Source organism: Erinaceus europaeus, chromosome 15, assembly GCF_950295315.1.
Source record: "Erinaceus europaeus chromosome 15, mEriEur2.1, whole genome shotgun sequence".
NCBI lineage: Eukaryota > Metazoa > Chordata > Mammalia > Eulipotyphla > Erinaceidae > Erinaceus > Erinaceus europaeus.
Genome location: NC_080176.1, coordinates 23876796 through 24019407, shown reverse-complemented (window position 1 = coordinate 24019407; position 142612 = coordinate 23876796). Strand labels below are relative to the sequence as shown.

Genomic DNA, 142612 nt, shown 5'->3' with positions numbered 1-142612 from the left:
TTGTAGCACCTCTGAGAGTCCCAGACAGGTCCTCACAGAGTTTGTTCCTGAGGGCCCTGGCCCTCCCCAGCACACTCAGAAATCTGACTTTCATTCATCCCCATGGCGTTGAGCCAGCTGGCTCAGCACCTGATTGATTTTGCCAGCTCAGGAACATGATTCTCTCTCCCCTGCGGTGAACTGGCATGAGCCAAGCAAAGTGATCAGTAAAAGCCACAAGGCCAGTTTAACAGTTTTCCCTGGAAGCCACAGTACTGGGCACACAGGACAGCACCTCCCTGCTTCACCTGGCTCCAAGGAGCACAGCAGACCTCCCTCCCTGCTCCGCCAGCCTTCATGGTGGGCACAGCTGCCTACAGACATGCTGTACGTTCTGCCTGGCAGAACTGGTCTCCTGTGGAATGACAGGGAGGCCCCCCAAATGTACTCGATTAGCCTGCAGAATGAAGTCAGCTCAGCCCAGGCTCCCCACTCTCTCCAGGGATCAGCCCTGGCAAGATAGTCTTTGAGCCTTGGCCACACTTCCTCCTGCCAGGGCCCAGCCAGACGGTCCTGCCCACAGCTGGCTCCAGGCTCAGGATCTCCAGCCCCCATTCCCTGTGCGTCTTTCTCGAAACAGAGTATGATTCAATTAGTCAAATTTCCATCAACTAAAGCTGCAAACCCACGCCAGGATGGCTCCAGCCCCCAAGTCCCTGCACACAGGAACTCTGAGACTTTGCAGCCCCCCCCAGCCTCACTCGATCCACAGACCCAGGGTCCCACTGGAGGCACAGACCACCCAGGCCAGATCTGAGATTTCTCTGGGGCAGACTTTCAGCAGAATGGACAAAGCCCCAACATCAGGACCTCACATTTTCTTGGGCCTGGGCTGGAAGAGGCTGGGAGTCACAGAGTGTTGTCGGCAGGAAGAAAAGCCAAGGCTGATATTAGCAAACATGCCTAGTCAGCCATCGAGATAGCAGGAGACAGAGCCCTGGACTTGCAGAGCTCCAGAATGCTGTGGCGGTATCCTTGCTCCTTCTCTTCATTTGCTTCAACCCCTGAGAATACCCACAGTCCCTTGGGGCCCGGCCACAGAGACCCCCAGGGTGGGGTAGGCCCAAGTGCCGTGCTTTTCCTCCACTTCATTCACAGGAGGAGGGAATTCATCTTTCAATTCCACAGCTTCATAGCCCTTTCCATTTTTAAACTTTTAAAGAAATGTGAGGGTGGCTTTAAAAGTTAAAGCATGAGTTTTTTGCACCACCCCCTCAGAGTGAAAATATCGCCTTTTCACACAGATGACGGAAACGTCAAACATCTCCCCTCCGTCATCTGTTGGTCTGACTGACACATTTCCAGGGACAGGGGACCGGGGTGCTTAATGTGTGTCTCTTGTGTGTCCTCACCAGCTTGCTTCAGTTGTTTTGACCTGGCCACTATGGGCTCCTCGCCTGCAGGGAGCTCTCCCCACTTTGTTCTTCCTCACGCTGCCCTCTGTGAGCTGGGCTCCTTCTGGGACTGTCACCAGGCCATGTCCACCTCTGAGGAGAAAGCCTGCCACATGTCCATCCAGGGGCCATGTGGCAGGAACAAACAGGAGAGCTCGCTCCCCTACTGACACCATCTCCCATTGCAGCCCCCAGCCCTGGGCCTGTAGTCCCTGAACCCCTGTGTGACAGCCACTTCCTCTGAGAGCTGAACTCTGGGGCCCCAGGCAAGCAAGCGAGCATCAAGGGAGCGCTGGGGAGCCCACAGAAGAACTTTGGTTCAGGGAATGTTCTTTCTTTCTTTCTTTCTTTCTTTCTTTCTTTCTTTCTTTCTTTCTCTTTCTCTCTTTCTTTCTCTCTTTCTTTTTTTTTAATTTCTTTGTTGAGGAATTAATGTTTTACATTCAACAGTAAATACAATAGTTTGTACACCCATAACATTTCCCAGTTTTCCATATAACAACACAACCCCCACTAGGTCCTCTGTCATACTTACTGGACCAGTATTCTCCCACCCACCCACCCCAGAGTCTTTTACTTTGGTGCAATACGCCAATTCCATTCAGGTTCTACTTGTCTTTTCTCTTCTGATCTTGTTTTTCAACTTCTGCCTGAGACTGAGATCATCTCATATTCATCCTTCTGTTACTGACTTATTTCACCTAACATGAATTTTTTCATGGTCCATCCAAGATTGGCTGAAAATGGTGGCACCATTTTTAATAGCTGAGTACTATTCCACTGTATATATACCACAACTTGCTAAGCCACTCATCTGTTGTTGGACACCTGGGTTGCTTCCAGGTTTTGGCTATTAAAAATTGTGCTGCCAAGAACATATGTGTACACAGATCTTTTTGGATGGGTGTGTTGGGTTCTTTAGGATCTATCCCCAAGAGAGGAATTGCAGGATCATAGGGTAGGTCCATTTCTAGCCTTCTGAGAGTTCTCCAGACTACTCTCTACAGAGGTTGGACCAATTTATATTCCCATCAGCAGTGTAGGAGGTTCCTTTGACCCCACAACCTCTCCAGCATTTGCTACTGCTACCTTTATTAATGTATGACATTCTCACAAGAGTGAGGTGGTATCTCATTGCTGTCTTTATTTGCATTTCTCTGACAATCAAAGACTTGGAGCATTTTTTCATGTGTTTCTTGGCCTTTTGGATCCCTTCTGTGGTGAATATTCTATCCATGTCCGCTCCCCATTTTTGATGGGGTTATTTGTTGTCTTGTTATTGAGTTTGGCAAGTTCTTTATATATTTTGGTTATTAAACTTTTATCTGATGTATGGCATGTAAAAATCTTCTCCCATCCTGTGAGGGATCTCTTGGTTTGGGTAGTGGTTTCTTTTGCTGTGAAGAAGCTTTTTAATTTGATGTAGTCCCATAGGTTTATGCTTGCCTTAGTCTTCTTTGTAATTGGATTCGTTTCATTGAAGATGTCTTAAAATTTATGCAGAAAGGAGTTCTGCCAGTATTTTCCTCTAAGTATCTGATAGTTTCTGGTCTAATATCCAAGTCCTTGATCCACTTGGAATTTACTTTTGTGTTTGGTGAAATACAGTGATTCAGTTTCATTCTTCTGCATGTTTCAACCCATTGTTTCCAACACCATTTGTTGAAATGACTCTGCTTTCCCCATTTAATAGTCTGAGCCCCTTTGTCAAAGACTAGATGTCCATAGGTGTGGTGCCTCATTTCTGGGCTCTCAATTCTATTCCACTGGTCAGTGTGTCTATTCATGTTCCAGTACGAAGCAGTTTTGATGACAATGGCCCTATAATACAATTTGAGATCTGGGAGTGTGATGCCTCCAGTTCTGTTCTTTCTTCTCAAGATTGTTTTAGCAATTCTAGGTCTTTTCTGGTTCCAGATAAACAGTTGTAGCATTTGTTCTATTCTCCTAAAAAATATGGTTGGGACCTTGCTGGGGATAGCATTAAATTTGTATATGGCTCTGGGTAGTATATTCATTTTGATGATGTTAATTCTACCAACCCATGAACATGGAATATCTTTCCACTTCTTTGTGTCTTTTTCAATTTCCTTGAGTAGTGACTCATCACTTTCAGTATACAAGTCTTTCACTTCTTTGGTTAGGTTTACTCCTAGGTATTTTATTGTTTTTGTTGCAATAGTAAAAGAAATTGATTTCTGGATTTCAACTTCTTCTAACTTAGTGTCTGCATAGAGGAATGCCACTGACTTTTGAATGTTAATTTTGTAGCCTGACACCTTACTGTATTGCCTGATGATATCCAAAAGCTTCTTTCTGGACTCTTTAGGTTTTTCTGTGTATACTATCATGTCATATGCAAATAGGGATTGTTTGACTTCTTCTCTTCCAATCTGTATGCCTTTAATTCCTTGCTCCTGCCTGATTGCTATGGCAAGAACTTCCAACACTATGTTGAATAGTAATGGTGATAGTGGGCAGCCCTGTCTAGTACCTAATCTGAGGGGAAATGCTTCCAGTTTTTCACCCTTGAGTATGATGTTGACTGTAGGTTTGCTATATATAGACTCCACTATCTTCAGGAATTTCCCATCTATTCCCATTTTTTGTAGTGTTTTGATCATAAAGGGGTGTTGTATTTTTTTTTATAAATTAAGTTTTTATTTATTTATTTATTTTCCTTTTTGTTGCCCTTCTTGTTTAACATTGTTGTGGTTATTAATTTTGTTGTTGTTGGACAGGACAGAGAGAAATGGAGAGAGGAGGGGAAGACAGAGAGGAGGAGAGAAAGACAGACACCTGCAGACTTGCTTCACTGCTTGTGAAGCGACTCCGCTGCAGGTGGGAAGCCGGGGGCTCGAACTGGGATCCTTATGCAGGTCCTGGCGATTTGCGCCACGTGCACTTAACCCGCTGCGCCACCGCCCGACTCCCAGGGGTGTTGTATTTTATCAAAGGCTTTCTCTGCATCTATTGATGTGACCATGTGGTTTTAGGTCTTGCTTTTATTGTTGTGGTGGATCACGTTGACAGATTTACATATATTAAACCAACCTTGCATGCCTGGGATAAACCCCACTTGGTCATGATTTTTAATATACTGCTGTATCTGGCTGGCTAGAATTTTGTTCAGTATTTTCGCATCTATGTTCATCAGAGGTATTGATTGGTCTGTAGTTTTCTTTTTTGGTTGTGTCCCTGTCTGCTTTTGGTATCAAAGTGATGTTGGCTTCATAGAAGCTGGAAGGGCGTATTCCAGTGTATTCAATCTTCTGGAAGACTTTTAAAAGGAGAGGTATTAGTTCTTCTTTGAAGGTTTTGTAGAATTCATTTGTAAAACCATCTGGTCTAGGACTTTAATTTTGAGAAGGTTTTGGATAACTGTTTCAATTTCATTAGCTGTAATGGGCCTGTTCATGTTATCTAGTTCCTCTTTACTTAATTTTGGAAGTTCGTAGGTATCTAGGAAATTGTCCATTTCTTCCAAATTCTCTAGCTTGGTGGCATATAGTTGTTCATAGAAGTCTCAGATGATATGCTGAATTTCTGTGGTGTCTGTTGTGATATCTCCTCTGTCATTTATGATCTGATTTATTTGATTCTTCTCTCTTTTTTGTTTTGTGAGTCTGGCTAAAGGTTTGTCGATTTTGTTCACTCTTTCAAAGAACCAGCATTTACTTTCGTTGATCTTTTGTATGGTTTTCTTATTTTCAATGTTATTGATTTCTGCCCTAACTTTAGTGACTTCTGTCCTTCTGGTTGCTTTAGGGTTCCTTTGTTCTTATAGGTCTTTAAGATGTGCAATCAGGCTGTTTATTTGTGCTTTTTCTTGTTTCCTAATGTGTGCTTGTATGGCTATGAACTTCCCTCTCAGTACTGCTTTAGCTGTGTCCCAGATATTTTGATAGCTTGTGTCTTCATTTTCATTGAACTCTCAAAACATTTTGATTTCTTCCTTTATTTCCTCTTTGACCCAGTAGTTATTAAGTAGTATACTGTTGAGCTTCCACATTTTGGGACTATTACTAATCTTTTGTTGATTGTTAAGTGTTAGTTTAATTCCACTGTGGTCTGAGAAGATGCTTGGGATGATTTCAGTGCTCTTGAATTTGCTGATGCTGTCTTTGTGGCCTAACATATGGTCTATCCTTGAGAATGATCCATGTGGACTTGAGTAGAATGTGTATTCCAGTTTCTTGGGATGAATGACTCTGAAAATGTCCAGTAGTTCTAGTTTATCTATCTACTCATTTAGCTCCCTCATGTCTTTATTGATTTTCTGCCTGAATGATCTGTATTATTTGAGAGAGTGGGGTGTTGAAGTCCCCTACTATGACTGTGTTGCTGTTAATATATTGCTGTAGCTTCTGCCTCCCTAGATACACTGGGGTCCCCTCCTTGTCCAGTCACTGCAGGCAGCCAGGCAAGCAAGCAGGTGAGTGACCCCTGAGATGGCCAAGGGCTGGGCTGCTGTCACCCAGAGTTAGCACATATCCACCTACTCTCCCCAGGGCCACCCCTACCCTGATGGGGAAAGGGGGCCATCACCTGGAGGCAGCTGTGGGCAGGACCCAGCAGAACCCACCTTCCATGTACATGAATACAGACACCTCACAGCCTGGAGAGTTCAGGTCAGAGAAAAAGGAACCCTGCTCCTGTTTTGGAATTTAGGCCCCTAAACTCCCTCAAGATCAAACTGTGCTTCTAAAAATATTTTTAGGGGGCCTGGCAGTGGTGCACCAGATTAAGTGCACATAGTACAAAGTGCAGGGACTGACGCAAGGATCCCAGTTTGAGCCCCCAGCTCCCCACCTGCAGCTCCCCACCTGCAGTTTGAGCCCCAGCTCCCCACCTACAAGCAGTGAAGCGGGTCTGTAAGTATCTTTCTCTCCTCCTCTGTCGTCCCCTCTTCTCTCTATTTCTCTCTGTCCTATCCAACAACAGCAGCAACAACAAAAATATGGGGGAAATGGCCACCAGGAGCAGTGGATTCAGAGTTGCAGGTACCAAGCCCCAGAGATAACCCTGGAGGCCATATATATTAAAGATTTACTTATGGGGGCAATCTCTGGTACACCTGGCTAAGCACACGCATTACAATGTGCAAGGACCCAGGTTCAAGCCCTTGGTCCCCACCTGCAGGGAGTAAGCTTCACGAGTGTTGGAGCAGGGCTGCAGCTCTCTCTCTCTCTCTTTCTCTCTCTCCATTTCTATCTCCACCTCCCCTCTCAATTTCTGTCTCTATCCAATAATGAATAAAATAAAATAAAATATTTGCTTATTAATGAAAAAGATAGACCCTGAGCAGCACCTGAGAGACATGGAGCTGGACCTGCCCATAATGCATTCCACTGCTACACCACTTCCTAGGCCAGCAAACAGAGCTTTGTTTATTTCTTTCTTTGTAATGATGCTGGGGAGAGAACTCGGGCTCACACGTGAGCAATACCACTGCTGAGCGACCTCCCAAATCCAATTTCTTCTTGTTTGTTTGTTTAGAGCTAAAGGAGAGAGAAGAGAACCACAGCACCACTCCACCATCCACAGAACTTTCCCTGGTTCCATCCATGGTGCTCCCATGTGGTACCACGGGCTCAAAGCCAGGGCCTCATGCAAGGTAAGATGTGTGTTCCACACACTCCAGCCCCTCAAACTATGCTTCTGAGCAAAAAGGTTACAATGCCCGAGACTGGGAGGGGCCAGGAACCCAGAGCTCTTTGAAATGCAGTACCCCAATCTGGCTTAGTGGGGACCCATTGTGAGACAGGATTAAGGAAGAAGAAATGCAGTTCCATCTACTCACCTACTCAGGATCCTACTGCCTGGTTGATTGCAGCCATTCAGATCTGCGCACTGATTTGAAAGTCAAGGTGAGTGGAGGGCCCATCTCATTTAATGTGGGCGGCTCTCTTGGCCAGCCCAGGAAACCAGCACTGCTTCTCCCACTGAGGAAGCCGTGAACCTGCCTGCAGTCAACGCAAACTGTGAGAGGTGGAGCCCCCCCCACCCACCCTCTGTTACTCTGAGGGGGCAGTTCATGTGCAAAATGTGACCCAGAAACACTGTCGGCTGGCTCCTCAATTATTCAGTGAAGACGCCAGCAGATTCATTCTACTCCATTTACTAAAACGCGCCTCTTAGAGGACATTGTCAGTGCTAAATCTGAACCTAAGGGGTTTATGATAAGCCCCTTCCTCCTCACCATAATCCCCGGAACCCTCCTCCAGATTTCAGGAATCTTGATTTGAATTTCCATTTCTAAATGGCTCTATCAGCTGAACTTCTAAGCAACCCAGCTTCTGCTCTTTGGAATGAAGATAATGGTTGTGTGTCTCTCTGGCTGGACCACATACTACAGACCTCAGGGACATTTCCAGGCCATCCTCCCCCTGGGATCAGCCTATCTGAAAACAGCCTTTCCCACCCAGGAGCTGCTCAGACACTTTCTGTGCCACAGAAAGAGGTGCACCCACAGCTCCTGCCCAGGCCCATGGAACTGCAGAAACCAGGCAAATTCAAGTCCCACTTCCAAAATCCACTGGGTAATCTCGGGCATGTCACATGCTCACTGGGATGTTTCTCTACCTACAAAGTGGGAGCGAGGGGCCAGGTGGCAGTGCACCTGGTTGAGTGCACATGTTACAGTATACAAGAACCCAGGTTCAAGCCCCTGGTCCCCACCTGCAGGGAGAAAGTTTCACGAGTGGTGAATCAGTGTTGCAGGTGTCTCTCTGTCTCTCTCCCTGTCTATCAACCTTTTCCCTCTTGATTTCTGGCTGTCTTTATCCAATAAGTAAATAAAGATAATTCAAAGTGGGGAGTTAGGCAGTAGCACAGTAGGTTAAGTGCATGTGGCGGCAAAGTGCAAGGACCGGCGTAAGGATCCCGGTTCAAGCCCCCAGCTCCCCCACCTGCAGGGGAGTCACTTCACAAGTGGTGAAGCAGGTCTGCAGGTGTCTACTTTTCTCTCTTCCTCTCTGTCTTCCCCTCCTCTCAAAAATAAAGATAAGAAAAAAAAAGATAATTCAAAGTGGAGGGGGCTTCCTCATGCCGACCCTCTGCAAACCAGGGAGAATCCAGTATGGTAACTGGTAAAGGGTCACCCCACAGCAGAGGATACCTCTGGGTGCCCTTCCTACCCCCTACCTATCTACCCATACATCCCTGCATTCATTTTTCCACCCACTCATCCAGCCATCTGTCCATCTGTCCATCCATCTACCTATCTATCCCTCTGCCTATCCATCCATCCATCCATCCCTGCTGGTGCATCCCACAACATGTCAGCTGGCAGTATACATAACAGCCACCCAGCCATCAGACCAAGCCAGCAGCAACAAACTCCTCCCCTCCCTCACCTCTCTGGGGTGAAGGGCCCTCATTCAAATGTCCCAATCACTCTGGCTCCAACAGTCAAACGAGTTATACTACTAGCACTTAACTCCCAAGAGAGAGTGGGGAAGTCAGTGATATTTATTCTCCCCCCGCCTCATGCTGGGCCTTTTGAGTGGAAGCCTGGCCCCTTCAAATGCCCAGTAGAGTCACATAAGTGTGAGAAACTAATAAGATCCCTTCAACCTGAAAGTCAGTTTTGCATGAACATGGCCAGTTTTCTCTTCAAGAAATTTCACTCCTTAACACAAATGAGATTTGAGAAAGAAGAACTGAATGCCACATAACACTTATGACCATGGAGGGGTGTGTGAAAATGTGCCTCCTCCTCTGTGGCCCTTGGGCCCTTGAGATATGCAGAAGGAGACCCCCTCCCTCTGAGAGAAAGATGTCCCCTTTGTGACATAAAACCACAAATCTGCTCATTGCGGAACAAATTCCTGCAGCTGATGGTGTCATTGGAAAGGTGGCAAGTATGAACAGTTTTGTTTACATTTCCTGCTTTAGAGTGTGTTCCTGGTGGTAGGCAGATAGTTCAGTGGATGAATGGAAGATGGATGGATGGATGGATGGATGGATGGATGGATGGATGGATGGATGGATGGATGAGGTGGATGGTTGAACAGTAGATGAATGAGTGGATGGACGGACAAATGTGGGGATGAATGGGTAGATGGTGGATGGGTAGGTGGAAAGATGGATTGATGGATGATGGATGGATGGATGGATGGATGGATGGATGGATGGATGGATGGATGAGCCATGCAAGGGTCACATTATAAACAGACATTCCCTAACACTCTTCCATAATCAGCTAGATAAGGAAGAGTTGTTTATGGGAAAGCAAGACCCAAATTTGCAAACCGTTCTGCTGGCTTCACAATAATTCATGCTCATCTGCATCTAATAAAATATGGAAGCAATTTTACAGGAACACTTCGTGCCTTAGCGATTCATTTAGCGCTTTCCTCTAGGGGGCACGTCATATATTCTCCTCCAGATGTGAGGGGTGTTCCATGAATAAATATGCAAATATCAAGGCAAGATACTCCCCATCTGCTGCCCCCACAACCTGTGTCTAGCTAGCAAAGACATGAAAGTGGAGACCAACCAGTCAGTCTACACTCCACCCGCTTGGAGATGTCCTAACCATTACCCTCAGATACACCTACAGGAGTTGGGTTCTGAAGTAAACTTCCTTGGCCGGGTCCACTCTGAGTCCAAGAGGGAGGACTTACACTCCACCTCATCAGACCCCCCAGGAGGGACACTGAGATGCCACCAACCGCCACCACCATCCTGCAGCCCCCTCACAGCCTCTGCCGGCATGAGCAGCCCCCCCTGCTCCATGCAGATTGAAGAACAGATGAATACAAATGAGGAGTGTCTGTCCCGAGTGCCAACGGCTCCCTTCACATCCTGATTTTCTGGGTCACCAGTTTCTTTAATTAAACTTTTAATTTTGAGATAGTTGTAGATTTGCGTGCATTGGTGAGAAATAATACAGAGGGGTCCCTGGTGCCTTTTGCTCTACCCTCAGTCCCTCCTGGGCAACATCTTGCAAAGCCATAGTAAAGTAAGGAATCATCAGTCTTAAAAATGGAACCCACTAGGGTGGGGAGCTGTGGAAAGCATAACAGTTTTGCAAACAGATTCTCATGCCTGAGAAACCAAGGTCCCAAGTTCAATTCCCCACATCACCAGAATCCATAGCTGAGCAGGGCTCTGATATTCACTCCATCCCCTCCCCAAAATGGAATCTACCACACCCACTTCCTAATATGTGACAGGATGCACATTTTCACCAAACTGAAAGTCTTGACCCCACATACTTCAAAGACTTCTTAACTGTATCCAGTCTTTCATAAAGAATAATATCCATCCAGATTCTCACTCTTCCTTATAACTATTTTCTGCAAGTTCTAGAAAAAAAAAAAGCATCCAGAATCCATCTCTAGGATGATACTGGTGTGGGCCATCAGAACCAGCTACAGAATTTGCAGGACTCAGTAAAAAAAGTACATTAAAAAAACCTATTGTTAAGAAATTAAGGATGTCAGGGGCAGGTAGGTGGCTCAGTGGTAAGAGATGACAATTTGTTCAAGGCCCTGGATTAGATCCCCAACACCACATGGTAGCATCTTAGATAGCATGTAGGGTGCATCCTGGATGGTGGTTGATACTTTGGTGTCTTTCACTCTTTCTTACTCTCTCTTTCTAAGAAACATAGAATAAATGTGGGTCAGCCAGGGAGATAGCACAGTGGTAGTACACAGGACTTACTTGTGAGAGGTTCCAGGTTCTATCTCTGCCACCATCAGTGTAGCCAGAGATGAGTGGTGCGCTAGTTGAAAAACAGGAGAGAGAGAGAAAGAAAGAAATAGGGAGAAAGAAAAAGGGAGGAAGGGAGAGAGGGAAATTGAGCCAGGGAGGCAATTGAGTGATGTCTCCCACATATGGAGACTCTGGTTCATTTCCCAGCATCATATTTTAAAGATAATAATAAAAGGCATCAATGATTTCAAGATGGCGGCACCACAGCATTCCACCAACTTTGGGACCTTTCTAAGTGCCGAGCTCTGTGGCCTCTACAATCACAAAGCTCAGCCAACACTTTAGCTGGAGGCCATCAGGCCACATCCACAGGAGAACAAGGTTGAGTTTGTTGATTTGGCTCAGTTGGAGTGGAGCTGCTCCCAGAGACACATTGAGCATCTGTTGGGACCTGTTATAGGATCTGGACCTGGTCGGATGGTTGTGGAAGGAGTGACAGAAGCGAGACTCTGATCCGTGGGATACCACCAGGATTCCAGGGAAGATGGTGAGAATCTAGAGGGGGAGAGATGAGGCTAGAACTGCGGCTGACTGATCAAAATGCCACCTAGTCACTCACGTTATCCCAGATTGGAGGACTTTGGTTAGTTCTGTGATTTAGATGATGCAGACATCCTAACTGGGTTCCAACATGAGTCCCAAGGGGGCTTAGTGCTATCTTGATCCTCAGTGACTGTGAATTTATCTCCACTGGATAGGAGGACGCCTCTCCTTGTCACCTGTCACCTCTGGCCTGGATGCTTGCATCAGCCCCGTGCTTGCCTCTCCCTCTACACACACATACTTTTTGCCTCAGCTCCACACAGCAGCCACCGTGGTCCTGTTCACTCCTCAGATCACGTGGCTACTCCTCTGCTTCAACTGTAAGTAGAAGTGGATTCACAGCCCTTCCCCCCCCCAAAAGAAAAAGATGTTGTCGGGGAGGGTGGTAGCACGGCGGGTTAAGCACATATGGTGCGAAGCACAGGACTGGCATAAGGATCCCGGTTCAAGCCCCCAGCTCCCCACCTGCGGGGTGGGGGGTTGCTTCACAAGTGGTGAAGCAGGTCTTCAGGTGTCTATCTTTCTCTTCCCCTCTCTGTCTTCCCCTTCTCTCTCCATTTCTCTCTGTCCTATCCAACAACAACAGCAGCAATGACAACAATATTAGTAACAACAACAATAAAATAACAAGGTCAATAAAAGGGAAAAAATAGCCTCCAGGAGCAGTGGATTCATACGATACGGCAGGCACCCAGCCCCAGTGATAACCCTGGAGGCAAAAAAAAAAAAGAAAAAAAAGAAAAAAGACGATGTTCACTTCAGAACCCCCAGTGCCTGTGAAGGTGATCTCATTTGGTAACAGGCTCCCACAGATGAGGGGACATGACTGGAGATGCTAAGCTATGACCCCTTTCCCTCAGCCAGAGACCGAGTGAAGATGGGGGCTGGGGAACCTGGATGAGGCAAGAAAGTACCCATTCCTGCCCTTCCCAGTGGGGCTGGGGCCTGGCCGATGCCATAATTTCAGACTTCTGGCTTCCAGAACCGTGGGAGAATTCATCTCTGTGTTAAATTCACCAGGTTAGTGTCCCTAAGGAAACCAACACCATTATCGAATTGTGATTAGAAATGGCACTCCAGGGGTGGGAGCAGATAGCAGCTTACCTGGCAGGTAGCATGTACACCTTATCACTTGAGAGGCCCTGGGTTTGAGTTCCTGCACTGCTAGGGGCCTGAGCTCCAGTAATTGAATCTCTCCTGTCTCAAATAAAAAGAATGAAAATTTGGGCCCAGGAGGGTGACCAGTGTGCATGTGCAAGGCCCTGAGTTCATTCTCTGATCAGCATGTAGAAAAGAAAAGAGGGGCCAGACGTCAGTGCAGCTGGTTGAACACACAGATTCAAACCATAGACAGGACCCAGGTTGGAACACCCAGCACCACCTGCAGGGGCAACTTCTCAAGTGGCAAAGTAATGCTGCAGGTGTCTCTCTTTCTCTCTCCCTCTCTCTTCCCCCTCTCAACTTCTCTCTATCCTATAAAATAAAAGAAAGAGAGAAAAAGGAAAAATATATAGCCACCTAGAGTAATGGGTTTGTCATGTAGCTAGAAAGCCCAGTGATAGCCCTGGTGGCAAAAAGGAAGGCAGGGAGGGAAGGGAGGATGAAGGAAAAGAAAGGACAGATAAGCAGAGGACTCTGTTCAGTGCTTTACAAACATTACCTCATTTAGCCTGCAAGAACAGTGGATTCTACAGACGAGGAAACAAAGGCCCCAAGAGTTCAAGTCCTGGTCCCAAAGTCACACAGCTTCTAAGTGGTAGGGGCAGGATTCAAACAGACAGTGCAGAGTCAGCAGCTTTAAAGAGCCTGCCTGACACACAGAAGACGTCTGGAAGGTCTGCTGGGTGGATGACTTTCCCTTTACGTGTACCTCGTCCTGAAAGGTGCCTTGTCAGCTGGGGGAGAAGAACAACCTGCAAGTGTTCCTCACTCCCTGACAAGGCTCCCTCTCCAGCCCCAGCTGCTGAAGCTTCCAGGGGGATAAGTATGGAGAGGTGTGTGTGTGTGTGTGTGTGTGTGTGTGTGTGTGTGTGTGTGTGTGTGTGTTGGCTTTCTCGCGGGGTGACACCAGCAGGATGGCAACCGACCAGTTCTCTCTCGCTCGCTCAAGGGACGAAACAAAGCAGAGACACCAGGGAGAAAATGACGTGTTCTCAAAATCTCATTTATTATCAGGTGGGCAAGAGTTTAAATAGAAAACCAAACAAAGAACATATTTCAAACATGTCAGAAATTACAGGTTTCTTAAAGGTCAGCTTGCCCCTATAGTAGGGGGCTGGTATGACAGGAATTGATGAGATACAAGACAGTTATTCTCCATGACGCAAGCAACTTAATTATCCAAAGGTGTTTGAGAGAAGCATAGGGGTTAAACCAGTAGGGTGAGACAGAGAGAAGATGGATATCAAAAAGCCATATAGTTTGGAATTTCTCTTGTCTGGGGTCTGAGATGTATGATGGAGTGTGTGATAAGGTGTCTTCTCCTCTGTGATCAGAAGGTGAGGTGAACTTTGAGTAAATGAATCTTAAAGTAGGCAGCATGTGGCCTGCGGTTAATGGAGAGGAGTAGTGAGGTTTCTGTGGGCTTGAGAGTCAAGAAGGGAAGAACTTAGTCTGAGAGACAGTTTCTCCCCTTTACTCACCTCGGTTGAGAGAGACTGAGAAGAGGGTATCTTCTCAGACCTCCATCCAAGGATAGGGGGAGTTCTCCCTAAGCTCTATCAAGCTTACACATAGCCCCACGTGTGTGTGTGTGTGTGTGTACTTTCTCTGTTTGCTGGCTCAAGAAATGGCTTGTTGCAGACCACATTAGCATTTCGTTGCATTTGATAAACAATCTCAGGAAGCAGAAACAAAGTGGGTGGATGGAGAAATAAATAATTTAGGAAAGGAAGAGAGGGATGAACAGAGAAAAGCATAATCAGAAAGAGGGAAGCCAGCTTGGGAGGAAACCAGAGGTTGAAAACGAGTGAGGAGGAGAGGCAGTGAGATGAAGCTCCCACACCAAGTGGTCAGGGTGGGAGGCAGTCTCTATGGCAGGTAGCCCATCTGCAGGCTGCAGGCCTCAGGATCAGCAAGCACCATCTTTGCCAAGTAAGAGAACGGAATAACTCTGGTTCATTCCGCAAGTTCCTTCTGCTGGGCTATGTCCTCAGTCCCCTCCAAGGCTGCCAACATTTCTGACTGCAACAGGGTTGCTCTGGAAGTCCAAGGTTTTTTCCCACTGGCTGCTGGTAGGAGTATGGGGAGAGGCTGAGCAAGGAGGGGCAGGCTCTCTCACGAACACTCCCTCCTACATCCCCTGTAGCTGGCATGAGGCTGGCAAGAGAATTTTAGATCAACCGTTCCTGCCACCTGGGCTACGGGAACCCAAGCAGAAGGACCTCTCCAGCTCACTGTGGCTGCCAGAGCGGGGATTTCCCACATTTCATAATCAACATCCTCAGCAGCCACCAGGATCCAGACAGGGAAAGGCTTCAAGAAACTTCCCTGGAGTTATAATTAGAGTTCTCCACCTCCTTCGCCAAGACTTCCCTTCTCTGTACATGCCTTGGTGCTATATACCAGGCAGATGGCTCTCAGACGGGGTTTGGTCTGGCTTGTTCTGCAGGCTTCTGGGGTAAGCATGCCTAACCTCTTTCCTAAAGGGACCTGGCCCCCTCTTTCCAGGGGCAGGGGCTGCAGGGATGGGTGGGCAGAGTCCAGGGCCTGCTTTACTAGAGGATAGGGATAGTCACCATGGGGCACAGCCATTCTCTCCGCAGTGCTGTGACTTTCTGCTGGATCCAGGGATGGGAGACTCGGCCAGGCCTCCCTCTTCTCTCCTGTGGCTGCCAGGCCTTGTGTCTTGGCCACAGTTAGGGATCTGGGGGCCCACATGCTCCACCTTGCTCTCTGCTTCCTTTCCACTGCTTCCTCCAGAGGGAGAGATGAGCAGCCGGTCTTTGACCACAAATCCCTGGACCCCAGGTAATGAGGGGACTTTGGGAGGCTGAGCAGTGGCACTCCTGGTTGAGCGCACATGTTACAATATGCAAGGACCCGGGTTCAAGCTCCCAGTCCCCACCTACAGGTGGCAGGAAGTATCATGAGCAATGAAGCAGGGCTGCAAATTCCTCTTTCTCTCTCCCTCTCTTTCTCCCCCTTCCTTATCAATTCTCTTGGTCTCTACCCAATAAATAGTAAATAAATAAATTTTTTGCCTCCAGGGTTATCGCTAGGGCTCAGTGCCTGCATTACAAATCCACTGCTCCTGGAGGCCACTTTTCCCATTTTCTTGACCTTGTTATTGTTACCATTGCTGTTGTTGTTATTGTTGTATAGGGCAGAGAGAAATCAAGAGAGGAGGGGAAGACAGAGAGAAAGACAGACACCTGCAGACCTGCTTCACCACTTGTGAAGCGACTACCCCCCCTGCAGGTAGGAAGCCGGTGTCTCAAACCGGGATCTTTATGCCAGTCCTTGTGCTTTGTGCCATCTGCACTTAGCCTGTTGCACCACCACCTGGCCCCTAATAAAAATTAAAAAAAAAAAAGGGAGAGGACTCTATTGAGTCTAATCCAAATCACCATGTTCCAGAGCTTAGAATTTGGGACCCATAGCAGCCCAGGAGGTGGCACAGTGGGTATAGTACCAGACCTGATAGCACAAGGTCCTGAGTTCTGTTCCTGGCATTACACGTGGCAGACTAGTATTCTGGTTTGTCCTCTCTAATGAAAACCAAACAAATGCTGTGGCCCAGGTGGTGGCATAACAGAGTGCCAGACTTCTAAGCAAGAGGCACTGAGTTTGACCCCTGGAATCACATGTTCTGGAGGGACCCCCATGGTGCATAGCCAGTGACGCTCCTGCGCAGTCACTCAGAGCTCCTTGCTTCCACAGGCTCAGTGCAGAGTCACTCACCACACCTGTCACCTTGGTCAGGTGAAATACACCTTCTCACCTGGGGGGCGTGGTCTCTGGGATGGTGCCTTTTACGTGATCCTTGACTGGATCGTGGGTTGATGTATCTACCTAGATATTGATGATAACATCCATATCTCCCTATTTCCAGTGACATTGGGGACCAGGCCTGACCCTAGAATTCCTGTCCCTGGGTGGCCCAGACTTGGGGAACCACACAGACTTGTGGGGGTGGAATGATAGATGATAGAAAGATAGACAAAGAACTCCTATTCTATTTCTCTGGAAAGCCCTACTAATACAGTTTCCTTTTTGTGTCTACGAATTCCTCTTGTTTGTTTCTTGTTCTTTTAGACCAGACTACTGCTCAGCTTTGACTGTCAGCAGGACCAGGGATCGAACCTGGGACCTCTCTCGTGTAAGTCCTCTGTACTGCCACTGCCATATCTCCCCAACTGAAAACCCCTCTTTCCTTGAAAGAAAAAAAAAGTGATTTTCCTCTCTACCCTCTCAGTCAGCCATCAGTATTCTAGCAATATTGCAAGGTGGCAAGGAATTAATTCACCTGCAAGAAGCAGGGAATGCCAACCTGGAGATCAGACTTTTGCCCTCCTTTGCAACTGGAAGATTCCATGGAGGGAACCATTTGAGCTTCATTTGTATAAAAAAAAATGACAGTGATTTTCCAAATTTCAGATTCACTGGGCAAAAAGGTCTGACATGTGTCCCGGGGCGCCAGAGTGAAAGTACTGACCCGCAAATGGAAGTCAGTCCTGTCTAAACTACATTCAAGCTACAACCGAATCAGAATTTTCAGTCCGGGAGGATTTCCCCGACAGTAGTCTGGAAAACTCAACTCTCTCCCTGGGAGCCTGAGACAACTCTCTCATTAAACATTTTCCTCAGGTCCAGCTTAAAGGAGAGTCACTTATTGAAATGGCTGGGATTCCTGTGCTTCTGCAAGGTTCTTCCTCCCCCCCCCCCTGCTTCTCCTTCTTCTTTTTTTTTTTTTTTTTTTTTGGCCTCCAGGGTTATTGCTGGGGCTTAGTGCCTGCACTGCAAATCCACTGCTCCTGGAGGCCATTTTTTCCCTTTTGTTGCCCTTGTTGTTTACCATTGTTGTTGTTATTATTGTTGTTATTGCTGTTGTTGCTGTATAAGACAGAGAGAAATGGAGAGAGGAGGGGAAGACAGAGGGGGAGAGAAAGATAGACATCTGCAGACCTGCTTCACCACCTGTGAAGGTGGGGAGCCGGGGGCTCAAACCGGGATCCTTATGCTGGTCCATGCGCTTTGCACCATGTGCGCTTAACTTGCTGCAATACCATCTGGTTCCCTGTGGGGTCTATTTTTTTCTCTTTCTCTCCCTCTGTCTCGCACCACCTATCTAAAAGAAAATCTGCTGAGAACAGGAGTTGTGTAGTCATGGAACCCCAACAATATCCCTGGTGGCCGGCCCTTCCCCCAAAAAACTGACCCTCAGCTCCAGGTTCAAGCTGCACAGGACATGAACCAAAGTAGAGGGTCAGAGGCCAGTTGGTGGTTCACTGGACAGAGCATACACATTATGTGTGAAGACCCTGGTTCAAGCCCCTCTGCAGGAGGGGAAGCTTCATGAGCAGTGGAGCAATGTTGCAAGTATCTCTCTCTGCCTTTTTGGTTCATTCCCTACTCCTCTGTCTCTATAAAAAAAAAATGACCACTGGGAATGATGGAGTCATTATGATGTAGGCACTGATAACCCTGGTGGCAAAAATAAATAAATAATAATGGGCTGGATGGTGGTATACCTGATTGAGTGCACATGTTACAATGTGCAAGGACCCAGGTTCAAGACCCCAGTCCCCACCTGCAGAGGGAAAGCTTTGCAAGTGGTAAAGCAGTGTTGCAGCTGTCTCTCTGTCTCTGTCTCTCTCCCTTGCTATTTCCCCTACCCTATCAATTTCTGTCTCTAGCCAATAAATAAATAAAGATAATAAAAAATTAGAATAAAAGAAATAAGGGAGGAAGGAAATAAAGAAGAAAAGAAAGGGGAAGAAGTCAAAGGAAAGAAAAGAAAGGGTAGTGGGTCAGTGGGCTGTCGGTCCCAGGGCTGTCCCTTTGGCTTCAGTGACTTGATGACTCAGCAGAGCACAGTCACCAGCTCAGGGCAGTGTGTCCCTTGCACAGCTTTGAGACCCCCTACTCAGCATCCTCTGTAGGACAGTCTCCAAAATCTCTCCACTGGGGGAGTGTGGGCTCAGTTCCATAAATTCCTCCTCTTCCAGTCATGACTGGCTCCAAGCTTGCATGAGCACATTCTTTATTGGAATGTCAGGCAAAGGGAGGACCAAGAGGGAGAAGGTAGGACAAGATGGAGCTTCTCATGTCCACTCTTTTTCTACTGCCTGCTCACAGCTGTTCACTCTTCTTTCTGTAAGATGCCAGCCCTTACAGGAGGTCAGGCAGTAATGCAGCGGGTTAAGTGCACGTGGCACAAGGCACAAGGACTGGCATAAGGATCCTGGTTCGAGCCCAGGCTCCCCACCTGCAGGGGGCATCACTTCACAGGTAGTGAAGCAGGTCTGCAGGTGTCTGTCTTTCCCCCTGTCTTCCCCTCCTCTCTCCGTTTTTCTCTGTCCTATCCAACAGCAATGACAGCAATGACTACAATAATAACAACAACAATAAACAACAAGGGCAACAAAAAGGGAGGGAGATGCCAGCCCTTCAGACAGCAGCCTCTGGGACCCCACAGGTGGGGAGATGGGCCAGGACCCTTATCCAGGAGGCTCTCTCCACCCCCACAAGCCTGTGTGACTCCCCAAATCTGGGTCAAGCAGGCCCAGAGATGTGAGGGTTAGCCCTGGTCCTGAGTGTCACTACAAATAGGGGAACGGGGCAGCAGGTGGGAGGGGTGAGGTCCCCTATTTATTACCCTATCTACAGTGAAACATATCTCTCTCTCTCTCTCTCTCTCACACACACACACACACACAGAGACACACACAGACACACACACACACACACACAAACACACACACACACACTCACACACACACACACACACACACACACACACACACACACCTGCTCCACTGGCAATTTGAATTGTGCAAGGGCTTCAAGCAACTGCTGGACAAGGGCTCCCCCTGGTGGCCGAGGCAAGTAGCTATTCCTTAACTGCTCTGCAAACAAGTGGAGATGTCACCTACAGGGAGACGCCAGCCCCAATGCACTCATCTCAGAGGACAGAAACCAACAACTTCTCAGTCTGCTGCCCTTCCCAGAACACCCTGCGCTGAATGGCTTAGAAACTGGGCCTCCACTGGAAACATCTCCCTCCACTGGGAGGAGCCCTGACTCAGGTAACACTGGGGTTCACAGAGGTGAGTGTACCAGCACCAGAATCCCCTCCAGCACATATCGTGGGGATTTTCCAACTTAATATAAATGTAAGGAATTTTAGAGCAGATGCTTTCAGCCCTACTCCCTGGATTCTCCACTTAGTTATTTGTTTTGTTTTGTTTTTGCCACAAGGGTTATTGCTGGGGTTCAGTGCTGACACTACAAATCCACTACTCCCAGTGGCCATTTTTTTCCTTTTTTTTTCCTATCTATTTTGTTTTGATAAAATAAAATAGAACCCCCTGCTCCCCACCTGCAGGGGAGTCGCTTCACAGGCAGTGAAGCAGGTCTGCAGGTGTCTATCTTTCTCTCCCCCTCTCTGTCTTCCCATCCTCTCTCCATTTCTCTGTCCTATCCAACAACCATGACATCAATAACAACAACAATAATAAAACAAACAACAAGGACAACAAAAAGGAAATAAATATTTTAAAGCGTCCTCTCTGAAGGTGGGGAGCAGGGGCTTGAACCCTGGCCCTTGCACATGGTAATGTGTGTACTTAACCGGGTGCACCCCGACTTAGCATTTACTAGCCCCACTTACTGGTCACACATCTGTGCCACCATTTGCCCCACCCCCATCCAACCCAACTGCTGTCTTAGCTTTTGATGCAATTCCCCCTTCAGCACACACATGTTAACTGGAGTCAAAAACTCATCCTCAATCCTGTTTCCCCTTTTAAGGTGAAATACATACACAGTGAAATTCACAATCCACAAGTGTGGCCGTCAATGGAGTTTGACAAGCGTGAATCCCCATGTCCTCCATATTCGTTTGCTTTGACCAGAGCACCACTCAGCTCTGGCTGCCGGCAGTGTAAGGGTTCAAAGCTGGGACTGCTCACATTCAATTAAGTAAGTTCAACTTTTATCTTTTTGTATTATTTTATTTCCTCCAGGGTTATCACTGGGGCTTGGTGCCAGCACTACAAAGCCACAGCTCCTGATGGCCACTTTTTCTTTTTCTTTTTTTTTTCCATTTTAGTTGATAGGACAGAGATAAATTGAGATGGGGAGGGAGAGACAGAGAGAGAGAGAGAAAAAATAGACACCTGTAGACCTACTTCATCACTTGTGAAGTGTCCCCCCTGCAGATAGGGAGTGGGGGGTTGAACTGGGGTCCTTGGCATGGTACTATGTACACTTAACCAGGTGCACCATCGCCTGGCCCTGTAAATTCCATTAAAAAAAAAACTTTTTTTTTTGAGCTGCCCTGCCTGGGAGGTGGCACAGTGGAGAGAGCACTGGACTCTCAAGCATGATGTCTAACTTTAATCTCTGGGATCAAACATGTCACATCAAATGTGTTCTGGTTCTCTCTCTCTCTCCCCTCCCTCTTTCTCATTAGTAAATAAGAAAAACGAATTAATTTGAAGAACCAGGGTTAACTAGCTAGTACAGTAGGTGCCTGTAATGTAAGTAAAGTGAGAACAGAGAGAAAGTGAGGCGTGAGTGACTCTGACCTTGTAGGTCCTTTGGAAGGTGGCTTCATAGTCCACAGGGCAGCGCATCCTGTCAGGAGATTCTGTCTTTCCTGCAGCCTCGGAATCAGCGCACTACAGCATAGAACAGTGCTGGGTGTTTTACATTTGTGTGCTCTGATTTCTTTCGCACATCACTCATCCTCAGTGGCTTCAGATAGCTTATTTTCTCAAAAAATATGTGAGCTCACCTACTTGCTGCCATTTTCAAATATGATTTTTATAATACTTCAGGACTAGAATTCTTTTCCTATAGGAACACCATTTCCGCTTTATAATGAAAGTCAGCTGGAACAGAAGACTTTGCATATTGCAAATTACTTTAGAGGCAAATTTTCAATATCTTCTTTTCACTTATAAATGAGTTGTGTTGTTATTAAAATGCAATTCTATTCAACTGTGTTTATTTCTTGCTTTTTTTTCTACTCCCTCTCAACCCATACTGATTTGAGGTAATTCTGGCAAGAACACTCAGCATAAAATAAAATTTTATTTATTATTACTTTTTTGTCATCTCAGGGGCTTCACTGCTCTGGGATGACTTTTTTTCCTCAGATAGCAAGAGAAAGAGAAAAAGATGAAGAGGCAGAGAGAGACGATAATAAAAAGAGACCACACGGCACTGATGCTTCCTCCAATGTGGAGGGTTTGTGCACATGCAAGGTAGCACACTTTGACATAAACATTTAAAAGACAGGGAACTAAAAGTAGCAGGCCAAGGGATGAGAAAGTAAAACACAGACTTGGGCTTTCCAAACCCAAGTAGTCGAGGAATTATAACTGAGTCTCAAATTTGCCTCTGAGCTCCCTGGAAGCTACAGAGAAAAGAGACAAGATCTTCTCCTGATTTTGTTGTATTTAAAATATTTATTTATGGGAGTCAGGCAGTAGCGCAGCAGGCTAAACGCAGGTGGGGCAAAGCGCAAGGACCGGTGTAAGAATCCCAATTCGAGCTCCCGGCTCCCCACCTGCAGGGAGGTCGCTTCACAGGCGGTGAAGCAGGTCTGCGGGTGTCTATTTATCTCTCCTTCTCTCTCTTCCCCTCCTCTCTCTGTCCTATCCAACAATGATGACATCAGTAACAACAATAATAACTACAACAATAAAGCAACAAGGGTAACAAAAGAGAATAAATATTTTTTTAATTTTATTTATTTATAAGAGGGCTATTGGTGAGAGAGGAGAGTAAGCAAGAGAGAGGAAACACACCAAAGCATCGTTCTGACACATGGGATCCCAGGGATTGAACTTGGAACCTCATGCTTGAAAACCCCACACATCCACTGCACCCCTGCCCAGCCCCCTGCTCAGGGTGCTCATTTTAAGAGGGAGAGAGGGAGGGAGGAAACAGAGCATTTGCTGGGACTGAGAAAACGATATGAAGAGCCTTGGGCGGAGTGATAATAGATCATGCCTTGACGGTGCGTAAAGCCAAAAGGGATTGGCCACGCAATTCTGGGTCATGTGTCTCTGGTCCCCAGGTCCCAGGAGCCCACTCACAATAGCAGGTGTCCCCTTCACTCAGACTGTCCCAGGGCCAAGCCAGTGGTACTGGGGCTCTGTCCCATGAGCTGAGAGCTCTCTGGAGGCAGATGAGGAGACTGGGAACACCAGGAATCTTCCTCGGGGCGTTTGCTGTTCTACTCATTGCATTTTTTTTTAATTTTATTTATTTATTTATTTTCCCTTTTGTTGCCCTTTTTTTTTATTGTTGTAATTATTATTGTTGTTGATGATGATGTCGTCATTGTTAGATAGGACAAAGAGAAATGGAGAGAGATGGGGAAGACAGAAAGGGGGAGAGAAAGATAAGACACCTGCAGACCTGCTTCACCGCCTGTGAAGCGACTCCTCTGCAGGTGGGGAGCCGGGGGCTCTAACCGGGATCCTTACGCCGGTCCTTGCGCTTTGCACCATGTGCACTTAACCCGCTGTGCTACCGCCCAACTCCCAGATTTTTTTTTTTCACCAATTTAGACGTTCTAAAACATCACATATCCTGAATTCACTGTCTGAATTCTGTCTCTGGTTTTGCATGTGCCAGAGTGATGCTCTGGTGTCCTCTCTCTCCTTCTCTCTCTCTCTCCCTCCCTCCACACACATGTATATGGTACTTGCTTTCTTCTTTTAAATTTGCCAAGTCAACACTGGGCCCTATCTTATTCCTCTCCAGAGGCCTCTAGACACTGCCCATGAACCAGGGATGAGAATGAACAGATGTGGGTGTTCTCCTGGGGTTGCCCAACCCGGGAGTCCCCCCCACACACACACACACACACCTTGCAGGATGTCCAGAAGACCCGTTGCTCCCTAGAATGCACAGAGGCGCAGCACCTTACACCTTCCCTCCTGGAGCTCCAGGCCTCGACCCAGCAACCAGGGCAGCCAACTGAGCCCCGCGCCGCTGCCTGAGGTGTCCACCAGAGGGCGCGCTGACCGCACAGGTGAGTGGGCGTCCCTAGCGCCCCCCCCCCACTTTTGTGAGTCGCTAGTGTGGGGGGAGGGCACCCCAAAGGATGGATAAAGAGATCCAGGAGGAGCTGTCCTTCCGTTCCTGAAGGCTGCTGCTGCACTGGCCACACCCAGGTCTCCTCTCCAGAGCCCTTGTTCAGGGTCTGAGAGGCCCCTCGGTGTTTGCTGATGATGTCACATCCGCCTCCCCCCACACCCATCGATGAGACTGGAGTGAGCCACTGGTCAGGTGAGTCAGGCCACTCGGGCCCTGAAGATTTTGGAGAAGGAAGTGGGCATGGCACCCTGAAGGGGGTAGCTCAGTCAAGCCCCCCAACACTGGGCAGCAGCAGAGGGTGGGGGGTACTGGTTTGCTTCTTTCTGTGAGGTGGTGTCAAGGGAGGCAGCCTGCAGCTGGGGCAGGAGGAGCTGCTGACCTGAGCAGTGAGTCTGCCTTCCGGGGACCCCCAAGGAACCGAGATGATATGGATACCCATTGCGTATGTCCCAGTCCCTATAGGCTACAGCCTGAGCATGTCCCTCCCAGGTTTGTGTCATTCCACTGTATTATGACATCACCTAATGATGTCACAAAACAGCAGGGGAGAGTTCTGAGGACCAGTACAAAGGGGGCACATACACTGGCCAGCAGGGCCCCCTCCCACCAGATTTCCCTCCTCTGACATGCTTGGGGGGGTCTCTCTCTCACCCTGAGACACTGGGGTCACTGCACTAGGCCCCACCCATAAACTAATGGCCTCACCCTTCTCCCAGGCAAACAGCCTCCTCCCAGTGTGATTGTTGTTTGCTGATGATGTCACATCCGTCTCCCCCCACACCCATCGATGAGACTGGAGTGAGCCACTGGTCAGGTGAGTCAGGCCACTCGGGCCCTGAAGATTTTGGAGAAGGAAGTGGGCATGGCACCCTGAAGGGGGTAGCTCAGTCAAGCCCCCCAACACTAACTCTTGGCACCCTGCACCCCTCCACCTAAGCCATTTGTGTCTAGCTCCTGGGAGCTCTGATCTCAAATGAGGTAGCCCCCCAAGCCAGAAGGGTCTCTCACCGCCTGGTGGGACCAGGAGCCATGGTGTTAAGTGGCTGGGACAGACCGGATGGGGCATGTCACAGGGAGGGGACGGACCAGGATGGAGACATCCACAGCCCCTCAGGCAGCCCCCCACACACACTTCCTCCAGAGCCAATGACTCCAGAGCCAGTGGTGGCCCCAAAACAGTTTCCTACAGCCTCCCTAGTCCTCTGGTCACCTAGGGCTCCTCCCCTCCTCTGTCACCCAGACTAAAGGTCAGTGGCTGTGATGGATGGGACACCAAAAATAGTGACAGTAGCGTCCACCCCGGGGAAAAACAGGGTGGAAACTGCATCGCAGTTGCAGGTAGGGTGCAGGTTTGAGCCCCAGCTCTCCCCTAGAAGAGCAGTGGTGTGGGGGAGCCCTGGTGCTGTGGGCTGTCTCCCTCTGTGTCTCTGAATGAATGAAGAGGCATCCTGGAGCAGTGAATACACAGAGAGAGAGAGAGAGACATACACACACTCTACCACAACAGAGCATAAACTCTTGGTCCTGCCTGCAGAACTGGAGCTGCTGAGATGCCCAGGGAGGGTGCCCTGTGGACTCCAGGAAGGTTGGGGGCCACTGGGTGGAGGGCGAGGCATTGACATGTGTTTGGGGCAGAAGTGAAATTGCAGCCCAGAGTCAGCGCAGTCTGCTAGAGTGGCGTTTGTCTCCTCACTGAAGGAAACAGAAACGAGCCCTGCTGGTGGGACGTGCGCTGTGTCTGCACTTGAACTCACTGCACAGCCTGTGGGGTGGGGTGGGGAGCTGCACGTGACTTTACCCACCAGGCCCGGGGCCTTTGGGAAAGGAGGCACAGGAGGGGTTGCGAGAGCAGCCCGCCGCCCTCAGCCTGGGTTGCCCTTTCTGTTGACAGTGGAATGGAATCATCTGGAAATCAAAAGAACCTGGGAGGTGGAGGGGGGGGCTTGCAGCTCAGACTGTGGTTCCATGGCCTTTCTCAGCCAAGGCTACCCTGGTCTACAGCATCCAGAGCACAGTGACCACCTGGCCTAGGGGCAGCTTCTCACTCCTGTGTTCCTCCCCCCTCCCCAGGTAGGGCTGCATGTCCCAGGGAGACTGTGTACCCTGAGGGGGTCTGCACTCCAGGGGCCGGTAGCCCCTATCTCTGGAGAAGAGCCACAAGGAGGGAGTCCACAGGTCACCAGGAGGACTGTCCACTCCTCTCTCACTGACCAGGACAGCAAGGCCCTGGGGACAGGACATGACTTATGATTTGCTCTGTATACCATTCCCTGTGATTCAGGTTTGAGCTTAGCAAGCTCCTCTATTTATGTCTCTCTGTCCCCCGCCCCTCAAAAAAAAAAGTTATCCCAGAGTAGTGAGGTCCTGGAAGTGCAAAAACAAAGTCACCGTGTTTTTCTATGGTGCCAATGACATAGCAGCTTCTCCCAGATGTTGAGACCAAGACACAGGCTGCACCATTCATGAATGCCTCCAGTTGCAAAGAAGGAACTCTCAGTTCTGAGGCCTCTCTGTCCATACTTCACTGACCACTTCCGGTGGCCAGTTGGTATGTGGCTCCAGCTTGGCAAGACAGCCACTGCTTCTCACCTCTGCTTTCAAGGAAGGTACAGGGCAGTGGGAACCATGGCCTGAACCCTAAGCAGCTCACTTGCCATCCATTTTTACGTTATCTCTTTGACCAGAACTGTGTTTTGCCCCCTCACAGCAAAAAAGATCAGAAAAAAATCCAACTGTTCTGTTCTCCAGACCTACTGGTAGAAAAAGGTGGGTGGACACATGGCGCGAAGCTTAAGGACAGGTGTAAGGATCTGAGTTTGAGCCCCCAGCTTCCCACCTGTGGGGGGGGGGGTTCACTTCACAAGCAGAGAAACAGGCCTGCAGGTGTCAATCTTTCTCTCTGTCTTCCCCTCCTCTCTCAATTTCTCTCTGTCCTATCCTACAACAGCAAAATGGAGAAAATGGCCTCTAGGAGCAGTAGATTCGTAGTGCAGGCACCAAGAACCAGTGATAACCCTGAAGAAAAAAAGAAAGGAAGAAAGGAAGGAGGGAAGGAATGAAGGAAGAAAAAAGCAAATGGAGTCGGGCAGTAGCACAGTGAGTTAAGCGCACGTGGAGCGAAGCACAAGGACAAGGACCGGCAGTTGCTTCACAAGCGGTGAAGCAGGTCTGCAGGTGTCTATCTTTCTCTCCCCCTCTCTGTCTTCCCCTCCTCTCTCCATTTCTCTCTGTCCTATCCAACAACAATGACATCAATAATGACTACAATAATAAAACAACAAGGGCAACAAAAGGGAATAAATAAATATAAAAAAATAAGAAACAAGCAAACAAACAGATGGAGTATGTGTGCTGAGGGGCCTGCTTCTTGCCTTGCCCGAGCTCTAGAGACCACAACTTCAGATAACTCCAAAGACACCAGTGCATGGAAGAGACGCAGAGTTCAGTTGGTGAGTGTGGCCTCTTGAGAGCATAAGATATTAAAAAGGGTCAGAAAAATAGCTCTCACCTGGATAGTGCACTTGCTTTGCCATGCACGGGACTCGGTTTCAAGACCCACTCCCATGGCATTGGGGAAGGCTTTGGTGCTGTGGTCTATCTATCTGTCTGTCTGAAAAAGCTCCCCACAGCAGAAGCCCTGACGGAGACAATAAGAAAGCATTAGGACACTGAAGACCTTTCTGTCCTGAGTATGTGACTCCTGCATCTGGGCCCAGAGTCCTGCCTGACATCAGAGCTAAACTCACTCTAGAAGTTTCACAACGGTCGGATACTAACGGGACACTCCAGCTGTCCTCAGCAGAGTTTCCATTGATTCTAGAGCCTTCTTGTCCAATGTCAATATGTTAGGGGTATTTTTAAAGAAACACAAATTACAACTCAAAAGTTTGTGCTTAATTATTTATCATTGCATGCATTTGCCTAATGGAAATTTTCATTTTATGCTGAATTTCAAGGTCCCCAAGGCCCATCCTTGCCCTCTTAGCGGCCCAGTTGCATCTGTTCATCCTTTTATTGCCCCCACAGATCTGTGCAAGTTCAGAGGCAGAGGCATGGTGATGGACAGAGGAGAAGGTTAAGGGTCTGAGTTGTTCTGGAAACAACTCTGGATCTACCAGGGCCCGGTTGTGGGGGCTCTGGCAGGCACCTGGATATGAGCACCTGGGTGTAACAAGGTGGGTGGCAGACCAAAAAAAAAGTTGATCAGAGACAGGCCTAACTTTTCCCTCCCTGAAAGAATTCAGGTATTGAAAAACAAATCCTGGTTAAGAGGACATGGTGCAAAGCGCAAGGACCATATAAGGATCCCCGTTTGAGCCCCCGGCTCCTGACCTGCAGGGGAGTCGCTTCACAGGCGGTGAAGCAGGTCTGCAGGTGTCTGTCTTTCTTCCCCCTCTCTGCCTTCCCCTCCTCTCTCCATTTCTCTGTCCTATCCAATGACGATGACAACAATGATAACTACAATAATAAAACAAGGGCAACAAAAGAAAATAAATAAATATTAAAAAAAAAAAAAAGAAAGACAAATCCTTAGTGGGGAGAAAGAAGGGGGAAAAATTATTTCCATTTCTACTACTCAGCGCCCCCTGCTGTTTACTCTGGGGAAGTGCTTGACAACCCAGCTGTCTTCACTGCTGAGTGTGACAAGAAAAAAAGTGGTTTGTCCAGCTCAGTAGACTTTCTTTTCAAAATTTCTTCCACCAGAGAGAAACAGATTGAGGGTAGGGATAGGCCTGCCAGCATCCATATCCAGTGGAGAAGCAATTACAGTAGCCAGGACTCCCACCCCCTGCACCCCATAAAGAATCTGGGTCCATAACAGAAGGGTGGGGAGGTTCTTAGGGGAAGATGACCAGAGGGCCCTGAAACCCAATGCCATGAGGACCCATGCTGGGAAATTGTGCAGAGGCAGTCACATCTGCCATGTTGTCCGCCATGTTGTGCCCTCAGGGCATTGTCTATTTCCCCCCCCCCCCCCCCCCCCCGCAATGGTTGTGGGGCTCTGGTTGCTCCTCCCCCTTCCCATTCTCACCAGAGTTGTTATCCTACCCTGGAGTGCTGTGGTTACGCCTCCTCCTTCCCATTCTCAGGAGAGCTACTCCCATAAAAGCCCTTCTTCTTCCACACCTCGCTCTCTTGCCTGCCCTTCACTTCGGTGTTTAGATGCGTGAGGCGGCCATTTTTGCTACCTCCACGTGGCCCAACCTGTTTCTCTCTCACCCAACTCTGAGGTGCCAGCGCAAATAAAGATTTGTGTTTCCTCTTCGCTCCGGATCTCCTCTCTCTCTCCTCCGCCAGAGAGAGAAGAGGAATAAAAGAAAAACATTTGGAAGTAGTAATAGGTGTAGGTGTGACTTAGAAAGGAAGAGAAGGCAGAAACATAGAAAAAAAGGGGGTAAGTATATCTGTGACCTTGGGGAGAACTACTGCAATTTCCAATGGAGGGAATGAGGACACAGACTTCAAGTGGTGGGAACAGTGTGGAATTATTCCCTTGTTATCTTAGAAGTTTGTAAATCGCTAATTAAAAAAAGTTTGCCAAGTCATCTCAAAAAAAAAAAAAAAAAAAACCCTGAAGTTAACCAGAATGTACCAAGCTTATTTACCCAAGGAAAATATTGGTCATGCAGGGGAGGCTCTATGCCCTCCACAGAGGACATTGACAGGTGTGGTCGATGTGTGGAATTTGATAAACACATACGCACATCCAATGAAGGAAATAAAGTCTGAGGCTTTCTCTCGGTGGATGTTTTCTCACGGAAAAATCAAAGCAGGGCGAATGATCTAGGCCAGCCAGATCTGCTGTCTCAAATCCGGCCATTTCCTGCACGCAGCCAAGTCACTGAGGAGTTTTTAGGACAACAAGCCAGTGTCTCTCCCTTGCAGCTCCGGGAAAAATGATGAATGTGCAGGCTAGCTGGGCCTATAGCAAAGAGCTTGTATTTGCAGGAGCCAGTGTGCGCCGCCCACACAGATAAGCTTTCAAGACAGAGCTGGGGACAGAAGCTAAGGAAAGAAGGATCTTAGAACAGAAAAATTGAATTTGAAAACCAGCTCTCCTGTTGCAGACCAGGAGATAGGGGGCCAGGAGATAGCTCAGCGCACTAGAGCACTGAATTTTCATGGCTGAGGCCTCAAGTTACAGGTTCCACCCCCAGAACAACCCTTATGCCAGAGCTGAGCTCAGCTCTCTTATAAAAAAAAAAAAAGAAAAAGAAAGAAAGAGAGAAAGAGAGAGAGAAAGAAAGAAAGAAAAGAAAAGAAAAGAAAAGAAAAGAAAAGAAAAGAAAAGAAAAGAAAAGAAAAAAGAAATAGGGAGCCAGGGGGTAACGCAGTGGGTTAAGCACACGTGGCGCAAAGTGCAAGGACCGGCATAAGGACCGGTATAAGGATCCCGGTTTGCGTCCCCGGCTCCCCACCTGCAGGGGAGTCGCTTCACAGGCGGTGAAGCAGGTCTGCAGGTGTCTCTTTCTCTCCCCCTCTCTGTCTTCCCCTCCACTCTCCATTTCTCTCTGTCCTATCTAACAATGATGACATCAATAACAACAACAGCAATAACTACAACAACAATAAAAAAAACAAGGGCAACAAAAGGGAAAATTTTTTTTTTAATTTTTAAAAACTGCTAAAAAATATCCATATATTATTTGTTTTATTTATTTTGGGTAGACAGAGATAATTTGAAAGGGAAGGGGGAGAAAAACAGAGAGGGAAGGGCTGAGCGGTGGCACCACTGATTAAGTGCATGTTACCAAGCACGAGGACCCAGGTTCAAGTCCCCAGTCCCCACCTGCAGAGGAAAGTATGAGCAGTGAAGCAGGGCTGCAGGTGCCTCACTTTCTCTCTCCTTCTCCATCTCCCTTCCCCCTCTCAGTTTCTCTCTGTCCTGTCAAACACGTTCTGTAAGGATCACATCACACTGATCCCCAAAGCAGGAAAGGACTCTACCAGAAAAGAACACTCTAGACACAAAGATCCTGAAGATGATCTTGGTAAACAGAATCCAACAACATATCAAGAGAGCAGTTCACACAGCTTTGGGGTTAATTTTCCTGCTTCCTTCTCGGTGGCTGTGGAATCCAGCCTGACTCTGCTTAGAAGCAGGACTTGCCTTCCCTCTGGAGTCTGCCAGGATTGCCTGACAGTCCGAGACCAGCAGTGGTTCTTCCCAGCATGTGGAGCCTTAGTGTTTAAATGTGCCATCTGTCACCCAGGAAGTGATGCATTGTTTCTCTTCTCTTTTTTCCAGATTACTGTTCAGTTTTGGTTTATGGTGGTGCTGGGGATTGAACCTGAGGCATTTGATGCCTCAAGCATGAAAGGTTTATTGCCTAACCGGTATGCTATCTCCCCAGCCCTCTCTTCTTCCTTTTTTTAATTTTTTTAAATTTTATTGATTTAATAATCACTGACAAGACTGTGGAGTAAGAGGAGTACAAGTGCATACAATTCAATTCCTACCACCAGAGTTCAATATCCCTTCCCCTCCTTTAGAAGTTTCCCTATTCTTTATCCCTCTGGGAGTATAAAGATCTTTATGGGGAGCAGAAGGTGGGAAGTCTGGTTTTTGTAATTGTTTCTCTGCTAGACATGGGTGTTGGCAGGTTGATCCATACCCCTAGCCTTTTTTTTTTTTTTTTTTTTTTTTTTTTTTTACCAGAGCACTGCTCAGCTCTGGCTTATGGTAGTGTGGGGGATTGAACCTGGGACTTTGGAGCCTCAGGCACCAGAGTCTCTTTGCATAATCATTATGCTATCTACCCTCCCCCCCCCCAGCCTATTTCTATCTTTCCCTAGTGGGGCAGGGCTCTGGGGAAGTGAGGTTCCAGGACACATTGTTGAGGTCATCTGCCCAGGGAAATCAGGTAGCATCATGGTAGCATCTGCAACTTGGTGGCTGAAAAGCATTGATTATAAAGCAGAACAAATTATTGAATAATCAGGAACCTAAAACTAAGAGTATAGAAGATGAAATTTGGGGGCTTCATGTTGGAAGAAGCTAGGAAGTCTTATTTTAGGTATATTCCATGGGGCCCATGACTTTATTAGTTTTTGCCTGAGCCCAACAGCTAACATGCAGGTGAGCTATGAGTTTTGTCTGGGAAGATGGTGTAAGAGTTGAGAATAGAACTAGACAACTGGAGCAGGACAGAGAGAAGCTCCCAAATATGGGAAAAGTATATAAATACCATTAATTGTAAACCCTATTGATCTGACCTAGGACCCATGTCTATTCACATTTAGCACAGGAGTCTGTGTAACCTCTGCATCCTTGAGGGCCTGAGCTCATATTCCATGGCCATATTCATATCTAGGAACATTCTAGGCTGCACTCATCTCAGGACCTGTCTCCCCTCCCTTCAGAGAGTGGGGCCACTTCTACCACTGTTGTTCCACACTAAGGGCAAGGTCCTGTAGAGGCCCACAAGAGGGCTTGTGATGATGTTCCTGTTGGAGAAGACCAGTAATGGTGGAGAGAGGGATCTGTTAGAGATCTAGGCCCATCTTATCTGTGTGGGAATCCTAGGATTCCCTGGCTAGAGCCCTATCTTAAGATGTGCGTGTTGGGTCAGTAAAACAATTCACTTGGATATAGTGCTCTGCTTTGCCTTGTGCACAACTCAGGTTCAAGCCCAGCCACCACCACATTGGAGGAAGCTGGTGGATCACTTTGCTTCTTTCTTTGTGTAAAAAAAAGAATAATAGGGAGTCGGAGTTGGTAGTGCAGCGGGTTAAGTGCTGGTGGTACAAAGCACAAGGACTGGCGTAAGGATCCCGTTTCGAGCCCCCAGCTCCCCACCTGCATGGGAGTCACTTCACAAGTGGTAAAGCAGGTCTGCAGGTGTCTTATCTTTTTCTCCTCCTCTCTCATCTTCCCCTCCTCTCTCCATTTCTCCCTGTCCTATCTAACAACAACAACATCAATAACAACAATAACTACAACAAGGGCAACAAAAGGGAAAATAAATATTTTTTTAATTTTAACAATAAATTAAAAATGAATCAATAAAAAAATAGAGAAGTTCACCAAGACCAAATGGGATTGATTCATCCCTGGGAAACAGGGATGGTTCAGTGTCCACAAGTCAATCAATATAATTCATCATATCAACAAAAAGAAAGATAAAAATCACATGATCTGGGCAGGGATAGAAAGCCTAATGGTTATGCAAAAAGACTCTCTAACCAGAGGCTCCAAAGTCCCAGGTTCAGTTCCCTACACCACCATATACCAGAGCTGAGCAGTGCTCTGGTAAAAAAAAAAAAAAAAAAAAAAAAAAATCACATGGTCATATAAACTGATGCCCAAAAGGCATTTAACACTTGATCTTAGCCAGAAGGCCGAGAAGCTTTCCAAAAAGGCATTTGACATTATCCAAAACCCATCTATGATAAAGACCCTCCAGAAACTGGGGGTTAAAGAAGTTTCTCAACATAATAAAGACCATTCACGACAAACCCATAGCTTACATCATTCTCAATGGGCAAAAGTGAAAGTCTCCCCCTAAAACTGGGAACCAGACAAAGATGGCCACTCAACATACTTCTCAAGGTCCTCACCACTGCACTCAGATAAGTAAGAGAGGTCAAAGGTATACATATTGGAAAGGAAGAAATTAAACTATCACTATTTGCTGGTGACATGATAATATACCTAGAGAACTCCAAGGACTCCACCAAAAAAAAAAAAAAAAACTACTGGAAATAATAAATTAAGTACAGTAGCAGGAAACAAAAATCAATACACAGAAATCTGTGGTATTTCTGTTTACAAATAAGAAATCAGAGGAAACAGAAATAAAAGATTCAATCCTGTTTATAATTGAACCCAAAAATGATAAAATATATCTATAGGTGAATCTAAAGGAACTTCACAAAGAAAACTGGGGAAAAAAACAAACTCTAAGACATTGTTAAAAGAAATAGAGAAGGACACACAGAAATGGAAGAACATTCCTTGTTCCTGGATTGGATAAATAACATAATATGGCAACCCTTTGACATGTGGCAAGTGTTGGAGCTGGGAATGAGCCCATGTGAGCAGGTGTTTTGAATGTTCCGGGATTGCCCAGTACAAGGACAGATGGAGGACAGACACGAAGGCCCATATAAGTGGGATCCTCAGAAGATAGTTTGCCAGAAATCAGGGAGATAGTGCAGAGGTGGTGTGCCAGACACTCATGCCAGAGAACCCAGAAGTCACAGGTTCAGTCTCCACCACTACCATATATCAGAGCTAAGCAGTTCTCTAGTTTCTCTCCCTCTCTCTCTCTCTCTCTCTGTGTGTGTGTGTGTGTGTGTGTGTGTGTGTGTCTTGCTATCTTGTGACAATAAATCTTTAAAAAAAATTAAGGGATGAGGTGGTGCACCTGGTTGAATGCACATGTTACAGTGCATAAGGACCCCCAGGTTCAGGCCCCCGTCCCCACCTGCAGAGGGGAAGCTTCACGAGTGGTGAGAAGGGCTAAAGATATCTCTGTCTCTCTCTCTCTCTCTCTCTGTATCTCCCCTTTCTCTCAATTTCTGGCTGTCTCTATTCAACAAATGAAAATTTTAAAAAAGTCAGAGGACTGGGTGGTGGTGCACATGTTACTCAACAAACCTACACTTCCCACCTGCAGGGTGGAAGCTTTATATATCTCTCTCTTTCTCTCCCTCTCTATCTCTACCCCCACATTCAATTTATCTCTTTCCTATCAAATTAAAATAAGAACAAAACAGCCAATGGGAGTGGTGAGTTCGTTGTGTAGGATGACCCCCAGGAAGAGACTGGGGTAGGAGAAGGACCTTGATTCAGTGGGCACTTTAGTAGGAAAAAAAAAAAAAAAAAAACCTGAAAAGAAATAATTCCCCCAAGCCAGTGGCACGGGCCAGGCACAGTCTGCTTACATGTCCCCTCTGAGGGTGAGTTCCGTGGAGTGCCCAGCAGGAACAAATCCAAGATGCTTCATCAGGAATACTCCCTACCAACCCCAGACTACGTAGAGTTCTTACAGACATTCGACAGTAAGGACGCGGGGAGCTAGCTCACCAGGCACAGTGCATTTCTTGTGGGAGGCCTTCCCTGGGTTTACGCCCTGGCACGACATGGAGCACGATATACAATACTGGGGGAGCTCCATGGGTAGGAGGACAGGGCTGCGGTGTCTCTCCTCCCCCCTCTCTCTCACTCTCAAATGAAGAATAGAGAGCCTAGGAGGTAGCACAGTGGATAAACTGTTAGAATATCAAGTATGAGGTACTGAGTTCAATCCCCAACATCCCATGTACTAGAATAGACCCATGTCCATCTCTCACTCATAAATAAATCTATCCAGAAAGGAAAGAAGGAAGAGAAAGAAAGGAAAATGAAATAAACGGGGATGGGTAGTAGTTCACCTAAAAGAGAATACACATTACCATGGAAAAGAGCCTGGGTTCAACCCCCCTGGTCCCCACCTGTAGGGAGGAAGCTTCAGGAGCAGTGAAGCAGAGCTGAAGGTGTCTCTCTCTTTCTCTCCTTCTCTGTCTCCCCTTTCTCTATCAATTTCTCTGTTTTTATCCAAAAAAGAAAAGAGAAGAAAAAGAAAAAGTAAGGGAGGATGGAAGGAAAGAAGGAAGGGAGGAAGTGAAGGAAACAAAAATGGTGTCTGGGAGCTGTAGAATTGTCATGCAGAAATGAAGAACAGAAACTAAAAATGTGGGCTGGAAAGGACACACAGCAGACTTGCATATGCACACAATCCCAAATTCGTTTCTTGGTTAATTTATTTGGTGAGTAAATTTAATTTAAAATAAATAAATACCAAAACAGATTAGGACATGATGTGCTCTGGCAGGACAGAGAACTTGGAGACACAACCCTGGCTTAATGCAACAATAAGCAAGTGAAAGCCACACACAACATTCTGGTAGAGGCCATAGAACAATCCTGTCAATGATTAAAGATGGAGGCCAAGGAGCCACAAGGAAATGCCCCTCTGAAAAAGAGAAAGAGGAGCCGGGCGGTGGTGCAGTGGGTTAAGCGCACATGGCATGAAGCACAACGACCAGCATAAGGGTCCCAGTTTGAGCCCTCAGCCGGGCGGTGGCACAATGGATTAAGCGCATATGGCGTGAAGTGCAATGACCAGCATAAGGGTCCCAGTTCAAGTGCCCAGCTACCCACCTGCAGGGGAGTCGCTTCACAGGTGGTGAAGCAGGATTGCAGGTGTCTATCTTTCTCTTCCCCTCTCTGTCTTCCCCTCCCCTCTCCATTTCTCTCTGTCCTATCCAACAACGATGATGATGATAAACAATAAGGGCAACAAAAGGAAAAATTTTAAAAAATGAAAGACCCAGAATAAGAGATTAGAGTCCTAACTTTTAGAACCTCCTGCAAATCAGAGTTCCAGCCTGGGTGGATTCACTGAGGAATCCTACCCAAGAAAAATCCACACCAGTCCTCCCTAAACTCTGCCCCAAAAATTAGAAGTGAAGGAACACTTCCTGACTGTGACAGAGCTAGTATTATCCTAAGAGCAAAACTAGTCAGGTAGCACTAGGAAACAGATCATCAAAGCTTCTTGTGAAGAGAGATACAAGACCATCAGCAAAATGCTAGCAGACTGAATCTAGGGACTACATTGTAAACTGACTGGAGATTATCGCTGGAGTAAAAAGATTGACACTACAGGAAAAAAAAAAAAAAAACCGATCCTTATCATAAACCAAACCAACAGTATGAAGGTTCAAAAAATACCCAAGGGAGTCGGGCTGTAGCGCAGCAGGTTAAGCGCAGGTGGCGCAAAGCACAAGGACCGGCATAAGGATCCCGGTTTGAACCCCGGCTCCCCACCTGCAGGGCAGTTGCTTCACAGGCGGTGAAGCAGGTCTGCAGGTGTCTATCTTTCTCTCCTCCTCTCTGTCTTCCCCTCCTGTCTCCATTTCTCTCTGTCCTATCCAACGACAACAACAACAATAACTACAACAATAAAACAACAAGGGCAACAAAAGGGAATAAATAAATTAAATAAATAAATTTTTAAAAAAATACCCAAACTATAGTGAAATCCGCATCCTTTCATGTTAATAGCATTCAGTGAGATAGGGAGGTATCTATCCCCAGACCACTATAAACTCTCATGAGCTCAATATCTAACAACTATTAGAATTAAATAACAAAAGCAAACAAACAAAAAAGCCAATCTTACGGGGATCAGGTGGTAGCGCAGCAGGTTAAGTGCACATGGTGCGAAGTGCAAGGACAGGCATAAGGATCCTGATTCTAGCCCCTGGCTTTCCACCTGCAGACAGGTGTCTGTCTTTCTCTCCCCCTCTCTGTCTTCCCCTCCTCTCTCCATTTCTCTCTGTCCTATCCAACAATGACATCAGCAACAACAACAATAACACAACAACAATAAAAAACAAGGGCAACAAGAGGGAAAATAATTTTTAAAAAAATTAAAAAGATGGCGCAAAGCACAAGGACCAGCGTAAGGATCCCAATTTGAGCCCCTGGCTCCCTACCTGTAGGGGAGTCGCTTTACAGGCGGTGAAGCAGGTCTGCAGGTGACTGTCTTTCTCTCCCCCTCTCTGTCTTCCCCTCCTCTCTCCATTTCTCTCTGTCCTATACAACAGTGACAACAATAATAACTACAACAACAATGAAAAAGAACAAGGGCAACAAAAGGGAAAATAAATAAATTAAAAAATTAAAAAGAATAATGAAGCTTTTTTAAAAATCTTGTTTCCATCTCTCTCCCTCTCCCTCTCTCTCTCTCTCTCTTTTCCTTCAGGGTTATTGCTGGGGCTCAGTGATGCCATTACAAATCCACTGCTCCTGGTGGCCATTTTTTCCCATTTTATTGGACAGGACAGAGAGAAATTGAGAAGGGACAAGGAGAAAAAGACACCTGCACACCTGAAGTGTTACTGCTTCAAGTGCATCGTTGGGAGCTTGAACCTGGATCCTTGCGCTACCCCAGATCTTATCTCTCTCAAGTTGCAATGAACAATCTGAAAATGGAACTCAGAAAGCATTTTCATTTATGACAAGACCTAAAAAATAAAATAACCTAAAATTTAACAAAAGTGGAACAGGCAGCCGAGCATCTGGTTGAATGCACATGTTACAATGTACAAGGACCTGGGTCCATGTCCCTGGTCCCCACCTGCAGGGGGGGAGCTTCACAAGTAGTGAAGCAGGGCTGTTGTCCCTCTCTATCTCCTCCTCTCAATTTCCTGCTGTCTCTAACCAATAAATAAAGATAATAAAGAAAATTAACAAAAGAAGGACAGGACAACAGCTCATCTGGAGAGTGTGCTATTTTGCTGTGTGTGCAGCCCAGGCGTGGAGGAAGTCTCAGTGCTGTGGCCTCACTTTCTCCCTCAGCCTCTCTCCTTTCTATCTTGTTTGTTTGTTTTGTTTTGTTTTGTCTTAACAACGGGAGTATAAACCTTGTACTCTGAAAACTACAAAACCCTGTTTAGAGATATTAAAGACCTAGATAAATCAAAGGATATTCCGTGTTCAAAGATGTGAAGACTTCATACTGTTAAGATAGCACTGTTTCCCAGGTTGGTCTACAGAGTCAACAGAATCCCAGATGCTTTCCTGCATAAATTAATGAGCAAATCCTAAATTGTTGTGGAAATACAAAGCACCCAAGGATAGTCAAAACCATCTTGGAAAAGACAAAAAGTTGGAAGGTTCTGACTTTCAGATTTCAAAGCATCCTGCAAGGTTACAGTTAATGAGACCATGTGGCTGTGGATTGTCACACTATGGTCACTTGATTGTTGACAAGGGTGCCAAGTTCATTCAGTGAGGAATCAAGCTACTTTTCAATAGAGGGTGCTGGAACAATTGGATATCCATTAGCTAAAGGATAAGTTGGAGCCCTTTTTATGCTAAACCCCAAAATAAACTCAAAGGTCAATCAACATATACATATACATATACATATACATATACATATACATATACATATACATATGAACTGAACTACAAAAATGGTGGTGGGGGATGGGACACAAGGTAAAAACACAGGTGTCACCTTTGTGGCAGCAGGCCACAATCACACACAGTAAGAAAAAACGATAGATGGATAGTGCAGCGGGTTAAGCACATATGGCACAAAGCACAGAGACTAGTGTAAGAATCCCGGTTTGAACCCCTGGCTCCCCACCTGCAGGGGGTAGCTTCACAAGCGGTGAAGCAGGTCTGCAGGTGTCTATCCTTCTCTTGCCCTCTGTCTTCCCCTCCTCTCTCCATTTCTCTCTGTCCTATCTGACAACAAACAACAAGGGCAACAAAAAATGGGGGGTAAATGGCCTCTGGGAGCAGTGGATTCACAGTGGATTCACACTGAACCCCAGCAATAATCCTGGAGGCAAAAATAAATAAAATCAAAAAAAGAAAAAACTATAAAGAAGTTTATTTATTGGGGCCAGGTGGTGGCACACCTGCTTAAGCACACACATTACTGTGCGAAAGGACCCACATTCAAGCCCCTGGTCCTCACCTGCAGAGGGAAAGCTTCACAAGTGGTGAGCTGGGCTGCAGGTATCTTACTGTCTCTTTCCTCTCTACCCCCCCCTCAATTTCTGTCTCTATCCAATAATAAAAATGAAAAAAAATTTAAATTAAAAAAAGAAGTTTATTTTGTGCTTCAAAGAACACCAGCAAGAAAATTAAAAAAAAAAAAATGAATGGGAGGGGTGTGTGTATGTGTGTGTCCCTGTCCCCAGGGCGTCTCCTGGGAGTTGTCTCCTTAAAGGAGAGTTAAAAGGGACTGAATATGTGTCTGAAATTTGCATACAGCTAGGAACCAGGTCCTTCGATCAAACTCCAACTTTGGCAATCAAATTGAGCTGGTTTATGGTAGTTCATTCAATCTTTGCCTTTTATGGCTGAACTGTAGGGTGTTAAAGATTAAGCTTCTGCTCTTTTTCCAACTCCTCAGTTGACTGCTGGGCAGCAGAGGATAAAATGACCCCATTCAACAGAAGGCAGAGGAAGTTCCAAGACAAAAGGTAATATGCCAAGTGAAGAGGCAGAGTTGCCAGTGACATGAAAACCCAGACACACTTGAAGAGCTTGGTACGTAATGGTAGCAACTTGAAGGTCATGACTTCACGGCGCCTACGGGGAATGAGATTTGCTTGTTGAATCTTATGAGTCAAACATGAGAAATCTGCAAAGGAAGGAGGAAGCCACCTGCACAACCCAAAGCTCAGGCCATGTGCTATCTCCCCCAACTTGGTCCAAGAATACACACAACCTTTTGGTTTCTGAGTGTGACCTGTTTTATAGCTCACCAAACCTGATAACATCGCCGAGAGTCCAAGTGGCTGCCTCTGTCCCAAGTTCACAGGCATAGATACCATAGTCCCGGTGTCCCTGTCTGGGTCACAGAATGCCTGCTTTGTGTACATTTCCCTCTTGATTACAGGGGCAGCCCTGAGGCCTCTTCTCCTCGATAGCTCATAAAAGATGCAGCCATACCAGCTGAGAAGTTTTCGAAAATGAGAATGAGACCTCCTGTCGGTGTTGGGTCAATGACTCAAATGCTGACTGGTGGTTCTGTCTGGGGGAAGCCAGGTCTGGATGTTCAAGGTCTGGCTGGGACTGGCATGGAGGAAACAGAGCTGGGTGGCAGGGAGAGGAGAGGGGACTGCACCCACTCAGATGCTGAGTGCTGAAAGGGTGAGTCACCGCCAGGCCATCAAAGCTCCCCACTGTGTCTCCTTAAGACTTAATTTTATCAGCAAGACAGAGACCTGTGCATTTCTCAGCTCTGCCACATGCAGACCGTAGGCTTGAACCTGAGTCCTCAGGTATTCAAGTTCTGTGCTCCAACACTGTATGCAATTCTCTCTGGCCCCTCAGCATGGTTCTCTAAACTTTGTACCTATCTGGGGAATAGCTCCACTGAATCGCATTGCCCTAAGGTCATCATAAATGGAAAGTTTAAAAGACATACTGCCGGGTGGGAGAGATAACATTATGGTTATGCAAAAAAGACTCTTATCCAGAGGCTCTAGAGTTCCAGGTTCAGTTCCCCGCACCACCAAAAAGCAGAGCTGAGCAATGCTCTGGAAACAGAACTAAAACAAAACACTTCCAAGTTGTGGTATATATACACAATGGAATACTACTCAGCTGTAAAAAATGGTGACTTCACCGTTTTCAGCAGATCTTGGATGGACCTTGAAAATTTCATGTTAAGTGAAATAAGTCAGAAACAGAAGGATGAATATGGGATGATCTCACTCTCAGGCAGAAGTTGAAAAACAAGATCAGAAAAAAGAAAAAAAAAACCACACAAGTAGAACCTGAAATGGAATTGTCGTATAGCACCAAAGTAAAAGACTCTGGGGTGGCGAGAATACAGGTCCAAGAAAGATGACAGAGGACCTAGTGGAGGTTGTATTGTTATATGGGAAACTGGGGAATGTTATGCATGTACAAACTATTGTATTTACTGTTGAATGTAAAACATTAATTCCCCAATAAAGAAATAAAAATAAAAAATAAAAAACCACTACCGTTTCTGGAAGCAGATCTCTATCTGTGGATTTGCTGATATCTGCAGGCTCCTTGCTGTATGCACCAAGGAGTGCACAGACCCGGAGGTCTCTCAGATTCGGGGTCAGCAGAAGTGAGGTGCGCGGGGAGAACTCGAGACCAATACAACTGGGGAAGGTGGTCCCCATTCCCAAAGACCCCAAAAGACAGATGGGGGCACCAGGACCTTGGGGCTCCAAGACCACAGAGGTCTAGGTGTCCTCTGTCCTGGTTCTATCCAGGCAGAGCAACGACGCGAGCTTCGGTCGCCTCGCAGATGGCCTCCAGGAAATGCAGGTAGACAACCCAGAGTGCCCTGGACTCTGCTCACCTCCGCTCCGCCCGCAGAAGCCGAGGCCCCGCCCATAGAAGCCGAGGCCCCGCCCACCGCCGCTCCCTCTCGGCCCCGCTCTCCTGCGCGCCCCGCCCACCTACACCTCGCCCACCGGCCGCCTCGAAGACATGGCCCCGCCCACCCCGCCCGGTCAACCACGCTGAGGCCCTCTTCGGGTTGCCACGCCCACAAAGACTCCAGCCACGCCCACTACCTCCTCAAGGGCCCCGCCCTCCGCAGGTGGGGCGCCCCACCCCCCGGGCCCGCCCGCGGCCGCCTCAGGTGGGGCCGCCCCGCCCTCCCGCCCTCCAGCGTGCGCGTCCAGCGGCGTCTTCTCAGCTTTTCGCAGTCGGCGGCCACCCCGGCGCTGCGAGTTTTGACATTTGGGAGGCAGCCGGGCGGGCTCCCCCAGACCGACGGCTGTGGCGGCGGCTGCCCCGCCAGGGTCCCTAGCCGCTGCCCCGCACTCCCGCCGCCGCCTGGGAAGGGCGGCCACGAGGCCCCGCGCTCGGCGTCCCGGCGGCCGCAGCCATGTCGCGGGGGCCGGAGGAGGTCAGCAGGCTCACGGAGAGCACCTACCGGGTGAGCGAACGCGCCCGCGGCGGCCGGGGCTGGGGCTTCGGGGCCGGGGCTCAGGGGTCGGGGGACGCCGGGGTTCGGGGGTCTAGGGTGTCGGGGCTCAGGGGTCGGGATTCAGGGGTCGCGGGCGTCGGGGTTCAGGGGTTGGGGAGTGTTTGTGTTCCGGTGTCCGGGAGTGTCTGAGTTCAGGGGTCGCGGGCGTCGGGGTCCAGGGGTCGCGGGCGTCGGCGTTCAGGGGTCGCGGGCGTCGGGGTTCAGGGGTCGCGGGCGTCGGGGTCCAGGGGTCGCGGGCGTCGGGGTTCAGGGGTCGCGGGCGTCGGGGTTCAGGGGTCGCGGGCATCGGAGTTCGGAATTGCGGGGCGTGGGGGCTGGGATTTGACGCCCAGGGGCCGCCGGGATTCGGAACTCGATGTCGGGGGCCCCGAGGTTCGAAGGGTTCAGGGCCCGCCGGGGGTCTCTGGGTTCGAGGCCAGAGGCTGCGGAGTAGCGGCCCCCATTTGGGGTGTCGGGCTCGGGACGCGGTAGCCACCTCCCCGCCGACTCCTCGGGGTGGGGCTCAAGGGGGTGCGCCCCCCCAGCCGCCCGGGAGCACCCGCAGCCCCGACCGCAGGGAGCGGCGCCGGGGCCTCGATGGGGGTTAGGGCCCGGGTCTGAGTGACAGCAGATACCGGTTCAGCCATCGATTGTGAACAGCGCACAAAACGACTTTGTTTTAATTTGGCCAGGGCTCACGGAACCCGACAGCTCGAAATGCATTTGGTGCCTTTGCTTTTTTCTTTTTTTCTTTGCCTACAGTTCGGTCCTTTGAATAGGCTTTTTTTTTAGGTTTCTAAAATTTTGCTTTTCTCTGTTGACAAGGTCTGAGCGAATTCCTGAAATCACTGAAGGTCCCTGGCTTCTGTTGTAGAAGAATGTTTTTTGGTTTTTTTTAACATTTATTTATGAGCCTTTGAAGTTTATCCGGATCGACTGCTTAGATGAATACGCAACGTGGCAACTGTGCGGGACGCAGTTGATGCAGCTTTGGGAGCGGGGGTGGGGGGTCTCTGAACAGCTGTGACCCCCGCTTGGGCGTTGACTTAGCAACCCTGGAAGCCCCAGAGCTTTGAATGTGTAGTCCCTGTCTTTGCGTGGAGATTGTCGGTACTGAAATGATCCAGGAGATCATTTGCAGGACGTCGACAAAGTGTGTAGATCGAACATTCTTGCTCTTAGATGCAGCTAAGCTATTTGGGGGGGCGGGGACAGCTCGTGGAGAACTGTGCGTAATGCAGGAATCCGAGGCAGAACCTAAGCCCCCCCACCCCCCCATCCCCGCACAGAAACACGTGAGCACAGAGCCCTGCCGCTCCTCCCAGATCAGAGCCGCACATGTTTCCCGTGGAGATGAAATGCCAGCTTGAGCAAGCAAGCAGTCAGACGCTCAGAAGTAAGTCTCGGCTCCTCTTCCCACTCGATTTATTTTCTTCTTCTGACTTTAACTTTTAGTGATGACTCAGTGGAGGGCCTGTACTCGGGAGAATCACAGACCCACAAACGCCAACCACTTTGGCATGTCACCTTACTCAAAGAACTGCGGCAGTAGGGGTGGCAGATTTCATTTTCTTTTGGTTATAAGATTTCTAGACATAAGGCAGCGTAAAGTATTCATATATTTTGAAAGATGCTGGAGATCAGAAGCCAGCGTCTAAGTACTTTCCATCCCCAGGTGCCTCACAGCCAGGCAGCTAGCAGAAAGATCTCCATGCTTCTGATGCAGTAGACTCCAGGTTCAATCCCGGGCACCGCCATCAGCCAGAGTTGAGCAGGGCTCTGGGAAAAGAAGGAAAAGGCAGGCAGGCACATACCCTATACCTGAACGCTCACAGGTGCTGGCTAGTTGTCTTGACTTTAATTACCATTTCCTTGTTTGGGGCTCACTTTTTTTTTTTCTTTTAATGTTGGAATAGAAATATCAGCTCCAGACAGGTTTGTACCTCATCTGCTAGCTTATGCTTTGACTATAAATGCACAGTGAGATTCTACATTCATGAGTCTGCTTGGGAAGCCCCCAGTCCTTTCACCACTTCCTCATTGGGTCCTTCTGAAAGCAGTTTAAGCTTCAGATGGTAGGAGTGGTCCCACAGATGGGACTAGTTTTTGTTTTTGGTTTTTTTTTTTTTAGATTTGTTACCTAGCAATCTACAATGTTTTTACTAATGGAAACACAGCCAGGTGCTTTTTCAAAAGCCACCTGCCAAGTGTTTTTTTTTTTTTTTTAACTTGCTAGGATGAACTTTAGATTATTTTTAAGTACTCAAATTTCTTCATCTTTGAAATAAAGGGATAAATTCTTTAGAGCAAATGAAGGATTACAAGGTAGTGTGATCCTGGGTAAACAGTATCAAATATCTTTAAATATTTATTTTCACATTTGCTGAGTTTTCTAAAATGTATACATAGACAAATGAGTGCTCCAGACCCATGCTAAGTCCTAGGAGGGTGTGTGTTTTATAGCTTCACAAACAAATGGCAGGATAATAAGCCCCAAATTGTCAACTTATGTTACTGTTGCTAATTAGAGTTAAGCCAGTCCCTCTCCCTCCCTCACTTAGCCTATAGTCTGTCCATGATTTACCCTCAGCTTCCTTGTGATTGTGCATAGTTTTCTGATGAGTAACATGCCTTAGTGGTATGAGGAAGAAGAAAAATTTTTAAAAATATATTTGAAACACCTCCAATTAAGAGTAACCACAACCTTCCTAGAAGTTAGAACTGTTAAGTCTTGGGAAGTTGAAGGGCCAGTGTGACGTCATACAAAACGTCATGCCCACTAAGGCAGCAGTGGAGGGAAAATGCCACTTACAGAAGGGGGTGGGCAAAATAGCTCACTGAAGTAGAGCCACCCAGATTTGACCTGTCCTCACTGCATTGGAGGAAGCTACCTGCCACCTCTTATTTAATCTGAAAACGTTGGCCCAGCAGTGTAGCCCCGACAACAACAGCAAAGATAATTTAATGTCATCTTCTCTGAGAGGCCTCCTCAGACAGCTCTCTTTAAAAACACTAGCAAGCACACCATTCTTCACCCAACTCCATCCAGTACTACTTAACTTCCACCACCTGCCCCCACTCAGGATACAGTTAATATGTGTGTTACCCTTATCTCCTCAATGGAATGATTTTGAGTTCCATGAGGAAAGGAGTATTGTTCTGTCGCATTTAGAGCAAGCAGTTCTTGACATGCAGTTTTTATTTGTATTTATTGAACAAATTAATGTTTATTTTGTTTAGATAGGACAGAGATAAATTGAGAAGTGGGGACAGAGAGAGATACCTGAGCACTGCTTCACTGCTTGCAAAGTTAACCCTCCTGCAGGTGGGGGCCAGGGGCTTGAACTCTGGTCCTTGTGTATGGTAACGTGTGCACTCAACCATGCATACCACTGCCCCGTCCCTCCACCTCCTCCTCCTCCTCCTCCTCCTCCTTCTCCTCCTCCTCCTCCTCCTCCTCCCCCTCCTCCTTCTCCTTCTCCTTCTCCTTCTTCTTCTTCTGTTTGCCCTTCTTCCGTAGCCAGTCAACAGTGTCAGGTTGAGCCTGATGTAAAGTTTCGAGACCTCCTTTGAATCTGGAGAGGTGGCAGTCGTTGACTATGTGGGTCATAGTCTATCTGTGCCCCGTCCCTTATTTAATTAAGCACCTAGCCTGTGCTGAGTGCCCCCCTTCTTATTTCTTAAAAGATTTTATTGGGGAGTCGGGCTGTAGCGCAGCGGGTTAAGCGCAGGTGGCGCAAAGCACAAGGACCGGCATAAGGATCCCGGTTCCAACCCCGGTTCCCCACCTGCAGGGGAGTCGCTTCACAGGCGGTGAAGCAGGTCTGCAGGTGTCTGTCTTTCTCTCCTCCTCTCTGTCTTCCCCTCCTCTCTCCATTTCTCTCTGTCCTATCCAACAACGACAACAACAATAATAACTACAACAATAAAAAAAAAAAAAGATTTTATTGATTCATTATGAGAGAGAACTAGACATCATTAGACCAGAGACAGTTTAGGACCTGATGCTGTCAGGTCCAACTCTCGCCACTTCATCTCTCGGCCACCACCCCATTCTTTTTCTAAGTGTCTCATTGAAGCAAACATTGGATTACAGATTCTTGGTCACCAACAAGAAACAGACTCGGCCTGGAAGTGAACAGAGCCCATGTGCCATTTACCGTGTCAACCTCTGTCCCTCTTTTATTTTATGCATTATTTCTAGTGGTTAACAAATTTGAACAAATAATTTTCAAAATGTAGTGATTAAAAATGTCACCAGAGTTTTTTGTCATTCTGTTAACTTGTTGTCACTGACATTTTGAACAAGTCTTGTTATTTTTGGAAAACAAGACGCTGAATTTTTGTTGGTAAAGCAAGGAATACCAAGTTTTGTTAGTTTGGTGCTTTTTGTTTTCTCTATGTGGATTTCATTGAGAAATGTATGAGTGGGGTCGGGTGGTGGTGTGCCTGGTTGAGCGCACATGCTACAATGTTCAGGGACCTGGGTTTGAGCCTCCAGTCCCCACCTGCAGGGGGAAAGCTTTTCGAGTGGTGAAGAGTGTTGCAGGTATCTCTCTCCCTCTCTGTTTCCCCTTCCTCTCAATTTCTGGTCTGTATGCAGCAAATAAAGATGACAATCTTTTAAAATAAAATGAATAAAAGAGAGATGTGTGTGTAAAAGGCCCTGCCTGGCTGGTTTCCAGGACAGACTGGCTGTATCCCCATTTGATACCATCATCTGTTCCCATAACACTTTCTTCAGGCATGCTGACGATAAGCTGGGATTTTTGAAAACCCAGACAACTTGCTCCTGATGACTAAAGACTGGAACAGTAAGAACCAGGTGCCAGGTAGCAGCTGGAGGGATTGCCAGGTATCAAATATTAAACTGAACAGCCTGGCATTGTAACTTCTTGTCTGGTAAAATGGAAATACAACATCGGATAATGGGTGCCTTTCTCTGTCATCACACTTTTTTTCTTGACTGGAAGGTCTTGGAATGATAACATTATTGCCTGCAGACAGCAGTGGGCCTCCCTGAGAAGCCTGGGAAGCGGGGGCTGTGAGGACAAGAGTCAGGTTGCTTCTGAGTTTGTTTTTGTGACATTATTTTGATACTGAGCATGATTTCTTGTTTTCCACTCGTACTGTAGTGAGCCCCAGGCAGACCCGAGAGAAGAGGAACTGCAGTTCGTCTACTGTTTCCCTCAGCATTCTGTGTAGCTGTTTACTTGGCAGTTCACAAGAAGTATTATAGAGCCGAAACGCCTTGCTTTGCTTGTTGACACCTTGCAAATGTATATATAAAGCTCACTGCTCCTGGACTGTCTCATTCAGATCAGGAAATAAGGCAGGACTGGGGCTTCCCTCAGTGCCATGCCGCTCCCGTGTGATGCTGGGGCTTGAACTTGGGTCATGCGCTTAGCAAGGCACATGTCCTCACCACCTCTTGGTCCCTGCAAATAGATGTTTCATTCCAGAGACTTTTATGGTCCCATATCTGCATGTAGAAAGGTATACTTAGGTGTATACATCTCACTAATTTGTCACCAACTAAATATACCTGTGTAACTAGCACCCAGAACAAGAAAACACACACACACACACACACACACACACACAACACCCTACCTTTTCCAGTTGCTACACCCCATCCAGAGGGACCACTTACCCAACCCAGCACCAATAGTTTGGCCTAATGCTTCCTTCCATTTTTCTTCCTTCTTTCCCCTTTCCTTTCTTTCTTCCTCCCTTCCTCCTTCCCTTTCTTCCTTTCCTTTTCTCTTTTCTTTTCTTCCTTCCTTCCTTCCTTCCTTTCTCATTCTGAGATAGAGCCAGGATCACACACACATGTATCACCACAAGCCAACACCTGTCTCACATTTTTTCTATTGTGTGTGTGTGAGAGAGAGAGAGAGTACATGAATGAGATAGAGAAGCACTGTCCCACCTTTTGTGGTGCTCTTGCTCCTCTCATGTGATGCCACTTGAACCCAAAGCCTCACACCTGAGACAGATGCTCAGCTATTGAGTCACCTCCCTAGTCGAGTTTGACCTATTTTGTCTACATGCTTCCAGCCAGTCAATTCACTCATGTCATTAGATTAATTATAGTTTTTTTTTTGCACGTAGTAATTCTGTGTGAATATGTATAATAATTTCTGTCATCTTTTCTTGACCTTTTGGGTTGTTTCCAGATGTGTCTCTGTATTGTGACTATCGTTTGTTCATTTGTTGTTTTATTAGGGCACCGCTCAGCTCTGGCTTAGGGTATTGTTGAGGATTGAGCCTGGCCCATAAATAGTGCTGCTATGAGTATGTCTAGTGGGCGTAGGCCCTCATTTCTCTTAGAAGTGCCTTGTCCATTTTGTAAGACCTTCTAATATTTCACTTTGATAGAAACTGCCAAGCAGTTTTCTGAGTGGTTGAATCTGCGTTCCATTCCCACCATCAGTTGAGAGACCTCCAGTTGCTCAGCGTCCTCCCCTATTGTTATTTTCTTCCCTCTTTTTTAAAATTTATATTTACTGTATAGAGACCTAAATTGAGAGATGGGGGGAGATGGAGAGGGAGAGAGAGAGAGAGAGAGAGAGAGAGGAGAAACACCTGCAGCACTGCTTCACCTGTGAAGCTTCCCCGTGGAGACCACAGGCTTGAACACAGGTGGTCTTGCATTGTAATGTGTGCTTAACAGGTATGCCATTGCCTGGCTCCTGGTCTCTTCTTTCCTTGCAGTTTGGGCCATTCCAATGGGTGATTAAGAGCTAAGCAAACAAAAGTGTTGGCTGCAGACTTGCTGGTTGGCCCTTCTGCAGCCTCTGCAGAAATCTGACCTCTGCGGGGGCCACTTAGTGTCAGGAGACAGAAAAGGACTCAGAGGACATGAGACAGGCCGTGGCTGTGGTGTTCAGAAGAATAAAACAAATTGTACAAACTATTGTATTTACTGTCAAATGTAAAACATTAATTCCCCAATAAAGAAATTTTAAAACATTTTAAAAAGAACAAATTGAATTTGGTTAGACTCTAAAGTGGCCATAGCTGAACACATCCGAAGTCTGGTTGTACTGGAGATGTGGGGGCATTAGAGGTGCAGGGGGTTGGGGGCAGCAGAGTTGTGTTAACTAAGTTCTCTTACTAATCAGGTGTCAATGAAAGGGCCTTTTCCTTCTTATGTGACTTTGAAAAACACATCACCTGTACTGTTTCAGGGCCTCTAGACTTGTTTTCAGAAGCACTGCAGTGCTATAGAGTTGAATCAAGGTTTTAAGACCAGTGCTTTCTGGAGGAGATGTAGTTACATCTCATGATGTGTCTCCATGCTTGAGAACAAGTCCCTGAAAGTATACTTTTCAGCATTCCCACAATTATGCCTATTTTACTTGCTGTGTCTGTGTCACTTCTAACCTCAGAGACACTTGTAAACTGTATTTTCTTTTTTTAACTAAAGCACTTTAAGCTCTGGCTTATGGTAGTACCAGCCAGGGACTGAACCTGGGACCTCCAAACCTCAGGTAGGAAAGGTTGCTGGATAGCTACTGCTCTGCCTCCCTGGCCTTTAAGCTGCATTTTCTTTGACTCCAGTAAATGTGCAGAATGGTAGAGTAGTTCCTGAAGGTAAAAGCCCGAATCTAATAGCCCAGAGAAGGCTTGTCACTGTTACTTTCCAGCACATCCTGTCATGTCAGTCAATATTCTGTGCTGTATCATCTTGATGACTCCACAGTACTCCACTCTTCATAATTTATTGATCTCATTCTGTTACTGGATGTAAGATCATTGCCAATATTTTGCTTTTAAAGCAACTGCAGTGAACTTCATTGTAGGTAACTCTACACAAATCCATGTTTCCCTTAAGCTAAAGCCCCAGGTGGGATTGTAGGTCAAAGGCTATATACATTTTAGACATATTTGCTACAAATGCTATCATCTGTGAGATACACCTTTTCTGAGCTGCAGCCAATCAAATAGGTCTTTTAAAACCTTTATAGTCCATAGAGGTATTTTTCTCCAGATTGGTAAAACACAGATACCTATAGTATTTAGCAGTATATGAACACTGGCAAGGGAATCTTATATAAACACTGGCAAGGATTTCAAGACTGCCACTATTGGGTATGATTTCCAACATAAACTTTGTACTCGTAGATGTGCAGTGATAATTACAGCTCTTTTGAGGCCAAGTATTTTTGTTTTATATACCTCAGCCTTCACTTTGTACTGCATGTGCTAGACCTGAGTCTATCTGTCTGAGTTATTCTGTGGACAGTGCTCTGTTTAAGATTGCTGCCTCAAGGGAGTCTGGCAGTAGTGCAGCAGGTTAAGCACACATAGTGCTAAGTACAAGGGCTGGCGGAAGGATCCTGGTTTGAGCCCCCGGCTCCCCACCTGCAGGGGAGTCGCTTCACAGGCGGTGAAGCAGGTCTGTAGATGTCTTTCTTTCCCCCTCTGTCTTCCCCTTCTCTCTCCATTTCTCTCTGTTCTATCCAACAACGGCATCAATAACAACTACAACAACAATAAAAAGAACAATGAAGGGAGTCGGGCTGTAGTACAGCGGGCTAAGCGCAGGTGGCGCAAAGCACAAAGACCGGCATAAGAATCCCGGTTCGAACCCCGGCTCCCCACCTGCAGGGGAGTCGCTTCACAGGCGGTGAAGCAGGTCTGCAGGTGTCTGTCTTTCTCTCCTCCTCTCTGTCTTCCCCTCCCTCTGTCCATTTCTCTCTGTCCTATCCAACAACAACAACAACAACAACAATAATAACTACAACAATAAAAAACAAGGGCAACAAAAGGGAAAAAATAAATTAAATAAATATTTTTTAAAAAGAACAATAAAAAGGGCAACAAAAGGGAAAATAAATAAAATTTTAAAAAAAGATAGCTGCCTCAGATCTTTGTGTATATAGGTGAAATCTGTGTACATTAGATAAAAATGTTTTTGGTTTCTCTGATTTAAAAAAATCAAAAACATAACCAGCCTAGGGAGCAAAATAAAAGATCTCCCCTTAGAGATCTGACTGGCTGCTCACAGCCTTCAAGAGCTGTGAGTGTCTGAGAGGGAACAATGGTTGAAGATGCCCCTGGGTCTGAGGCTTAATGTGTGTCAACCCCTGAAGATTCTACAGAATCCCTAAACAGTAACAGTGCCTTCACCAGAAAGACTAAAGGTCATGGTGGTTAGCTTTAGGTACAGAGAGGGAGACTTTTTTTTAAAAGGTTTTATTTATTTATTAATGAGAAAGACAGGAGGAGAGAGAGAAAGAACCAAACATCACTCTGGTACATGTGCTGCCGGGGATCGAACTCAGGACCTCATGCTTGAGAGTCTGATGCCTTATCCACTGCGCCAGTTCTAAGCTGCCTTCAGGAATGGGTATATTTTCCGTATGTGGGTGGATCGGATTGCTTTTATAATATTTAAGCTAAAAGGAAACAAATATTTCCATATTCCATCTTAGGATTTTTAAAACTAAGCTAAAGTGTGCCGTTTTCTTTCTACCTCTGTTTTGCAGATTAATCATGCAAAGGCAATCATGACTTTTAAATCTTACTGTTTTCCTCTTTTAAAAAAGACCACATTGGGAGTCGGGCTGTAGCGCAGCGGGCTAAGCGCAGGAGGCGCAAAGCACAAGGACCGGCATAAGGATCCCGGTTCCAACCCCGGCTCCCCACCTGCAGGGGAGTTGCTTCACAGGCGGTGAAGCAGGTCTGCAGGTGTCTGTCTTTCTCTCCCCCTCTCTGTCTTCCCCTCCTCTCTCTGTTTCTCTCTGTCCTATCCAACAACGACAACAACAATAATAACTACAACAATAAAACAACAAGGGCAACAAAAGGGAATAAATAAAATAAATATTTAAAAAAAAAAAAAAAGACCACATCACACCGGCATGTTCTGTGCTAGGGACTAAACTTGGAGCATTATGCTCAAGAGTCCATTGCTTTTACATTGTCTCCTATGCCACCCATTTTTCTCTTTAATTCTTACTTACAGAACTATATTAACATTTACTAACCTGAGTCTATAAATGCAGTAGAAAAACAATTCGAAACTGAGAATGCTTAAACTCCAGTTCTTATAACTATTTAAAAAGAAGAAATCTTATTCCTGATATTGCAAGCAGCTGATCCCTTTCAAAGTATAGATCAGTATATTCTTGAACATTACAAAAGTTGTATGTGGTAAGAATAAGAAGTGTGAAAGCAGTAGTAGCAGTCAGCCAAAAAGAAGATAGGCATAAAAGTTCAAATGATTCATTGCTTAGAATAAACACCAAAAAGATTGAGGTTGAAGGTCAGAACAGAGCTCAAATGAGGAGTCCAGCTCCCAGTCTCGGAGTGCTTTTCTTTGGACTTCCTGATGGAATTGCCCTGCCCTGAGCTAGTAGTCAGGAAGTCCCTGCCTGTGTGGGAAGGGGAGACTAGAGCTACCCTGGTGTCTGGGACCCTCATTAAGAAACCATTTGTTCCACTTTCTGAGCACAAAAACTCAAGTCGTCACTGAATATCAGGGAACATACAGCAATAGGTGCATTGTTCTATTTTTCCTATGGTCTAACTGATTGAGTGGTGCATTTTGCCATAGCACGAGCTTAGTATATCTGGAGCAACTGGAGGTGTAAGACATCAGCTGCATCTGCCTATAGCTAAGTGTATGAGCATTTTATTTATTTATTTATTTATTTATTTATTTTATTTATTCCCTTTTGTTGCCCTTGTTGTTTTATTGTTGTAGTTATTATTGTTGTTGTTGTTGTTGGATAGGACAGAGAAAAATGGAGAGAGGAGGGGAAGACAGAGAGGGGGAGAGAAAGATAGACACCTGCAGACCTGCTTCACCGCCTGTGAAGCAACTCCCCTGCAGGTAGGGAGCCGGGGTTCGAACCGGGATCCTTATGCTGGTCATTGTGCTTTGCGCCACCTGCGCTTAGCCTGCTGCGCTACAGCCTGACTCCCTATTTATTTTTTTAAGTCTTTATTTATTTATTTATTTTCCCTCCAGGGTTATTGCTGGGCTCAGTGCCTGCACCATGAATCCGCTGCTCCTGGAGGCCATTTTTCCCCCCTTTGTTGCCCTTGTTGTAGCCTCGTTGTGGTTATTATTATTGCCATTGTTGATGTTGTTTGTTGTTGGATAGGACAGAGAGAAATGGAGAGAGGAGGGGAAGACAGAGAGGGGGAGAGAAAGATAGACACCTGCAGACCTGTTTCACCGCCTGTGAAGCGACTCCCCTGCAGGTGGGGAGCTGGCGGCTCAAACCGGGATCTTTATACCAGTCCCTGCGCTTTGCACCACCGCCCGACCCCCTAAAGACTTTAGTTTTTTTAATTTTTTATTATCTTTATCTATTTATTGGATAGAAACAGCCAGAAATTAAGAAAGGAGTAGAGAGAAAGAGACAGAGACACCTGCAGCACTGCTTCACCACTCGTGAAGTTTTCCTCCTGCAGGTGGGGACTGGGGACTCGAACCTGGGTCCTCACACATTCTAATGTGCACTCAACCAGGTGTGCCATCACCCGGCCCCACATTTTATTTATCTTAAAGATTTTATTTCATGAGAGGAAGGGAAAGACCATAGTACCACTCAGCTCTGACAGGTAGTCAGAGCCGTCCTAAAGATTGAATCTGAAACGGTGGAGTTAAGACCGATTGTGCCTTTTGAGAAGACATTAGCCAACCAGTCCTTTCCTTTGTGTAACCCCAGGTTTTGGGTGCACTTGAGAATGCCACCTCCTCCATTTCACCTTTTCTTGTCTATAACTAAGGATACTAGTACCTGTTCACAGGGTGGTTGTGAAGATTAGATAGACACAAGAACCCATAGAGGAACTTGCTGCTTTAGTAGTGGTAGCTTGTGTTTGCCAGACAAGAACCACCATAAGAGCACTGATTATTAATCTGTTTTGTTTACTGCTTTTGCCTGGCTTCTAGAAAAGTGACTGGCACAGAAGCAAAGCCGAATAAACATTTGATCAAAGAGTAGTGTTGCAATGGCTGACACAATGTTTCCTGTCAGTGAGCTGTGCACTTCTTAAGGGCATTTTTTAATTCCTTGCTATATTGATACAAAGTAGTAAAATGTATTTGTCAAATAAATATAGATGCTTATTATACAATTGTGATTAAAGACCTCACCAACTCAGTGACCAGTGGAACTGAGATAACAGAATACTATGTTTCGAGCACCTGTTATGTGTCAAGCTCATCACTTGATTAACAGATAATGAATTTAAACTATTTCTAAATCATTTTGGGATTTGAATATTGTTTCTTTGATTGCAAAGCAGAATAATCCCTCTCTCAGGTTCTAGTTCATGGAATTTCAATAGAATTATTCCAAATGTTCTTGAAAGTGGTGTTTGAGAAGAAGTAGAAAAGAAGCGTCAGTCACAAGTTCTGATGACTCTTCGTGGTTTGTGGAATGTTAAGTCAGCCATTTAATTGGAACTGGAAAAGCTACTGTTCCCTGTTAAGTTCCCTGAAAGTCCTTTGGGACTTTCTTGAGAAATGTGAACCTCTTTCTTATAGAAAACTCATGGACCTCTTTCTTATAGAGTTAGTGCTCTGTATTCCGTGACACACCTTTTCAGACAACACCGAGGTGGGCAGTAGTACTTAACTGAACAGTCAGTGCTCTCTCTCGCTTCCCAAGAGCTTGTCTCTTGGCAGCTCCTTGATACTCAGCAACTAGGCCATTGCTGTCTCCTTATATATGCCATTTATCTGTGGCACAGTTAAAGAATCTAAGCAACAGTAAATAATAGCAGAGTTGCTCACATTGCTTATTTCTGCCACAGCACTCGTGTACTGTGCTGCTTTTCATGCCTGTCTCCCTGTTAGGCCACGCATTTCAAGGCCCCACTTCCTTCATTCATCTTCATGTTCTTCGTGTCCAGCATAGACTAGGATCACTGAGAAATGTAATCAAGATTAAACTAATGTTTAGTTTCTTGTTTTTTCAAAGTTCCATGAGTGAGGAGGACTTTACAGTTAGTGGAAAGGAGGACACAAACTCTCATGTTATCTTGTACGCACCTTAGTTTCTCCCTCTCTGATCTTATACACACACGCACGCGTGCACGCACACGCCAAAATGACCAAAAAAGCATGTTTTCAGATTCTGGTTAAAAGGTATAAAATACATCTTTTTGTCTCAATTTCTGTAGCTAGGGGAAGGGTTATGTTTTCTTGAAAATAAGAATGTGTACCTCTGGGAACTGAACAAAAGTGAATACTAATGTCTGATATTTTCAGAGTTGCATTTTTATTTTATTTGCCTGGGGTACTGCTCAGCTGTTATTTATGGTGGTGATGGGGATTGAACCTGGCACACCAAGCCTCATATGTGAACTGTTGTGCTTATCTCCTCTGCCCTGTGGTAGCTGGAATTTTTGTTTTACTTTGGCCTCATAATATTCCCTTTGATGTTAAATATCAAGAAGAGGACTTGATTCTGAAATAGTCTTCAAATACCCTGTCAAGGGAGCCTGCGTTTGGCTCTCAAGGCTTTCTGGGCATGGCCAATCAGTTTGTATAACTGTTTGGGAGGAAAGCCCCTCCTGGAGAACTCCATTAGTTTTTTACGTTGTACAGAAACATGATTTTAAATGATCCTGTTCACAAACAACTGGGTGATTCTTATCATCGCACATTTAAAATAGAATGAGGAGGGGCAGGGAGCTGGCTCACCTGGCAAAGCACACATTTAAATAAATGCATGTGGGCCTATGCGCAGGGGAAGCTTCATGAGTGAGGGAGCAATGCTGTGATGATCTCTTTTCTTCTTCCATCGGTCTCTGTCTCTCTCTCCCTCTCTGTTTCTTTTCAAAGTAGAGAGAATTCACCAGGAGTGGGGAGCTTGCATACATAAAAAGTTTCAGCACCAAAATAAATACAAAAAACACTAACAAAACAGAATGAACAGCCAGAGACAACTCACTGGGCAGTGTGCGTGCTTTCGCATATATAAGCAGCCCAGCACTGCACAGGAGTGCCATGGTAGCACTGGAAGCTCCGGTGCTATGGTGTTTCTCTGTCTCTATTGGAATTAAAAAATGACTTTGGAATAGTGATATCACACATAACTTGATGCGATAGCTCGGCAAAGGTAAATAAGGAAATAGAATGAAATTCTCTAGCATTGAACTGGGTCCCAGCCTTTTTCTCTACAGGTTACTTTATAACTGGTTGCAAACATTGATTCCCTAGAAGATAGGTCTCCAGCCATACTGAAAAGAAAAATGGAAAATGTACTTTTTTTTTTTTTGCCAGTGCTTTGTGTCTCTGCTGCTGCAGACTATCTTTAATTTTAGAGACAGAGAGGAGAGACACCATAGCACTTGGAAGCATATGGTCTTCACACAGCATAAAGTGTGCATTCTATCAGGCAACTATCTCCTGGTCCAGTCTTATAAACTCTTAGATTAGTTCACCATGTAAGCTCTGGGACTTCGTTTTCCCCATAGGCTTGATAATTCAGTCCAAAATACTTGAACAGTCAGTAAATCATACCTTTTACTTTCTCCCACCAGTGTGTTGGGACCTTTCTGATTTGTTGGATTAAATATGCAAAATACTTGTTGCTGCCTGACTGAGAAAGGCCTAGTAAAAGTAGAGTTTGCCATCAAGATCAGTGTCTTTAAACAGTGGGTGGCAGGTGACGTGTCCATTTCTAGTAACATAATGGCCTGTCAGAAAAGGTAGGACAGATTTTTTTTTTCTATGCAAAAAATGCATCAGGGCTTTTCCAACAGCCCAGTAGCTTGAACGCTAACCATACATAGCTTTCTGGGTGATCTCACCAGTTCTCGCTTGGTTCTTATGGAGCTAAGGATCTCTAAGCAAGCTCTCAGGACTTTCTCAGAAACTTCTTGGGGAAACCAGAGCCTTAGGCTACTCAAGCCTCAGTTCCTGTGGCTACACACAGGACTTCATTCCCAGCAAGCTCTGTTACACTCTGTTAGCCCAGACTGTGTCTGAAGAAAGGAAAGGAAGAGAGAAGGTAAAATAGTGTTTAAATCACAGTGGAAATGTCCCCGAGTTTTCTCTGTGGGCTGAAGTCTTCCTATGACATGACCTTTGCGGAAGGACATCATAAGGACTTTCTGTCCAGAGAAACATTTGCCAGATTTCCTCAGTCATGGCTGCAAAGACAGCTGCTAACCCAGCAGGGGAGTTATCTCAAAATAGCTGGGTCTCTTTTGCTACTAATGGGTCTAATTGATTTTCACCCTTGGAAGGCAGGTTTCTGCCACACGAGCACAAGTGCTCATAAATGCTCTGAGGACTGGCAGCACTTGGCCAGCTGCTGGCCTGACCTGTGTTCAGAGGCCAGTGGATGGCCTGCACCTCCATACGTTTCACTGGTCTCTGTGGGTGGGCCTGTAAGAACCAGCCAAGGAATGAGCAAACACACAGCTGTGGCATTCCATAGCTGGGGGACTTAGAGCCTGAATTCCTTATCAGCCGGGAACATCAACAAGATACTGCAGCTTTTGTCATCCTTGGGGTTTTTGTTTGTTTGCTTTTTTTAAAAAAAGATAGCTTTGTTTTAGATTCCACACCTCAAGTATTAATAATCTCAAAAGAGTGAGATTGATCTATATTTGTCTTTCTCTAACTTATTTCACTTAGCAGAATGCCTTCAAGGTCCATCTTTGTTATCAATCACAAATAGCGGTCAATTCTTTTATTAGGGCTGAATAAAACTCCAGCAGTGTGCATCTCCCTATCTACTGGCACCTACGTGGTTTCTGTATCTTGGCTGTTGTAGATCCACAGTCAGCACCAGGGTGCAGATAATCTTTCTGGTTAGTGATTTTTTAATTTACTTTGAAAAAATAGCCAGAGGTGGAATTGCTGGGTAATGTAGTAATTCTATTTTTTAAATTTTTTTGAAGCACCTTCTTACTGTTATCCGTAGTGGCTCCTTCAGTTCTCATTCTCATCAGCAGTGCATAAGAATATAGCACTGAGGCTGGGGAGACAGCACAGTGGTTCTGTAAAAGACTTCCATGCCTGAGACTCTGAGATTCCAGGTTCAATCCCCAGCACCACCATCAGCCAGAGCTGCACTCTCACTTGCTCTCTGTCTCTGTCTTTCTCTCTACATCTGTCTCTCTCTCTAAAATAATAAAACAAAATATTTTAAAAATATTATATAGCATTATGGAGGAAAACTTTAAAAACTATAAAATTCACCCATTTTAAGTATGTACTTAAATAATTGTTTTTGTTGTTGTCCCTGGGGCATTAAAATTAAGGCTCGGCAAACTTTTTTTTTTTTTTAATAGACATAGAGAGAGAGAGAAAGGGAGAGACCACAGCACCAAAGCTTCTTCCAGTGCAGTGGGGGCTGGGTTTGAACCTGGCGTGCATGACAAAGCAGCTCCCAGCTGAGTTACCTTGCCAACTGTAAATGATTTTGTAAAATAAATTTACATCATTGTGCAGCCATCACTGCCGTTCAATTTTATATTTCCAACATCCTCAAAACGTCTTTTCCAACCACTTGCTGTCACATCTCATTCTTGCCCCCAGTTCCAGGTAGTTTGGAAAATCTGTATAGATTTTGTCTTTCTTAAACCTCCCACATAAATGGAGTCACACACTCTGCGCTCATTTTATTTTTCTGCCACAAGAGCTTCATGCTTGGACGACTCAACTGCTCCTGGTCAGGTGAACTAGAGACGGAGACTCACCACAGCACCACTTCACTTGTGAGGGGCCCCTGGCATGGCCTCCCCTGGGTGCCTATGGGGTGGGGCTCACACCTGGGCATGGCAGGGTGTGCACCCCACGCAGCCCCGACTACTGATCTTTTATGGCTGACTTTTTTCTCTTAGCGTACTGAGTTGATCCGCGGGTAGTTTGATCGGTACCTACTTCCTTTTTATATCTGAAGACTAATCCATATAGATGTGCTCGCCTGTTTACCAGCTAATGACTTTTCCATCACGTTATTTTTTAGGGGCTACATTGAGGCCTAACAAAGTAACTTGAATGTCAACCTGGAAACATACAGGATTAGAAGGTCAGATACACAAGGAAAGCCCTGGGCCTGTTCTGAGTGCGGATTCGAAGGGCAGAGCCTGGCAGCTCTCCAGGCCTCAGGAGGGCCTCCGCTCTGAGCTAATGCAGCCAAGGCCACCCAGCCATTACCTCACGCCGAGCTGCATGCGAGGCTAATTGGCCCACTGGGTTAGTGTTGAGGTGAACTGATCGCAGGGAGCATTCATCCAGGGGCACACGCGTCTCTTACAGAATAACAGAGCATTGCTCAAACTTCTGTCGGCCACCCTGCAGGACAGTGGATGGTCCAGGCACTGTGCTTGGTTCTGGGGTTGCAGCCCTGCAGTTTCTATGATCAGGCAGAGTAAATAGATGAGTAAGCTCTCCTGCCATTGTGGAAGCCTGTTGAGGAAAGAAGCAGGAAGCAGCCTGAGAGGGAAGGAGACTGGAGCTGCTCCCACACACCTGCAAGACGAGTCTCTGCAGGAGGCTTGGGGCTGACCCTGGCTGGAAGGGTGAGTGAGCAGAGGAGCAGCCTCAGGTGGAGGGAGAGCCGGAGGAACCCGTAGTGGCAGCGGGTCTGGCCTGGCCTGCTGGATCCTCACCAAGGTGATCTGGTGGAGGGCCTGAGCTGCTTCATGCAGGGAAACCCCAGGCTTTGGGAACTTCCTCCTGCACTGTGATTAAAAAGGACAAAAGTCACCAGTGACATTCATCCATGATAGACTTGAGCTGAGGGTAAAGCCAATAAATCACTTGACAAAACTACCTTCTGTTGTTTCTTTTTCCCTGCTTCGATATTTCAGGCATGTATGAGTTCTTACTGCTGACAAAGGAAACAATTTATGGTTCTTTAAAGAAGAAAAGTGCTGCTTTTCACCCATCAGATCAGCAGAGATCCTGACACTAGCTGCTGTGAGAGAGGGGAAATTAAACTTTTTCCTATAGTGACCGTGGGAGCATAAGCTGCCGCAGCCACTTTCCCAAATGTTTGGCAGCATCTAGCAAAGCTGAACAACCTCACACATCCCTCGGCCCTAGGGATGCCATCTCCAGGTGAATTCCTCCTTGTGTACACAGGCGCGAGCCTGGTATAGTCCCTCCTCACAGAGCTGGCCACCCACTCTCCAGAGGTCAAGATGTCTGCACACATGCGGAAGTCTGGGACATCTGTAGTCTGTAGGGCAGGGTGGAAGCCGACTGTATCTAGCCTTGCTCCTTCACTCCCTTCCCTTTTTCTTTCTACCAGGGTTATTGCTGAGGCTCCCAGCAGACTTATTATTTTTAACGAGGGCATGAGACAGAGAGGAAGAAAGGAAAGGAAACCACAGCATTGCTCCATCACTTATTTTTCATTTATTTTTTACCAGAGCACTGCTCAGTTCTGGCTTGTGGTGGTACAGGGGATTGAACCTGGGACCTGGGAGCCTCAGACATAAGCTTTTTACATAACCATTGTGCTATCTCCCCTGCCCTGCTCCATCAATTCTGTAACTTGCCCCTTGTTGGTGCTTTCATGTAGTGGTCGGGGTGGGTCTTCAACCCACATATGTCTTGGAGCATAATGAAGTATGCATTCTACTGGATGAATTATTTCCCAACTGCTCTAAAAGACATTTTTCCCTACCAAGGTTTTGCCTAAGACTCAGAGCTTGCATGATCTCACCACTCCTGGTGGACTTTTATTTTTATTTACTTAAGGACAAGAGAAGAAAGCTGTACCACTTACAAAGCTTGCCCTCTTGCATGGTGCCCCTTATGGTGGCTGGAGGTTCAACTGCCTGGTCAAGCATGGTTAAGTGCACTCTACCAGATGGACATCACCTGCCTCTTCCCACCTCCCACCCCCTGAAAATTTAGCCAAGTCTGGGTATTAACCACATCTACAATCTACAAAATCTCTTCATAGCAACACTGAAATTAGTGTTTGAGGATCGGGCAGTAGTGCAGCAGGTTAAGCACACGTGGCGTGAAACGCAAGGACCCGTGTAAGGATCCTGGTTTGAGCCCCTGGCTCCCCACCTGCAGGGGGTCACTTCACAGGCGGTGAAGCAGGTCTGCAGGTGTCTATCTTTCTCTCCCCCTCTCTGTCTTCCCTTCCTCTCTCCATTTCTCTCTGTCCTATCCAACAATGACATCAATAACAACAACAACAACAAAACAACAAGGGCAACAAAAGGGGGGAAAAGCAAAAAGAAGCGAGAAATTAGTGTTTGTTTGACTGGGTACTTTCACCTAGTCACTCAGACAACATCACAGTGGGTTTACACGGAAGTTCAGTAGGAACTCATGCAGCGCACAGCAACATGGACAGGGCTGGGAAGCATGCTGAGTAAAAACCTAAGATGTCAGTCAGCATGGAAACTTTTACATGACACCATTTATTACATTCACACAGCAAAATTATAGATTGATCATGATTCTCCTGTGTGATAAAAATATGAACTATGCAGTGGACAGCTGACAAGAACCCTAGTAGTTCCTTCAGGGGAGAGAAGAACTATGTGACTTGGACTGGGGTGCTTGAGCACTTGTAGCATTTGTTGTGTAGTTCTGTGATGTTTCAGTCCCTTTTCAGCAGGGAAGTCAGTACAGCACTAGTGAGAACTATAGCGAGCTCTGGAATTTTCTTTTTCTTACCTCTCCCTCTTCCCTAAAGGAAAAACTTCAAAGTATTTGTTGGCCTAGGTATAACTGGCCGACTTGGACCCATTTGCTCCTACAGTTTTCAGACGAAAATTGTGCTCTGTCATGAAAGCATTTTTATCTCACTTGGTTGCACAGTCACTTCAAGGAACTTGAGTTTAACCCTGACGGCTGAGTGTACAGGTCAGCTGGGGAGGTGGGCAGGCATGGCCGACTCTGCCTTTTGCTTCTCACAGGGGCTTCAACAAGGGTCTTTGAACAGCTTACTTTTAACATGTGGAAGCTGTGGTCTCCTGTAACAAGAGGGTGATCATAAATGGAGTTGTTAGGATCCAAGAACAAGCCTGTGTGAAATGCCAGGCCCAGAGTCTGAAGCATGCCAGCCTTCCATAGACTTGAACAGGGAGCGCCAGTGGGGAAGAGAAAGAACACAGCGTTCTGGATGCGACAGATCATGCTAACACTTTAGGACTCCTTCGTGCTTCAGGCTTCTCTAGAGGTGTTTCTGCTCATGGCCTCTCTGCTCTGATGTGACATTCAGAGGTGGAAGAGCCAGTGTCATTTGTTTTTGTGGCACAGAGTAGAACTAGAAAAACCAGGAGACATCTGTGTGAATAGAATGTTCATCTGTTTAAAGAACTAATATTAAGAACATTTGTCTTGTAATGCTAATTGCCACAGTCGATTCAGTGTGCATTGCCAAGGGTGGGAGACTACTCAAGTCCTCTGTAAAGTATGGTTATTATCTCCCCGACTCCTCATACCCCTCAGGAGGTGGAGACCATGGTTGTTCCGCATTTTACAGAGGAGGAGATGGAGGTGTGACACGTGGTGTGATTTGCCAAAGGATTTGAGGCCTTATTTTCAAGCCTCCCACACCTGTTGCTCCTGGGGGTGCACGTTATATGTCATAGCTGCTGCAGACTGCTCCACAATGCAGTGGGGGAGTATTGCCTTATACAGCACATACACATGGTGCAGGGCCAGAGCAGTTAACGTCTGGCCCAGGTTGCATATACTGAGTACGAGCATTTTGCTCTACAAGTACAGCAGACAAAACCACCTTAGTTATCTAATTTCCTTTTCCTGGCTTGTGTTCCCCACTGCAGATGGGTAGAAAACCCTGACTTCTCTGGCCGTGTTTACCTACAAGCAGCTTCCTTTCAGCCATACTCACTCCTACTTTCCCCAGAGGGGGAGGCGATCAAGAATTGGTGACGTTTGTCCAAGCACAGCAGTTCACAGCGCAAGGCAGGAGGAAGCACTGTCTTCTGCAGATGACCTCTAGCTGGAAGCACCCAAATAGCTGGCTCTTTCTAGCGCGCTTCTACCACACAGCAGAAATTAGGATGTGCATCAGTTAGTTTAGGCATTGTCATATTATCAGATTAATTGCTGTAACTTGGATTACAAGTGACGTTGTCATATTATCAGATTAATTGCTGTAACTTAGATTACAAGTGACATTGTCATATTATGAGATTAATTGCTGTCTGGAATTAATAAACTGTCTGGAATTTAAGAATACAAACATTAATTACTTGAATCAAGTCACAAAGTAGTCCCTATTTATCAAGAGACATTTAAATCACTTGTAAAACTTACTCTGGGGTACATTTCACCCATGTTTCTAAATTGAGAAAAAAAAAAACACTGAAATATCAAGTAATTTGTCATTGGTCACAGGAAGAACTGAAGAAAAAAAAAGAAAGAAAAGAGGGCCCAGGGGGTAACACACCTTTACCATGTGCAGGGCCTAGACTTAAGCCCCTGGCCAACACAAGGGAACACCATGCAAAGGGAAGCTTTGTGAGGGCTGAATAGTTTTGTGGTATCTTTCCTCTATGTCTCTCTGTATCACACTATCTGCAAAGTGAGACTCTTCCAGGAGTGGTAGAATCATGTAGGTGCAAAAAAAAAAAAAAAAAAAAAAACTTCTGGCAATGAAAAGAAAACTAATAACTTTTTTTCAAAAGAAAAAAGGCCAGTTCTTAGAAATTTAAAGTCCAGGAGATGGGAGATAAGTCACTAAGTATAAGCTTGCTTTCCATGCACCACATGGTGCCAGCCCCCTGTTGCTGTGGTGTCTCTCCCTCCCCCCTCTACTTACCTCTCCCTAACTCTCCACCTCTCTGTTGGAATGAAAAAGTAGCCCAGCAGTGGTCAAATCATGGCATGCTTGAGACCCCAGCTCATCTAAATAAACAAGTCCACTCCCACTCACTGTCTAGTCATAGCTGTACAAATGTCTGCTTTTTTTTTAATTTAAGTAATTTTTATTTATAAAATGTAAACAGTGATAAGACCATACCATAAGAGGGGTACAATTCCACACAGTTCCCCCAACACCAGAGTTCCATATCCCATCCCCTCCCCTCTCCTGATAGTTTCCCTATTCTTTATCCTTCTGGGAGTATGGGCCAAGGATCATTATGGGGTGCAGAAGTTGGAAGGTCTGCTTCTGAAATTGCTTCCCCGCTGAACATGGGTGTTGACAGGTCGATCCATACTCCCAGCCTGTCTCCTCTATTTCCATAGTTGGGCAGAGCTCTGGGGAAGCGGGGCTCCAGGACACACTAGTGGGGTTGTTTGTCCAGGGAAGTCTGGTTGGCATCATGGTAGCATTTGGAACCTGGTTGCTTCGTCGTGTAGGTGCGGGAGAGATGCTGGAGTTGGCTGATGTTGAAAGGAGAAAAGGGTGTGGAGGCAGCAGATGTCACAGATCCTGAATTCCATTACAAGGCAGGAAATATGCAGCGGACAGGGAACTATTAGAAAGACGCAGTTCATAAACCTATGGGACTACATCAAATTAAAAAGCTTCTTCACAGCAAAAGAAACCACTACCCAAACCAAGAGACCCCTCACAGAATGGGAGAAGATCTTTACATGCTATACATTAGACAAGAGTTTAATAACCAACATTATAAAGAGCTTGCCAAACTCAACAACAAGACAACAAATAACCCCATCCAAAAATGGGGGGAGGAATATTCACCACAGAAGAGATCCAAAAGGCTGAGAAACACATGAAAAAATGCTCCAAGTCTCTGATTGTCAGAGAAATGCAAATAAAAACAACAATGAGACATCACTTCACTCCTGTGAGAATGTCATACATCAGAAAAGGTAACAGCAGCAAATGCTGGAGAGGGTGTGGGGTCAAAGGAACCCTCCTGCACTGCTGGTGGGAATGTCAATTGGTCCAACCTCTGTGGAGAACAGTCTGGAGAACTCTCAGAAGGCTAGAAATGGACCTACCCTATGACCCTGCAATTCCTCTCCTGGGGATATATCCTAAGGAACCCAACACATCCATCCAAAAAGATCTGTGTACACATATGTTCTTGGCAGCACAATTTGTAATAGCCAAAACCTGGAAGCAACCCAGGTGTCCAACAACAGATGAGTGGCTGAGCAAGTTGTGGTATATATACACAATGGAATACTACTCAGCTGTAAAAAATGGTGACTTCACCGTTTTCAGCCGATCTTGGATGGACCTTGAAAAAATCATGTTGAGTGAAATAAGTCAGAAACTGAAGGATGAATATGGGATGATCTCACTCTCAGGCAGAAGTTGAAAAACAAGATCAGAATAGAAAACACAAGTAGAACCTGAAATGGAATTGGCGTATTGCACCCAAGTAAAAGACTCTGGGATGGGTAGGTGGGGAGAATACAGGTCCATGAAGGATGATAGATGACATAGTGGGGGTTGTATTGTTAAATGGGAAACTGGGGAATGTTATGCATGTACAAACTATTGTATTTACTGTTGAATGTAAAATATTAATTCCCCAATAAAGAAATAAATAAAAATAAAAAGAAAGACGCAGTTCAAGTCGTAGGGGTCCTCCAATCACATGTCTGCTTCTTAACCCATAGTTCTGTATTGGTAAGGCAGTTTCTCGAAGATGAAAGTAAAATGTAAGTGGGGGAAGGTTTGGGTCCTGGACCATGATGGCAGAGGAGGACCTAGTGGGGTTGAATTGTTATGTGGAAAACTGGGAGATGTTATACATGTACAAACTATTGCATTAAAAAAAAATTTTTTTTTGTTGTTACTGGATAGAGACAGAGAGAAATTGAAAGGGAGGGGGAAGATAGGGAGAGAGAGAGAGAGAGAGAGAGAGAGAGAGACCTGCAGCCCAGCTTCACCACTTGTGAAGGTTTCCCCCTGCAGGTAGGGACCAGGGGCTTGAACCCGGGTCCTGTTGCATTGTAATGTGAGCACTTAACCAGTTGTACCACCACTTGGCCTCCCAAACTATTGTATTTACTGTCAACTGTAAACTATTAATCCCCCAGTAAAGACATTTTTTTTAAAATGTAAGTGGTGTGGTCCGGGAGGTGGCACAGTGGATAAAGTGTTGGACTCTCAAGAGTGAGGTCCTGAGTTCAAGCCCCAGCAGCACATGTACCAGAGTGATGTCTGGTTCTTTCTCTCCTCCTATCTTTCTCATCAATAAAATCTTTTTTAAAAAAAAATGTAAGTGGTGAGGAAGTTAAAAACCAGCCCAAGGTTGTAGAATTCATTCTGAGACTCTTTCTGTAGCTCTGCGGGAGGCAGGTGGAAAGTGCCTGCAGGCTCTGAGTGACCCTGAATTCTCCAGTGCTGCCCACCGGTGGGAGAGAACACGAACCTGGTTATTGTATGCCAGCCTCCAATTTATTCTGAAGCCCTAACTACCCATGGACTTCTCTTAGTGGATAAAACTCGTCCTGGCTGAAGGGGTTAGCTGTTCCTGTTGTCAGGCAGTAGCAACAAGCTTATGCTACTGCTTGTGACAGAATAATGCTGCTCGGCCTCTTAGCATCTTCTGTGCTTCATTTTGGTTTTACACTTGGTGTCTTGGACTGATTCTTGGTGCTAAGCTTCAGTTGAAATGGGTTTGTTCTTTAGTATTGAATCTCTCTAAACATTAGGCTCCAGAAACCATTTCTGTCTTCACAAACCTTGACAACCAGTGTGACCTTTGACACAACTGCTGCCCAAACCCCAGGTGTGGGGCCTGTCCAGTTTACATGGCCGTCCAGTGCTACTCCACATCTACAGATTGAGCAGTGGAAAAGCAACACTGCTCTTTTTGTTCCTGGGTTAAAAATACATTTACTTCAGCTAAAATAACTAGATTAATGGCCAAGAGCCAGTGCAGAAGTGGATTTTCCATTGTTTAAGGAGGCCAAATATTTCTGAAGAAAGAGGGATCCATAGCTGAATCTAAATAATAAAAAATTGAAGAATACAGTCAACTTTAAAGCTGAAAAACTTACTGCTTTCTCTAAAGCTGATTGCAGTCTCAGATCTTAAACTTTTTTTTGTTAGAATAATTTTTTTTTATTTTCCCTTTTGTTGCCCTTGTTGTTTTATTGTTGTTGTTATTGATGTCGTCGTTGGATAGGACAGAGAGAAATGGAGAGAGGAGGGGAAGACAGAGGGGGAGAGAAAGACAGACACCTGCAGACCTGCTTCACTGCCTGTGAAGCGACTCCCCTGCAGGTGGGGAGCCAGGGGCTCAAACCAGAATAATTTGGTTTATGCTTGGTTTTAACTTTGAAAGTCCTCACTAATTCATTATGTTGCAAAAGTGATCTGTTAATATTTTAAGAACTATATCAAGAAATCAAAGGAGGTAGAAGATAGCTCGCTTTGGTAGGGTGCATGCCTTGCCATGTGTGAGAGCTGGGTTCAAGCCCCAGTACCACATGAGAATGATCAGACCACTGGGGACATTTGAGGAGACCCAGCACACAGGAATACCAAACAAGAAGAAATAATCGGATGATAATAGGAGGAGTTGGGAAAGCTTGAAATTATTGCATCATAAAATAAGAACAGTATGGTTTTTAAAAGGAATACTTGAAATTAAATTTAACATAATATCAAACATTTGGGGTTCAAAAGAGTAGCTTCTAGAGTGTCTGCCTTGCTGTGAGTGCAGTTGGGATCTAAGCCCTGAACCACAGGAGTGCATGACCCCTACGGAACTTTGGAGTCCCTCTCGATGGCTCAGCTTTCCACTGCATGAAACAGTGGTCCAGGAGTAGTAAAGTCATGTAAGCACAAAGCCCCAGCTTGTTGAAAGAGAAAAAAAATTAGTAACATCAACAAGGGCAACAAAAGGGAATAAAAAAAAAATTAGTAACATTTTGGGAGACCGGTGAGAGAGCTCAGCTGAACTGTGTATAGGCTTTGTTAAACCCGTGTCAGTCCCGGCTCCGCCACGTGGAAGGAATCTTCAATGCTATGGTGTCTTTCTCTTCTTCCCACTCTCTCTCCCTCCCTTCCTCCTACCCCTCTCTCTTTGAGAAAGTCGACCTGGAGCAGTGAAACCCCACTGACAACAACAAAGAAATAAAACCCTTTTCTTTCTTTTTTTTTTTAAAAATTTTATTTTTATTATTGAATAGAGATAGCCAGAAATTGAGAAGAGGAGGGGAGATAGACATCCTTGCACACTGTAGTCTGTGCACTTAACCAGGTGCACTGCTACCTGGCCCCCCAAAACTTTTCTTTAAACACAAGAGTGGGAAGGCCCAGTGGCCTTGCTCAAATTTGTGGAACTCTGGGTCTGATCCCTAGCATCACACAGGAGCAGCAGGCAGAACTCAACAGATGATTTATTCACTGTGCTCACTCTTCTAAAAAAATTAAAAATAAATAAAAAGAAGAAGAAAAAGAAAATAGAAAAGGAAAGGGTTGGACCGGATAGGTGCCTTAGTGATAATATATATGCATGAGACCCTGGGTTCATCTCTAGCACCACGTTTTAAACAGTGTAGGGATATGTGAAGTTGAGGATATCTGACAGAGATACAGAACAAATGAACAAAGGTGGAAAATTGGAGAAAGAAGATTAGATAAGAAAGCAGGGTACGTGAAGTCCTTCTCGAGTTCCAGAAAGAATTAGAGTGAACAGAGGACAACAGGAACACAACAGACCTGAAGAGCTTAATTTTCTTATGCATTGAGTGCTTGGTAACAGGAAGGAGAAAATATCCACACTGAGACAGAACACATGAATACAAAGAAGTCTTCCAGAAGTAAACAAGGGGAAAAGTCACGTCAAAGAAATAACTGATAGACTTCTCAACAACAAAAAATATTAAAAATAGGGACCAGGCATTGGCACACCCGGCTGAGGGCACAAGTCACCGAATGCAAGGACCGAGGTCCATGTCCCTTCTCCCCACCTACAGAGTGGAAGCTTCTGAGTGGTGAAGCAAGTCTGTAGGTGTCTCTCTTTCTCTCTGTCCTACAAAACAAGACAACAGAAGGGGGGGGGGGGAATGCCTTCCAGGAATGGTGGATTCATAATGCCAGCATGGAGCTCTAACCATAACCCATGGTGGTAATTAAAAAAAAAAAAAAAGCAACTTAAAAATACTAAAGATAGTGGAGCAGTATCTTTAAAATTCTAAGGGAAAAACTTTCCATTTAGAATAATTTACCTAGAAAATATCAATCAAATGCCAATATAAAGATCACTTCGCGCTCCCAACGACCCCAATTACTCTCACACCTCAGTGCATAGTTAATTCTTCGAAAATGATCTCCAGTGAAGAAGAATAAACAAAGAGGGAGAAGTGGAATCCAGTTAATGAGCCCTAATACTGGGGACCAGAAAGGGACATGCAAGGGTAATCACATGGTGGACACAGACCAGACTGAGCAAAAGTACACAGAGCCCTCAGAAGAAGTCCTGGGTCACAAGGTCAGATGACAAGTTTGTGCATCTGGAAAATACTATCAAAGGGCTTCTGCCAGGTCTGGTGAGGTATGTGGGAAGTTTTAAGGTAGATATATAGGAACCTGGGGAGATATGATGAAACAGTAGTTGTTTCCAGGGAAAATAAAAAGGCTGTACCAAGAACGGAAGTGGAATTCTCAGTACATTCCAGGGCTGGGAGATGGCTCTTCCTGCAGACACACCCTTTACCTACCCTGTGTGAGAACCCAGGTTCAAGGCCCCAGCCACCAGGTGGGTGCTTCGTGCAAAGGGGGAAATTCCAGGCATGGTGGATGGGTGCTGTGGTCTCTCCCCCCACCCCTCTGCCTCTTATCCTTTGTCTGGGGACAAGGAGTAAAAATCAAATCACACATGCACTCTACCAAAAACAATGAACGGCTACACCTGCAGAAATAGGGTGTCACGAAGTCCTCAGCTCAGTCTTCGCACTCAGCTGTGGGCATAGTATCGAGCACATGGAAGTTGCTCCTTATGTTCTCAGTGTATCGGCCTATCAGGAGAGTATACCAGTGACCACTTAGCAGGCTTCAGGCTGGCCTGTGTCCTGTACACCATCAGCAACACCCAGAGCCACACCTTCCCTGACTAGAAAAAGTTTCAGAAGTTCCTGTTCAATTGACAGTCAAAACGTTACACATACAGCTCAGTTCTGATTATGAACATCTAGTAGTTAACATTAGTTGGACATTAATCCATTTAAAACTGAAAGGGGGGGTTGGGTGGTAGTGCAGGTAGTGCAGAGCGCAAGGACAGGCGGAAGGATCCTGGTTCAAGCCCCTGGCTCCCTACCTGCAGGCGGGGGTCGCTTCACAGGCGGTGATGTAGGTCATCATCGTCAACAAAAATAATAACTACAACAACAATAAAAAAAAGGGCAACAAAAGGGAAAATAAATAATAATAAATTTACTGAAGGGGGGGCAGGTGGTGGCACACCTGGTTGAGTGCACATGTTACAGTGTTCAAGCCCCCGTCCCCACCTGCAGGAGGAAAGCTTTGAAAATATTGAAGCAGGGCTACAGGTGTCTCTCTCCTTCTCTGTCTCCCCCTTCCCTCTCGATTTCTGGCTGTCTCTATCCAATAAATAAAGATAATTTTATTTAAAAAACAAAACAAAACAAAGGGGAACCATGGTAGCAAGACAGCTCACCTAGTAGGGGCCCTGCTTTGTGACGTGGCCACTCCAGGGTCAGGACCAGCCCCCACGTACTTGCGGAAGCTTTGGGCCTGTGGTGTCTTTACCTTTCTCCGACTCTTTCTTTTTTATGTAGTAGAACAATTCTTTTTATTTTTTGCATTTCAGTTTTTATTAGTAACTTAATACTGGTTCACAAAACTACAAGACAGCACCATTTTCACCATCAGAGTTCTGTGTCCCCATTCCCTCCACTGGTTCTCCCAAGGTCACAGATAATGGGTTGACTGTATCTATCAGTCTATCTGTACATTTGCCCATTTTTTCCTATGGTCCTGTTTTCTCTTCCTTTCTAAGTCACACCTACACCTACTACTACTTCCGAATGTCCTTTTCCCCCCCTCTTGTCTCCTGATAGAATTGTGTTCCAGAGCCCTCTAGTCATCTCCTCCTAACATTTCTCCCCCTCTGGGAGCATGGACCAAAATTCTTTATGGGGTGCAGGAGGTGGGAGGTCTGGCTTCTGTAGTTGCTTCTCCACTGGGCTTGGGCATTGGCAGGACGGTCTATACCTGCTCGGACTCTTTTCTAACTGAAAAAGTCAACCTGGGGTGGGAAAGCTCTGCCAGTGACAGAAAACAAGAAATCATTATCTTTTGAGCTCCTTGCCCCTGCTGTCAGTCATAGAAATCTACAGCTGTTCAATGGCCAAATAAATATTACTTGCTTTGTTGGCTTGTTTTATTAATTTTGTTTGTTTGTTTGTTTTGACAGAACGTTATGGAACAGTTCAACCCTGGTCTCCGAAATTTAATAAACCTAGGAAAAAATTATGAAAAAGCTGTTACTGGTAAGTATTTTTGTTTTCTGATTTATAAATACAGAGCACCTTTAAAAGCACCTAATTATTTTAAAATGTTTAATATTATCAAAATCACTTCAACTGATACAACTTTGAAAATGTTTAATCGTCAGAAATTTGCAATAATAGAGTGTTAATATAGCTGAAATAAATTGATTAGTAAGCTACTTACTGCCCAAGTCATGCCTTTTACACAGTTTTTTATATTGTCACAAACATGTTTTCAGCTGTTTAAATTCTTTGTGAGCTAAAAACACACAGAAACTGTGTGCTTAATGTTCTGTGGACTAGAAATCATTCTTTTTTATTTATATAAAGGAACTTCTTGCCTTTGGACATATCACTTTGATAGTAATGTAAGAAGTAAAATTTTTAGTCTGAATGGTGTTTTAACTCATAGGTGGATTCAGTTCCTTACTTCAGAATGAATGCTTTGTTTAAAAATGAATTCAATGAGTTTTGTGTCTTTGTGAGCCAGTGTTTTGCCAGTTTGCTAGCATTTGAAGTAGCTTACACACATGGCATGTTTTTCCTGCTAAAAGGAGAATGTTATCAGTAGTCACTTTCAAAATCTGAGGTGCCAGCAGTTACCAAACTCTTTAAGACTTATTTTATTTATTTTATTTCATATGAGCTAGAGGGTGAGAGTTTTACATGAAAGAGAGAGAAACAGAAACCAGTGCGTTACTGCAGTCCCTGCCATACCAGGGAGTAAAACCAGGATAGAAGTCCTGTGCCGTGCCAGCTGAGCTGTTTTCCCAGCCACAGACCCCAAATTCTAGCATACTCAAAACAATTCTCCTCAGGAAGCACGTATCACTCCTCAAATATATTCAGACAACATGGTTTTTAGGAGTTTCCCATGTGTTTTTTAATGGTTTTTAGATTTGAAGGTGGCTGCAGATAAGCTTGCGGTGTGTCTTCAACGTGGCTCTGGTTTCTCTTTCACCATATACCCTTTGGCTTCTCCCTCATGATATCCTGAAAATATACCTGTGCCCCAACCCCGGCAAGGGGGTTATCCAGCTGGTTAGACTTTGGACCTTGTTTGTCCAGGGTACTACTGTGTAGTCACTGAGAAAGTAAACTGCTTGTGTACTTTTTTCTGCTCTGTCTGCCAGACACTTCTGGTGCTGGGAGATGCAGCACACCCCTTCCTCGTCAACAGTACCAGGGATTCCTGTAGTTGTGTGCCCCCGAGCTAAGGACCAAACCTTGTCTAGGAAGCCTTCTACAGCTGACTTTTGCTAGACAGTTGCTTACTCACAAGCCACAGTCACTGCTGTGGATCTTCCCATGAAGGAACCACCGTGACCTGGTTTTCTTTATAGCAAGAGTGGCCTCTCAAAGGCAGTTTTACAAGGTGACTCAGGCATCTGCCAGTGGCTTATCCTCCTGTGAGCAAGGCTTCTCTTCACAGGGCAGATCACTTTGACACCTTCTGAGACGCTTCTGTCCTTCGTAAGGTATTCCCAGACCTTCTGCAGGCCATCTGGTTTTTGCCAATGCCACTGAGGAATTTAAATATGGAAGGCTGTTGATAAAGAGACTGGAGAGGTATCTCGGGCAGCTGAGCTGAGCTTTGCGTGCACAAGGCCTGAGTGCAATCCCTTACACCACGTATGACAGTGAGCAGAATAGTAACTTGGTGTTACCGCTCTCCTGAAATATAGCAGTAGGGTATTCACACATTCAGTTTCACCACTCCTGGCCAACTTTTTGCTTCCTTTTACATCAGATAGGAACAGAGAGGGAGGGAGAGGAACCATAGCATCAGACCTTTCCCTGGTGCCATGACACTTCCATGTGGTGCCTGCCAGGTTTGTCCCCATGCTGTGCACATGATAGGGCTTGTACCTTCCCCACTGAATTCATGAATCTTTAACTTTTTAAATTATCTTTATTTATTTATTGGGTAGAGAAGAGACAGCCAGAAATCAAGAGGGGAAGTGGAGATAGGGAGATACCTGCAGCCCTGCACCACCTGGCCCCCATAAGTCTTAAAAAAATGTGTAGCACAGTTAGGCTTCAGATGTGCAATCCGTAGTCCGGTTGTAAGAGCTAAATTATACTGAGGGCTAGCAAAGGGCATGGGGTGAATCCTGTCCCCGAAATTGGAGCAGTGGGGATCAGTGGGAGCCTCATAGGCTCTGGACCAGCTAGCAATCCCCGAATGTGAACGGTGCAAGTAGAAAGGACAGCATCCAAGCCGGGACCTCCTCGGTACTGGCATGATGAGAAACGAGGGGCGTTGTGTCTGTGTGAGACTTCAGTCACCATTACAGGGAAACATAGCAGCTTAAGATAGCAGTAGCTTCTCTCTCACGGTCTGGTGAAGGCAGTGCACATCTCGCTCACTCCTGTCACTGTGTATCAGGGGCCTGGACTGGACTGGACTCGTTCCCTCCTGCAGCTTGCTCCAGGAGCACCAGACCCTCAGAGAACTGCACTGGTTGATCATCCCTCTGGCCAAAACAGCTTACACGACCAAGCCACTCAGCCATGTAGTTGGCGCTACACAGGTTGCGGGTTCTGGGAGGTGGATACCTTGCAGGCTGTTGGTTCAGAAGTCTACCATGGGGGGCCGGGTGGCAGCACACCGGGCTAAGCACACATCATACAAAGCACAAGGACTGGTGAAAGGATTTGGGTTCTGGCCCCTGGCTCCCCACCTGCAGGGAGGTCACTTCACAGATAGTGAAGCAAGTCTGCAGGTGTCTATCTTTCTCCTCCTCTATCTTCCCCTCCTCTCTCAATTTCTCTCTTTCCTATCCAACAACAACACAAATGGAAAAAAAAAAATGGCCTCAGGAGCAATTGATTCATAGTGCAGGCACCAAGCCCCATCGATAATCCTGGAGGCAAAAAAAAAAAAAAGTTTACCATGAATCCCACAGAGTCTGGATCCACCCTATGGGCACTGGGAGGCCATTGGAGTTTCTTGAACAGAACCATAACTTAATGAAATCAGATTTTAAGGAAAATTATCTGTAAGCATAGATTAGATTAAGTAGTTATCAACCACTAGAAAAGAAATCACATGCTGCATAGCTTTTTTTTTTTTCCCACCCCGGCTTGGCTGGGCCTTCATGCTTACAGGATTCTTCTCCCCAGTGGCTTTTCTTTCTCTCCGCTCAGTCCCCTCACCCCACACCCAAGAGAAAGTGAAAGACAGACAGAGCAGGAGAGAGGAGAAACAGCATAGGGCTGCTTCAACACTTGTGAACTTTTCTCTTCGTGTAGTCCTCATAATGCTAAGGCCCCAAGTCCGGGTCCTCACACACAGCAAAGTATGCTCGCCGCTGGGTGAGCTGCCTCCCAGCCTCCTGTGCGCCTGTTCCTGCAGCTGTGAGTGGTAGCAGCTCTCTCAGTGTCCACAGAGGGAGCAAACAATATGTTATTTCTTATTCGAGGCAAACTATGTAATACTAAAAGTTGACTCCCTCATAAACACAAGGCTATTTCACTAGATTGATAAGGTTAGTTTTACAAAGTCAAGTGCTAATGAGAAATTTCAGCTTAATGAGTGGATGCAAACCAAGAACTTTGTTGGGATATTGTGTAACCTGGGTGTCATTCTCCCACTGATTGCTTTTAGCTTATCAGTGCCTTTGAAATCTTCATGCTAAAGTATTACATACATTAACTTGACAGTTCACTGGCGACCAGCCTTGTTTCTAGGTGGAGTCATCGTTTACAGTTCTGGCTAAGAGTCAAAAGCACCAGAATTTCGAAGCCAAGTGCCTCCCACAAATTGATGTGTGCTGCCTCGAGGGTCACACACACTGACCTTCCACATGGCCTCTAATGTCTCCACTCTTTCCTCTTCATGAAATGGAGTGATAACACCACCGGCCCGTGTTTTAATATTGTTGGCTACATTAACTGAAGCAGAGACTTGGAACGCCTACATACTGCATCTGTGCATTTGTTTATAATTATATTTTGAGGTTATCCTGTCTTAGAAATGGCATTCTAGTGGGTCCGAGTGGTGGTGCACCTGGTTGAGTGCACATGTGACAGTGCTCAAGGACCTGGGTTCGAAGCCCCGGTTCTCACCTGCAGTGGGAAAGCTTTGCAAGTGGTGAAGCAGGACTGCAAGTGTCTCTGTCTCTTTCCCTCTCTATTGCCCTTCCCACTAGATTTCTGGCTGTGTCTATCTAATAAATAAATATAATAACAATAAAAAGAAATACATTTTCAAAAAGAAAGTAATGGCATTATAGTAGAACGATACACGTCCTCAGCTTGTATCTATATGTAGTAGAAGCCATCATCGCTCTTGTAATTTTTTAACTTTATAGTAAATGCTAAAATAGATTAATTTGTCATTATACACTACTTTTTTTCCCCTTATATCTTCAACTGAAACAAAACAAAGGCCTGGGTGGTGGTGCACCTGGTTAAGCACACATATAACCAAGTATGAGGACCTGGGTTTGAGTCCCCACTTCCCACCTTCGAGAGGGGGGACACTTCATGAGCTTGAGGCAGATCTGCAGATGTCTTATCTTTCTTTCTCCCTCTCTACCACCCTCTCTACTCTGTTTCTCTCTGTCCTAATAAAAATTAGAAAGAAATATTTTTTTAAAGCATTGGAACAAAACAAAACGCAGCATAATAATCTTCAGGTGAACTTTTTTTTTTCTTCAGAGAACTACTCAGCTCTGGCTTGGCTTACGTTGGTGCAGGGGATTGAATCTGGGACTTCAGAGTCTCTTTGCAGAACCATTATGCTGTCTACTCCCCCACCCTGTTCCCAGTTGAACTTCTACATTCATTCTGTGATACCCTCTCCTCCCACCAAGTTTTTTTTTTGTTGTCAATGTCACTGTCACAAGGACTTCATGGCTCTGGACTGACTTTGTCAGAGACAGGGTGTGTATGTGGGGGGGTGCAGAAATGGGGAGAGAACACCCAGCACCATATGGTGGGGGGAGAAGTAGACCATCTTCCCAGGTGAGCTGCCTTACCAGTTCTCTTTGCAGTGAAAGGAAAGGATTCTGAGACTCGGGAGAAGGTAGAGTGGACTTGGGGCCCTTGGTCCTAAGTGCACTCCCCAGCACCACATCCGCCAGAGTGCTGCTTCTCTGTTTCCCTTTCTCTCCCACAGTGATTAATAAATCTTTTAAATGGTTTTTTAAATGTTTTAATTATCTTTATTTATTTATTTGATAGAACCAGTCAGAAATTGAGAGAGAAGGGGGAGATAAAGAGACAGAGAGACACCTGCAGCACTGTTTCACCACTTGTGAAACTTTCCCTCTGCAGGTGGGGACCGGGAGCTTGAACCTGGGTCCTTGCGCACTGTAACAGGTACGCTCAGTCGGGTGCCCCACCACCCAGCCCCTAATAGATCTTTTTTTTTTAAGTTTTTTTCTAATATTTATTTTATTTATTCCCTTTTGTTGCCCTTGTTGTTTTATTGTAGTTATTATTGTGGTGGTTGTTGTTGGATAGGACAGAGAGAAATGGAGAGAGGAGGGGAAGACAGGGGGAGAGAAAGATAGACACCTGCAGACCTGCTTCACCGCCTGTGAAGCGACTCCCCTGCAGGTGGGGAGCCAGGGCTTGAACCGGGATCCTTACTCAGGTCCTTGTGCTTTGCGCCACCTGTGCTTAACCCGCTGCGCTACAGCCCGACTCCCTAATAAGTCTTTTTTAAGGAATCTCAGATTCTTGAGGACTTTTTTTTTAGCTCACCAATTATTTCTAATTTTGTTTATATTTATTTCTTAATATGAGGGGCAGGAAGAGTGAGAACCAGAACAATACCTGGTCATGTGGTGCCAGGACCCCAGCTCAGGGCCCTGAGTTAAGTCCAAAACTCTAGCTACTGCACTACCTCCTGGGCTACTAACTCCCCAATCTGCTGATTTCCAAAGTTGCAGAAGAAACTGATATTTATGAAGCCAGTCTTTAAGTAGAACAAAACTTTTTTCCCCAAGAAAATCACACTGAGCAGGCCAGGTCTTAGGGAATTCCAAGCTTGCTAGTTGTATACTGTCAATCACCCCAAACTAGTCTTGTTGTGACGGAAGAGAAGGAATTGATATTAGCAACTTCTAGTAGTTCATCCAGAGATCACTAGGGCACTTTATGCTCTTTTTTCTTCTTCTTCTTCTTCTTCTTCTTCTTCTTCTTCTTCTTCTTCTTCTTCTTCTTCTTCTTCTTCTTCTTCTTCTTCTTTTTTTGATTACTAGTAGGTTAAAGATTGTGAGGTTACAGTGTGTTTCCACACTACACCCAGCACCAAAGTTCTGTGTCCCCACCCTCCCACCTCCAGAGAACCACCATCGTTGTCACAAGTTTAGAAACTGTTTGCTTGCTTCTGTTATTTTTCCAAGTCCATGTGTATCAGATCTCTAGATTCCACGTGAGTGAAGCCATCTGCTAGTTGTCTTTCATCACTTTCCGTATTTCCCTTAGCATCATCACCTCCAGTTCCATCCGTTTTTTCCTCAAAGGACACAATATATTTTCTGATTGGAAGTAGTACTCCATGGAGTCTATATCCCAGAACTTCTTTAGCCAGTCATCTGTTGATGGGCATTTAGGTTGCTGCCCATCTATGCTGCATTTCCCCCCCTAGAAGATTAAATAACTTATCCAAGAAAGTAATGTGGTTAAAAGTCAAGGTGGAGTTCCAGCTAGGTTGGTCTGTCACCTGGTACATCTCCCCTGCACATCCCGACAAGAAAAGGTGGGAGGAGGGAAACTATTTTTTTAAATTTTTTAAATTATCTTTATTTATTGGATAGAGACAACGAGAAATTGAGAGGGAAGGGAGTGATAGAGAGGGAAAGAAAGAAACCTGCAGCACTGTTTCACCACTTGCAAATCTTCCTCCTTGCAGGTGGGGACCAGGGGCTCAAACCTAGGTCCTTGTGCACTGTTATGTGCGTTCAACCAGGTGTGCCACAACTTGGCCCCAACAAAAACTTTAAGTCCAGTTTGTACAATACTAACTTTTCCTGTCCTGTCACCACTACCACTCCCCTTCCCCCCCCCCAAGCAGAGCACTCATATTTCCTTTATTTTTTTCCTTGAATAGTATTATATTTAAGATTTTATCTGTGGTCCGGGAGGTGGCACAGTGATAGAGCTTTGGACTCTCAAGTATGAGGTCCCGAGTTCGATCTCCAGCAGCACATGTGCCAGAGTGATGTCTGGTTCTCTCTCTCCTCCTATCTGTCTCATAAGTAGATAAAATATTTTTTAAAATATATTTTATTTGCTAACATTGGGGGAGAGAGAGTCTCAGAACATCACTCTGGCACATGCAATTCCAAGGATCAAACTTGGGACCTCAAGCTTTTAAGTCTAAAGTTCTAGTCACTGCATCACCTCCCAGGCTGAGATAATATATTTTACACTTCATAGATTACCATCACCACTGGCACCCTCACCCCTGGGACAGTTACATCGTTTGTGTTGAACAGAACATGTGAAACTGTTAGACAGAGCATGTACCTAGGCCACCCCACACAAGTGCTAACTGTGGTGTTGCAGGCCTGTCACCCAGTAGCACAGCCAGCTCAGAAGAGGTCAGCTGGACTGGCTGTGTGTACAGACTGTGGCACTGGTATCAGAAGCAGGGCTGGACCACATGGCTACAGACCCCATGGCTGCTCTTCAGCAAGTGCAGGGCTGTGTCTGGAAGTGCTATCAGTGCAAGCCCTGCCTACTGAGAGCCACATCCACCACAACTCAGATCTTCCTGTGGCCTGAAGGGCTGAGGGGCATTTGGGAGAGAACCTTTGTGCCACTTCCCCCTTTCCTTGTCTAAGTGATGACTGTGTGTATGCCTTTCCTGTCTAGCTATGATCCTGGCAGGAAAAGCCTACTACGATGGAGTGGCCAAGATCGGTGAGATGGCTGCCGGGTCCCCTGTGTCGACAGAACTGGGTGAGTGGACCATCCACTATACACAAAGCCACCTTGAGCTGTCATTTGGGGGCCTTGCCCTCTGTGAACCCTGTGGAGAATACAGGAAGTGACACAGATTCAGAGTAGAAAGACCAGCCAGTTAAGCACTCCAGTGTGTGTTCACTGCTGGAATGATTTGAGTTCACTGTAGTCTGGGAAATAGAGGCTCAGTCAGAAAATAGACCAAGACCACTAACCCACCCTGCTCCCTAGGAACTTGGCTCCTGGCTCTGGGACTTGGGCGAGCTTTTCCCCTGTGATCCCTGAAGCTGCAGCCCAACGAGCTTTGACCTACATTCTTAACTGGAAGAGATGGGCACACCGGGCCTCTAGACCCTGGCAGGAGTGTTTCCTGTGACTCACCTAGCAGAAAACCAAACTCCTTTCACGTGGTATGCTTGGCTCTCCTGCTTCCACAGTTGCTCTCAGCTGTGATTTTCCCAGTTTTGCTGCTATGAATCGATCTCCTGTGTGCTCGAAGAGGGCGGCCACACCCTTGGAGGGACCAGCTGCCAAGGGACCTGTGTTTCTATTTTGAGAGTCAGGAGAAGAGAACCTTCTTCTAATCAGAGTATGGTTAAGGGTTTTTTTGTTTGTTTTTTAATAACCCCACACATAACCACCATTTAAAAAACTTGTTGAATGTTTTATTCACAGAGGATAGCTTTTCTAACTTAAAAAGACTTGTCAGATTTGAAAGGTTCAGAAAGATGTGGGTATTTGTATTTTAAGAGAAATCTTCATTAAAAAGTGGAAAGGGAAGCCAAGGAGGACATAGAACTATGATTCAAATAACTCACCCCCTTCCTTATGAAGTGTCCCAAGTGTTTTCAGGATTGCTTGGAAAGCTCTTAACTGACCCTTAAAAGCCAAGGGACAAATTTGACTCTTGACAGGGATGAGTTGGCTGGGCAGCTGGTTACAAAGTGGATCTGGGTATTCATTAATGTTTTCTGACAACTTTTGACAACTCAGAGTTTTTATTAAAAGTCTTGAAACCTATAGACAAAAGACAGACTGATGAATAAGTCATTACTGCTATGTTTAACAGTCAATTACAGACAGGAGTTTTCCATAACCTGGCTTGTGTTCTGTTGTTGCCATAGCTTCTGAGCTCTGACAAGGCCTGAATGAGAGTAACTCTTCTGAGTGGCATCACCATAATAAAATACACACAGCGCATAGAGTAGACAGAAAGCAGACAGGAAATCTTTGGACATTTGGGGGGTGATTGAAATGATTACAAGGTTCCAAAAATAGGGCTAAATTAAAAATAAACATCCTACATATGTCAGGCATTAGGGGAGAATACATGACCCTTAGTTAAAGCACATGGCCTTCTGATTCACCACCACTCAGCCTGCCTTTTTAATGTTTTATGTTTCTCACCACTGTTTAAACAGGGTTTCTGCTCCACACCTTACTTGATTTAGCTGAGGCCATAATACTGGATCAACATTTTTCCACAGCAACCGTGTTGTTATAAACACAGCTTCAGAGTTGAGTTTCAGTAAGGAAAACCGCTGCAACAGTGGGGCATTCTGCAGTTCTCGCTGAAGTGACTCAGACCTTGCGGATAATACCTGAATGCAGACACTCTGGATTTGAGTGTTAGTCTAATGATCTTGGGAAATAGCAGCAGGTTTTAATTTCCAATATATACATTAAATAAATCACCTTTATCTCAAAACGTAATTTCTTAGACTGGTGAAGAAAGCATGTTCACGGGAGTCGGGCTGTAGCGCAGCGGGTTAAGCGCAGGTGGCGCAAAGCACAAGGACTGGCAAAAGGATCCCGGTTCGAACCCCGGCTCCCCACCTGCAGGTCGCTTCACAGGCGGTGAAGCAGGTCTGCAGGTGTCTATCTTTCTCTCCTCCTCTCTGTCTTCCCCTCCTCTCTCCATTTCTCTCTGTCCTATCCAACAATGACAACAACAATAATAACTACAACAATAAAACAATAAGGGCAACAGAAGGGAATAAATAAATAAAATAAATATTAAAAAAAAAAAAAAGCATGTTCACTTGGATATTGTGCTCTACCCGGGTGTGAAGCTGGCCTCCATATCATTGAAGGAAGTGCTACTATAACTGAAAACAATAGAAAATATTGGTGATGTAAGAGAAATACCAAGTTCCAGTCACATTTATTAACTTATTTATTTAAAAAAGGAGACATTAACAAAACCATAGGATAGGAGGGGTACAACTCCACACAATTCCCGCCACCCAATCTCCATATCCCACCCCCTCCCCTGATAGCTTTCCCATTCTCTATCCCTCTGGGAGTATGGACCCAAGGTCATTGTGGTTTGCAGAAGGTGGAAGGAAGGTCTGGCTTCTGTAATTGCTTCCCCACTGAACATGGGCATTGACTGGTCGATCCATACTCCCAGTCTGCCTCTCTCTTTCCCTAGTGGGGAAGGGTCTCTGGGGAAGCTGAGCTCCAGGACACATTGGTGGAGTCTTCAGTCCAGGAAAGTCTGGTCAGCATCATGATAGCATCTGGAACCTGGTGGCTGAAAAGAGAGTTAACATACAAAGCCAAACAAATTATTGAACCATTATGGACCTGAAGGCTGGAATAGTGCGTTCCAGTCATTTTTTTATGCTCCATGCTCTTGATCACTTAAAGATCACAATAAGAATTAGTACAGACTCTGAAGTCCTTTCCAGATCCGCTTCACTAAAGTGTCATATATATGTGTGTGTGTGTGTGTGTGTGTGTGTGTGTATGTATGTATATATATATTTTATTTATTTTCCCTTTTGTTGCCTTTGTTGTCTTTAAAGTGTCACCTTTTGTCCCTTGTCCCCAGCTGTAGACAGAGCTAAACAAACTAGGGCCAGCAGGCTGGGCAGCGCCTCTTTGTAAAGAGTTTGCTGGGACACTGCCATCCATTTGTTCATGTCTTTTCAGGCCACAGTGCTTGAGTTTGAGTGGCTGCAACAGAGTTATGCCTACAAAGCCTAAAATATATAAGGTCCAGCCCTTGACAAGCCCTTCCCCTGCCTGCAGATGGCCTTTAGTGTCAGTTACGGAAGTGAGGACAGCATGGGCATGGTCAGTCCATCGTGAGAGATTTGATATCCTTTCTCCAAAGCAAAAGCAGTTCCTGAGCACCTGCTAGATAGCTAAACACCTATGCTTAACCTACATTAACAACTGGTTCATAACCACCACAGTGGTCTGAGAAGTTGAGGCATGTTTTTAAACCGTACCCAGGTGGAAGGAACAAACAAACCAACAGCCAAAAGCCAGCGCTCTGTAGTCAGAATTTGGCAGTGGATATTTTAATCCACTGTGCTTGATTGTGAAATAATAAGTCCTGAATGATAATTCATGTGACTTGGGTTGTTAGGGTGTCTACCTGGGTAACACATATAAATCTTTATCTTATGCATACAGTCTGACTCCAGGAGCAGTGTTCATGCAAAATGGGAAACTGAAGTTTGTGTAAGACTTCCAATTTTGTCCCTAAACAGTGTTTATTTTTAAAATCTTAGAAAATATTGAAAGAAGTAGAAAGGGAAAACACAAAATAGAGTAAAATGTTTTGGCAAAATATTTAAGGGAAACTTTAAGACAGTTTTTTTCATCTTTCAAGCATAGGAAAATAAAACTTGTCCTCATTTATTTCTCAAAAAATAACAGGAAACTTTCGGGAATACAGATTTGCTTTGAGATCCCAACAGCTCACCATTACATAAAATTACACTGTTATTTTGTTCCCGTTTAGCCAGTAGACACATTATTTTGAGACATTTATTAAACTATTTGGGCCAGTTTCTTTCTTTTTTTTTGCCTCCAGGATTATCACTGGGACTCAGTGCCTACACTATGAATCCACTCATGGCTCCTGTGGCCATTTTTTTAATTTTTTTTCGGGGGGGGGGATAGGACAGAGAGAAGTTGAGAGGGGAGGTGGAGAGAAAGATAGATACCTGCAGACCTGCCTCACCACCTGTGAAGTGACCCCCCTGCAGGATGGGAAGCCGGGGGTTCGAACCGATATCCTTGATCCTTGTGCCAGTCCTTGCGCTGGTGTGTGTGCTTAACCCAGTGTGCTACCACCTGCCCCTCCCCCCCGGGCCAGTTTCTTAAATTGAGCACACAACAAATTGTATCTCTTTGCCATCAGGGAACCTGGAAAAATCATAAATTTTCTTTCGTTATTGATAGGAATTCGTTTTACCCCCAGGGTTATCTCTGGGCTTAGTGCCCACACTATGAATCTGTTGCTCCGGGTGGCCATTTTTCCTTTATTTGTTTACTTACTTAACCTACTTATTTGTTTTTATTAGAACAGAGAGAAACTGAAAAGGGAGGGGTGGTAGCAAGGGAGAACAGCACCTGCAGACCTGCTCCACCACTTGTGAAGCTTCACCCCTGCAGGTGGAGAGCCAGGGCTTGAACCTGGGTCCTTGCGCATGCAGGCTTTGCTCAGTCTACTTACAGTAGTAGTAGTGTGTGCCAAGCACCTTACAAATATTAGCTCCTGTATTTCCCTGTCAACCCTGTTAATATTATTACCATCTTGCAGATGAAGAAGCTGGGTTTCAAGGAGTAAGGTATCTTGCAACTAGGACATGCACGGTAGATGAAGTATTGGACTCTCAAGCATGAAGTCCAGAATTCGGTCCCTGGCATCACATGTGTCAAAGTGATGCTCTGGTTCGCACTCTCTCTTCCCCCTCCTCTCATTAATAAACCTTAAAAAGCAAACTAAAAGAATGCCCGAGTTGCCTGGCTTCTTAATGACTGTTTTGAGTCTAGGCAGTCTAGGCACGTGTCCTTTGTGCCAGTTTGACTTCTAGCAAAAGGATGTTTTGTTTGTTTGCTGACATGTCTTATCCTGTGCGCTATAGCTTGGCAGATAAAAGAGGTGTTGAATATTAGCAAATCCTGGTCCAGAACTATTTTACCCTGTGAATCTGAGCTTGTGTTTTGAACTTAGGAGTAACAATAGCATATTCTAACTTTTCATTGTTTGCTTGTAGTTTAGGACCTGGGAAAAGAATGTCCTTTATGGAACTGTGTGTTTTGCTCATGCCTTTTATCTTTGCAGTCAACTTTTACGATTTCAGTTTTCAGTTGCTCGCGCAACGTATCTTAGGTGTGTAAGTATATACCATACTGGTGTGTTAATTTAAGTCCAGTGCATATCAGTGCCTAAAACTTTGCAAGGATGATCTGTACTGTAACTTAGACGTGTCTACAACGTTTGTTCTAAGAAAAGCTTTCTTTTGCTCAGCTTCGAAGCAGCTAGATATGCAAATGACATACTATAATTAGCAGAAACTACTGATTTTGTAAAAGCCACATTCTTAAATCCAGATTAGTCAGATTAACATTTAAAGCTTCCTGATTTCATGATAAATACCTTTAGAATCTAAGTCTGACATCATTGCTTGTTTTCTTTGCTCCTTCCCTCACAAGCTTTGAATTTTGAAGTGTATGAAAAAAATTCATTGTTTGAGCTTAGTTTTCAGGTTTTGGCTTTCAGTTTTAAGTTTAGTTTGGCCTCTTTCTCCTTGAAGGATACCCTTGTGATAGCAGCTTACTGTCAACTGCAGGGGAGAGTGTAGGAATCCCTGTCCTCATGCTAAATCTTAGCATAGGGCCTAGCACACATGGGCAGGGACCACAGCATAAACCCCTTCATGAGCTCGAGCTTCATAAGTGCCACTGATGTGCATACAAGCTACTCACCGTGGTACCAGACCCTCCTACAGATGCCTGCAGGTTTCTTACTCAACATGTACCAGAGGTAGACCTAAAATGGTGTCAGAAACTAAACACTCTAGCATACAAATAGAGCAGAAGGGGCCTTACTCATAGAACATGCCAAGAGAAGGTGGCTCTGGCTAGATACACAGCAGACAGCAAGGGGTGCTGTCTCCATGACAGGGTGAGGAAGGGAGGTCACTTCAGGAAAGACAGGGGTCAGCCAAAGACGTGTGTAGTTAATGTCGTGCGTGAGTGGGGCCGGGCCTAACCGTGGCAGACACCTGCACCATGATGGTGCAGGAGGGGGGACAGTCTTGGTGGATAGATGTGGTCGATTCCTTCTTTGTACAAGTGGGGTTCTGAAAATGTTTTAGTCTTCAGCCATTTGGGAGAAAGGACACTCCCTCAATAGTCTTTCCTATCCTGGATGATTTAGCAAAATCATTCAAAGTAAGGATGCCAACAAGCACATGAAAAGCTGTTCAATGCTATTAGCCACTGGGGAAGGCCATCTCGTGACCACAATGAGATATCACTTCATAACCAACTGAGCGGCTATAATTAAAAAGACAGACAAGAAGAGATGTTACCAAAGACACAGAATTGGAAACTCTTTACTGATGGAGTATAACAATGGGGAATCTGTGTTGGAGAGTCTACCAGGCCCTCAAAAATTTTTTATTTCGATTTTTATTTTTACCCCCAGGGTTATTGCTGGGGCTCGGTGCCTGCACTATGAATCCACTGCTCCTGGAGGATTTTTTTTCCCCTTTTGTTGCCTTTCCTGTTTATAATTGTTATTATTGTTGTTGTTATTGCTGTCATTGTTGTTGGATAGGACAGAGAGAGATGGGGAAGACAGTGATGGGGAGAGAAAGATAGGCACTTGCAGACCTGCTTCACCGCTTTGAAGCAACCTCCCTGAAGATGGGGAGCCAGGGGCTCTAACCGGGATCCTTACACCATGCCGGTCCTTGCACTTAGTGCCATGTACACTTAACCCACTGCGTTACCACCCAGCCCCCTTTATTTCTATTTTTAATGAGCCATGCATGATTTTACCAGGGTTCATTTTCCATTCAGATAACGTGAGAGGGTAAGAAATCACAGAACATGAGCCTCCCCCATGAACTGGATGCCTGGCAAAACCACACCCCATACCTAGAGATCTGTCTCTCAAGTCCCTGGTTCTTCAAAATTTGAGCATCTACACACCACATGGCCCAGCAGTTCCACTCCTTAACTGTATGCCCTCAACAAAAATCCTGTATGTCAGAGTTCACAAGAACACTATTCATACTGACCCAGAGGTGCTGATGACCCAGAAGTACAGTGACTGACAGACACATTGCAGAGTATCCGTGCTGTGGACTATTATGTAGCCATAAAAAGAAAGTCGTGCTGATGCCTGCTATTACAGGAATGAACCCTGAAAACCGGCTACCTGGAAGAAGCCAGATAAAAAGGCCACATATTATATGATTCACCTGCATGACATTGCTGGAGTCAGCAAATCCATAGGAAACAGAAAGCACAGTGGTGTTGAGCCCAGGCTGGGGGAGCGGAGGGTTGCTTACTGGGTGCAGGTTTTCCTTTTTGGGTGGCAAAAATATATTCAGTCTGGCTCCTGGTGACCACATTGTGAAGAAGCCTAGAATCATTGTGAGTACATCCAGCATATGTGCACTCTACCCCACACACACATACACACGCACACAATAAAAGCCACTGACTGTGCCTCTACCAAGGGGCTCGTAAGGGGTAGTCTGGTCAGCTTGTACCAGCAGCAAAGTGATAGACCAGACGTCACAGAAGTTCAGAGACTGGTGTGCACACCTGCTCTGAAACCGGGGGACTAGCAGTTCCTTTAGGCGAGTCCCACCCCCCAGGAAGGGCAAACAGCCCAGGAACAGTGCCTTAGCCTTTTTGTGAGAGGAGAAACCCAAACACTTGAGCAAGGATCCAAGTTTTCAGAATTCCTAGGGAGTTTGTGGGTACAGCACGTCCTGCCTCATGCCCCCCCCCCCACCGGGGCATCTGACAGCTCCGACTCGGCCTGTGCCACAGTAGACAGCTTTTGTGGGCATTCGTGGGAATGCAAAGCTGAGAAGTCTTCTTAAGTCTCACAGCAGCCCTCTGAAGGGAGGGATGTTCTTCCCTTTACGTGGACAAGAAAATGCAAATGTAGGCTGAGTAACTTGTCCAACTTCACTCAGCTGGCTTGACATGAAACTTGGGTTTAAATTCTAGTTCACAAAGTGCATGGATAAGAGGATTCCTCACAAAACCCTTTGGAGCTTAAGCTCCAGGCCTCTCAGTGACACCATCCCTGTTAAAGTCCTGTGTTTGGGGAGTTGGGTGGTCACGCAGTGGGTTAAGCACACGTGGCGCCAAGCGCTAGGACCGGCATAAGGATCCCGGTTCAAGCCCCTGGCTCCCCACCTGCAGGGGAGTCGCTTCACAAGCGGTGAAACAGGTCAGCAGGTGTCTCTTTCTCTCCCTCTTTCTGTCTTCCCCTCCTCTCTCCATTTCTCTTTGTCCTATCTAACAACAACAACATCAGTAACAACAACAATAACTACAACAGCAATATAAAAAAAAAGGGCAACAAAAAGGGAAAATAAATAAATATTTAAAAAAATTTTTAATTAAAAAATATTTTAAAAAATGTCCTGTGTTTGGTACTGAGTATGTAATTTCGTGTTCAGTAAAGAGACTGTCAGAAAAGTTAGTTTTTCTGTATAAAGAACAGGTTCTGGAAGCAGTCTCTGAAAGCTGGAAGGCTCAACATGTGAAGATAGCCTCAATTGTGTTCCTTCCTTCCAGTAAAAGGAAGAGAGAGGTGCCAGAGGGAGCCAGGAGACAGTTCATCTGTAGAGCACACACTTTGCAGCGTGTGAGAACCTGGACTCAAGCCGCTGGCCACCTGCTGGGAGCACTTGCACAGAGAAAGCTTCATGAGCTGTGTCATGATGACTCTCCCCTCTCTCTGTCAAAATAAGAAAAAGAAATGCCCTCCCTCCCATCTCCCAGAGCAGAAGCATAGTGCAAGTATAGAGACCCACTCATAACCTTGGTGGCAAAAAATAAAGGGGGGGGGGATGCCAGAATTTGGTTCAGTATGGAAAGTCTCACAGATTCCGAGACTGGGAAAGTTGTCCTGATGCTGCCTTCTCAGTGTCTCACATGGGGCAGTCCCAGACGGGGAGGTGGCAGTAGTTACAACAGATGTGTCATCCCTTCCCTCTTGGCAATGCTTGTGGACAGACAAGAGTGTAGGTGTTTATTGATTGACTAAAGAGTATCAGGCTCTTCCAGTCTAGGAATCTGATTTCCTTAAGACTCCTGAAGTCGTGGCTACCGTTTATAGCTTTGAGAACACTGGTCCTCACCCTCAAGATACAACATAGCAAGAGGGATGATTACAAGTGTACATGTTTGCCTCTCGTAAAGGACCCAGTGGTAGAGGGAAAGGCTTAAAGGCTACAGGGCTTCCCAGGAGAAGATGATCGGGCCCGGATGGAGGTGGAGGAGATGAGTCTCAGGATGTCATCACATCCTGATGGGCGGCGTGCAAAGGGCAGTAGCTTAAGGGGAGAGACGAGTTATTTCAGTTGCCTGGGATTGAGGACTCAAGGAAAAGATCATGGGTGAGAGTAGGCACAGAGAAGCATTGCAGTCTTGTTATTTTGAGTATTCTGCTGCCATCCTGCATTTGTATGTTTTCAAACTGAATGAATATTATTGGTCCTAATATCATTAGGACTAAAAGGGTCTGAGTTAATAAATCTGACTCATATTTTAGTAGCATGAGTTCAAAGATGAAATAAGTTCTGAGTGACTAGTGAGGCGAATTAAGTAACAAGCTCTTTACACCTAAGAACTGAACTCTGAGTCCAGAAGAAGTCTGTCCCTGCACCTGGGGAATGCCAGGTGAAGAGTACGTGTGGGGTGTAACTCGGGCTGGCTGGTACTCAGCACCTTCTGCTTTTGTAGTTATAGCAATTTGTGACATACTAGGATCCTTACTCTCTGTTGACATGTGTGATTATTTTGTTCTCATTCTAATTACTATTTAAGACTTGATTTATTCATGAAGATAGGCAGAGAGAGAGAGAATCAGACATCGCTATAATATATGTGGTACTGGAGATTGAACTAGGGGCCTCATGCTTGAGAGTCCAATGCCTATCCACTGTGCCACCCCCTGACCACCACTTTTTATTCTTTACTTAGTAACACATAATTTCCATTTCTACCCACATCTCAAAATAAACAGAGTCATCTTGGAAGTTTAGACTGCACTTTCATAATGAGTAATAAAATACACTTTCCCTTTTTTTTTTAATTCATACCATTACTGAAAAACCTGTAAAACACTGTTTCTGCCTTTATTGTTTTAGATGTCTGTTTTTATATATTTAGAATCATGACTTGGGTGGGGGGGATAGATCACCCAGTGGTGCATTCACCCTGCCATGCACAAGGCCTTGGGTTCAAGCACCAGGTGCACTGTACCAGAAGAAACTTCATGATTGGTGAATAGAGCTGGAGCCCCCCCCCCCCATTGTTAGCACAAGGAGGACGGAACAGGATGCAGAAGCAAGTGGGGCCAGTGCAGTATCTCGCTTGGGTCATGTACCGCTTTGCCATGTGCTTGACACAAGATTAAACCGAGAGAGAAGAGCAGGTTTACTTGTGCTTGTGGCCCTGTCATCACTGGCCAGCACAGTGGAAAAATATAGAGATACACTGGTCTGTGTTCTGCTTTTTAAAATTTAACATTCTACATTGATTTCTCTGAGTAACATAAGCAATCTGTTTACTTAACAATTTCCCTCCCTCCATTTTTTTCCTTCCTTCCTTCCTTGCATCCATCTCTGGGGTTCATCACTCAGGCTAATTTTTTTTATGGGGGGGGCAGACTTCAGTCTCCAGGTTGCAGATGCTACTATGACCCGTCCTGACCCACCTCAGCAGATGACTTTGCTGACGGACATGTCCCGGAACCTCAGCTCTCCAGAGCCTCACCCAGTAGAGGCATGACTAGAGGCATGGATCACCACCCTGGCCGTGGCCAGTGGAGAATCAAGTACAGAGGGTGGAAAGAGGCTGCTGGAGGGGCGGGCAGAGGGTTGTGCTGGCTTGGCGAACTTGAGGGGACGAGATGGGTTTGCTGATGAGGGGTGGGGGGGCTTGCTTTTAGGTGTGTTGGTCTGGGTGCCTGCCAGGCCAGGGGGAAACTCGAGCCCCAGGTCACTGTGTGAGTGTGTAGTTCTATATCCCTGTGAACAAGGCGGGCCATGCTCACTTCCCCAGCAACACTGATACTTAACACGGGCATCCGTGGCTTCTCTCAGCCAGAAACCAACAATTACCCAGGATCATGGTGTGTCGGATACCCTGCTTCCTTTTCTCCTTTGCTTCTCTCTAGGCCCATGAGGGGCTGTTTACATGCCCACCTAACAAATGACTGCAGGGAGGCAGGGTGGAGGTGGGAACCAGTCTCTTCCACCCCACACAAGCCTCATCAAAGCAGGAACAGTGTCGGGGAGACACCCAGAGTGCCCATTCTCCAGCAGGAGTCCCAGTGCAGGCACACCAGGCTTCCTGCTACTTATTAGGGACATTCATCGTTTACATCTCTTTACAACCAAAGAAGTTCATGGTTTATTTCCAGAGAAAGAAGTCCAGGTGCACTGAGCAAGGAGCCATCTCCCTGGAATTGGAGCCCCTCTGTGTTTGGGCCTTGTAGGTGTAGAGGGGGCTGAGTTCCATGGGGTGCCCTGCACACCCACCATCTGCCTGTCCTCCGCGCCTTGCAGACACCCTGTGCCTCAGTGACCTCACGTGACCTTGCAGAGCCTGTCCCAGTGCACGGGTGCCTCAGGGGCTGCTCAGCCCTGCAGAGGTAACCTGGCCCATTTTCACTTTTTCCACCGGGGTTATCGCTGGGGCCTCAGTGCCTACACTATGAATCCACCACTCCTGGAGGCCTTTTTTTTTTCTCTCTCTCTCTCTTTCTGTTTTATTGGATAGGACAGAGAGAAACTAAGAGGGGAGGAAGAGATAGGGAGAAGGAAAGAGAAACACCTATTGACCTGCTTCACCACTTGTGAAACTTCCTGTATGCAAACACTATACTATCTTCCTAGATGGCTTGTTTTAGGATTTTTAAAGAATTTTTTTATTATTATCTTTATTTATTGGATAGAGACAGTCAGAAATCGAGAGGGTATGGGGAGATAGGGAGAGAGAAGGAGACACCTGCAGCACTGCTTCACCACTTGCAAAGCTTTCCCTCTACAGGTGGGGACCGGGGGCTTGAACCTGGGTCCTTGAGGACTGTAACATGTGCACTCAACCAGGTGTGCCACCATCTGGTCCCCCCCCCCCCCGGTTTTTTAAGACCAGAGCACTGCTCAGCTCTCTGGCTGATGGTGGTGCTGGGATTTGAACCTGAGAACTCAGAGCCTCGGGCATGAAAGTCTTTTGTAGAGCTACTGTGCTGTCTCCCCAGCCCTAAATAACTTGTTTAAATGCTCAAATTATATTTTAAGCCTGAATGAGATACCTACAGTTGACTAATGATGGCATAAGAGTAACTGGTGATTTGCCCATGTCATTCATTATTGATAGCACACCTGCTATCTTTTTTGTTAGCAAGGTGGTTGTATTTTAACCTTAATCTACTATCCCATAGAAAAGGAAGATGAATAATTAATGTTAACTTACTTCACTTGATATAATTGCTTGCAAAGAACCATCAATCTTTTCATGATGTATTTGACATTCAAATGGAAAGAAAATAGTAACTTGGGATCTTTCTGTGCAGAACTGATCACTAACTTCTGAGTGATATATGATTGATAACACTTGAATAAACTGGCATTCCTCTTTTAGCTAAAATAGGCAGTACATTAACATCCAAGCTGGGAAATGTTTTTTCTTTATCATAGTTTCTGTACTTTGTTTAGTTCAACAGTATTGAGGTGTAGGAGGTAGGCTGACTTAGTTTAGTTGCTAATCAGAAATGAAGTGGGTAATAAACACTTGTTCCCTGACCTTCCCTACTCCATGACATACTTGGTGAGAATTTTTCTTTTTTTCTTTCTTTCTCATCACCGGGCTTTATCTCTCCAGCACTTTTTTTTTTCAGATAGAGACAGGAGAAAAAGACACCACCTCATGGAAGGTTTTCCCAGGCCTCTGGGGGCCAAACTTAAACCTGTTACCAAAAAGATGTAATTTAAGTACCCGGAATGCCTCACACAAATGTTTCAGAAGAATTTCCCTTGTGATTTAAATCCTGTTTCAAGGACAGTAGAATTTTTATTTTTAAAAGCATTTCTAACATTTAAGTTTGTAATTAATTCAGTGTCAGGTGTGGGGGGCATGTTGGTTTCCATTTATCCTTCTTTCAAGTCCTGTTAAGGCAACTCCTTTCTTAAAGGAGAAAGAATTATTCTGTGCTGGTGGCTGTCTCTGGCTTCCTTCCTATTCAGCTTTGTTTTTGCAACTTCCCTAGTAGCTAGGGTGTGCCAGCACCGTCTCCTCTCCATCATCTCTCCCCTCCTGGCCCATTTTATCAGAAGCCAGAAGGATCTCCCACACCGAGTGCCCAGTGTGTGTCTTGCCCCTGGCACGTTGTCCCTGTTAGGACACTTAATCCGCAGTGTGGGTGCCAAGTATGCAGCACTGGACCCACATAAGCATGGAGTTTCATGCTTAGCAAAACGAATATTTTGTAAATAACATGTCCCTTATTTTAAAAATTGTTATTTTTGGCTTCAAATCCTCTAAAACTGGATCTTAGTGTTACTAAGCCTTGGTGATCCAGGAATCTGTTCCAAGAATCTGTTCCTGGAGGTTCCAGGGGGGTGTAAGCAGCTCTAGTCATTACCAGCTTTACCCAAGAGAGCTCGATCTTCAGGGATCAAGTTCGCGTCCCTGCTCTCGGGTCCTTGTCGCGCCATCTGAAAACAGCTGTTTCAGTAGAGGAAAAAAGGATGGAAGTTAGGGACCAGACACAGTTTCTGCATCGCACATGAGAATAACACTTACGCCCAGTGCTAGAGATGCCACTTTTCCACGGGCCGCGCCTTTGCTAGTTTTCTTCTCCTGCCCTCCCTGTATTTCTTCCCATTCCTCTTGCATTCTCCCCTTTGTGCATTGGCCAGATTTTCAAGGCCTGCTGTACGCCAGGTAGGCACAGGGGCACACAAGGCCTGAGACTTCCCATCCAGGCCACATGTGGCTTCCAGAGCTGCAGACACTTTGTTTTCCTCCCAGCAGAAGACTTGACTCCTGGTCACTGTTCCAGAAGATGGCTGTGGCGTGTGTGTTTGTGTGTGTGTGTGTGTGTGTGCGCGCGCATGCGCGCGCGCGTGTAGGCCCGACCTCACCACTCGGGCTGGCTTTCTTATTCTGAGAGAGACTCCTCAGCACCGGAGCCTCCCTAGGTGCCAGGGAGCTTGCATGCATCCCCACCCAGTGAGCTTTCTTTCTGGCTCCAGGTCTTGTTATGTTTTGTTTTGTGACTGACTATTTTTAGAACAGCTTTATAAGACTTTAATTTTATGTATTTATTTACTTGTTTAGATAGAGAGTGAGAAATTGAGAGGGAAGGGGAATATAGAGAGGGAGAGAGGCAGAGACACCTGCAGCCCTGCAACCTCTTGTGAGACTTCCCCACGCAGGTGGAGACCAGGGGCTTGCACCAGGGGCTTTGCGGACTAACGGGTCTGCTCAACCAGGTACATTACCACCCGACCCTTCTTAGAACCGTTTTGAGTTTATCCGAGACTGAACATGTCTTGCTCGGATTGTTCCTGCAGGCTTCTGTCTCTCACTCAGTTTCTTCTATTAAATTTGTTTTATTTAGTATGTAAAAGAGAGAATTTCATGTGAGGCAGAAAGAGAGAGAAACAAGCCAGAACACCAGTCTGCTACATGCAGTTCAGGGGGTCAAGCCAGGAGCCTCAAGCATGAAGGTCTGGTGCTGTACACCAGCCACAGTTTCCTGTTTTAACACCCTGCATGGTGTGGCCCATGTGTAATTGATGATTAAGCAATATCTCCGCTCACTGTCAAGTGTAGTTAATATGTGGGGGGGGGGGGTGTTGTGATCCATGAGCTTTGATTACCTTCTCACCCCCACTCTTGCTGTTACTGTCTGAGTCTCATCTTTTCCAAAATGTGATTTAGCTGGAATCGTATAGCATGTCACCTTTTCAAATGGGCATCTTCCACAGGGCAGTAATGCATTCAAACTCCCTCCCTGTCTTTGATGCCTTAAGAGCTTGTATTTACTTGTAGCACTAAACATGCAGGCGTAGGAAATGCACAGTTTGGTTTTCTATCCATCTTGCTTGCTCCTAGGTCTTGGCAATATCAGTGAGTCTCCTGTGAGTACCCTACACAGCTGTTTCTGTGGGTGTGACAGACTTCTGATGGAATGGCAGGGCTGTTGATCTCTGAAATCAACTTCAAGTCCTCCAGAGTGGCTGGTCCATTCTGCATCTCCACCAGCAGTGCATGAGAGCCCCCTTTGGTCCTCATCCTCATCTACACATGCTGTTGTCCATTTTCTGGAGTTTAGCCATTCTGGTGGGACTATTGTGGTATCGAAGTTTAATTTGCAACTTTCTGATGGCATATCCTAGGATGTTGATGTGCTTACTTAATTTGTATTCATCTTTTGCTCCTATTTTAATCAAGGTTTGTTCTCTAAGTGTTGAATTTAAAGTGATATATATATACATATATATATAATTTATCTGTTATGTGTGTTGCAAATCGTTTTTTCCTAGTCTGTAGCTCATCTTTTCATTCTCCTTCCTGTAGACATTAAAACTTGTGTAGTAGCTCTCTAGAATAAGTGTTTCAGATTTCGGGAGAGACTGAAAGGGAGACTCGAGCCATCACCAGAGTCCCCCAGCTTTCCCCCAGTGGGTTCCTGGCATGCTTTGTTGAGTGTGGTCTGGCAGAGCTATCTGCACCAACGTCCAAGAGTTACTGTGTCCCTTTGGCGAGGAAGAAGCATTAGACGAGAAGCACCAGCAACACCCAGGGGAATGTCCCTCAAGTGACTGACAAGACTGTAGGTTGTGTTCTGTGACAGCCTCGGAACTCACCCACATTTGCCAGCGGGCACTGTGCTGGCCAGTGCTCTAACAGTCACTGAGAAGTCCACCTTCCTGTAGTGCGATGCTGTCATGAATGTCCCGTGGAACATTGCTTGCTCGCTCGTGCTTAGTGAAGCCCAAGTGTTCACTCACACACTCTGCATGGCCCTGTGCAGGGATGTGACGTAGACCACAGGCTGTACATTTTGGCCTGCAACTTGGCACTCCCCCTTTTCCGTGGGAAAGGCTCTCAGCTGGCCACCCCAGCTATGTAGATGGATAGCTTCCTCTTTTGTACCACCTTCCTCCACAGTCTCAGCACTTCTCAGGGGGGAGTGTCTTCACCAGAGTAGATGGTGAGCTCAGTTTCTGCCACCATGCCATTCACTGCGCGGGCTGAGTTCACTCACTCCTTCTGCACTGATTTAGTTGTCTCTGGACAAACTACACTCTGCCATGTGTACGAGCTCCACCTGTCAACATCACCAGAAAGCACACTGTTATGGAAAAAGATTTCCTTCTGATGGCTGATTGCTTCAATAAATCCAAAACTATTCTTCAGAGTTGCCACACAACCCAAAAGCCTCCTGGGGTTGAAATTATGCCAGAAAATTCACACAAATTGCAGGGACCCAGGCTCAAGCCTCCTGTCCCCACCTGCAAGGGGGGGGGGACCTTCACAAGCAGTGAAGCAGGGCTGCAGCTGTCTTTCTCCCCCTCTATCTCCCCCCTTCCTTTCCACTTCTCTGTCTCTAGCCAATAAATAAGATGAAATATGAAGTGAGCAGTGGTATTTAAAGGTGGACTTGGGTTAGCTAACTTGGGTTAGCACTAACTTTAGGGCAAACACTTAAGTTTTTAAAGTGTAAGTTTTAAAGAAATGTATTAATGCAAGAGAACAGAGCATCACTCTGGCACATGTGATGCTGGGAATGAAAGTCGGCACCTCATGCTTGAGAGTCCAACACTTCATTCATAGTGCCAGCTTCCGGGCACAAAGATATACAATTTTAAAGAAGATTTTATTTATTAAAAAGAGAGAGAGAAAGACCCAGATATCACTCTGGTCCATGTGCACTGAGGATCAAACTCTGGACCTCATGCTTAAGAGTCCAGTGCTTTACCCACTGGACCACAAGATGTACAATTTTTTTAAATATTTATTTATTTTGATGAGCGAAAGATAGATAGATAGACCAGAGCACTGCTCATCTCTGGCTTATGGTGGTGCTGGGGGTAAGATGTATAATTTTTAAGAGAGTAGACAAAGTGGATTATAAAATGCTCAATTAAAACCATAAAGAGGATGAATAAGAAAAAGAACAAGGTGAGTCGGGCTGTAGCGCAGCAGGTTAAGTGCAGGTGGCACAAAGCGCAAGGACCAGCGTAAGGATCCTGGTTCGAGCCCTGGCTCCCCACCTGCAGGGGAGTCGCTTCACAAGTGGTGAAGCAGGTCTGCAGGTGTCTCTCTTTCTCTCCCCCTCTCTGTCTCCCCCCCTCCATTTCTCTCTGTCCTGTCCAACAATGAATGACATCAACAACAACAATAATAACCATAGCAAGGCTACAACAAGGGCAACAAAGGGGGGGGAGGGGAGAATGGCCTCCAGGAGCAGTATATTCATGGTGTAGGCACTGAGCCCCAGCAATAACCCTGGAGGCAAAAAACAAAAAATAGGAGAAAATCACTTTTAACACAGGACCTTCAGAAGACCTTAGCCTTTTATTTTCTTTCCTTCCTTGAGACAGGAAGGCAGAAGGGGACTGGAGTTGGCTCATTGACCTCCCCTAGATCAGATAAGGCTTTAATAAACACACACACACATACACACACACCTCCCCTCTCTTCTTTCTCTTTCCCACCAGCTCCCTCCCTCTCTTCCTCAACACCTGGGAGGATGCTCTTCTTTCCTCACACTAAGAATTTCTTACAGCTTTTAAAACTGGTGACCCCCAGTGGGCTCCCACTTCACAACTGTTTAACTCCTCTTAGTCCACCCAGCCCCAGCATTCCTGTTGTGCTCTAAGATTGCCCAGTGTGAGTTCGCTCCCCATAAACCCAGCTCTCCCGGTCGGCCTGTGTGTGGCTGTCAGGGCTGATCTGTATACTGAAGGAAGCAATAGCTTCCAAGATCTTCACACATAGGGGCCAAAACTAGAAGTTCTTGCACTTGACTTCTCTCCTACCATAGCCAGATGTGCCTGTGCTCTGAGGGGCTCCCCTGGGTGGGGGCCACAGCTGCAGTACTCAAAGCCCAGGGACTCCCCACTCTGCTTGGCAGTGCAGAAGGCTGGAGGTGGAGGAAAGTAGGGTGTGTCCCAGTCTTTCGTTCTTTTGGAACCCTGAGAACAAGGGGGCTTGGAGGTGGGAAGCAGTTGGTAGTGCAGCAGGTTAAGCACACATAATACAAAGCGCAAGGACCCGCACAAGGACCCCAGTTCAAACCCCGAGTTCCCTACCTGCAGGGAGGTCACTTCACAAGCAGTAAAGCAGATCTGTAGTTGTCTGTCTTTCTCTGCCCTCTCTGTCTTCCCCTCCTCTCTTAATTTCTTTCTGTCGTATCCAATAAAATGGGAAAAAATGGCCTCCAGGAGCAGTGGATTTGTAGTGCCCCAGAGATAACCCTGGAGGCAAAAAATAAAAGAGACAGGGTGCTAAGTTGAGTTTAAAAGAGATGGGCGTCTCTTTCTGCAGTTGAGTAATTTCTCTGAAGCATTTCAAGCTTGGCCAAGCACATGAAAGAACATATATTACATGCCTGAGTATATAGCCCCTGGTAAAACATGTGATAATGTCACACAAGGAACAAAAACGATAGAATTGTCATGATGACTTGTCTGTAGACTGTATTTTCAGAAATAATCCCCAGAAAATGGTGCGTTGAGGCTTGTGGGGCCCCATCCTGTTCGCATGTAACATGAATCATTTGAACAGATGTGCTGCTCCTATCTGGACGCACACTTTATCAGCCAGAACTTCAAAGCACAGGAAAGCGTTGCTGTCTGATGTCCAGACGAGATGGCCTGGAGAGAAATCCAGCAGCCGCAGGTGTGCGGGCACCCAAGCCTGGCCGGCACCATCTCCCTTTCCTGACGGTGCTGCCCTCGGCCTCATCTCCCCGCCCCTTGAGTTCTCCGAGGCAGGTGGCAGTCCAGAGAACCCACTTTCTGGAGAGATTTCTAGTCTTCAAGCTTTCATAACACCCCATCCCAACCTCTGATGGGCCTCTCATCTTCATGAGTCCTTCTTCCAAAATATCTTTATATTCTGTTATGGAGAAATTAGCAGTAGCCACTAGCTAGCCTCTTACCATGGAAAACCACTGTCCTTTGCTAGGCTTAAGTGTGAGAGTAGGTTTGGTTTGGTTTTGTGTCTGAAATGAGCTTTGCTCCTCTCCAGGGGAAAGGTGTCTGGGCTTTGGCTACCACTTTCGTCTGGTTCCAGATCCTCAGGCGGAGCAGTGCTGCTATTGGAAACCAGGACGGGTTGTGCTCATTGTCCGGGAGGTGGTGGGCCAGTCCTCACAGCAAGAAGAACTATGTTTTTTGTCACATAGATAACCCATTTTGTGGTTTCAAGTGATAGTGCTTCTACTGGTCTCTGGGTTTCTACATCCTCCAGGTGCAGACTTTATAGCGACTGCAGGTGGTGCTGCGCTTCCAGGCCCCACCAGCCGCCAGCTTCATGCAGGAAGCACGGCTCGTCTCTCCATCTCAGTTTGGCCACCGAAGGGGCAGGTGAACTTGGCATGCTGGCCGATCTCAGGCTTTGCCACCACTCCGTGATCAAGAACCATATTAGCTCTCGTACATACTGACTGTTCTGACCTTCTTGGTCTGTTTAACCATGTCACTTTGAACTGGTCCAAGCCAAGGTCAGGGAGCTGTACTGACATAGCACCGCAGGATTTCATGAAGGAGGCCCCTGGGGTCACAGTTGAGTCCCAGGCAGAAGCATATGCCAGAGCCTTCTCTCTCTGGCTCTTGGGAAAATACACAGGCATATAGTATAGATTGTCGCACAGACACAAACAGACTTACGGACAGATACATGTATGTGTATAAATACACAAATAAGCCTATCAACAGACATGTTTCAAAAAACATATGCACAGCCTGGGTCCCTATAATTGCAACACACAGGCACTTCTCTCAACCCTAAACTAAATATCTAATTTACTTTTAGAATTATTGGAAATTATGTGAATCTATAAAAATCTTACCCGGGATGGGGTAGATAGCATCATGGTTATGCAAAGAGACTCTCATGTCTGAGGCTCCGAAGTACCAGGTTCAATCCCCTGCACCATAAGCCAGAGCTGAGCAGTGCTCTGGTAAAACTAATTAAAAAAAAAAAAAAAGATTGTGGCACAAAGCACAAGGACTGACATAAGGATCCCGGTTCGAGCCCCGGGCTCCCCACCTGTATGGGGAGTCACTTCACAGGCGGTGAAACAGGTCTGCAGGTGTCTGTCTTTCTCTCCCCCTCTCTGTCTTCCCCTCCTCTCTCCATTTCTCTCTGTCCTATCCAACAGCAACATCAATAACAACAACAATAATAACTACAACAATAAGACAAGAAGGGCAACAAAAGGGAATAAGTAAATATTAATAAAATAAAAAAGATTAAAATAAATAAAATCTTAGCTTAGATATTTATATCCTATTAAATAACTGATATTGGATCTCATTATTATTGGAAATATAAACTGTAATTTGGGACATAGACTCCACTAAGAAGAGTTCTAAGTGTGTGTGTAGTTTTACTGTCTACCTGTCTGCTGAATCTTCTTTCTCCCTATTCTGGATGTGGCCAAAGAGTGGGCTTTGGTTCTAGTGGGCAGGGCAACAGCGCACCCCAGCTCTGTGACGTGAAGGTCGTTCTGGTCTACCTGCCGTGGGATTGTCCTTCATCCCGAGGCTTATCCTTAGTCTTAAGACACGAGTGGCACTTCCCAGTTTTAGTAGAAAACGTGGCTCATCCCAGCCTTCTGTCTTGGCAGTACTTTAATTCCAAATGGTGTAGCCCCGGAACTGTATCTGCTGGCAGTCTCTGCTAAATTCTCTAGCCGTCCAGATGTTGCTTTTGCTGCATTTCTTTGGAGGTCACGGGTGCAGGTGCAGGTTAAGTGTTAGTCATGGTTCTGGAGGGAATTTATGTACATATTTTGGGCCTCTCTGCTCCATCATTTGATCTACTCAAAGGTTAATAGATGTTTGCGTTGTTTCTAGCCTGAAGAGACTATGAATAAAACTGCTGTGGCCATTCTTGTGCATGCCTATTGGTGAGCTGAGCACTCATCTCTCTGGAGAATGTAAGAGTAGAATTTCTGGGTTCAACCCACAACGACCCTGGATCCATACTCCCAGAGAGATAGAGAATGGGAAGGCTATCAGGGGAGGGGGTGGGATGTGGAGATCGGGTTATGGGAATTGTGCGGACTTGTACCCCTCTTATTCTATGGTTTTGTTAATGTCTCCTTTCTTAAATAAATAAATAAATAAGAATTGCTGGGTTATTGGGTAGGGAGACTTGTTTATCAGAACTGTCAGTTTTTCCTTTTCCGGAATTCTTCTATAAAAAGAATCACATGAAAACAACAAGGGCAACAAAAATGGAATAAATAAATATTTTAAAAAAAAGAATCACATGGTTGTAGCCTTTTAAGCTTTCTTTTTTAAATATTTTTTATATTTTCCCTTTTGTTGTCCTTGTTTTTTATTGTTGTAGTTACTATTGATGTTGTCATTGTTAGATAGGACGGAGAGAAATGGAGAGAGAGGGGAAGACAGAGGGGGAGAGAAAGATAGACACCTGCAAACCTGCTTCACTGCCTGTGAAGCAACCCCTTGCAGGTGGGGAGCCGGGGGCTCGAACTGGGATCCTTACACTGGTCCTTGTGCTTTGCGCCACGTGCGCTTAACCCGGTGCGCTACTGCCTGACTCCCACCTTTTTAGCTTTCTTTTTTTTTTTTAATATTTATTTATTTCATTTTTGTTGCCCTTGTTGTTTCCACTGTTGATGTAGTTATTGTTGTTGATGTCATTGTTGTTAGATAGGACAGAGAGAAATGGAGAGAGGAGGGGAAGAGAAAGATAGACACCTGCAGACCTGCTTCACCGCCTGTGAAGCGACTCCCCTGCAGGTGGGGAGCCGGGGACTCGAAACAGGATCCTTCCACCGGTTCTTGCGCTTTGCGCCACATGTGCTTAACCCACTGCGCTACCGCCTGACTCCCCATTTTTAGCTTTCTTTCATTTTGCATGATGTATTTAAAACTCATCTGTAGGGCGGGGGAGACAGTATAATGGTTATGCAAACTGACTCTCATGCCTGAGGCTCCTAGTCCCAGATTCAATCCCCCGCACCACCATAAGCCTGAGCTGAGCAATGCTCTGATGTTTCTCTCTCTCTCTCTCTCTCTCTCTCTCTCTCTCTCCATCTCTCTCTCTACATCTCTCTCAAAAATAAAATTAATAATAAAAAAAAACTCATCTGTGTTCTCTTTACTACTAGGTAGCATTCCATTGAGCTTTTGAAATGGGTCTTTAGAGCATTGATATATTTTTTTTTTCCTCACTCATTCTTTTCTGCCGTGTTTGTATTAATTTAACCAGAACATGGCACAACTCTGCTGGGGACTGAACCTGGGGCCCTGGAGCCTCAGGCATGAAAGGTCTCTTCTTAACCAGTGTCATGTCTCCCCAGTCCCTCTACTACATGAAGCTTAAGGCTATTAAGTTTTTCTAGTCACATTTTCATTGTATCGTACAAGACTTTACATGCTATACTCTCTTTATCATTTCATTTAAAAATCATTTTAGTTTTTCCTTTTTAATATTTTACTTACTTATTGGAGAGAGGCACACAGAGAAAAACCAGTAGGGAAGGGAGAGAAAGAGGTGGAGAGAGAAGGTGACAGCTGGACCACTCGTGAAGCTTTCTCCCTGCAGGTGGGGATGAGGGCCAAATCCCATTGGGCATTGTAACACTTGCATCACCAGCAGCCCCTCCCCATGTCAGTATCAATTGTGGTTTCTTTTCTTTTAAAATTTTTTTTTATTGTCTTTATTTACATATTGGATAGAGACAGCCAGAAATTGAGGAGGAGGGGAGATAGACAGGGAGAGAGACACCTGCAGCACTGCTTCACCACTCGCAAAGCTTTCCCCCTGCAGATGGGGACCAGGGGCTCGAACCCTGGTCCTTGTGCACTGTAATATGTGTGCTCAACCAGGTGCGCCAACACCTGGCCCCCTCAATTGTGGTTTCTATTTATTCCCTTTTGTTGCCCTTGTTGTTTGATTATTGTAGTTATTATTGTTGTTGTCGTTGCTGGATAGGACAGAGAGAAATGGAGAGAGGAGGGGAAGACGGGGAGAGAAAGACAGACACCTCCAGACCTGCTTCACCGCCTGTGAAGCGACTCCCCTGCAGGTGGGGAGCCGGGGGCTCGAACTGGGATCCTTAAGCTGGTCCTTGTGCTTTGCACCATGTGCACTTAACCCACTGTGCTATACCACCCAACTCCATTAAAAAGTAAGATACAGACACATTCTAGCTTTTTGTTTCACTATAGTGTGCTTAAACAGTAAACTTCAATACAATTTCATTCTTTTGAACTAGTGATTTTATTTCAGTCTTATTTTTTACAAGAGCCCTGGCTCAGCTCTGGCTCTAGTGTGGAGGATCGAACCTGGGACTTGGGAGCCTCAAGCATAAGCATCTCCTCTTATGGCTTTTTTGTTGCATTCCTCAGACCAGCTATGTCTGGACTGCTGTTTTGTTCTGCTTGTCCTCTGCTGTACTCAGGTATGCTAGAGTCTTGACAAACTGGTTATCGATTTATTTCTTTAAAAAAATTTATTAATGAGACAGAAAGAACCAGATCATCACTCTGGTGCATCTGATGCCAGGAATCGAACTCAGGACCTCATGCTTGAGAGTCCGACACCTCACCCATTGTACCACTTCCCAGGCTGTGATCTCGTTCTTGTTGTAATTTGGCTTTAAATAAGTTAATGCCACTTCTCTTCCAGAGGGACTGAACTTTTTGACATATGAAATGAGCTATTTGTCTCTAGTCAGACTGTGTCTCTTGCCAGCGAAATGTTGTTTCTTTACTCCTAGTAGTTATTGAGTTCTGATTGGGCTGTGTAGCATTTGATTTTTGTTACTTGAGTCAGGTCCATGGTTTTGAGCTATGTATAGATTTAAACTCCTCCAATCTCCACTTGATACGCTTTCTTCAGACTGAGTCACATCACCGTAGTGACCCTGAGTTTCTTTCCAAAATGTTGACTCAGAACCTAACCGGGGGAGGGGAGCCTGGTGGATCCAGAAGGTGTGGTGCTGAGGTTTCTGGAGCCAGCGTGCCAGCTGGCTCCTGTTCGGGCTTGCGTTCAGTGCTGCTCTAGTGGGGTCTGGGCTGGGCCTTCTGAGCTCCGCCCTTTCTTTCCCCTTCAATGTCGTCTTCCCAAATAGAATTTATGGGAAAGTAGGTTACAGGACTGAGAGTAAACAGAGGTGTGTGAGCCCACATCTCAGAGCAACACTTGCTATATTTAAGGCTACACTCCTAAAGATTGATCATGAAGATGGTTTTCATTTCTGCTTCAAATTGCACTTTGGGCAGCCTGCATAATCACAGCCAGGGTGTTTTTTTTTTTTTTTTTTTCCCTTCTTTTTCTTTTTGGATCCTTTTATGGCCAAGGACTTGATGACTGCTGCTATGAGGTTGGCATTTAAATTCCAGGAACTGTGAGGGACAGGAATAACAAGGGCAGGGTCAGGTGTTCCGCTCCCGCCCACAAGCAGAGTGAATGGGCTGTTTCATGCGGCAGGTCCACCAGACTGCCTGTGGGCAGAAACCCAGGAGGGAGGGGCGGATGGGGAGAGTGAAGTGTGCGGCATGGACGGGCACCAGGTTCACAGCGCCGCCCGGCTCAAGCACCCATCCTCACACTCTTCTGTCTGGGCAGCACACACCTCAGGGAGCCACAAGTCTGAGCTCACAGAAACAGTTCACACTGGGAAAACAAGACGTCAGGGCCTTCTAGCCCAAATTCCTGTGAGCAGCTTAAAATTAATTTTAGACTTTATTTTTTTTAAGTAGATTTGAATTTCCAAAAATAGAGTTCTTGGTTTTCAGATAACTGATATGGTTTTTTTGTATGTTTGCTTGTTTTATTTTGGTTTTGCTTTTGGTGTTCTTGTTGTTTTTCATCTCCAGCTAGGAGCTGTTTACAGGGTTTTAAAATAGATATGAGTGTAACTCTAAGTATTTCAATTTCTGAAAAGACCCTCTAATGCTTGGCTCGGGTTCTTGGCTGTGTGAGGCCTCCAGGAGGCTTCACATTGAGCTTTAGGAGAATCAGCTGTGGGGTGAATGAGGCCAGTGTCGTCACGCGTGTAGGGTGTACACCTCACCACCCAGCATTGGGGAACCGTGAGTGCCAGTCGGAGCTGTGTCACCTCATGCTCAAGCTTACCCCCTAGCAGGCTGCTCTGTGAGTCCAGGCCCCCTCAATATGGGGGTACTTAGAGGCAGTGTGCCTATCAGGTTATAACGCATAACCGTGTTAATTACCTACTGACAGAAGTTCTTTGCCCCCCCCCATCCACTGTGGCTCTTTTAAGCAGCTTGGCTTTGTCCTGAGGGGTGGGCTTATCTAGGACGCCTTGGGGGGAAAGGGAAGTGGGAGTGACTTGTTACAGCTGCTTCTGGAAAGATGCCTGACACCTGCGAGGAGGAAGATCTAAAAGTGATCGAATTAGGGAGGAGGAAGAGTCATGGTTGAGAGAGACTTCTCGTGTTGCTCCCACATTTCAGCCAGGTCAGACAGCAGCTACAAGTGATTCTCTGTGCTGCTCCCACCACTTGGTGACCAACCCCTTTGGGTTCCCTGTCAATAAATCAAGTTTTCTACATTTTTAAATTGGGGGAACGGGGGGGGGGAGTCACTGCTCAGCTCTCAACTTTCAGTGATTGGCGCCATGGATCAAAAGTGGGAGCTCTGGAACCTCAGGCATGAAAAATCTGCCGCACAAACCACTGTGCAGTCTTCCCCAGCCCTTCTTGTTTATCCGCGTTCCGCAGCAGAGCGGTAACACGTGCCATGGATCAACAGCGTGTGCTTTGCAAGTCAGGTGGGATCCTGCTGCATCTGCCGTCAGGGTCCTGCGCTGTGCTGCAGCCTCCTCTTCTGCTACGTAACTAGCTCTGCTTGTCTCAGAGAAGCCGATGTCCCAAGAGAGGTAGGAGCATAACCCAGCCGCTGCGGCAGTTCCCCGTGGCACTGATATTGCCAGGACAGTAAAGGACGGATAGGATAAAAATAAAGTCTTGACAGATAGCCCTACTCCTCTGGGAATTAGATGAAGAGAAATCATTTGCTCACTACTCTAAGGACCAAGGTATTTTTTGTTAAGAGAATTGCAGTATTCAGCCAGATAAATAAGATTCAGCTTAAGGAATGATTAGATAAAGAGTAATGTAGAGTTGAGTCTGTCTCTGGAGCACACCACCACCACCACAACCACCACCAAACCGTGAGGACGCACACAGGGCCTGATGCTCACAGATGCCCGGAGCAGCCAAGACACGCTTCACCCTGTGCTGACTTTCCACACTAACTTATATGGTTTCATCCACAGGCCTCGTTCTCATAGAAATTTCCAACACCCACAAGAAGCTCAATGAGAGTCTTGATGAAAACGTATGTAAACAGTCTTTATAAAAGGGACTTCTTTTGAATTTTTTCGTACACTCAAATCAGGTGTGATTTTTATTTGATTTGATTTTGCTAACAGTTCAGAAAGTTCCATAAAGAGATCATACACGAGCTGGAGAGGAAGACAGAACTTGATGTGAAATACATGAATGTGAGTATTCTGCTCTTCGTCCTTGTGCGGGAGAGGTCCCTGTCCTGTCCTGGGAGAGCTTTCTCCTGCTCTCCATCAGCATCAGCAGAGCTGGGCGCTGATTCTGACCTGCAGTTGCCTAGAGCCAATGAGATCTCTTTGAGTTGAGAGGGACCCATTTGCTCGCACTTGGGACCTTTATAAAAAAGCCTGGAAACAAATGCTGGAGAGAGCCATGCTGCTTTGGGAAGCAGAGTCTCCAGAGATCAGGCCATGCGGCTGCAGCTGCTGCTCTCACAAAGCAGCGCTTGGATGGAACGGGAGGGGCCGGGCACCAGTGGGGCTCCCGGGTCCCATTGTCAGGACCTTTTCCACAGGTGTCTTGTCTGTCACCCAGTCTTTTTCTTAAACTCTATGCTACATAACATCCAAATAATCATGAGTGGGCATACTTGTTCATGGAGTTCTTTGATATGGAAACATCATAAAAAGGTTAGGAACACATGTCTTAATTCTCCAAAGCACTTAACACCCAGTGTCTCAGTATCTTTGGGGGGCTGGAGAAGAGAGCTCACTGGGTTTGATGAACAGCCCAAGTTCAAGCCCCAGCAACCATTTGAAGGGAGCTGTGGCACCAGAGAAAGGTCTGAATGTTATGGTCTTTCCCTCTCTGCTTATCCCAATGAGAAAGTAGCCTGAAAGTAGTGAAATCATATTTGCACTTGCACAAGGGCCTACATGTCTATGCACACACACACACACACACACACACACACACACACCTACCTTGAGGGAAAGAAAGAATAAACAAGCAAAACAGCTATTGAATGAACAGCCCAGTCAGTGTAGTGTGGGACTTGCACGCCTGAGGCTACGGGTTCAGTCCCAGGTCCCGTATATGCCAGTGGTGCTCTGGCTTCTCTCCCTCCCCCTTTCATGTGATTTAAATAAGTTATCTTGTTTGTTTTCACTGCTCAGAGCCTGGGACTTTGAGTGCCTCCGGCCTGCCATTATGCTGTCTCCCCAGCCCTTAAATCTTAAGTCTTTAGAAGGAAAAAAAAATGCTGAGAGAAAAAAAAAGGAAAACAATATTCTCCAAGAGCTGGCCTCTGTTCCGTGACCAAAACCTGGGACTTGAAGACAGACACAGGGAGGGCAGTGTGAAGGGGGTGGGGTGGGGTGGGGGTGTCAGCCACCAGTCACACCAGCGGGCACCTGAGCAGAAGCAGCTGGGTGACAGTGTGTGGCGCTACGGTGAACGAGTACATTTCACTTTCAGGCAACTCTCAAAAAATACCAGACAGAACACAGGAGTAAATTAGATTCTCTGGAGAAGTCTCAGGCTGAGTTGAAGAAGATCAGAAGGAAAAGTCAAGGAGGACGAAACGCTCTCAAATATGAACACAAAGAGATTGAGGTGAGCTCTCTGGCCCTCTCTTCCTTGTGTTTGCCTGGAAGCTCACTTACCTAGGGCAGCCTGTGCATATCGCCTGCTGTTGTACTGCTGCTGAGTTAAAGAAGAAGCATTTTGCTTAGTGTGGCTGGAAACCTACCGAGTTTTCCAGAGTTATGGATGAGATAGAACTTTCCTCCTGTTACAGGTAGAGGAAATAAATGAGTCCTGCTTGACGCCACATGGTTGGCACCTGGTACAAGGGTTCAAACTTGGACTCTCTGGTTCCAAAGCCCAAGATTTCCCACTAGAACCCAGCCATGTCCCTGGAATATAAAGGCATATTTTGTGCACATTGCCTCGTAGAAACCTAAGGCTTTTGCCTGTCAGCTTTTCTTCACAGGTGAGTCAGGAATCACAAAGAGAATAACGGTATCTGTGCAGGTCAAGTTACAGCTCTGTTTTTCTGTCTCCGCTTATCTGCGTTTTCTATTTGCTCCATTGTCAACATACAGCAGCGTGAAGGTGGCAGAAGATAAATGCCATGCAGCTCAGCTATCCCGTGCCTCCTGCCAATCTCACGTGATTGTTTACTTTCTAGTACGTAGAAACTGTGACTTCTCGGCAGAGTGAAATCCAGAAATTCATTGCAGAGGGTTGCAAAGAAGCTTTACTTGAAGAGAAAAGGCGCTTCTGCTTTCTGGTTGACAAACACTGCAGTTTTGCAAACCACATACATCATTATCACTTACAGGTGGGTGTGATGGCCACTCGAGCTGCAATCTTCCACGCCTAGCCCTGTGGCCTTCGCTGAAGGCAGGAGTAGGGGGGAAGTAGCAGGGCAGCTAAGGAAAGTGGGCATCGATGCAGACTGCTCAGCCTGTGGTGTTTAGTTTTTGGACTTGTTCATTGTTAAATGCAGTTAAACACTAAGGGGTTAAACACTAAGGGGGGCTTAACACTAGCAGATTCCGGCAGAAGGACCCGGGTTCGAGCCCCCGGCTCCCCACCTGCAGAGGGTCAATTCACAGGCGGTGAAGCAGGTCTGCAGGTGTCTATCTTTCTCTCCCCCTCTCTGTCTTCCCCTCCTCTCTCCATTTCTCTCTGTCCTATCTAACAACGACCACATCAGTAACAACAACAGTAATAACTACAACACTGAAAAACAACAAGGGCAAGAAAAGGGAAAATAAATATTAAAATTAAAAAAAATTAGCAGATGCTGAACTACTCACTCAGTTCATTCTAAAGCCCCACACCTCTGTTGCCAGCCAGTAGTAACACATTATCAGAACGTCATTTTTTGTCACCTTTGAACAGTGCACATTTGTCTTGCGTTACTTTTGTCCTGACAGTCTGCTGAGTTACTCAATTCCAAACTGCCCAGGTGGCAGGAAACCTGTGGAGATGCCACCAAAGTACCCGAGAAGATCATGAACATGATAGAAGAAATAAAGACCCCCATCTCTACACCGGTGTCTGGAACACCTCAGCCTTCACCGATGGTTGAGCGGAGCAGCATGGTAAGAGCTGGAGGTCTCTCCCACTCCATGTGTGTGTGTATTCACAACTCACTCCAGATATGCATGAAGAGCCAGGGTGGCTCTGTTAGTGGAAATCACCGGTCTTCCTCATTAATTCTAGACGCCCCCTCTTCTCACTTCACTCCTCCACTCTCAAATTTGAATGGTCTTTGCCAACATTGTAGGCTGCATTTAGCACTGTGACTTTTGTGATGGAGGCGCTGTTCTGTTGCCCATGGGAATGAATGGAGCCCTCAGCTCACTGTCCTTCACACCTGGCTCTAGCCCAGAGCCAGCAGGGCAGAAGAGAAATCTTCAGGAAAATGTGAAAGGGCATTACTACATCAGGAGAGAGTAAGCGACCAGAGATCTTGGAAACCGAAAGGAGACTGATAGTTGTAGCTGATGATAAGATATGTCTGGGATTTTCTTCAGGATAACTTAGGTGAGGTAGGGTAGGATCACACACAACAGAGGACTGGCCATGAACTCAGCTCTGACACTGGCTGTGTGCTGCAAGGACATTGATTGTGCTGTTTTCCCTGCTTTTGTACATGTTTCAATTGTTTGTTTGTTTTTAAGATTTTTATTTCCTCTGAGATACATTCTGAGAGAGAAGCCAAGGCACCACACCAGGATACTGGGAGCCTCAGCCTGCAGGCCTTGCTCTCTGCCAGCTCAGCTGCATCCCTGGATGCGTTAAAACATTTTTTAAAAAATATTTATTGCACAAGAGAGAAATAGAAGGAGCAGAACACTGCTTCATATATGTGGGGCCTCCTACATTTTGAATCCTCTGCCCACTGAACCTCCTTCCCAGTCCTAAACTTGAAAGAAATTAAGTGTTATTGTATCAAATTTATATCTCCCTTCAAAAAAATTTAACATAACACCAGGACCAGAGAGATAATCGGGCAGGCAGGTTACCTGCCTTGCTGCTCAAACAACCTGGGTTGAACCCTGGTGAGAAGATGCCATCAGCAATAAAATCATTCATGTGTGAGGCCCTTGTTGCACACGCGCATGTACACACACACACACACACACACACACACGGCTACCAGTGAGTGGGCTCATTCACAGACTTTAACTGTTGGAATACTGAGTCGAGGAGCTAACCCAACACGCAGGAGAAGCCAGAAAGAGGGTAATAATCATACTGCCAGACAGGCTGTGACATTTCTAGCTACCAGTCAGTATCACCACCCAGCGTCCAAGGGAAGCTCAGATCCAGCTGTGTTAAACCAGATGGCTTTCATTCTGCACAACCCACTCAGCTGCCACCTCGCTGCCACACACACTACCTGCACAGGCCTGTCACTTTCCCTTCAAAGCACATCCTGAGTCTTAGACAGGAAAATCCCACAGATAACAGATTTCTTGTGAAACTGGGTGTCGGGAATAAATGGAGTAATGCATTCAGAATTCTTCAGAGAGATAGCTCACTGGGCAGGGTGCCTGCCTTCCTAAATACATGCTGTGACACCGGAGGAGACTGTTGCTGTGATCTCTGAATGAAGAGGTGCCCAAAGTGGAGCGATCACAGGAGACCTGAGCTCTACAAAATAAAATAAAATTCTGTGGAAGGTGATCTTAAATGTAGGATCTTACAGTCTAGTGCTACTTACGAGCGAGCCTAAAATCCAGAGAGAAAGTAGATCAGTGGTTGCAGGAGGTAGCAGGAAACGGAGTAACTGTCGTAGCATATTTTTTTAAATATTTACTTATTTATTCCCTTTTTTTGCCCTTTTTATTGTTGAGGTTATTATTATTGTTATTGATGTCATCATTGTTGGATAGGACAGAGAAATGGAGAGAGGAAGGGAAGACAAGGAGAAGAAAGACACCTGCAGACCTGCTTCACCACCTGTGAAGCGACTTCCCTGCAGGTGGGGAGCCGGGGGCTCGAACCGGGATCCTTATACCAGTCCTTGTGCCTTGTGCCACCTGTGCTTAAACCTGCTGCGATACCACCTGACTCCCTGTAAACATATTTTTAGAGACAAAAAGCAGCTAGGAAGATTCAGCCAGTAGAGCACTACCCTCATTTACCTGGGCTCCTGGTTTGACTCCCCAGCAGTGCATATACCAGCGATGCTCTGATTCTGAGTGAAACTCTCATATGTAACAAAGTTGGTCCAGGAGGTGGCGCAGTGGATAAGGCACTGGACTCTCAAGCATGAGATCCTGAGTTCAGCACATGTACCAGAGTGATATCTGTCTTCTTTTCTCTCCTCCTGTCTTTCTCATAAATAAAACATCTAAGATGAAAATAATTTATTAAAAAGTGAATCTAAAAAAAGGTTGAAAATAAAAGGCAAGACAAAAAAAATGTTTTTAATGTGGTACACTTCAAAATGGGACTTTCCCCCCATAACTGAGCATTTGAGAGGAGCAGCCTAGTGGCCTAGAAGGTGGTGCAGTGGCTCATGTGTTGGACTCGGGCTGTGAGGTCCCGAGTTCAGTCCCTGGTGTTGCATGTCCCACAGTGATGCTCTGGTTCTATCTCTATCACAGATAAATAGGTAAATGTTTCTTAAATTGGGGCAAAAAGTGAAATTTCAAGCATGTGATATGGACTGGCCATGGGAATCTATATTATCCCGTTCCTGTTATGCCAATACTAATAAAGAATTTCTCATAGGTTGGGAAAGAGTATGATACCCTTTCTAAACATTCGCCAAAGATGCCCCTGGCTCCTTCAGCCAGAGCCTATTCCGGTCCTTTGATTGACATGTTCAATAACCCAGCAACAGTCGCACAGAATTCACAGAACTCAGAAAGGACAAATAATTCAACAGGTGAGATCTATAGTCTGGCTTCTTTTAAGACACATTTTAATGTTTTCAAATATGTGTCCTGATGAACATGAGGAGGCAGTAGAGGAGCCTGTAGCCCACACTAGGCAGCTCGGCTCTGACTCAGAACACGGGAACAGGCAACAGGCGACAGTCCAGGCTTCCTGCGTGGCCCGTTTCTCTGCCTAGTGCAGGTGCTTTTGAGGGGTGTATTTACCACAAAGGGGACAGAGCATACATAGCCCCGCAGGGTGCTACGGATTCGGATTCGGTAACAACAGCAACGAGATGTCTTTTCCCAGTGATCAGATGGTGGAGGCTAGTCTCCCAGTGGGCTTGGCCTGAGCTGCAAACATCATCTTTCACCATCTTCGCTCAGGCTCCTGTACCCCAGGGGAGGTTTTCACAGTCTGGCTAGGCTATGTGTGAGCTTCGAGACCTCAGCACTGCAGCCGTAGGCCGAAGGTGAGAACTGAGGAGTGGTGGGTGTCTAAGATCATTTGTTTTGTTGTGAATATTTGTTATAAGATAGAGACAGAGAGAAACTGAGGGGGGGGGGGATAGAAAGACGCCTGCAGCTCTGCTTCACCACTGGAGAAGCTTTCCCCCTGAAGGTGGGGACCGGGGTCTTGAACCCAGGTCCCTGCACACAAAACTGGGGGGCTTAACCAGGTATGCCACTGCCTACCCCTTCTCCCCAAGTTACATGTAATAAGCATTTGTGACCTGGACGTAGCTCACCCAGTAGGGTGTCTGCATTGCCGTTCACGACCCAGGTTTGCTCCCTGGCCCCGCGTGGGAGGTGATATGACCACAGAGACTGCTTGGTGTCTCTCCTCCTCGGCTGTAGTGATCAGTGGGTGGCATGTTCATTCAAGTAGGTGGTGGTGCATGTTGTCATTGCTCAGAGTTTCAAGAGTAAAGCAGAAAGGTCTTGTGTTTGTTCCTCATGTAGACGTGCCAGATGCACAGTACAGCTAGCAACATTTTGATGAGGGAGATAAAGAGAAGCTCACCTCCATTCCCATTCTTCTTGGGGAGCAGCACAGCGCTTTGTGTGGGGCCCCAGGCCAGTCACTAAGGATGATGACATCCCTGGAGATGCACTGAGGCCCGGGCCAGGGGACCGGTCTCACTGTGCTCCTGCGACCAGAGTGCCGGCCAGCTGGGCTTGGTCCCCCGAGCTCGTGCTCGTTCCCGTTCTTCCCCTGGAGGCCGTCACCGCTGCTTTTGTTTTACAGACCCTTCTGACGACCCCAGCTTACAGCGGTCTATTTCTGTTGCAACTGGACTGAACATGATGAAAAAGCAGAAAGTGAAAACCATTTTCCCACACTCCGCCGGCTCTAACCAGACGCTGCTCAGCTTCTCACAGGGAGACGTCATCACACTTCTCATCTCAGACGAGAAGGACGGCTGGCTCTACGGAGAGCACGACGACACCAAAGTGTAAGTCGGAACTGATGTTGTGCCTGCTCCCAGACGGCAGTCTGCTGTCGCCTCTGCTGCAGTTCGTCGGTCTTCAAGGACACTGACATTTTAGCCCAAGTTAAACTCACAGTTGATATTTCAACTTCAGTGAATTGAAGTTATTAGGTCCCAGGCTTCCGTGTGTGTGTGTGTGTGTGTGTGTGTGTGTGTGTGTGTGTGTGTACATGCGCGTGCGCAGAGAAAGACTAGTTGCAAGAATAGATGGGATCATACAGTCACCTGGTCACATATTTTACAGTCTCTCCTGTCTCCCCCTCCCACCCCATTTCTCTTTCTGGCCTGGCTCTTGTGGATAATCTGTGTAGTAGAGACACTTCCTCTTCCCAGGAGTCAGGCAGTAGCACAGCAGGTTAAGCACACGCGGCACAAAACGCAAGGAGCAGTGTAAGGACCCTAGTTCAAGCCCCCAGCTTCCCGGGGGAGTCACTTCACAGGCGGTGAAGCAGGTCTGCAGGTGTTTATCTTTCTCTCTTCCTCTCTGTCTTCCCTTCCTCTCTCCATTTCTCTATCCTATCCAACAACAACGACATCAATAGCAACAACAAGGGCAACAAAAGGGAATAAATTAAAATTTTTTTTAAAAAGATTTCCTCTTCTCATTTCTGACCCACCCTTGATGGCCCTGGAGGACTGAAACAATGCCTGTCTATAAGCACACTGAGGGGCCAGGCAGCAGCACACCAGTTGAGCCCACATCCCATACATAAGGACCCGGGTTCAAGTGCCACAGGCGTCTCTGTTCCTCTTTCCCACTCTTTCTCCTCTTCCCTCTCAGTTTCTCTCTGTCAAATAAATACATAGATTTTTTTTTTAATTCCTTAAAATAAATTTATGAAAAAGTACATTGAGGGGGTCGGGCAGTAGTGCACTTGGTAAAGTATGACACCGTGCACAGGTACACAGGTTCAAACCCCTGGTCCCCGTCTGCAAAGGGAAGCTGCACAAGTAGTGAAGCTGTGCTGCAGACGTTGCTCTCTCTTTGTTCTCCCCCCTCTATCTTCCCTTTCCATCTCTACTTCTCTATCTTTATAAAAATAGATCAATGTGCTGTTCTGCTATGTGTTTGACTCAGGCTCAAGCCTAGCCCTCACAGCATTGAAGGAAGCTTCAGTGCTGTAATACCTTTCACTCTTTGTCTCTGCCTCTCTGTCTCTCTCTTAAAAAACAAACAAACAAAAAAAGCTGAGCTGGAATTTCCACCGTGACACCTGGAGGAGGAGACAGTTTTGTCCCAGTTGGTTTGGTGTTTGGAGCCAAGTGCTCAGGGTTGCTCGCTGGAATGTCTTTCTCAAGCGAATGGGCAGACACAGCCTGATCGGTGCCCCTGTGCTGCTGATGTGGCAACTGCTTGTGGTCGGCACTGAAAACCCCAAGGTCTGTCTATCCTCCTGCAGGAGGGGCTGGTTCCCGTCCTCGTACACAAAGCTGCTGGAAGAAAATGCAAAGGAACCCGTGAGCATGCCCAAACCAAGGTAGGACGTGCCGACTCATGTCCAGTGACAGGAACCTCGCCTTTGATCTCATGTTTGTGGTCCTACCAGAATTCTGTTTAGAAACACAGTAAAAGAAAAAAAAATTGGGAGTCGGGCGGCAGTACAACGGGGTAAGCACACGTAGCACAAAGCGCAAGGATTGGCGTAAGGATCCTGGTTCAAGCCTCTGGCTTCCTACGTGCTCATCTGGGCAGGTGACACAGAGCTAGAACTCCTGGTCTCAAGTTTGATCCCCAGCACCACACATGCCAGAGTGATCTTCTGGCATTTTCTCTCAATTACAAATAAAAGCTTTTTTAAAAAGTCAAGCTTCCATTGTGCCAAGAGAGAAAAATATTAAATTTAAAATACTGAATTTTTTTTTTCCTTTAACATAGTTCCAGGAATCCCACGTAGGGCTTACTGTATATTCAGTACCATGGAGCCACCTCCTGGCCCATATATATATATATATATTTTTTTTTTTTAAGATTTACTTAATGGGGGGGCAGGGGCTACAGAGAACAGAGCTTCACTCTGGGACATTCAGTGCTATGTGGCTAACTCAGGACCTCATGCTTGAGGGCCCAAGGCTTCATCCCCTGCACCACTTCTGGGCCTGCTCAACTTACTTAACTGATGTTTTGAGAGAGGTGAGAAAGGTGCTATGTGGTTGTCACCTTCAACTCTCCTGCTCTTTGACAAGCACCCTGTGGTCTTTCTAGCCTCAGGACATTGGGAATATTTGGGGTTCCAGGGCAGGATCTTATCTGACCCTCTGCTTGCCTTCTGGCTCTCAGCCCTTTGCCCGTGGTGAGAAGCATCAGCACAGTGAACTTAGCTGAGAAGAGCAGTGTTGTCATCCCCCCGCCTGACTACTTGGAATGTCTGTCCCAGGGAGCAGCCGCGCCCAAGAGCACATCCATCTTCAAGGCACCGGCCCCCAAACTAGAAGCCACATCTCCGGTAAGTGACACTGTGGCCGACACCCACTGGAGACTCACAAGGTGTCGCCCAGCCTTTCAGCTTCCTTACCGTCATTCCTTCTTGGAAGTGACTTCACTCACAGCAGGCCCCTTGTTTACTAGATTTCATGAAGCTAAGCCTCTCTGTGCTGTCCCCTGCATTTCCTGAGCTTCCTAAATGTTTTCTATAAGGAAGGGGGACAGTTGAAAATGGTGGCTCAACCTTTCCATCTTCAGAAAGTGTTCACTTTGCACCTACCTGGCGCTGCGTAACATTCAGGCGTGAATCTCTTAACTGCTGAGCACCCCGTCACCCATAGTGGGGTAGTGGAGGGTGTGGGCTCCAGTCACCTCATTCTCTCCTCCGCTTCTTCAGCAGCTGTGTCTGCTATGAGCAGGCCCTGATTGGGGTCTGGAGACTGGGAAACAGTGTCAGTTTTCGTCTGTCAGAACTTATATCCCAGTGATAAGAAGCAGACAGGAAATGGCACGAACATATCAGACAGAAGACAGAAGCTATGTGGAGAATTCAGACAAGCTCAGGCATCAGAGGGGAGCAGATAGTGTGACAGCCTGTGTGATGTCACCTGTAGGGTTTGCTGGGAGATGTCGAGGGAGACGTGAGGGCGTTCGTGTGGGTGTGCCAAGAGGGGCCCTGCTGAGGGAAGGAAGCACGCAGCCGGGAGGAAGACTCAGGCTGCGTGGCACCACCGCTCCACCCACAACCCTGGGAGCTGTTTCTCATGAATTCAGGCCAGAGGGCAGAGATCCTCAGCCCCGGGGGTCCCTGAGGAGTGCTGATAGCTGAGGCTGTCTGCCAGCAGTCGGGTGTGGGAACACGGGGGGGGGGGGGGGGGGGGGCTATCTCTGAGGGGTAAGGTGGGTGTGCAAGGGCCTGTCGAGGATGTGAAAGCTGCAGGCAGAGGGTGAGTTGAGGGGGCCTTGCTCCCTCATGCTGTCTTCAGTGAGGGAATAATCAGGAAGGGGCACTGAGGGAGCCCAAGCAGGGCTGCAAGTGCTGGAGAGAAGGGCGTGGGCCCGGGCCCAGCCAAACGGGACACGGAGCTGCGTGACAGGCACATCCTCTGTGGGGTGTCACTGCTGGGCAGAGGGCCGCCACTGAGTGTAAAGAGGTGCTATGAGGAGTGAGGGCTGGAGGTGATGCCCGCTGGGTGAAGGCAGCACTCTGGGGCCGGAACATGTATGTGAAGGGCGGGCCATGGTGCCCAGACTCTGCAAGAAGGGAGCGGGCAGGTAGCCTTGGCGTCCCTGTGACAGTGCAGCTGTGACTTTGGGAGCCTCCAGAGGCAGAGGGCCAGATGGCACCAGGCTGCCCACCTCCCCCCAGAAGCCTTGCTCAGGCACAGCCACTTTGAGTTTTAATTACCTTCCGGGCTTTCCAGGGTGCCTGTGAAGCTGCCTCCCTGCTCAGTGGCCTCAGCACTCTCCCCTCCAGCAGTGCTGGTGGTCTTGGTCCAGCTGTGAGTGATGTGGGCAGTGAGGATGGCAGGGTGTCAATGGAAAAGGGCTCTCAGAAGTGGCCCACGAGGGCTCGCTGGGGTCAACCATGAGAAGAAACCGTGGCTCTGTCTGGAGTCTGGGAGCAACCCCGGTCTAAGCATGTCGGCATAGTTGGGAGCCCATCTGGATGATTTTTATGATTTTGTACTCTGGATATTTAACTCGCCAACATTCAGAAGATAGGTCACCCAGTGAGCTCACACTTAACCCTTGCTCTCGACCCCCACCCCAAACAGCAGGGTCACAGCAGCTCTCGTCCCCTTCAAGTGTCTCTGGCTGATGAGTTGAAGGCCTGGGACTCGCTCTGGGCATCACCCGTCTTTCCAGCCTCGAGGGAGTGTGGGGCTGTGGGGACCCTGTGATGTGGATCGAGGTGAAACAGGTCCAGGCACAGCCTCCCTGCTGTGCCGTCTTCACGGTGGGAGGACAGTGAAAAGCCCAGCTGAAGGCGGTAGCGCAGCGGGTTAAGCGTAGGTGGCGCAAAGCACAAGGACTGGCGTTAAGGATCCCAGTTTGAGCCCCCGGCTCCCCACCTGCAGGTTCACAGGTGGTGAAGCAGGTCTGCAGGCGTCTGCCTTTCTCTCCCCGTCTTCCCATCTCTCTCCATTTCTCTCTGTCCTATCCAACAACAACAACAGTAATAACAACAATAAAACAACAAGGGCAACGAAAGGGGGTAAATGGTTTTTAAAATAAATAAAAAATCCCAGGAAAATACTAGTGGGCTTAAAACTCCAGGAAGGTGGTCCAGGAGGTGACGCAGTGGCTAAGGCACTAGACTCTCAAGGATGAGGTCCTGAGTTCAATCCCTGGCAGCACGTGTACAAGAGTGATGGCTGGTTCTTCTCTCTCTCTCTCTCTCTCTCTCTCTCTCTCTCTCCTATCTTTCTCATTAATAAATAAAATCTTCAAAAAAAAAAAAAAAAAACTCCAGGAAGACCCGGCTGGCTGGGATTCCAGAGTCCCTGCCCCTCCAAAGTGCACCTGGCTGGGAAAGGCAAAGTTTGGATTCTGTCTCTGTTGTCTGCGGTGGTGTTTTCAGGAACTGTGACTGCACCTGTCCCCAGCATTCCCTGCCCTCCTGGACAGGCGACGGCATCCCCGCACCCAGGCCCAGGAGGCAGAGAAACAGCTGCCAACAGTCATCCCGCCGGGGGAGGGCACCATCCTGGGAGCAGATGATGCTGCTGTCTAACAGGCCACCTGGCCCCACGACCCTTAGCAGCAGTAGGTGGCAGTGGGGATAGGTGGGAAGTGCTTCAGCAAGAAAACCAGAGGAAAGTTGGAGTCAGGTCCACTAGCCGCTGACCCCAGGGCAGGTGGGCAGTGGGCCACACCACTAAGTGGTGTTGTGTCCTGAGTGCTGGTGTGGACTTAGCTCTAAAGCATCACACCAGCAGTGAGCAGAACAGTGGGTGCCCCCACTACCTCACAGGCCGGGCACCCAGTCTTGGGGTCTCTCTTGGCAAAAGTTCTCGTGTCCAACGGGCTTATGGCTTGTCTTTCATAAAATGTTTATATTTGACTTGATAAAACAGAGAAATTGAGAGGAATAGGATAGGTAGGGAGAGATACACCTGCAGACCGGCTTCACTGCTCATGAAGCTTCCCTGCTACAGGCAGCTTGAACCCAGGTCCTTGTGCACTGTAATGTGTACACTCAGCCGGGCACACCACTGCCCAGCCTCTTCCTCCTCTTTCCCTGCCAACAGGGTTACTGCTGGGCTCAGTGGCTGCACTATGAATCCACTGCTCCTGGCAACCTTGTCTTTTCTTTTTTGCCTATTGTTTTTATTTGATAGGACAGGGAGAAATTGAAGGAGAAAGACACCTGCACAGCTGCTTTGCCATTTGTGAAGGTGAGGAGCGGGTGCTGGGCCGCAGGCCCTTGCACGTGGTAACGTGCACTCAGCTGGGCACGCCAGCGCCCTGCCCCTCCTCAGATACTGAGGCCAGGGGGTAAGCATGAAGCAAGTGCTGTCTCGGGGGCCGCGCTGGGCCCTTCAGTTTAGACACAGGCTACTTCTGTGTAGCTGACAGTGACCTTCAGTGCAAACTCAGGGCCACTTGGGCTGAGACATGTGGAACACCCAGTCCTGCGACAGCTCATCTGGAAAGATCTGAGATGAAGCCTCCTGGGGAGTGGTCACTGGGACAGATGCCAGAGGGCCTGCCCTGGTCACTTTGTTCCCTGCTGTAGCTACAAGTGTCTTTGATCAGACAACCATTGGGCTTCTCAAGGCTACTGAAAACAGAATGTGCCTGTAACACATTCCCACACAGAGGAGCCCGTGTCACGATAAAGGGAGGGTCCGTGAGCAGTACACAGGCTTCTGACCTCCCAGAGCCCCGGACTCCTGCTCAGAATAGCAGTGAGGAAGGTCTCTCCTCCTCCCTACAGCCCTTCACTGGCCTTGAGAAGACTGCCGAGAATTCTGCGCTAAGACCACGTCTTTCACCTAGAATTTTTTTTTTTTTTTTTGTGGGGGTGGTGGTGGAGATTGCCACGGCTTTACCGCTCTGCTAACTTCTCTTTTTCTTGGTTTTAAGATAAAGGCAGTGAGAGACCACAGCGGGGGCTGGGCCCTAACCTGAGTCGCTTCACTGGTGCTCTGGGCTGGCTTTGAGAGCGAGGAAGACACCACAGCACCAGAGCAGGTCCACTAGCAGGCAAGCTGTTTCTCCAGCCTTTGTCCATTTTCCCTCTAGCCACAGCCCTGCTCAGCTCTGGCTGACGGTGCTGGGAGCTGAACCTTTTTTTAACAGATCACCTTCTGGGGGAAATGGTCCTTTACAGAGATGTCCTCGTTCGGCCTACATCACTCCTGACCTTAGTGTGAGCCCAGTGAACTTGTTGTCTCTGCATTGAGCAGCCTGTAGAGGTGTCCGTGGGCAGAGTCCTTAGGAGCAGCTGAGGCTACCAGCCCTGGCAACAGTTCCACCCTGCCCAGTTCACCGTCCCCTGGTGTAGGAGGAAGGCTCATGCATGACCTGCGTTGAGCCCAGCCTAGCACAGGGAGCAGACCTTGTGACTGTGGTGCCTGTCCTTGTCCCTGTCTGAAAGTCAGCCCAGAATGGTGAAGCCTTGGCCATAAAGTCAGTAAAACATTAATTAAAAAAAAAAAAAAAAAGGCAGAGGATGGCCATGCAGAATGACGCTGCGGTGAACAGCAAAGGAAGTCAGGCTCTCGCAGGCATCTTTACTACCCAACCGAGGGGCTTGACGGAGGCCATGAGAGGTGATGCGCCCGGTGGCTCCCTGGGAAGCTGCTTTCTGGTTTGTCATCTAAAATGTATGTTCCAGGCTGACATGTGAAAAGGCCCCCCTGCCAGCCAGGGCGCCTGGGTCCTGCTGGGCATGGGTGAGGCCTGTCTGAATGTGGTTGCCCTGTGCCCCCACTCCACGAGCACCCCGACCCCCTGGCGGGGGTGGCAGAATACAATTTGTAAACCTGAGTTGGACCCTCAACACTGCATACGCCTCGGTGGAGCACTGGTCCTGGCTGGCAGAGCCCCCCCCCCCCCCAGCACAGGGCGTGTGAGGGGCTCCTGGGAGGGCCGTGGGGGCTTGGCAGGTGGGGCTCATATTTCACCTTGTACAAGCCCAGGGTCATCACATGAGCACCCGCAGGGGAAAGGCATTCTGTCTGTCTAGATGGGAGCCGTGGCCACCACGATTGAGGGGTCGTGCAGGCAGAGCCCCAGCAGTAACCCTGGCAGTGGAAAAGCTGGCAGCCAGGATGGCGTGGCTACAGCACAGCCAGGGGCCCGACCTCAGGCAGCCTCGCTGCAGACACACCAGCAGGCCAGGCCCAGCCCCTGCAGAAAAGGACACCCATCCCCCCCAGCCCCAGCCCCCGGCGGTACAGAAGACTCCTGCTATGGGGTAGAGGATGCTCCCTCTGCTCAGGCCCTATGGTCTGGGCAGAATGGACTGGGGCTGTTAAGGGGAACCCTTCCCTTCGGAAGGTACCATTGTGGTCCTGCTGGACCCACAGCTTTAAAAAAAAAAATTAGAAAAATTGAAAGGGGGAGATAGGGAGAGACAGATACATGCAGGTGGGGAGAGGGGGCTTGAGCCCAGCTCCTTGAGCACTGTGACATCTGCACTTACCAGGTGTGCCACCACCCAGACCTCTAAGCTCAAGCCACGATGGGAGGCCAGGAGAGCTGCGTGTGGGTGTCTGAGGAGTCAGGAGTCTTGCCCCAGGGACAATGGTTACTGGGGACTCATGCGGCCCGGGCAGCTGGGGGCTTCCCTGTGGGGGCCCATCTGAAGATCCCCTGGACACACTCGGGCTGCAGTGCAGGCTGTCCCGGTGAGAGGAAGAGGTGTGCGGTCATTGAGTGCGCCTAGTGCCCGAGTCAGCTACCTCCAGGTGGGTTTCTGCAGCTGGAACAGCCCTTGGCCCTCACGTGTGACCAAATGGCCTGCCTGGCAGAGCTCAAGGCTGTGGCACTGGGCCGGCACCCGAGCAGACCACAGGGTGAAGGCCGGCTGGGCGGGCAGCTGTTGCCCTGTCACCGTGTGAGACGCCACAGAGGTCTCTCCAGCTACCGTCACTGCTTTCTCACAGCACTGCTCGCTGCTAGGGGCAAGAGCGTTGCTTTTATAAGACTGGTTTATGGGGAAGGGAGCCAGAGCCTCCCAGCGGGTGTGCAAGTCCAGGGACTCAGCTCAGCACTTGCACTTTATGAATACCAGGGTGCCCACGCGAGGTCTAACAGTCCCCTGTTGTGATCACTTAATCAACCCTGGCTTTTTCCTCCTCACAGAATGACGCCAATGGGATTGCAAAGCCGCCCTTCCTCAGGTGAGTGGCCCTGCCCCCCCCCCAGGACCTGCCTGTCCGCACCCCCCACACACACACACACACACACAGACACACACTACAGAGAGGCCTCCCTTCCACTCCCCTCAGGAGTGGGTAAAGCTCCAGGCAGTTGTGTTAACAGAAGCGTCACAGAGCAAGACTTTCATGCTGCCCAGACCTGATGTGCACCGGAGTTGGGACAGTGAGAGTCCACAGGAGAGAACCCAACTGATTCTCTTCAGATGTCTGGGGCTGGCTGAGCACACACATTATAGTGCACAAGGACCTGGGTTCAAGCCCTGGTCCCCGCGTGCATAAAGTATGCTTCATGGCGTCCTAAAGTAAAATGCACATCAGCTCCCAGGCTGAGGCCTCCTGCTGATACTGTCGTCCCTCCCCAGCGGAGAGAACCCCTTCGCTACAGTCAAACTGCGGCCCACGGTGACCAATGACCGCTCCGCCCCGGTCATCCGGTGAGGAGACAGGACGGCGTGGGAGGGACGCTTAGTTCTCGTGAGCAGAGTGCTAGGTCTGCGCTACGTGCTGCACGGCTTCCCTGGAGGTGCCTGGCGGGAAACGCCTCGACCTGGGCAGATCACGCGTGTTCTCAATTTCATGGTCGAGTGTGTGTGTGTGTGTCCTGAAAAAGATAATTTTAATAATTTGAGTTGATCACTGAACATTCTTCCCATTCTGAGTTTAAAAAAGAAATGGTAAATATAGTTCTGAATCCTAGTTTTAAAAGTACTTTGATTGTTACTAGAGCCAGAATGAGGGGTAGACTACGCTTCCGCTTCCAGTCAGCTGTCAGACAGGCATGTGTTCCAAAGTAGCCTTACAATGTTTATCTAAAGGAAATACCGTCTGCATTTGCATCTTCCCGTGGAAATTATAATTGTAAGCAATATAAATTATAAGATTGTATAAAATTTAATTTTTAATTTAATTTGTGTGTAGTCGAATTAGCACTATCCCCGATGGGAAAAACTGACTTCCCTGCGTCTGGCTGTGGTCAGGGGAGCCTGTCCCTGCCGGGGTCAGCATCCAGACTCACGGCCATTGGGACTTCCAAGAACAGGTGACCCGGCAGGCCCCACTTACCTGCCTTGGGTGGAGGACAGGCCCGAGGCCCAGGTGCCAAGGTGTCCTGTCACAGTGCAGGACTGCGCCCTTGGTCCTCAGGCCCCGAGGTTCTGTGACACACGGTGAGCGGCACCAGGTAACAAGAGCAGGAATCTCATTTATTTAAAACTGGATTTCTCACCGCTCGAGACCACAGAAAATAAGAGCAGTGCTCCGCCGGGTGCTTGGACCCGGCCTGCTGCGTGGCGTGAGGCCCACCTCCCCCACGACAGTCCCGGCCCAATCTAAAATAAAGCTCTATCGTCCACCACGTCGACGTCAGAGGAGACGGCGGTTCCCTTTTAGGTGAAATTGGCCCCGCAGTTGGGACATCTCCGCTTCCGCAAGGCAAAGCAACAGATGAAGCCGAAGGGGAACAAGATGATGGCCAGGAAGATGCCGAGGAAGGTGAAGGAGTCCTCCAGCACGCCAACCCTGCCGGAGGGAGCAGAGTACCCAGGGCTATGCGGGTTTCTTCCTGAGGAGACTCAACAGCTCAGTGAGACCAACCTCCCGCTGGAGAAACCTGCCTCACATTCCCGCCTCAACAGGCTGGGGGGGGAGGGGAGGGAACAGGCAGGGGATGGGGCCTGAGCTCAAGAGTCAAGCAGGGTCCTTGTCCCTCATTCCGCCCCCACTCCACAAGGCGACGGAACAGGTGGTCACTCCTGCTGCTGCAAATTCCCAGGGACACCGCCCCCCCACCCCTCCCGCAGGAGTGAACCCTGTGCCCTTGGCCCAAGGACAGGGCGGCTGGCAGCTGGGGCGCGGCCCATCTGACCCCCACCCCAACCCGGGGCTCCTCCGTCTATACCGCCCGCTTGCCGGGCCTGGGTCCCTCGGGGCCTTGCCCTGCCCACGGCGAACCAGTGGGGAGGCCGGGGATCCAGGACCCCGATGGTGGGGGATGCTCAGAGACAGCCCCGAGCAGCCCAGGTCAGACTGGGGGCCCCCGCCGGGTGCGGTCAGGTGCCCCACGAGTGCTCTGAGTAGCTGCGGGAGGAGGGTGAGCTCGGGCGGGACCACTGGCCTAAACCGGACCTTCCCCTTTCAGGATGAAGGGTAGGTGCTACCGGAGCCATGTTGACGGTCCCCCCCCCCGCACCCCTGCGGACCTCCCCCGCATCCCCCCTCCGCACAGGTCCGAGACCTCCGGAGCCCATGCCGCCACAGCACTGGCGCTTCCCCCGGGGCCGCGGGCACTCCCACGTGGTGCCAGGGCTCCAACCCCGCAGGACACACAGGCAGGCGCCCCCCGCCCCGCAGGCCGACTCTCGTACCCCACACCTTTCTCCTTAGAGGTCCAGCTGCCTCCATTAGAGAAGAGGCCGCCAAGAGCCGGGGCTCGAACCCCAGGCCGCCCGGCCGGACCCGACCTACCTGCAGACGGGGCAGCCTCCCACCACCACGATGGAGTTGGCGGGGTACCGCGTGACGTTGGCGCTGTGGATGCTGTAGATCCTCGGGTGGTGCGTGGGGATCCCTGCGGGAGGGGGGCGCTCAGGCGGGGCGGAGGGGGGAGAGCGCGGGGAGGGGCGCGGCTCCAGGACACCGGGGCCGCCAACAGGAGCCGCCAACACCCGCCGCGCCCCGGAAAGTTGGCTGCGGGGCAAAGGTCGCGCCCCGAGCTCGTGCGGAGGGCCGCCCCCCCCTCCCCGCCGCCCGGGGTCCCAACCCCGCCCGCGCCCACCTGCAACCAGGTAGGGGTAGGGCGGCGGCGCGGCGGGGATGGCGCCGTAGCCGGGGCCGCACGCGAAGTCGCCCTGCGCGGCCTCCAGGTTGTAGGGCGGCGGGCGCTCCTGCAGCAGCGGCTGGTGGGCCATGGCGCCCCGCGGGGTGGGCGCGGGGTGGGCGCGGGCGGCGGGTCGGGGCTCGGCCCCTCTGCAGGCGGCGCCGCTCCCGCGGTCACAAGACCCGGGTCGCGTGGGGCGGCGGGCGGGGCGCCGTCTTAAAGGGGCCGCTCCTGCCTTCCGGACCCCGCCCCAGACGCCGCGGGGTCTCCCAGCCGCCTCTCGTTAACGTTCAGCGACGCCTACAGCCTACAGCGCGGCCCTCCGGCCGGTCGTCAAAAACCCCGGGCCACCCCGCGGCACCCGCTCTGCACCGGGCGGGCTGAGGGGCGGCCGGGCTTCCTCGGCCCAGATTCAAACCCTCAAGAACCGGAAGTCACGGCCCGCGGAGGCCGGCAGAGCCTTCCGCGGCCTGGACTCTCGGCCTTGTCCTGCGCTCAGGGAGCCCAGGTGTGAACACAAGCACGGTGAACGCACAGGCGCACACACAGTTGCACGGACACAGGTGGACACACAGGCGCACGCACACACACACCAGCCAGGCCTGCTCAGCGCCGCCTGCTGGCGGCGGGGCCTGGAGCCCAGGCAGGAAAGCTGTGCTGTCCCCCACCCGCCCCTTCCCCTTCCCCTTCCCAAGCTCAGACCCGCCGGCCGCAGGGTGCCGCCTCCCTCCAGGGCAGAGCCCCCGCCAGTTTCCCGCCCGCACAGCCTCGGTCGGTCGGCCTGAGCTATGCCGTGTCTGAGGGTTGCACTGCTGTCCTCTGCGAGGGACGGACGGCCGGACTCCACGGCGGGCTCCCTCCCCTGCGTCCTGCTGCCCCCCCCCCCCCGTCCCTTCCCGTGTCCACAGGCCTCTGCTCACCAGCTCTCTCTTCCTGGGCTGAGGGTTCCCACCTTAGCAGACAGACTCCGCCTCTGCTGAGCAGAGGCCCCGGGGGCCTGGGCGAAGACCACAGGCCGGGGAGGGGAAGACCCCCAGGGCAAGAGGGACGCCCGGCCTCAGGGGGTCAAGTATTCCAGGGGCTGCAGCCTGGGCGACCCCCAAGCCCCGGGGCGAGCAGGGGTTCGGGGAGGGACAGTGGGACTGTCTGGAGCCCTTGCTGGGAGGAGGGCATCACACCTGCCAGGGAGCATGGGGCTTCTGGGTAGCCGGGACACTGGGAGAGCACAGGACTTGTGCTGGGCCCTGGCACAGGGCACTACGTTAACTGAGCTGCTCTGCTACTGCTCTCTCTCTCGCTCTCCTTTCTGGTCTGGCCACAGCTGCAGACCCAGGAGGGCTGGGAGCCCAGCATGGCACCACCAGCACTGTGAAATACCTCCTTGAGAGAGAAGGGGGCAGAGACAGAGGGAGAGGGAGTGCTGGTTATTTCACAACTGGGCCAAGGAGGCGGGGCCAGTTCCAGGGGCCCAGCTGGGCGCACCTGTCTTTCTCCCTATCTCCCCCTCCCCTTCTCAATTTCTCTGTCTCTATCCAATAATAAAAATATAAATTTGGGGGGGGGGGTCGGGCAGTAGCGCAGCGGGTTAAGCGCACGTGGCGCAAAGTGCAAGGACTGGCATAAGGATCCCGGTTCGAGCCCCGGGCTCCCCACCTGCACAAGCGGTGAAGCAGGTCTGCAGGTGTCTTTCTCTCCCCCTGTCTTTCCCTCCTCTCCATTTTTCTCTGTCCTATCCAACAACGAATGACATCAACAACAATAATAACCACAACAAGGCTACAACAACAAGGGCAACAAAAGGAAAAATGGCCTCTAGAAGCAGTGGATTCATGGTGCAGGCAAAGAGTCCCAGCAATAACCCTGGAGGCAATATATATATATATATATATATATATAGAGAGAGAGAGAGAGAGAGAGAGAGAGAGAGAGAGACAGTGAGCAGTGAAATAGCTCCCTTGAATAGTGTGCTGCTTTGTCATGTGCCCAACCTGGGTTCAAGACCAGCCTCTACCACTGAAGGAAGTTTCAGTGCTGTGGTGTCTCCTTACCCCTCTGTCTCTAAGTAAGTAAATATGTTTTTTTTCTTTTAATTGGGGAATTAATGTTTTACATTCAACAGTAAGTACAATAGTTTGTACATGCATAACATTCCCCAGTTTCCCGTATAACAATACAACCCCACTAGGTCCTCTGACTCCTTCTTGGACCTGTATTCTCCCCACCCACCCACCCAGAGTCTTTTACTTTGGTGCGATAGTAAATACGTTTGTAGAAGCTTTACAACTCTTTTTTAAAGGTATGCTACTAGCTTTTTTTTTTTTTGGACATCAGGTTATCACCTGGTCTTGGTGCCTACATGATGAACCCATCATTCTTGGTGGCCATTTTTCCTTTTTTCTCTCTTTAACAGGATAGAAAGAATTGAGAGGGGAGGGAGATAGAGAAGGAGAGAGACAAAGACAACTGCAGTACTTGCTTCACTGCTCTGAAGCTTCTCTGGAGGTAGGGGGCAGGGGCTTGAACCCAGGTCCTAGCACACGGTAACGTGTGTGCTTAACCAGATGCACCACCACCCTGCCATTCTACTAGGCACATGATATCTTTTTAGAAAATATATGAACTGGGAGTCGGGCGGCAGCGCAGCGGGTTAAGCGCACGTGGCGCGAAGCATAAGGACCAGCATAAGGATCCCAGTTTGAGCCCCTGGCTCCTCACCTGCAGGGGAGTCGCTTCACAGGCGGTGAAACAGGTCTACAGGTGTCTGTCTTTCTCTCCCCCTCTGTCTTCCCCTCCTCTCTCCATTTCTCTTTTTTCCTATTCAGCAACAACAGCAATAGCAACAATAATAATAACTACAACAATAAAATAAAACAAGGGCAACAAAAAGGGAAAAATAAATTAATTTTAAAAAAAGAAGATGTATGAACTGAAAAATAGACTGAAACTCTCAAACTTTTTGATGCATAGACCCCAGTTCTGAGTATATATTCCCTCAATCTAAGCACTTAAGGTTTCAAATAGGTAACCTGATTGAATTTTAACAGTGAGTTCAAATTTTTAATACATTATTTATTAATGACTTACTTAACTGAAATATTAAATCACCTATAGTATTAGACCAGGGAGACCAGAAGCAACTGCTTGTGTCATTTAAGATACAGCTGTATGTAAATAGCATTAAACACCATAACTCATGGTGAGGTCTTACACGATACAGCAAATCCTAACCATGGGATTTTCAAAGTAAACCAAATTCCCAAATAACTTGGTTATAACAACTTCTATTGCCTTCTCAAACTTCAAGACTGCAGGAACTCTCCGCATTCTCTATGAAACCCATATTCCTCCCAGTCATGGAAACTCCAGGGCACGGCTTGTCTTTCTTGTCTTTCTGTCTTGTCTTTTCTTTATGCTTCACTGGGTCCACACCATTTGATACTGTATCGGCTGAGCTCAACCAAATCAATGCAACCAGTACCACCTCCACAAGTTTCACTTCCACTTTGGATTGTGTCCAGAGACGCCAGGTGTGCAATGTCAACCCTTCAGCTCCAGCACTCTAGTGAGACCATTCCTAGCTCACAGGACTCCCCAATTCCATATTGGGCGGTGCCACAGAACAAAGCCACAGAACCTAGATACAGACCAGGGCCCATGAGACAGAGCACAGGTACATACGTACCCACAAGTTAGGGAAATATACACCTAAAAGCAAAAGTGCACAATAGTGTGCAATGAGTCGATAAACACAGAAAGCAAATAGAAAAACCTAAAAAAAGACACCATAAGATGATGCTTCTATACCTTTCCCATATTTGGGAGCTACTCTCTGCCCTGATCCAGCTTTCTAGTCCTATTTCCAACTCTGACACCACCTCCCCAGACAATACCTTTAGCCCACCTGCATGTTAGCTGTCGGGCTCAGGCAAAAAGTAGTAAAGTCATGGGTCCCTTGGGATGTACCTAAAATAGACCGACTAGTTTTTTTTCAAAATGGAGACCCCAAATCTCCATCCACAAGATTCTTGCCTTTAGGCTCATGATTATATGAAACATTTTTTCTGCTTTATACCTTAATGCTTTTTCAGCCACCAAGCAGCCACCAAGCAGATGCTACTACAATGCCAACCTGACTTCCCTAGGCAGACAACCTCGCCACTATACCCTGGACCCCCACCTCTCCAGATCCCTGCCCCATGAGGGAAAGAGAGAGGCAGGCTGGGAATATGGATCGACCTATCAACGCCCATGTTCAGCAGGGAAGCAATTACAGAAGCCAGACCTCCCACCTTCTACACCCCATAATGATCCTGGGTCCATACTCCCAAAGGGATAAAGAACAGGCAAGCTTTCAAGGGAGGGGATGGATACGGAGCTCTGGTGGTGGGAATTGTACCCCTCTTGTCCTGTGGTCTTGTCGATATCTTCTATTTTATAAATTAATAAAAATCTATGAACTGATGACAATTGAGTTCCAAGTCATGCTGTAAATCTTACACACAAACTGAAACCCTGCTTCCCCCTTCGTTTCCTGAAAGGTGGTCTAGCTAACAGGCCACACTCAACACAGAAACACTAAAACACAGAAAGCATCACTTTAAGTCAAGGTTTTCTAGCAAGTCCCACAAGAACACGGAGTAAATTTTCAACAGCAAGTTTCTGCCTGAATCAGTTTGCAAGCAGCTGTAGTCTGAACTCTTGGGAAGCAGCTCGTCACTCAGAGGTTTGCAGACTGCTAACAGGCCAAGCCAAGGCCCTCGGTGCATCGCAACCACCACGAGCGCCTCTTACGTCTGCCATATTTATAGTGACAGCTCAGAGCACAGTGCTTTCTTCCAAGATGTCTAGGCTGGGAGCAGGAGTCCAAAGAACCTGAGCCAAATTAGGATGCAGAGGGAGGAGGGGTGCGAGTGAGCTGCAGTTACAATAATACCTGGTTTCCTTCCACACTGTTGTTCTGTGAACTCCCTGGAACCTGACTCGAGCCAGGCCCCCTCCCAGCCACACTTCCACCATCCTCCAGAACAGCAGCCACGGCTGCGGCTTCAGGCCCTCTCACCTCAGAGCCAGGTCCCGATTCTCACGTGAACAAAGAGCCCTGTGGTCAGCACAGCGTGGTCTCTGGGCACACTCGCAACTGTTGAACTTCAATCAAAGCCACTTGTCCACAGTCAAGTGGCTCCTGAGGGAACAGTCAAACCTTGCTCTTTCCTGCAGCACTTACACAGCCCTGCCCACCGTTTAAGGCAGGAAATAGGCCCGTGCGACTCCAGAAGGCCATTCTGGACAGAAATTGTGTGTGTGCACAGAATATCATGCGGGAGGGATGATAACCTCCAAGACTTCACCTTCTACCAGTCATCAGTCAAAGCAGTTCAGACTTACAGATGGCACTGCACTCTGAGTCACCACCACTCTTTATAAGAAGTCAGGGGACTTGGCTTGAATGTGTCACCAGAGCATTAAGTTGACGGACAGCTGGGGGCTGAGTGGTGGCGCACCTGGTTGAGCGCACACGTTACTGTGGGCAAGGACGTGGGTTTAAGCTCCTGGTCCCGACCTGCAGGGGAAGAGCTTCTCGAGTGGTAATGCTGAGTTGCAGGTATCTCCCTCTCTCCCTCTCCCCGCTTGATTTCTCTCTATCCAATGATAATTATTTTTTTTAATTAAGGGATTCCCAGCCATCTTCTTTGGTTGGGAGGAAGCAAACGTCCTCTCCCAAACAGGGACAGGCACTTTCTATGAACCACCCAGAAAGGGCCCTGGCAGGTCTGGATTGGTCATAGTTGCTTCCTTCTCTCAGCCAATTCTTCTGCTCAGCAGAAGAGACTGAGGTATGAAGTGAACCTGGAGAACAGCAGCAGGCAGGCAGGGTCCTCAGAAGAAGAAAGACCACCTCTGCTACTCTCCTCCAGCCCCTCCACCTCCATGTCTCACTCTGAGCTCTACTCTGGTCAGTTCCCATCAAGCTCCTGCCCAGCTGGTAACTCCTACCTTCCGCTTGTACCGTTGTCATGGCTGCCTTCAGTGAGACACACTGGGGTGGTGGGAGGGAGCCCGAGGTTGGGCTGGGAAAAGCCCCCTTACGCTCCTGGGAAAAGCCCCTTTATGCTCTAGCAGAAGACAAGCAGTGGCAGGCATGAAGGAGTGCCGGAGGGCAGGGCCACAGGGTAGGAGCCATTGTGGGCAAGGGAGGCCCAGGAGAAACTGGGCAGGGGACAGAATGCAGCCTCACAATCCGGCCTGGCCACCAAGATTCTCAGGTTCTGAGCCTGGGAACCCAGCACTAGGAAGAGGTTCAGAGCACCTCATACCACATTCCCCCTGTGGGAGCCAGATGGTCCGGGGGGGTGAAGCTCTTTTAATACCACTTTCCTGATAAAACCACCACTGATCAGCCAGCCTGACAAGGACGAAATGGGATAGGCGGGCTGCTAAGACAGATCATGTGGACAGTGTGCTGCTCTTCTAAGTGCATGGCCCCTGGAGAAAGCTTGAATGCGTGCGAGGTGGGTGGGTGGGTGTGTGTGTGTGTGTGTGTGCACGCATGTGCCTGTCTCTACCTAAAAAGAAAGAATGTACAGGATAGGCACCCAAGACAGCGGTCAGAGTTAGGCTTCTGCTAGATACCTTGCCCTGCTGGGATCGGCAGGGTGAGGACTGCCGTCTCCCGCAGCCTTGGAAGCAAGGCTCCCTGGAGTGAGGTCATCATTCATTCTTTCTTTGGCTTCTGTGGCTCATTCACCTAACTCTGCTCGGTCATGTCCATTCTCCAACTCCAGTGTGGACAGTGCTGGCTACAGTGCCAGCAGGAGAAGAGAGGCCCAGAGAACTGCCCATGGAGCTGATGTCAGGATCCGGAAAAGAACAGAGGCCGGGAGATGGCTGGCTGGGTGGGGTGCATTCCCTGCTGTGCAGACAACCCAAGTTCAAGCTCTGGCAGTGTCATGGCATCAAGAGAAGATGCCTAAGAACTTCAACCTAGCTGCTGAGGCTACAGATGACAGCAGGTGGGAACCTGGGAGGCAGTGAGAGCCGAAGTCCTACAAGTGTGAGGTGCCAAGTTCATTCGTTCAACCATTCAACCTGGAATTGCAAGTGCCAGGATGATGTCCTGGTTCTCTGAATCATAAATAAATAAATCTCTTTTTTTAATTAATTACAACAGCTGTGGGTTGGGGAGACAGCATACTGATTATGCAAAAAATCTCATGCCTGAGGCTCTGAAGTCCCAGGCTTAATTTCCAGAGTCAAGCAGTGCTCTGGCTTAAAAGACAAAATCACAATGATTGTGAAATGAGACCTGAGAGTTCTAACCACATGCCACGTTGCAGCAGCACTGTCAGGGACTCCATTTCCAGGTCTGAGCTCTTACCCACAATTGACTTACAATATGAAAAGCAACATGTCCAAGAGTCACTTTTGGTCCTTGGTGCCATCCATTATGGCAGAGAAACCCCATTCTACAGAAGATGATCCCTTTGGGCTGGGGGAACCATATAATGGTTCTATAAATGGCTTTCAAGCCTGAGGCTCTGAGTTCCCAGGTTCAAGCCCCAGCACCATTATAAGCCATAGCTGAGCAGGGCTCTGGTAGTAAATAGTTTTTTTTTTGTTGTTGTTTGTTTGTTTTTTAAAGAAGAGACTCCTTTTACTGGATTCCTACACACAGGAAGTAGGATCTATATAGTTTGTTGCTTTGTTTGTTTGGTTTGGTTTTGGTCAGCTCCAGGGTTGTACTGCTCCAGGGTGACTTTTTCAGAAAGAGACAGAGAACAGAAAAAACTGCAACACTGAAGCTTCCTTAACGTGGTGGGAGCCGGGCTCACAGCAAAGCAGCACACTGTCCAAAGGAGCTATTTTGCTAGTTTATTGCTGTTCCACTACTGGGTGGCCTGTCCTGGCTAATGTTTCCATTCTGTGTTTTGCATGACAGGGAGAGGGGAGACAGACCATGAGAAAGAGAGAAAAAAGACAGACACCACAGCATCCATGGGGTTCCCCTAATAATGCTCCCGATGCCCCCATGTGGTGCCAGGGCTCAAACCCAGCTGTGCACTCTGCCTCTTGGCCCTTTGCTTTATGAAGCAGCCTTACAGAGGTGCCACTGCATGGTTCATTAAAGGCAGATACGAGGGCTAGGGGAACAGCACAGAGGTTGTGTGAAATGGTTTATGCCTGAGGCCCCAGGTTCAACCCCCGGCACCACCATACGCCACAGCTGAGCAGCACTCTGGTAAAAAGCAACAGATAAAGGCATACAAAGCCTGATTTTCTCTCTCGTGCCCACTTGTTCTGGTCTCTGTCATCTACAAGTCCCCCTGGTGATCTCCCAGCCTCCCTTCAGAGTCCTGGACACCCCTCATAATGGCCACCAGAAGAATCCTCCTTCAGAGCCATGATTTGGGGCTCGGCAGTGACGCACCCAGTTGAGCACACATGTTACCATGCACAGGGAGACAGGTTCGCACCCCTGGTCCCCAGCTACAAGAGGGATGCATCATAAGTGGTGAAGCAGGGCTGTGGGTGCCTCTGACTCCCTCTCTATTTCACTCTCCCAGCTCAATTTCTCTCTTCTAGCAAATAAAATAGAAGAAAAAAGAAAAAAAAAAGGAAAAGTGGCCACCTGGAGCTTGGAGTGGTGGATTCATAGTGCCAGCACCAAGCCCCAGTAATAACTGTTAACAAAACAAACAAACAAACACACCACCAGTTTGGGCTGGGAGATAGCTCACCCAGTACCCAGTAGAAGGAGGACATGCTTTACTACATGCAAAGTCCCAAGTTTGAGTGGCAGCACCAAGTGGGAACACCAAGGGGCAGACACTCCGCAGGTGCAGTGATCAGACACCTTTCTCTCTCTGCCTTTCTCCATGTAAAATGAAAAGAGTGAGAAAGTAGACTGGAGTGGTAGTTAGTGTGTACACGCACACATGGCTCCTGTCAGGACTGGGAGGTGCTCACTAGAGCACATACCTCCTGCTGTGCGGCCCTGCATCTATCTGTCTGGCCCCACCACAGAAACACACCACGGTCAGCACCAAGGACTCAAATGGGTAGAGGAAGGTCCATGACTGTGGTGAGCTGTGCTCTGGAACCTCTCCGTCTAAGTACATACACACATGAGGAAGAGAAGTTGAGCCTGGGAGGTGGCTCAGTGGTATCTGCCGTGCAAGAGTGAGGCCTTGCATTAGTCCCCGACTTGCACAGGAAGGCCACCGGCGCAGCAGTGCTCAGCTGATTTCCCTGCCTGACCCTTACCTGCAGAGTGAAGGCAAGCTTTCAGCATACCAGTAGTCTGGGAACAGCTGGTCTTTCCTTTCTCCCCTGAGTCTGGCGCCACTCATCTGGCACATTCTCGAGGAGACCTTATTCCTCAGCACTTGGAATGCTTTCAGGCATGTTCTCATCCCCAGGCAGGGACGTGGGTGGGTGCACTTACACAGCCCTCTGGTCAAGCACACAGGCTCAGGACTGCAGGCCTCCGACACTGAACCTGCAGTTACACAAAGGCATGATCGATCTTTTGAATATTGACAATTATCACAGACATTAAATCAAGTACAGACATAACAACTGCAAGAGCAATTTCATACTCTTTACATAAAACCATAGATTTAACTAACACTTTCATTATTTCCCTTACTATTATTTTCTTTACCAGAGTGCTGCTCAGTGTATGGTAGTGTGAGGGACTGAACCTGGGACCTCAGCACCTCAGGCATAAGAGCTTGTTTACATAACCACTATGCTGTCTCTCCTGCTTGCACTTCCCAAGACAATTCAAACCCAGTCCCTGGTCATCAGACTCAAGTTTCTTTGTAAAAGTAAATGCCACGTGCTGCACTGATGAGACTCAGAAGCCCCAAACCCTCTCAATGTTGTATCTCCTGGTAAAACCTTGCATTTGCTTGGTACTACGATGACTCCTTTGGGATCTTAGGACTGATAAGCACAGAACTGTCATTATGAACGGATGTGATCTGTCAGTGTTTGCTTTTTCACTTTTTTTTTTAATATTTTATTATTTATTCTCTTTTGTTGCCCTTGTTGTTTTATTGTTATAGTTATTATTGTTGTTGTTGTTGTTGGATAAGACAGAAATGAAGAGAGGAGGGGAAGACAGAGAGGGGGAGAGAAAGATAGACACCTGCAGACCTGCTTCACCGCCTGTGAAGCGACTCCCCTGCAGGTGGGGAGCCGGGGTTCGAACCGGGATCCTTATGCCGGTCCTTGTGCTTTGCGCCACCTGCGCTTAACCCGCTGTGCTACAGCCCGACTCCCACTTTTTTCACTTTTTAGATAAGAGCTAGCAAAGGCGGAGAAGCAGACAGAGTCAGAGAGACCACAGCACGCCAGCTTCCTTCAAGTGGAGACCAGGCTCGAGCCTGAATGATCTGTTAGTTGTTCTAGAATTCTCTCTCAGTCACAGTGTTCTGTGAGTTAGCCTGTCTGGGGCCAGGCAGGCGTAGCATTATGCTCTCTCCCAGGCCTAAATAAAATGCTTCAAAAATAAAGTAAAATACAGGAGAAGGCAGGACCATAAAAAACAGGGGGCAAATATACATAAATATAGGTAGTTCTAGAAATAACAGTCAACCCATATCTGTGACCTTGGGAGAACTGTTTCCAATTCAGGAAATGGGGACCCAGAACTCTGGTGGTGGGATAGGTCGGAACTATATCCCTGTTATCTCATAATTTTGTAAATCAGTATCAAGTCACTAATAAAAAACTAAAAAATGGGGGTCAGGCGGTAGCGCAGCAAGTTGAGCACATGTGGTACAAAGCGCAAAGACGGGCTTAAGGATCCCAGTTCGAGTCCCCGGCTCCCCACCTGCAGGGGAGTCCCTTCACAGGCGATGAAGCAGGTCTGCAGGTGTCTGTCTTTCTCTCCCCCTCCTCTATTTCTCTCTGTCCTATCCAATAACGAATGACATCAACAATAACAATAATAACCACAACAAGGCTACCAACAACAAGGGCAACAAAGTGGGGAAAAATGGCCTCCAGGAACAGTGGATTCATGGTGCAGGCCTTGAGCCCCAGCAATAACCCTGGAGGCAAAAAAAAAACAACAAACTAAACTAAAAATAAAATTAGCAAGGCCATCTAGAAACTCCATCACCAGAAAATAAAGGATTGAATCTTCATAGTTGGGTCTCTTTTTTTCTTTTTGATTATTTCTCTTTAGGAGACACACAGAAGGGGGAAGAAATTAGTAGCTGAGCAGAGCTCAGCTCTAGCTTCTGGTGGTCCTGGGATTGAACCTGTGGCCTGGGGACCTCAGGAATGCAAATGCTGTGCTCTAGCATGCTGAACTATCTCCCTGGCTCAGTCCTGTCTCCTCTTTAGAAGTGTGGGGAGTTGTGGTCCAGGAGGTGGCGCAGTGGTAAAGCTTTGGGCTCTCAAGCATGAAGTCCCGAGTTCAATTCCCAGCAGCAAATGTGCCAGAGTGATGTCTGGTTCTTTCTCTTGCCTCCTATCTTTCTCATAAGTAAATAAAATCTTTAAAAAAAAAAAAAAAAAGAAGTGTGGGGAGTGAAGCACCTGGTACATGCTGCCAAGTTGGCTCTTGGCCTGCCTTCCTGTATGAGCACTGGGGTGCCAACTTCTAACTCCTGCCTCTCGCACATGACCACTGTGCTAACAGAATCTGCTTTTTCTTTGGTCGTTGACTTTGTTCCCGGGCCGTTTCCATTTTCCACCTACACAGAAATAAGTACACAGCACCACTCTGATGAGGGCAGCTCCTAACAGTGATCTCCTCCCATGTTCATCTTCTCTCACCCTTCTTTCTTTTCTGTCTTTATCCACTGACTTATTTATATCCCTGGGCTTTAGCACTCTAGGCTGACTTTTCTTTTTCAGACAGAGATACAGATACAGACAGACAGAGGGAAAAGATACCAAAGATTCCTTCAATGAGTATACTGGGGCCAGCCTCAAACTAGGATGTGCACACGGTAAGACAAAGTGCAATAAGTGAGTTATCTTACCAGCTCTTTAGGCAATTACACACATGCTCTCCTTTAAAAAAAATGAATTCCTTTAAGATTTATTTATTAATAGGGCTAGAAAGATAACAGTGGTTATTGAAAGAGTTTGACTCACCATATGCCATAGCTGAGCAGCGCTCTGGTAAAGACAAAGAAATAAACTATTCATATGCAGACCTATATATTTATGAGGAAAAGAGAGAGTCAGAGCAGCGCTTTGATACAGGCTGTGCCAGGGAACCAAGCCAAGACCTCCTTCCTCAGAGCCCAAGCCTGTACCCAGTGTGCCACCCGCAGGTCACACTGTATCATGTTCTGGGCTGCTCAGCAAATGACCAGAAATGCGGCGGATGAGATCAACACACACTAGAGATCAGGAAGGCACCTGAGCCTGTCCAAGCACCGGCTCTGCACACCTGATGGCCCAGGGCACAGGTCCAGTCTCCCACACAAACGTACATGAGCATTTAGTAGTGCTCCGCTCGCTCCTTCTCATAGTGAAGAATATTTTTTAAATTTTTTTATTATCTTTATTTATTGGATAGAGACAGCCAGAAATCAAGAGGGAAGGGGGTAATAGGGAAAGAGACAGAGAGACACCTGCAGCCCTGCTTCACCACTCATAAAACTTTCCCCCTGCAGGTGGGGACCGGGAGCTCAAACCTGGGTCCTTGCACATCGTAATACGTGCGCGCTCAAGCAGGTGCGCCACCACCCGCCCCCGTGAATAATATTTTTTAAAAAAAACAAAACAACAGGGAGTCAGGCAGTAGCGCAGCTGGTTAAGTGCACATGGTGCAAAGCACAAGGACCGGCGGAAGGATCCTGGTTTGAGGCGCCAGCTCCCCACCTGCAGGGGAGTCGCTTCACAGACAGTGAAGCTGGTCTGCAGGTGTCTATATTTCTCTCCCCGTTTTCCCCTCCTCTCCCCATTTCTCTCTGTCCTATCTAACAACGACATCAATAACAACACCAGTAATAACTACAACAATAAAAAACAAGGGCAACACTCTCCTTCTCTCCCTCCCCTCTCAATTTCTCTCTGTCTCTATCTAATAATAAATATAAAAAAAGAGAAATTGAGAAAAGGAAGGGGGAGATACAGAGGGCAAGAGAAAGAGAGATACCTGTAGCCCGACTTCAGAGATGAAATAACAAATACATCAATTATTTTCAAGAGTGTAAACATAAGTCACTTTTGTGGGGCAGACAAAAAAAATCTGTTTTCTTGTGAAACACTTCTGAGAATAGAGCTGATTGCCTAAATATTGAGGGCTCTTCTTTTTCCATCTGTAAAACACTACACATAGATTATAGCAAATTTCTGCTTTAAAGTATGGGGGGGTAGTTCAGGAAGTGGCACAGTGAATAAAGTTTTGGATTTCTTTTTTTAAAAAAAAAAAAACAAGGGCAACAAAAGGGAATAAATATTTAAAAATGTGCATCAGTTTCCACAAGGGGATTCATCTTTTATAAAAATTAAAAAAAAAAAAAATACAAGGGGCTAGGTGGTGGCACACCTAGTTAAGTGCTCACACTACAGTGCACAAGGACCCAGGTTCAAGCCTCTCCCTGGTCCTCACCTGCAGGGGGAAAGCTTCACAAGCGGTGAAGCAGGGCTGCAGGTGTCTCTCTTTCCCTCTCTACTTCTATCTCTACTGCCCCTCTCAATTATTGTCTCTAATAAACAAACAAGCAAATAAATAACAAAACTACAGAGGCCAGGAGAGGGTGCACACTTTACTACGTGTAAGGACCTGGGTTCGAGCCCTCTGCCACATGGGAGCATCGTCCAAAGGTGCAGCTTTGTCAGGAGTGATGAATCGGTGCTGTGGTCTTTCCTCGTGTCTTTCTCACGCTCTGCCTCTCAGGCTTTATCTGGAAGAATAAAAAGAATTGCCACGACTATCGACTACCGACTATCGGAACTGCCCTGATGAAAAACAGCACCACAGTAACACACTCACCACTCCCAGCTCCTTACACCCTGCAGCAGGAGTTCACTCTACTTGGCCAGCTATCTGCCAGCCCCCAAACAGACAATTCAAAAATCTGTGCAGAAAAGAAAACACAAGTCGAACCTGAAATGGAATTGGCGTATTGCACCAAAGTAAAAGACTCTGGGGTGGGTGGGTGGGTGGGGAGAATACAGGTCCATGAAAAATGATGAATGAAATAGTGGGGGTTGTATTGTTAAATGGGAATCTGGGGAATGTTATGCATGTAAAAAAAAAAAAAAAAAAAGTAGAAATGCAAAGCAGAAATTGACTGAGTTTGGAGTATGGCACCAAAGTAAGAAAGCAGAAGCACACTAGAGTTTGCAGTGAGTACCTCCCTAATACTTCCTCTCCACTTTTCCAAGCTTTGGGTCCATGATTGCTCAACAATTTGTTTGGCTTTGTATGTTAACTCTCTTTTCAGTCACCAGGTTCCAGGTGTCATCAGGATGCCGGCCAGACTTCCCTGGATTGAAGACACCACCAATGTGTCCTGGAGCTCAGCTTCCCCAGAGACCCATCCTACTAGGGAAAGAGAGAGGCAGACTGGGAGTATGGACCGACCAGTCAACGCCCATGTTCAGCGGGGAAGCAATTACAGAAGCCAGACCTTCTACCTTCTGCAACCCTCAATGACCCTGGGTCCATGCTCCCAGAGGGATAGAGAATGGGAAAGCTACTGGGGAGGGGGTGGGATATGGAGATTGGGCGGTGGGAATTGTGTGGAGTTGTACCCCTCCTACCCAAAAAAAAAAAAAAAAAAATCTGTGCAGAACCAGAAAAGACCATAAACAAATGGGAGCCAGGTTCAAGCACCCACTCCCCACCTGTTAGGGGAAGCGTCAGGCTAGGTTAAACAGGTGTCTGTCTTTCTCTCTCCCTCTCTGTCTTCGCCACCCTCTCAATTTCTCATTGTCCTAACAAATGGGGGTGGGGGTGGCTGCTGGAATGGTGGCACACCTGGTTGAGCACTCACTACAGTGCACGGGGACCTGGGTTCAAGCCGCTTGTCCCCACCTGCAGGGAGGAAGCTTTGCAAGTGGTGACGCAGATCTGCGGGTGTCTCTGTCTCCGTTTCTCTCTATCTCCCCTCTCCTTCCAGTTTCTCTCCGTCCTGTCCAATAAAATGGAAACAATGGCCGCAGCAAAAGTGGGTTCGACCCCTGAGCCCCAGCAGTGACCCTGGAGGCCGAGGCGCGAGACAGCCACACGTTCTGCAGACTCTCCTGCCGAGGCTCTGAGGACGCAGGTTCGATCCAAGCACCGCCATCAGCCAGAGCCCAGCAGCGCTATGTGCTCCTCTCTGTGCCTCTTATAAAACAAGTAAAATAGGAGGGTCGGGCGGTAGCGCAGCAGGTTAAGCGCACATGGAGCAAAACTCAGACAGGCGGAAGGATCCCAGTTTGAGCCCCCGGCTCTCCACCTGCAGGGGAGTCGCTTCACAGGTGGTGAAGCAGGTCTGCAGGTGTCTGTCTTTCTCTCCCCCTCTCTGTCTACCCCTCCTCTCTCCATTTCTCTCTGTCCTATCCGACGACAACAACAATAAAACAACTAGGGCAACAAAAGGGAAAAATAAATTATTTTAAAGAAAGTAAAATAGGACCTGGGGTTTCCTGTGCCCCCGCGCTGTACCCTGCGTCCCGGGTCTCTCCCTCCTCCTAAGACCCTCCCACCGGGGTCCCTGCCCACTCGCCCCTTCACGTGGGAGCGGAGGGGGGCTGTCGGGGGGCGCAGCTGCCAGGGGCCCAGGGTCTTGAGGGGCTGGGTACAGGGCGGGATGGAGGGGAGGGCCAGGTCTGGGGGATTCTGGTCTTGCGGGGGCTGTATCGTGAGGAGCGACCCGCGGGTTCTGAGGATGGGGGTTCCAGTCCTGGGTCAGGGTTCACGGGGTGTGGGGTGGAGGGTGGGAGTTCACAGGGCGCGGGATGAAAGGTCGGGGTTCACGGGGTGCCGCTCCCGGTCCTGAGGGTTTCGCGGTCGGCGTCTCAGGGAGGAGCGGCAGGGGGGTTCTGGCGGGCGGCCCGCCCGCAATGCGGTCGGTCCTGAGGACCGGGGCAGTTGGGGTGAAGGGGCAGGTGCTAGGGGGTCGCGGGGACGGAGTTCAGGAGCCCCCCGGCCTGAGGCGAAGAGCCGGTGCTGGCTGCCGGCCGGGTGTGAGGGGAGCGGCACCGGGCTCCAAAAACAGAAGCTCCGGGCGACCAGCGGCGCCGCTCCCGGTTCCGAGTCGTCCGCACGCCGCCGTCTGCTCAGAAGCCCCGGCTGCTCGAAGGCCCGCGCGGCGCCGGAAGTGGGCGTGCGCGCGATCCCCTGCCCCTGGCCGGCGCGAGCCACGGAGCCCCCAGCCAATCGGCGCGCGCCTGGCTTGTACGTCACGGTGCTGCCAGCCAATGGGCGTGGGCCCGGCTGCCGCTTCCTGCCTGCCAGTCGGCCGGCTGCGGAGCTGCGATCGCCGCGACCCCGCGGGGCCGCCGGGTGAGTGCTCGGCGGCGGGGCGGCGTTCGCGGGCCCGAGGGAGGGAGGGAGAGGACGCGGCGATCCCGCCTGTGCGCCCAGGGAGCCCGGGTGCCTCCTCGGGGCAGCGGCCGCAGTGCAGGCAGGTGGGCCGGTGGTCGCGCACCGCCCACCTGTCGCCCGCCTAGGCGCGCGGAGCCGCGGTGCCGGCGGACCGGGCCGCCATGCTGGGGCGGGGAACACCCCTTGCCCCGCCCGGGGAGCCAACTGGGCGTGCACGGCGACGGGGACGGTGCAGAAAAGAAAAAGAAAAGCAAGCCTTCTTGAAAAGGTGTAGCCTTCCAGGAAGGACCCTTCCCCCAGGCGGACAACGTCCCTGCTGCCGGCCACACCCCATCTCCCTCTTCCAGCACCTTTGGGTGCCTGATGGGGGCGCGCCTGCAGCCCGAAGCCGGGTGCGGGGAGCAGATGGCCCGAGGGAGATGGAGAGCGGGCGCCGGCGCCAGCTTGCAGGACCATCCCCCACCCCCGCCATACATTCCAGGCTTCCCGCTCCACCTGCCTCCTTCCAAGGGTCCCCCGAGCCGGGCACCCAGCCGGGCTGGGCCGGACAGCTGGGTGTCAGAGAGGAGGTGCCTCCCAGCGGGGGTGCCCACCCAGCGCCATCTGGCTGGGTGGTGGTGAAGGAACTGTGTCCTCAGCGCCCCCTCCTCACACTCTCTCGCATTCACTCCACCCTTTCTCTGCAGAGGAATCTCCCGTTAACAGCCCCAGGGGTCAGTTATTGCCCGGGTGCAAACAGCTGCCTCGGCATTTTCTCTGAAGGAAAGTGGA

The 142612-nt window shown here is 47.5% G+C and overlaps 2 protein-coding genes and 1 long non-coding RNA gene across 8 annotated transcripts; 2 read left to right on the top strand and 1 right to left on the bottom strand.

The window, feature by feature from the left end:
* Window positions 1-42120: 42120 nt before the first annotated feature.
* Window positions 42121-123423, top strand: BAIAP2L1 (BAR/IMD domain containing adaptor protein 2 like 1). Of its 5 annotated transcripts, XM_060173299.1 has the most exons (16): window positions 42121-42427; window positions 43747-43853; window positions 71762-71837; window positions 79671-79757; window positions 106294-106355; window positions 106450-106521; window positions 107780-107917; window positions 108495-108647; window positions 109249-109416; window positions 112061-112217; window positions 113456-113663; window positions 115100-115177; window positions 115978-116143; window positions 119466-119522; window positions 122440-122477; window positions 122879-123423. In XM_060173299.1, exons 3-16 carry the CDS (start codon window positions 71768-71770, stop codon window positions 122952-122954), a joined length of 1530 nt encoding a protein of 509 aa, XP_060029282.1. In that variant the 5' UTR covers window positions 42121-42427; window positions 43747-43853; window positions 71762-71767; the 3' UTR covers window positions 122955-123423. The 5 variants fall into 5 exon arrangements, 3 of the variants coding, with proteins under 3 accessions (XP_060029282.1, XP_060029281.1, XP_007537634.2); XR_009545022.1 differs by lacking the exon at window positions 43747-43853 and having other exon boundaries at window positions 116075-116143; window positions 122879-122898; XM_060173298.1 differs by lacking the exon at window positions 43747-43853.
* A 274-nt stretch (window positions 123424-123697) lies between these two features.
* On the bottom strand, window positions 123698-125726 carry BRI3 (brain protein I3). 2 transcript variants are annotated; one of them, XM_007537571.3, is made up of 3 exons: window positions 125290-125707; window positions 124980-125082; window positions 123698-124034 (listed from the first exon to the last, which is right to left on the bottom strand). In XM_007537571.3, exons 1-3 carry the CDS (start codon window positions 125420-125422, stop codon window positions 123902-123904), a joined length of 369 nt encoding a protein of 122 aa, XP_007537633.1. In that variant the 5' UTR covers window positions 125423-125707; the 3' UTR covers window positions 123698-123901. The 2 variants fall into 2 exon arrangements, with proteins under 2 accessions (XP_007537633.1, XP_060029283.1); XM_060173300.1 differs by having other exon boundaries at window positions 124029-124151; window positions 125290-125726.
* A 4786-nt stretch (window positions 125727-130512) lies between these two features.
* LOC132533129 (uncharacterized) lies at window positions 130513-132484 on the top strand. The gene is made up of 2 exons (XR_009545020.1): window positions 130513-131284; window positions 132114-132484. It is a non-coding gene; the product is annotated as an uncharacterized LOC132533129 (long non-coding RNA).
* Window positions 132485-142612: the final 10128 nt, after the last annotated feature.

Bases quoted from the DNA above. Each gene is read 5' to 3' on its own strand.
- BAIAP2L1 (XM_060173298.1), top strand. From the start codon at position 42,377: ATGTCGCGGGGGCCGGAGGAGGTCAGCAGGCTCACGGAGAGCACCTAC. The intron at 79,758-106,293 runs GTGAGTGGACCA...TTTCATCCACAG, and splicing joins CCCTGTGTCGACAGAACTGG to GCCTCGTTCTCATAGAAATT. The intron at 122,478-122,878 runs GTGAGTGGCCCT...GTCCCTCCCCAG, and splicing joins GCAAAGCCGCCCTTCCTCAG to CGGAGAGAACCCCTTCGCTA.
- BRI3 (XM_007537571.3), bottom strand. From the start codon at position 125,422: ATGGCCCACCAGCCGCTGCTGCAGGAGCGCCCGCCGCCCTACAACCTG. The intron at 125,083-125,289 runs GTGGGCGCGGGC...CCCCTCCCGCAG, and splicing joins CTACCCCTACCTGGTTGCAG to GGATCCCCACGCACCACCCG. The intron at 124,035-124,979 runs GTAGGTCGGGTC...TCCCTCCGGCAG, and splicing joins GGAGGCTGCCCCGTCTGCAG to GGTTGGCGTGCTGGAGGACT.